Source organism: Onychostruthus taczanowskii, unplaced genomic scaffold, assembly GCF_017590055.1.
Source record: "Onychostruthus taczanowskii isolate IOZ18803 unplaced genomic scaffold, ASM1759005v1 scaffold14, whole genome shotgun sequence".
In the NCBI taxonomy this organism is placed as follows: Eukaryota; Metazoa; Chordata; class Aves; order Passeriformes; family Passeridae; genus Onychostruthus; species Onychostruthus taczanowskii.
This window is the reverse complement of record NW_024498573.1, coordinates 4,605,701-4,724,185: the sequence shown is the minus strand read 5'-3', so window position 1 is coordinate 4,724,185 and position 118,485 is coordinate 4,605,701. Positions and strand designations below refer to the sequence as shown.

Genomic DNA, 118,485 nt, shown 5'->3' with positions numbered 1-118,485 from the left:
TGCCATTGCAGTATGCTGTTATTTTAGCAGAACTGGAATCCAAACATTGTACAAGCACAGTAAATATAAACCCCATTTTCAAGCATGCTCTTAGAACAGTGCTGCTCTCTTCTGTGCTAAAACAGATTTCTTTCATTTCTTGCTGCTATTGCACTCTAAATAACAAACAAATAAATAAGTAAGTAAATGTGTGTTTTTCTCATGTTGTCTGAAAAACAACCCCAAAGTCAAACTCAGTTCCAGTCTCTTGCTGGGTGTAGGTTAGGGTTATATCTTATAGCCTGCTCAAGCAATGAGCTCAGGAATTTCCTTTTTTGGTGATTGCTACAGGCTTTGTTGCAGGATATACCAGGGAGGAGGGCGAGAGAAAAGGAGCCTGCTGGGGGTGAAGGAGACTTAACCAAGCTTTATGTCTCCATCTGCTGTGGTTGATTCCCATCTCCCTGTCTCCCGCTGTGGCTTTGGGAGTAAATGCATTTGCAGTGCAGTGCTGTGCAACCTTTTCTTCATGACTCCTCAGACTAAAATATCAGCTGCAGCCTACTGGCACACCTGCTAATGTAGGAAAGGAGTTTATTGTTCCCATCTTGTGAAAACTGGGGCACAACACAGTGCAGTGCACAACAGCTGAACTCTTTCTTGCTCTACAGCCTGTTATCAAACACATTCAAAGCTCAAAACAGAGCTTTCGTGGTTATTTAGCAATAAAACCAGTATCTCAGTGCTGTTAGGAACCTGATAGGGCTCAAAATCCAGGCATGCTTTGATGGAATCACCCAGCACTCCTTCCTATGTTCATAGTCATAGTATTGTCTCTGGAAGCAGCCCCCCAACCTGATTTTTAAGCCAGACATTAATGCTGGGTGTTTTCTTGCTCACATGCCCATTGTAACTACTTATTCAAACATGTAAATGTAAAAAAATGCATCTGCATGGAACGTCCTGCCCAGCCATCAGTGACCTGGGTATGGCAAACTGCCCATTGTAACTACTTATTCAAACATGTAAATGTAAAAAATGCATCTGCATGGAGCGTCCTGCCCAGCCATCAGTGATCTGGGTATGGCAAAGGTGTCAATTTGCCAGGGTAAACCCTGGGACCTGCAGCACCTTCTGCCAGCAGTGTAAGTCCCACCTTTGTCTTCAGAGGGAGACAGAAGCAGACAGGACCCCTAAATTTGCCAGGGTAAACCCTGGGACCTGCAGCACCTTCTGCCAGCAGTGCAAGTCCCACCTTTGTCTTCAGAGTGAGACAGAAGGAGACAGGACCCCTGATAGCCAGGCACTGATAAAAGGAGCTGGAACAAAATCCCAGTTTGGGTATGACTCCCATGAAATGAGGTTTTCCTTTCTGCATTTTTGCCTGAGAGAGAACAGCTGAGGAAAGGATTAATTGTCCCTTCATCACAGAAGAGCCTGTCCTAACCCTGTGCAAGTTCTCCAGTATAAAACATGTTCTCTATGTTACTGCCAGTCCTGGGAGTTATTCGCTTCACAAATGATGGATATTTCACTACATCCTCCCAGCAGATGCTCAGAACAAGGCATCCCCTTTCCCAGGGCTCCCAAACAGTTCATAGGAGAATCTGGCTCTGCTTCTACAACTCCCTGGGTCACTGGAGCAGTGTGAGGGGATTCAAAGGTGCAGTTGTAAGACCTCGAGGAAAGCTGGATGCAGCTGGCTCATAAAGACCAGGCTAATTCTTCCCTTTGTCTGCAGCTTTCTGTCTTGTGCTCTGGGTCCACTGGAGCTGTTTTTATTGGGGTGATAATGAACTGCTAAAGAAGCAGGATAGCTGGGTAACCTAAATAAGAGTTTTTCACACTTTAAGCTAAGTAGCAAAATGGGTTGAATTATGGAGGTTTAGAAGTTGAGTAACAATCATCATATTGAGCAGCTGATGTAAAGGAAGAGCTGGCTCCCAGGCAGCAAACCTGACCCAAATATTGCACATGATAGAAGGATATAGGTCAATTTATGGGAGTAAAGAGAAAGCTGCAGCCTTCCGGACTGGTTTTTTTACAGAAACAAAAATTACCTATATTTAACTTCATAAATTTCTCTGCCGCCTTCAGGACATAAACCTTGGTATCAGAGCAGGATGTGCGGGTGGGGAGATTTTCACAGTCTGCAGTAATCAAAGTGAGAGCTGCATAATCTGGGTAAAACCCCTATGAAAAAAATCCAATCCATAAAATAACCTTTTTTTTCTTTTTCTTTCTTTTTTTTTTTTTTTTTTTAACCAGAAATAAAGCAGTTTGCAGGAGGTTGCAAGGAAATAACAAAGGTGATTGAAAGAAATAAAATCCACTGATGCTACAGTTGATAAGAACTTTGCCTACAACCTCAACTTGCCCAGCACAGAGAAGTATTTAGAGCACATAGCAGCTCAAATTTCAATCTGAATAATTTAAAATATTTCAGATTTTCCTGCATATGGACAGAAAAGTGTCAAAGGGTACATGGTAGCAACCTTTATAAAAGCACTGAAGCAGAGAAGATGTAGAATACCTGAAAAATTCATCACCCCTCATCATGAAGTTTAGTCTTACAGTGGTTTTAAGATATTCAGGACAGTTATGTTTAATTCTGCTCTACAAAAGACACAGAATTTCTGTACCTTGAAATATCAAGTGCTGTCAAAATTCTTGGAAGGAGTGTTCAGTGTGAAAGTGTGCCATCCTACAAGGTCAGGTTCCAGAAATGAGGTCCTTGTGGTAGTGGGGTATTCCAGCCCTCCTGAGGAGCCCTTTCAGTAGTTCGTGTCTAGAGCTCTGCAGAGACCCTCACACATTCCAGCTCTGCAGCCAGCTTGGTCCCAGGCAAGTGGTGCATTTCTACCTACATATATATATATATATTTATTTCTATATTTATGTATATTTATGTATCCTACTAAACTGTAGAAGGGTCCTGAAGCACTTCAATGCCTGAGGCTTTCTTTATAAGGGTTATAACCCTTATCCACCCAGATGGATAATGACAAATGTCTAGAAAGAAGCAAAGAATGTTAGTTTAAAATCAGTCAGGAAATAATGATCTTTGAAATTTAATACATTTAAACACATTACTCTCTCCTAAATTTGCATTAAATATAAATGTAATTCTTAAACCATATGTTTTTTTGTTTATATGTGTCAACCTGGCTATACATTCTTTAGACTTAGCATTCCTTTCTGGTTTTGGCTTGCTACACTCAAACATTTGTGAGTTTGCTATGAATGGGGTTTGGAATTATAGTGAAAAAAGAAAAATGAAGGGGTACATCTCTGGCAAGAGTGATACAAAGATACATCAGCCACTGCTTTCCTCCTCACTTCAGCAGAGTTATCAGCTGATAAAACTAGTGCAAAACAGAACTAGTTAGCAGCTCTCACTGAAACCAGCAGCCATGTTTATATGAAATCTATGTTAGTATCAAATCCCATGTTTAACCGAATCTGGCTGTGTTGACTTGTTTCCTTGCTCAGGGTCATTAATATTTTCCCTGTTTACCCTCTTAGCTGGCCCACCTTCACATAAAACCATGGAATACTCAGAGTGGCTGATCTTGCCTGTTCAGTCCTGCTAGTTCTTATACTCTGGGCCAGAATCTGTCATTATTTTCCTGCAGTTATTGTCGTATTTTCTTGTGCATCTTTCTGCATGTGTTGTATCAGTCTGTATTCTCAGTTTCTCCTTGTTTCTCTCTTCCCTGTTTTTCCTGGCCTCTCGCAGCCCTTCCTGCCAGCCATGGTGTCACATCATGCCACATTTACACCAAATCCAGTGCAGTTGCCAAGCCCCTTATCTGTGTATTTGATCAAATTGCTCCTTCTCCGTGCCCCTCTGAGAACTCATCTCTTATCTCATGAACAAATCAAGCTGCCAGTCACTATGTTCAAAGAATTTCTTAGCTCTCCCCCCACTACTCACCACCTTGGTTAATCTTCTCTTCCCCCACATCCTCCATCTCCAGCAGCACCTCTCTTCTCAGGGGTTTCCGTGCTGGCTTCTCAACTCTGCTGTCCTGCACTCCTTCTTCTTCTGTACAGCTGCAAGGTCACACCCTTGTATTTCTATTTATATTCAATTTTCTGATAAGACAACGTGTACATCTCAGCCAGCATATTGCAAACCGCTTTGGCCCAAACTGCAAAGATTTTTCACCAAGTCCTCAATACCCTACATTTAGTGTGAAGGGGAGATTAGAAAGACTCATAGTCCAAAGCAAGTGTTACTAGCTAAAAATGCAATGCTGTTAAAAATTATCACTATAAACTCAGCTGTACTGACTCAAGTGAAATATTTGTTGATCAAGACCCTTTTTGAGGGTAATACACTGTTGCAGGCACACTGAAATCTCTAAGTTTATCAGGGCATTCTACTGCACATATTTTGATTCATTAATTACAAGAAAGGATCTCGGAGCATAATTTAAACCAGCAAATTCTCAAGCATAAGGAAATTTATGAGCACACAAAAGTGGTCCTCTATTTTGGAGGTGCAAAGTCTGGAATTTATCCAAATAGCTACTGCTTACAGAGGGCTCAGTTCCAGAAAACTCACATCAAACTCTGCATATTTTATACAAGTGTGCTATGTGAGGCAGACTGGCTTGTAGAAGAATTGGGAAATTTGACCTGAGCATTTATCCTAATCTACAAATAGGTATGAAATCCCCCTTGACAGCAGTGATGCTTTTTTGGGAGATCACACACTTGTGTCATCTGACCACAAGAGTTTCTTGGTGCTCAGTCACTCGGCTGAGAAATGAAGTACAGATTTACTGGACTTCAACATGACAAATGTTACAATATCTGCTGCATCTTGTCTTCAGTAAGGACACCATATTTTTTTTTTAATTTTTAGTTTTATTTCTATATCTACATAGGCTTCAGCTGGCAACAGCTTCAGTTTGGTCTCGTTTCTGTACTATGACACTGCATTGTCTTAAGCAAAGTGTCTACAAATCTGTACATTAAGTGCTATATTTAAATTGTACTTTTATGGAAAATGCACATTCTTAATTAGCATTGAACAGGACACTTATCCTGTACATCATGTTGGGTGCATGCATTTATAACTGTATTTACCAGATGAACCAGTAAGAGACAGATGCTTAATCATGCCACACCCCTTTAATTTATCCTTAATCATTGATTCACATCTACTTCAAGTCCCTCAAGTGTTATTTTTTTCCACAACATTTACCTTAGCGCACATTTCAATGTGTGCTGTTCACCTTATGGCTTCAGAGAGGATGTGGTTATGGTCTGACAGAAAGGAAGCTTTGCTGTAGATGGGAAGATAAAGCTCAAAAGCACCTACGCTGCCTCTTGAACACTTTTTTTTTCTAAATTAACTGTCTTCTTTCTCGTGTTTCTTTCTTTGACGGTGAGCACAGCACAGAGTTCCCATGTCCTGGGAAACAAACATTCTTGACTCAGCCATGAATAACTGTGTGCTCCTGGAGGAACTGCTGATCAAGAAATCCCAGCAGAAGAGAAGGACTTCACCCTCCAATTTTAAAGTTCGCTTCTTTGTCCTGACCAAATCCAAGCTGGCTTACTACGAGCATCGCCACGGGGTACGTCAGTTGTTTTCTCTCTCAGAGCAGTGGGAGGAAGGATGGAATTTGTTTAATGGAGGGAAGGATGCTAATGGAGGGAAGGATGATCTTTGTTAAATTTTGCTAACTTTTCTGGTCCTCGCTACAGCACCATGCACTGAAAATTGGTCAAATGGGTCATTTAGAGCTTCTGATCAGCAGGCATTTGGTGTGAATGGAGGAAGAAGACTACGAATTTATAGGAAGGATCTAGTTTTATTGTAGGAACTTGGCATGGGCTGTGTGTAAGAACTGTGTGAGTCTGTGCCTGGCACCTCACATGGGGACAGGGTGACCTGGAGAGACCTATTGTGAAGGTCACAAGTGTACCCTAATGGTATCTGTGAAAAAATAATCCACAGATCTTCACTCTCATTCTTTTCTTTGGGGCATCAGGCTGATGGCTATTAAGGAGGTCTATCTAGCATTTTAAAATAAATTCAGCTGCCACATGTAACATGTGGCCTTTGGAGCTATCTTCAGATGGGCTGTGATGGTGAGATCCAGGCTCAGGCCAGGCTTTGCTTCCCCAACTTTGCATTTTGCTGATTTGCTAAATATGAAGAAAATTAGAAGTCAATCTGTGCACCCCATTGTGTTTAGTGCTCCAGTGAAGTGAGAATTATTTCCTTCTATTTAGCTGGATGTTTGCAGAGCCTCGTTACGGTTGTAAATAATCTTGCTTGTTTTCCAGCAGTCCCTGAACATGCTGTTAATCCATTTTGTTTAGGCACTGTTCCTGTAGGCAGAGAAGAACTGTGCTGCCGTGGATGCAGCACTGGCAACTTCAGACCATCTGATCTTGCTCAGTTGCAGAAAATTAAGTAGAAACAGAACGCAACAATAAAATAAAAAAAGGCAAGATGTGCCCTGGTATTTTATCACAACCTATTTGGGGTTACAAACCAGCTTTAAAAGTTAGAAGGTTTAAAGGTTAACAGTCATTTTCACCTGCATGTCATTTCTCTCAAATATGCCAAATGAAATGTTTTTCTTGCTTATACTTTCTAGCCCATGTTTTTCTCACCTCCATTTTAAACAGGACACTATTCATTGCTGCATACTGTCACTGTCTATGGTTTGAGACTATCTTTGTTTGTTCTCCAAACTATTTTTCAAATGTCATTTTCATAAGATTTTAAATTCCATTATAACTATTCCACTTAATTATTCAGGGCTAAATTTTGAAAACCATCTAAGTGATTTTGCTGTAGGTGTGGGTGTTTAGAGAAATGTTCGCTACTGGTTTTCTTTGGTGCTTTCTGAGTCTTGGTGGGCTTGACATGAATTGAATGGAACTCTGAGTAGATACTTTTGCAGTAGGTGTCTTGTCAGCATCTTTAGGGACTGAAATAGTTTGGAAAATCTGACTTGGTGACTTTCAGTGGGGCATAGGCTTCACACATTGTGTGTTCTTGGAAATTTTCCCTCTGAGTCTTCCAAAAGGTCACTTAGGTGAGATGAGGGTTTGGTGCATCATCCACTTTATCTTATATATTATATATTTTAAAATGCACATATGATATATGTGTAGACATATGTAGGTAAACACACATGCAACTTTAGAACCTTTTGCACGTTTGAGGCATGGTGGTATATTTGTAATCACAGGGCTGATATTCCATGAAATGCTGATTTTCCTTCTCACACAAACTATCAAAATCAGGCTGTTACATGAAAAGAATTTGTCATGAAGTACAGAAAGAAGAATTTGTCCGGTGAAACGCTCCCAGAACCAATCATTAGCCTCTTCAGTAATCAAAATTAGAGCGTGCTGGTGAGACCTCTGCTTGATCAGGCCATTGCTGCTCTGGAGAGGAAAGCTGAGGGCAGCCCATGCAAGAACCATCTTGTTTTGTGCTCAGAATGGAGGCAACCCACAGCATTTGTGTTCACAGCCAGTGGAGAGAGGATTCCAATAATCCCTGCCCAGCACATGGGCTGTGCCATTCCCAGGAGTGCACCAGGACCAGCACCATGTGCAGATGTTGAAATCAATGACCTGGTGCTGATTGTCTGGTGCAGTCCCTGGCACTGCTTTGCTCTACTCCACAGGGGCTCTCAGATAATTTCTGGGGCTGGCAGAGGTCAGAGCAGGCTCTCACTGTTACCAGGGGGCAGTTTGCAGGTGGTCCTCCTCTGGAGGTTTAGGGACACTGCTGACAGCTGGCTGCAGTGATGGGGAGCATTCTCAAGTCCCATGGACTGACATATGGATGGGCCCAGCACATATCTGAGCTTTTAAAGCATGGATTTTTCAAGGGAGATCTCTGGGGATGTTTTCACCACGGGTTTTCAATGGGTGTCCTTAAGAACCCCTTACCAACCTGTCTGGTGGATTGCTGTACTCAGAGTTTTGTACTGTATAGTTCCCATCTCTCCAGTCCCTGGTCAGCCAGTAACAACGGCCTGTGCACCAAGTCAGGTAAAACAACTACTGAACTGCTTAAAAGTTTGAGAAGTCCCACTGATTTCAGATGGATGACTTAAAGTACACACTTATGCGTTAAGCCCTGGTTTATACAGTCTGCCTGCATTTAACAGGGTTTAACACACAGTCTCTTTTTCTGCATTTTTAAATCAAAGGTATAAAACAACATTAAAGAATTTTAATCAGTCCAAAATAAGGAAATAAGTAGGCTAAAAGGCTACAGGGATAGTTCTGCAAATTATACTCAAAGCTGTCAAGACATCTGACATAATAAAGGCAGGGGGTTTTTGCAGTAACTGTAATGGCATTTTCATTGTAATTTTCATCTTTCTGCCGCAGCTGACAGAGAGCACTGTTCTCCTCAGGGCCAAGCACACAGTGGCCCTTAATGTTAATGAAAGATATTTACATGTCTCATTAGGAGAATGAGCCCCCAATAACTGACAACAATAAGAAGCTGTGTTTTCTGGAATTCATTATGCAGTGCACAATGCAGGGCTGTCTTAACATAAAGCAAAGCCCTGATAACAGGCACATGTATTCAGCCCCCATCTCTGCTAAAAGACATCAGAAGTGCCTTTATTATAACATGCAAATCAATTCCAAAGGCAAAAAATATTTGTTTCAGGGTCTGATTTTGTAGCTACTGTACATGTGAGTAAACAAGCACATGGCAGTAATAATTTTGACTATTTCAATGAGTTTGATCCTCACTACAGTAATGGATAATTGAGACACTGTGATACTGTCAGGGTCCTGGTACACTTGCTGCTCTGCAAAAGCAGCAGAGAAGTGAATCCCTTTGGGGAGATGTCTGGGACAGAGTTTCAAATATTCTTACTTAGATGCAGCAAAAGCATTTGAACTGGTGAATTATCTATACCCCTTTTACCCAACAGCTTATGCTCCTTGGTAAATCCTTCAGGCACATAAATATTTTGAAATTTTATATCTTCATGCACTTGGGGGCTATTATTAGTCCAGCTGATAAAGACAGCAATGAAAGGCTCACCAAGAAAATGCCAAGTTCTTTTTTCATTTAATCAGCACAATTCTTCCTACACTGGTCAGATGCTCAGGAGGTCACACAGAATGAGTCAGCCTTGTCCTGGGCTCTTTCATTCAGATTTTGATACTCACATATGAAGATGGCAAAGATGGCACTTCAGTGGGCTTTGAAATCTGCTTTGAGTCTCTTGTTACATGAGAACAAGCAAATAAACTTGGTAGAAAAGACTTTTATCAGCATCCCAGAAATGCTCCAGCTGCTCTGTAGCATTATCTACATGTGGGGCTGCTTGCAGCACTCCAGCTACCCATGGGACAAAAAGCTGTGCTTTGCTCCTCAGTCCAGTCCCTTTCACCTTGATTATTCTGCACAGAATCCAACCAGGTTTTTTCCCCAAATCTCTAATGTAAACAGACTAAAACTTTTCTTCTGGTCTCCCTTCTGGTCTTCTTATTAGTTGGAGTGGCCATTCAAACCATTTCTCATTGCTTTGTGTATTCTGAACACCTTAGCAGGCCAACAAGCTGCAGGGATATTTCCTCTTAGCAGTCATGAAGCTGCAGTCCTCACCTAAAGGGAATTTCATTAAGGTTTTTAAGACAACCTTCCAAATAAATGCATCTGACTAGATATGTCATTCTTCATAACCTGCCATGTATTTATTAGTTAGTACTGTTTGCTTGCCAGAATTTGCAATACCACTTGTTTTCTGATTCATATCTCCAACTAATTTATGAATAATACACATATCACCCACGAAGTCAGGCTTAGCATCTGCCTGCATCACCCATTTTAATCAATTTTTATGCAATAAAAACAATACAATCCTAAATAAGATGGAGACAAAGTACAAATTTGTGCCTTAATGTCTAGTACATCTCTGAAAACGTAACAGGAATTTTGAATAATCCAAATGATATTATTGGAGTTGCTGGAGGATGAAGCTGATATTGTTTGTCACAATGAGCCTCGTTGCTATTGTGAAATCACAGAGTCATGGTAATGTGGTTGGAGAGCACTTCTCAAATTCAGTTAGTCAGACTTACATTGCCAGGATAAGATCAACACTCAGAGCAGGACTGTCACCAACACCAGGACAGGCTGTAACATTGACTGGCCACTTCTTCAAAACCAGGGACAGAGATTCCACATCTTTCATCAACCTGTTCCAATCCATCTTACCCACTATTTTTCTGGATATTTGCAAAGATCCTGTCTGTTGCTGTTCTCACTCACGACTCCTGCAGCAGCATCCTGATTCAGGGTGGTGATATTGTCTAGACAGGATTGCCTTGAGCAAAATGCAGGTTCTCTGTGTCTGGTGTCTGTGGCATTTCTAACTACACAAACATGTGGTAAAGTCTGGTAATAAAAATAGCTTTTTTTTTGCTGGAATAACTAATTTTACATTCCAGAATATGATTATAATAATTTTCTACTTGCCCTTTCTGTTCCTGCCCAGTTTTATGCCTACTAGGTCCTTTTCTGTGTATTTATTAGTCTTTAGTTTTTGAAGAAAATGTTTTAAATTTCTTCTGAGCAATGTTTTTGCAGCAAATGTCAGATACTTCCAGTTTGTTTAAATTGCAAAGCTCAAATCTTTCTTCTGTCAGAGAACATTGAGGACGTAGAAAAATCTTCAACCCATGTTTTCTTTTATATCTTTAAGAAGGAAAGAATACCTCCTAATTTGAATATGTAGCAATAAATATGAGGCTTTCTAATAGTTACCTTTTGTTAGACTTCTCTATTGTTGCCATTTTTTGCTCCTAGTGCCTTTGACTTTTCTTTATATTGCAATCAACATTGTAACTTATTTTATTGCAATGCCTGCCCGTTGATCCATACTCTTTCATCCTTTCTGACTGATTTTTAATTTTGGCCTTAAAGCTTAGAATTTTTTTCATGCAAAAGTGATGTCATATAGTTGATTTAATTTAGCTTCTTTTCTTCCACTGAATCCTTCATTCACTGCAATCCACTGTTCCCAGTCTTTGCTGCAGTCAAGAACAGCTTTGAAGAAACTAATATAGTATTCAGCAGTTGTTCCATGTGCTTTTATGTAACATAAAAGGCTTATTTCCATCATATTACAAAGCTCATTTGAAAGCCAAGGATCTTCCTTTTTTTCTATTTTTTTTCTTTTTTTTCCCCCTCTTCTGTTTCTTGATGATGGCATTGATTTTCTTGTCCAACTACTTGTGCTGTTGTAGAGATGGGCACCCCGATAACCATCTTGGACAAGACTTGCGCCAAAGAGAATTTTAGAATTGGATTTGGTGGAAATACAAGGCTGGATTTGGTCCATAAGATTGTGTAAGGATAGTAAATAGATGAATGGAGGCATCTCAAGCACCAGTTGCAGATGGTTTTGTTATTTAACACAATTCTGTGCACTCTGCATCCAGGGTGTGCCCACCCCTAAAAGACCTTCATGTTCTTTAGATGTGAAAACAGCAGTAAAAAAATTTATTCTTTTAGTTCAAGCTGAAGGACGAAATAGTCATGATGGACAGGTAAGACAAGCAGACACATTAAGGGATTTAAATATCAAATACAGCAAAATACATTGGAGATATTAAAATATAACACAACAGTCAGGGTTCTACAGAAAATCCCAGTGTTATCAATTATCACTCCTCTCCAATTTTCCTTTAGAACAGTTAGTGTGACAGAAAATGTAAAATCCCTTACAACTTTCTTTTAAAAATCAATTTCTTTAATTTAGTTTTCACATTCAAATTAAAAATTAGTTGCGTGATTTATTTCTTATACGCCCTGAAACTATCAGTGTTCCTAATGTGAGAAAACTCACATTTTTGTGAGAAAACTCACAAAATACTGAATGAAGAGAGTGTCCAGGCAAAGCTACTATGAATCCAGTTTTCAACAGTTCTTAATATCCTAACTATTAATGAGAAAATCAGCACATTCCACAGATAAGGAATATGATAAGAGACAGAAAGTAATTGTATCAACACAGTTTTCAAGGAGGTTCAAGTTCAAGCTCAGGTATTTTGGTTGGTGGAAAAATACTTTATCAGGAGGGCTACCATTAAAAATAATTCCATCTTGTTCCAGTGATATCTCATAAGCTTCTGGTTGCTATTTCTACACCAAGAAATTCCTTTCCAAATTCTTTCAGAAGCTCAGCAAAGCCTGAAGAAAACTCCTTGAAAGGCAGGAACACGTCAGTCATTTAAAAGGCTGAAGCTGACTGAGGCAGCTGAGCTCTCTGCCATGGGCAGTTCCACAACCCTCAAAATCAGCTGCTGCCTCTGTGCAGGCTGAGCAACAAGCCCAGCTAGAGCAGAGAGACAGAGAACAGGTGACACAGGGTCAAAGCAAAGATCCTTCATCTACTTAATCACCAATTAAGTATTGCTCTTTTTAGTCAAGATGGTGAGTGAAAACAGGGAGTGAAGTTTGGCTCAGATTCTTACCAAAAAAACCAAACCCTGATGGTACAGAGAAGGTCATTAAATGCTTGCATTGATGGAAATGTTTTTGTGGTTGAGCTTGCTGAGGACTGGAATTTCCTACCTTGCTATAAATCAGTTTTCCCCTACCCTCCTGCCAAAGAGGCACTGCCAGCCTTGCACAGGAGGGGATGCACAGGAGAGGGGGAGGCAGAAGGTGAACACAAACACCACTGGACAAGGAAAGCCAGGCTGCAGCATGGACAGCCCTCAGCAGGGACTGCTGCTGAGGAGACTGGGGCCACATGAACCTTTGATGGCTTGGTTTTCCCCTCACCAGAACAAAAGGAAGAAGACAAAAGTTGTTACGCAACTTTAGAACCAAGCCAGCTTTATGAAGCACAGGGTGCTGCCTTCCTGCCAAGAAATGCTGCCTTTGGTCTCCTCCTCTGCTCCTTGAGATGAGGCTCTGCTTTCCCCTGCCTCTCCTCTCCCTTCCCTCTGCTCCCAGCCCTGGTGGCTGCACCTTTTGCCAGGGCCCTTTGATAAACCCAGTGGGGTTCAGCAAAACCTGTACCACTGAGGGACCTGGAGCCCAAACACTCGCTGCAGAGCCTTTCAGCCCCGTATCTTACAAGATCTCAGAGCTTTGTGAAGCCTGAGGGTGCAGGGTCATGGTCAGAAGTGTGATCACAAGCAGACCTGTGTCACCTGCAGCAGCCACTGCTGGCTCCCTGCCTTCTCACCAAGCGCTCCACATCCCTGCCCCTACCCCTGAGCTGGACAGAAGTGATTAATATTTTTTGGGTGAGCAGCGGTGCTGGTGGTCGGTTTCAGCACATGATAGAGCCAGGCAGCTCATTCCTCAGGCAGGCACAGGGAGATGCCTCCTTGTGTTGCACGGTAGGGCTGTGTCCATTGTTCCACAGTCAATTATCCCAGCATCTAAAGCAAGGAGGAGTCATCTGATTTATGCAGCAGAGACAAACCAAAGGATTGATCAATGAAAGAGCTGATGGAGCCATGTGGCAAGAGGAGGGGGAGCACAAAAGATGAAGATATCAATGCACTGGGCTTGTGAAGCACTTGGCTCCTTTCAGAGCTATTCCCAGAATGAATATATTGCAAGTCATGGACCAAAAGAAAGAAACCAGGATGGGCTGCTCTGCAGCACGTGTGCTGCTCCTCATGGCACAGCAGCCTGCCCTGGTTCTTTCCACACATGGCTCACAGCAAGACCACTGATGCTTTTACTGACCAGCCAGCTAAAACATCTACCCAATTATACTCTGGGCAGACTGGAAACAACAAATGGAGATCTGTCAGCATGTTTTGTCTCGCCGTTTTAGGAACAAGTCTCTGAGGTTTGTCAGATGCCTTTTCTAAGAGGCTTTTTCTCTCCCCTTCCTTCCAAATGGCCCTGTTGGTTTTGTTGGATTAAAATGTGGTCAAACATCACAACAGCAGGGATATGTTTAGTTTCCAGCCCAGTTTCTGGTAATGCCTGGTTTGTGAATGGTAATTCCAGTTGTTTGTCCTGCTAGAGGACTATAATTGCTTTCTATCAGCAGGGTCCCATCAGCTGAGGATCTGTTGGGCAATGCTCTGGCTGTGAGACACACACCAATGTGCTGCAACATGAGATTATGAGGAGCTTCCATCACTGAATTGTGTGATTAAAAGGATTAAAGTGGGTCATGAGAGCTGCAGGACAACTGCATAAAGCTCCTTGAGAAGGCTGGACCCTGTCTTTCAGCAGAGTCCAGAAAAGCACCAACAAAAACCAGTGTTTGCAGGGTTTGCCTGGCAGAGCATCGCTTGCTAAAGCCTCAGGGAAGGAATGCATGTGGGTAAACCCCAGGACTTCAAAGGAAGGAGATGAAGGAGGGTTCAGCACTAACAAAATTGAAGGTTTTTATAGGATATAAATGGCTTTGTGCCTCATCAAAAGGGTAAAAATCCCTGGGGTAGAACAAATGATAGAGGAGGTTTTGAAGAAGAGACAGAGGAAGCCAAGTCTGAAAGAAGTGACTAGATAAGAATTAAAGGAAATAAATGATGAAAATGGGGTGCAATGAGGCCTTCTAAGGCTTGCCAGCACTCTTGAAAGTTAATTGGCATTTACATTCAGGGGTGCTTTAAAGCCTTGGGTTTATTGATTTAGGAGAATCCCACACCCCAGAGAGATACACAGGCAGATGTCTACAGGAGACAATCCTGGCAGTAAATCCAGAGACACTAGTTAAACTGCAAGCAAATACAAATACAAACCACAAATGCACCAGCAGAGGCCAGCAAGAGCAATGTGAGACCACACTGTAATAATTTTCCCCTTTTGCCTCAAGTCCAGTTATACAGAGGCAAAATACCCAGCCAGTCGTGCAAGAATGAGGCTTGGGGACCCTCGGGCCCTCTCTGTTTTGAGGCTGTTTGACAGTGCTCTGTGGCAAACCTTCCCCCATCTCCAGAGGCATGAGCTGCTGCCCTGGTCTAGGCTGAATTTAACTCTGAAAGTGGCAGAGGAGCAGCAGTGGGGCTGGCACAGTGGTGGGGATGGCTGCTGCCCACAGGGCAGAGCTGCAGGGCGGTGGTGACAGAGGGAAAAAGGGACAAGAGGAGTGGAGGGTGTAAGACACAAAGAGTTGGGGCCCCAGAGAGGGTAGAAGGCTGCCAAAGTCTTGCTGAGTGATAATCTGTGGCAGGTACAAGGCAGCAGCTGATGTTCAGGCTCTCTCCTGCTGCAGTGTTTGGAAAACAGAAGCTTTGCAGTGTTTTGGTGTTCTTAAACCTCACTGGTTTCCGTCACGCTGTCCCAAAGCTGAGTGGGGGGACAGCTAGTGCTTAATCCCTACTGAAAATGAATCAAAACAGGAAACCAGCTCACTCTGAAGAGCAACCTCGTGTAGTGGATCCTGCAGAAGCACCAGAGGCTGAGCCTCAGCTCCACTTCCAGCAGCTGCCCTCACCCCTCTCTTGCAAAAGCTGAGTGGGGTGAGGATTCCACAGGGAATAAGGCACACCAAGGCAGCTGGGAGCCATGAATGTCTGCTCTTTTTACTCTTTCCCCACTGCCCATACTGTTATTTGGGTCCCTGATATACCCAAACACCTGGTGAATGGAAGCACAGCAGAGGATGCCAGAGAAACAGCTTTGTTGGCAAGTTTTTGAGGATAATATTTATTTCAAAATTCCATGTTGTTTTTTTCTTAGCTGAAAAGCCAGAAAAACAAAAATAGTGAAATGTTGTATTTTTTGGAAGACAGATACAGTAAAAATATACATTTTGGATGAAATGAATAGTTTTGAAATTCTCAGTACACAAACTTTTTTTAAATAAAATATTTATTGGTTTATATCTTTTCAGTATGAAACAGGGGTGTTAGTAAACTGAAAATTTAATGAAAATAGTTCTTTTTTGGTTAAAAAGGAACTTCATTTTGCTGGAATAAAAAAAGTAAAAGCTGAATTTCAAATAGAGGTTTTGACTAGTTCTCTAAAATCCCTGTGCTGAGTTGAAATATATGTATGTGCATATATGTGTGTGTATGGGAATAAATATAGAGATGTCCAATATAAGAATTATTCTTTAAATGTTTTAATGTCTTACGTAATCAGTTAATTTGCTTCTGTTCCATTAAAACTAAATCTCCCATGGATTCAACAGTCTGGTCTAATTATTCACTTCATCCACAATCATTAGCATCAACAAAGTGCTTTCCTCTGTCTTTTAGAAAAAAAGGACTTTGAAGGGTTCTGTGGAACTTTCCAGGATTAAATGTGTGGAAATTGTGAGAAGTGACATCATCATTCCCTGTCAGTACAAATACCCTTTCCAGGTGAGTCTGTCTGTTGACCATACTGAGAGAGACATCACTTCATTTTGTATTTCAGTAGCATTTCCTTCACAGTGCAGTTGTTACTGAAACCAGCACTGGGTTCTTGATCTGATCCTCTACTCAAATTTAAATAATCAAAAGTCAGTGAGGTTGTCTTGGTTTGAAAAGACAGGGGTCTGCTAAGGAAGGTAGGAGCCTCCCCTGAAATGGAAAATGTAAAACCCTCCCTCTGAATTGTTATAATTTTGAAATTAAGGGGGCTCTCAGGCAAAGATATGGGAGCAGGAATAACAGTTCTGTATTAGGGAAGGAAGAAAAAATGCAGTAATACAAAACAACACTGCCAGAGTCAGAAGAGGAACTGACACCCTGTGGGTCAGGGTGGTGGCACAGTCCCATTCCATGGGGGCTCAGCCCTCCTGCAGTGCCAGCTGTGGTTCTGCTGGAGCAGGGATCCTGGAGAACAGTGGAGTTTTCCTCTGAAGATCCAGGGCTGCTGGAGATGGGCCTGCTCTTCCTTGGAATCCAGTGGGAAAGGGCTGCTCCTCTGGGAATGCAGTGGGAGAACACTGTTGTGGTCTTCCAAACCTCAGCTTATATCCAGGTAGGAATGCTTGGCTCCTCTCCTGGGCGGAGCATTTCTCAATGGGATGATGGAATTTTATCAGCCATGCTAGGACACCCACTGGCCCATTAATAGAAGATACCTCCTGGAGGGAGGGTGGGTTGTGGAAGAGATAAAGAAAACTGCCCAATGAACAGAAAAAGTGCCCCATCAGATAGGAATAGAACACAACATTTCCAACCTAACACAGAGGTTAAGAGCTGCATCTGAGCAGCCCCTGCTTCTCCACTTCCCCACATCATCATTTGGCACATAGCTTCTTGGTAACAGGGCTGCTGCCTCTTTCCTTGGGTGGCTCCCTTGTGACCAGTGCATCTGGGATTGCTTCTCATGGCTGACTCCTTTCTGTACCCCCTCTCCAGATTGTCCATGACAGCTACATCCTCTACGTGTTTGCCCCCAACCGCGAGAGCCGGCAGAGATGGGTCCTCACGCTGAAGGAAGGTAAAAACCCCTCTGCCCACCCAACTGTGGCTTATGTCTGACCAGCTTTGTCACAAATAGTGCTGAGAAAATGAGCAGGAGGAGTCAATGTCTCCAATCTCAGCAGTCAAAATGTTTATAACCCAGGCAGTGGGTTATAAAATCAAAATGCTTGTACATCTGGTGGGTGTGTTTTCAGCAGGCAGGGGAAATTTGGATGTGGGATGATTTATTTGGAGACCTTGATATCTGTCAGTGTCTGCAGGAAGGTGTCAGAAGATGGACCAGCTCTGTTTGCTGGTGCCAAGCAATGGGACAAGGGGCAATGGGCAGAAATGATGCCCAGGAAGTTCCACCTGAACATGAGGAACAATTTCCCTGTGCAGTGACTGGGCATGGGTTGCCCAGAGAGGGTGTGAGGTCTCCCTGACTGGGGATATTCCAGAACCATCTGTGCCACATGCTCTGGGATGATCCTGCTTGAGCAGGGGGCTGGACCAGGTAACCCACTGTGGTCCCTTCCAGCCTGACCCATTCTGGGATTCTGTGATTTGTGTCTTTCTAGAATAAACTCTTAACAAATGACTGTAATTTGAGTTTTCTGCTTCAAGAAGAGATGAGGATTTTCCTACGGCTATTTTTTTTAAATAACCTTTTCTACACAGAAAAATGTTCAGCTCTTATTAATAGATTTTTTTGGTTACATTACAACCTTGCTAGAGAATCATTATTATTAAGGAACATTTTTTTGTGGGTAGCTTTCATTTCCTGTTCACCTCCTGAGTTGTGCTGTGGTTCACTTGCATGGTGCTGCAGTAACCAACACTGGGGGCAGAGACAAGCAGAGCGCTTGACGTGAGGAAGGTGTTAATTAGTTACATAAAACTGCACCAGGTTTCTGTCACAGCTTTTTTCTGTTTTACAGCACTGCTGCTGTATTGTTCCCTCTGAAAACATTGTGCCTGATAGAGACATTGTGAAGTTTATGCACTGACGTTTGCAATCAGTTATTCCCCTACTCCAAGCTTCTACTTTATCACCTCTTCTCATTCAATATTTGTAGACTGTCCCCTCCTTTGGACTATTTGAAACAAGCCTGTAGAAGCTTCTTTAAAGAGCATATTATTTCCATTTAGTTCTAGAAAACTTCTAGAACGAACGTGAATGCAAATAAATTCGTTTTCTGCCTTCTTTTTCTTCCCCTAATGTTTTTTCAGAAATCAGATACAACAACAGTTTGGCTTCAAAGTGTCATCCGGACTTTTGGTTGGATGGCAAATGGAGATGCTGTGCTCAGACAGAGAAGATGGCAGCTGGCTGTGTGGTATATGACCCCACCAAAAATGGTAAGGGACTTGTTAAGACCATCCTGACATGGGAAATATTTATGCCTAGCAAAAGTAGAGGATTGAATCTCTTTTGTACAGAACATCAAAAAATATTATGTTAGATTTCCATAAAGAGACATGTTCCTGGCTTCTTGGGATGTTCTGGCTTACCTTTTACTGTATGTAAGGAATTATCTTTTTTTGAATTCACATTTTCCCCTGTGTGATGCTTGGAGCTGGTTTTGGAATGAGATGGAGAGCTAAGAACTTGATCAGCTGTGGTCAGTCAGTAAGCCATAACAACTTTCTTGAGATAAATGCATTCAACAGTGCATGTCCTATTTTAACCAAACCAAGCAAAACCATATTTCCTCTGTGGTTTTCAATTATGGCCAAGCATAATCTTTACTTTGTCTCCTGAAAATGAACACAAGTGGTCAATCATTCTTCTCCAAAGAAACATTTACCTTGTATTTTTTACCTTGATGCCTTAACCAATCTGTACCCCAGTTTCCAGTTCCTGCTGAGGCTCACTGTGTAGCTAGCAGGTCTTGCTCTCAAAGTCCAAAGCTCACTGTTCATTGGGTTTGTATCACCTGTATCAATTCATTGCATTGGTGGTTTCTCCCTTGGTTTTGTCCTCACCTACTTCAAATTATCTTTCTTGATTTCTTTTCAGCCTCAAAGAAACCTCTTCCTCCCACTCCTGAAGATAACTGGGTGAGTCAGTGATGCTGTCCTTAGTGTCCTGCCCTGAGTGATTAACTACCAGTGGGGAATATGTCCTTATTAGTGTTCACCACAGTGCAGTGACCTAGAATTTCACCTGTGATAACACTCCCTAGGTATTTTCTGTACAACTGAAATTTTTATATGAAATTCATTGTTCGAAAGTGCCAAAGATTCTCGTGCTGCCACCACACTCCACTAAATGGTCTGGGGTGCTTTGAGGCTTTTAAACCCAGGGGACACCAGTGCCAGGAAAATATCACTTTAGAGAGCATGCCACTGCTTTTTATGAATATAAATATTAATATGAATGTGAATGTGATGAGCCTTTTGCCTAATTTGTGCAGAAATTGTTGCTGGACCCAAGGGAAGCAGTGGTCATAGCCATATATGACTATGAAGCCCAGAACCCCCAGGAGCTGACGTTACAATATAATGAGGAATATTATGTCATTGACAGCTCTGAGGAACATTGGTGGCTGATTCAAGATAAGAATGGGTAAGTCCCTTTTCAACAGCCAATGTGCAAATCCTTTCTAATTCCAGTTTGTTCTTCCATTAACATACATGTTTATTCCCTCTTGTTCATCTTTTGCAAAGCGTCCTCTTATTTACAGGGCAAAAGTGATGGAAGGTTATTTATGGTAACCTTCTTCCATTTGCTGTTGCTTCAGGCAGCTGATGAAAAGGATCTGAAAGTTAATTTTTCAGCAATAAACAATTCAGACTGATATTTGCAGTGATACACAGGGGGGGAAATTGTGAACCTCTCCATGTTTGGAGATGCAATCAGTTGTTTTCTTCTCCAGTAACCCCACTCAGTACCTCCCCACCAGCACTTTTATCATGCAATGAACAGGCAAAGCTTTCAAGGCTGACTCCTACAGATGCAGTCTGTCAGCACACTCACACTTGTCTTGCCTCTCAACAGGCATGAAGGCTACGTGCCAAGCAGCTACCTGGTGGAAAAATCACCTGAGAATCTGCAAGTTTATGAGTAAGTTGTGCCTGTGTTTTTCCTGTACCTCTGAGTGCCCTGGATTTGAAGCTACAAGCCACAGATGCCCCCACCCCACCTCACATTCCACCCTGGGGATGCTCCATTCAGAAGCTTCTCAGGTGAAACTTTCCTGGTCTAGAAACGCTGACTTGGAGTCTTTTTATGTTTTCAGGTGGTACAATAAGAACATCAGCAGAAGCAAGGCAGAAACACTGCTCAGGGATGAGGTAAACCAGTGTTATGTACAGGGGGGATGGGAAATAATAATTAATTAATGATAAATGAAGCCTGCAAGGGCTGCTGTGTGTAAGAGAGATGAACCCTGGGTTCCTGCTCTGTGTCCTTAGTGTGTGATGTGAGATAAAGGACCACCAGCACACCCCCCTTGTCCCCATGTTAGCTGAGCATGGATGTTGCTGTGCCATCCAAACACACCCAGTAACTGGGACTGGTGGAAAACACTGCTTCAGAGCACTGTGCCAGCTGAAAACTGTGATTTTAGCTCATCTTTTCTGCCTCTGCAGGAGGCCTGTGAATGCCAGTAGTTCTCTGAAAATCTAACCAATCTTGTGCTGAAGTATTTTGGATGAAAGCCAAAAGTATGGCTGTGGGTTTTGTTTTTTTAATTGTGTGTGTGCATGTAAGCACACATCTTTCATTTTTCAGTTGAGCCAGAGTTTTCCAGTGAAGACTGTACTGAAAATACAAAGAATAAGCTTCTTGTTCAAATTTTCCACATAAACACAACCTTAATTTTTAAATCAGTTCTTACATTAACAGGTGGCCCTGTTAATAAACACAAATAAAGTGTTCCTTCCTGGAACAGTAATATTTTATGGAAATAGCAGCAATTTTGTGCTGTTTTAAAAATTCTTGTACAAGGTACTAGAGGAAAAGTCCACACATGGTTTAGTGGTTTTATTTTTTCTTTCAGTCCTACCAGTACAAATTTTCTGTGGTAACTACCCCCATGTGACTGCAGAGACTTTTGGTTCAAAGCCTTGCAAGCCTCACAGCTCCCCCCAAAAATGTGGCCAAGTTTGTGAGTGATCTTTGGCCAGGCTTGGTGTCAGCTGAGAATGGAAGGGCAAGAAGAGAGCTCAGAATAACTTGGGCAGGATGCTGCCTCCAAAACCTGCCCACCTCCAGTCCTGAAGCCCTCACTGTGTGTGATTAAATGCTTCCACAGCAGCAGAGAGACTTTTTCAGAGCTTTCCTGTGCCAGATATTGTGCGGTGCAGATGCAGCAGATGTTGTGCAGACACTGAAGGTCCAACCCTGGAAGTTCACAGCTCAGCAGGCTGATCCCACCTGGGCAGAGCTGCACAACCAGCAGCTCAAACAGGAGGTGCAGGAGCAGCTCAGCTTCTGTGTTCAGCTGGAGCTGATCAAAGCTCTAGGGAAGGAGACCCAGGCAGGGTGCACTTGGTGGATTTGCTCTGCATCAAGTGTTGTGGGTGGGTAGAAGACAAGAAATGGAGGAATCCTACCTGTAAAGCAGAGGAGGAGGGAATGAAAAAAATCAGGCACTTGGGATGCCAGATGAAATTCTTCTTTATCTGCAAACAGAGGAAAAATGTGGGGTTTATTACCAATATATAGGTCAGTACAGCACATTCCAGCCAAACTCTGATGTTAAATCTCCTTTGCCATCTAATCCATCTGGGCCAGCGGGATCATGCCCTGTGAGGCACTTTAGCTTTCAGATGAGTGGAAAACGATTACAGTGAAAAGTTAAAAAGAAAAATTGTTCTGTGAGTGTCAGACTGCAGGAGGATTGCTTTCTTACCCATTTATGTTTGGATACTGGATGACTGGTGTACCTGTGAAAGGGCAGGATCATGTCCAAGGTTTTCCAGTTTGGGATACATTGGTGAATTATCATTCCTACACTCCCATATGGATTCTCTGGTGCTGGATACTCTGTGATTTGTTCTGTGGCTGCTCACTCCACGGGGAGCACTCACAGGGGTTTGCCTTTCCACTCGGCCACACATTTCATTGAACATGTGTTCTGTCAGATAGGGCTGAGGGCAGTCAGTGGATTCAGAATTTCCAGAGGAGAGATTTGGAGGGACAAAGAGGCACACCCACATGTACTAAGCATAAGTGCCTAAGTCTCATTTCCTCTGAGAGCTCTGAGAGGAAGCTGAGGTGAAAGCACCTAACACCCAAGACAGATCTGCAGGCCCTGGCCAGCCACCAGAGCTGTGCACGGAACACACCAAGCTCTGTCAGTGGGGTGATGGCTCTTTATTTTCCTATATGTTTAGCACATCTTCATGACAGAGCTGAAATAAGCACAGCTTTACCCCCCAGCCTACTTATTTTTATTTTTTTTCTTCCATTATGTCTCTAACCAGTTTTCTTTCCTTTGCTCCTGTTCCAGGGTAGAGAAGGGGCCTTCATGGTGAGAGATTCAAGGCAGCCTGGCATGTACACAGTCTCTGTTTTCACCAAAGCATTAAGGTACAGCTGAGCTCAGCAGCTTTTCACATCAATTACATCAATGAAATGGCTTCTATGAGTGTGTAATCTCTGTGTAGTTGTTTTGGCATTATAACGAGAGAGCAGAAGGCTCATGAAAATGATAGAGGGAAAACACTTCCAAAAAAGGCAGAAGAGTCAGCTGCCAGTCCCAAAGTGTATTAAAGGCTCCACTTCTCCCTGAATCTAAATATGTGCCCATAAATAGTCCTTTGGACATCACTGGGGTTGCCATTCTGATGGCACTGTCCCCTGAACTGAAGTGCCAGTGGGATCAATGTGGGCTGTGTTCTGGACTCACCAGAGATGGGTAGTGCAAGGGCATTCAGTGATGGGGCAGAAAGTGGTGTTTCACAAAGAAGAGGCAGAGAAACTTAGTACACAACCTTCTCTTATCAGGAAACCTCAGCCTTTCTCTCGAGATGAGACCTTCTGTGAGTGAGAGGGAGAACATACAAGTACCCAGAGTTCATCAGCAACTGCAGCTCACTCCTTGTTCCTCTCCCATTCTTTCTGGGGGAAGGTTCTCCCCTTTGCTCACTTTTTTCTGTTCATACCCCAAATCCCTGTCTTTTTGCTGCAAACTATTTTCTCTGAAAGAAAACCTCCTCTTTTTCAGCACGGACAACAATCCTGTTATAAAGCATTATCACATCAATGAGACAACTGACTTTCCCAAGCGATACTACCTGGCAGAAAAGTACGTGTTTGACTCCATCCCTGACCTCATCAACTACCACCAGCACAATGCAGCAGGTGAGAGCAGCTGATGCTGAACAGAGATGTTGCTGGTTTGCCAGGTGACTGTTGTGAATGAAGGAGGGCTCCCAAGCCCTCTGTCCTTACAATGAAGTGTTAAACAGCATCACCTTTTCTCCCACTTATTCTGAAATGACCATTTCAGGCCAGCTTCCAGCATTACATCCTCACTCTGGTTGTCCTTCTAAGGCTGACCATGGCCAACACAGATGTCATAATGACATATTATAGAGAGCCCTGGGGATGTATCACCACTGTCAGGCCAAGCTATCTGCTGGAATTACACTGCAGGGCCTTCTTGAGGTGATCTATCCCTGGGTCTTGATTTGACACAAATCAAGGACATGGGCAGTATCCATAACCAGACATGTATCCATCCCATCCTACAGTTCGGGAGTACCAAGGGAAACACTGGGCTTCAAAAATACCCTGTAAATACCAAGTATCATTTGGAAATTCATCAGAGTTTACAGAGGCTCAAGGCTCTGGATGTGAAATAAGCTGAAAGTGCTCAGAACTGGCTTCCTTCTCTCAGGCAGGAAACCAGAGCCTGCACAGAGGTTCAGCTGCCCTCAAGTGGAGCTGAGAACTCAGTGCAATAAATCTGCTTCCAGAATCCCAGCTGCCCTCTGGGGTGGTGGCAGCCAGGCTCCCATGGCTGTGCAGTAACAGGAACTGTCCCCGTGTCCCCAGGTCTCGTGACGCGGCTGCGACACGCGGTCTCCTCCTGGAGGAAACAGGCCCCCATCACCGCAGGCCTCAGCTACGGTAAGGTTCTCCCATGACTGCGTGAGAATCACACTCCTGGCTCGCTGGCTGGGTGATCCTGCACATCCCCACGGGTATTGAGGAATATTTGTGTGGTTACAGCCACAATAAATGGCTTTCTTCAGGTCTTTGCACTGCACTGTTCACCAGATTTTCATCTTTGTCATGGCTGTTGATAAAGGACTGAACTGATTGTGCAGTGCTTTGAGGGAGGTGATGAGAACCCAGAGTCTCAGTGAAGTCAACATTAAATACCAAAATGAATGCTGAACGAAGGGGATGGAAATGGGAGCATAGAATAATTTGATGAAGGCTGAGTCTCTCCTGAAAGATGCCTTCATTTGAATATTGCTGTCAATAGAATTTTGCTGGTATCATCTTTATTGTAATTCTTGGAGACTTCAAAGAAACTCAAGCCCCATGTTGTGCTGGGTACTGCACATAAGCATGGTAAAAACAGTCCTCCCTGAAGAACTGGATAGGCAAGACAAAGGAGGGAGAAAGGGGTTGTTGTTTTTCCTACCCTTGAACATGACCTGCAGCATGGACTAGTCAAATGAGCTATCAGAGGTCAGACATGCAATTTGAGGGAGAGCCAAATAGTCTCACTTGGAGTCCTGCCTCAGTGTTTAACCCACAAAAGCTTTTTGTTTGGCATTCTACTGCTCAGTCCTTAACTCTTTCTCCCTGGCAACCAACAGGAAAATTGGTCATTAATGCCTCTGAGCTCACCCGTGTGCAGGAGATTGGCAGTGGTCAGTTTGGGGTGGTCTACCTCGGCTACTTGCTGGACAAGACCAAAGTAGCCATAAAGACCATCCGTGAAGGAGCAATGTCTGAGGAGGATTTCATCGAGGAAGCCAAAGTTTTGATGTAAGTGCTAGATTCCCCACAACAATCATACCCTGTGGGATTCATAACACTGAATGAAAGTCAGGAATCTGAGTATGGAATTCAAACTTGGATTATCTGCTATGTATCTTAATAGTAAATAAACTGGTGAGCTCTGGTGGATACAAAGGAAGGCAATTCAAAGTGTAGGTGAATTACTCTGCTTCCAAGTCTATCAATATCCAGAATGGTCTTCCAGATCCCTGCTATTCAGGAAGGCAAGGATAATTGATGGTGCATTTTGGAGAGCAAAGTGGTTTTTCTCAGAAAACATCTCTTAAAACTTAAGGACAATTTCATTGAAAAGCTTTACCTGTAAAATGTTTTGCTTTGCACAACTGAATATATTTGTCTTTGGTTTTATTGACTTTTTCTGCATTTTTTTTTTTGCATTTCCCTCCCCACAAGACAGAAATTGATTTTATTTTTGTTTGATTGAATGGTTTTCCAGAAAAATAATTTGGTGACCACTACCATTTAAATGGAATATTTAGTCCTTGGTCTGCACATCTGCAAAGGTGATCTTTGCAATGAGCTGGGTGCAGCCTGTGGATAAATTGCTGTGTATAACATACCTGCTGTGAGGATAGCAGGCACTGAGCCTATTTCAGCCTCTTTCCCACCTTCTCTCCCTACCCCACAGGAAGCTGTCTCACCCCAAGCTAGTCCAGCTTTATGGTGTGTGCTTTGAGGATGCTCCCATCTGCCTGGTGTTCGAGTTCATGGAGAACGGCTGCTTGTCCGACTACCTCAGGAGCCAGCGGGGCAGCTTCTCCAAGGAAACCCTGCTGGGCATGTGCCTGGATGTGTGTGAAGGAATGGCTTATCTGGAACAAAACTCTGTCATCCACAGAGATCTGGTATGTTGGTCCCATGTGGACTTTTTCTTTGCTCCAGAGGGGTTTTTTCCATTGCTTTCTTCCTTAATTTCAGCTTCCACACTCCTCCTGCATGTTTGTTTATAGGAGAACCTGTATCTGCCCTCACAACAAAAGCAGCACAAATACTTTAGGGAAAAACAAAATATACAAACAAGCCCTGGAGGACTGATCAATCTATTCCCCTTGACTGGTTTTGGGAGAGAAGAAACAAGCCATAAAATTTGTCTGTTTTTCCTTTTTTTCCTTTGGCACCCTAAGAACCACAGTACTGACCATCTTCATATCTAAAACCAGTGAATATTAGAAAAAGACCTGTTCTAGCATAAGTCATGTATAAGCATGCATTGATGATAAAATAGTTTTAATTAAGGGGTTTTCAGTCAAACTCCATCAGTCACTGCTGCAGTTTCATTAGGCATGCAATGACTGTGAGTAGCTGAGGCTATTTTAGGGTCTTGCTCCACCCTTTCTGGGCAACAAGGGCCTGTCAGAGTGATGGCTGATCAGCTTTTCTGGCAACAGGATCATGCTGCAGAATGTACAGAAAGCATGAGGAGCTCAGGGGTTTGTCCTCTTTGTATGGCACAATGTCACTTTGATGCTCCTTTTTTAAGCATGATCTGCTCTTCCAGGATAAAAGCCCCTGAGTGGCTGTGACAGGGTTTTAGCTCTGACCTGATGCCTTTGCACCTTGTTTTCTTGCAGGCTGCCAGGAACTGCCTGGTGGGGGAATCCCACGTGGTCAAAGTGTCTGACTTTGGGATGTCGAGGTAAAGGCACCGGGGCTCTGCACGGTCCCCTGGGGCTGTCAGGGATGGGGTAACTCAGCATTCCCCCTTCTTTTCCTCTTCCAGAATTGTCCTGGATGATCAGTACACCAGCTCCTCAGGCACCAAGTTTCCAGTCAAGTGGTCTGCTCCTGAGGTTTTCTCCTACAGCAACTATAGCACCAAATCTGACGTTTGGTCATTCGGTAAGGAGCTCTTGTCAAAATGGAGAAAATTCAACAGCCCCAGCTGGGAAAAACAGGGGCTCAGTCCTCAAGGAAACTCTCCTCCACACTGCATCCTCTGGACTCCAAAGGTGTTTGGCCTGAATAATGGCTTAGAAAAGCAAGCCTGAAACATTCAAGTGAAAGAAAGGAAAGAAAATGAAACCACTGAGATACTTCAGAACATTTCAAATATTGCCAATTTAATGTATTACAATAATACAAACAATGAATTCTGTTTCATGGTGACATAGCAGGAGTGTCCAAGAAAAAGGAGGAGAGGAGAGGAGAGGAGAGGAGAGGAGAGGAGAGGGAAGACATTTAGGCACTCCATCTCTCTGCATGTCAGTCCAGGGGCACTGATGCCTCACTCAAACCCCCTGCCCTTCCAAATTTGCTCTGCTGATTCCATTTGCTTTATGCTGATCTGCAAATGTTATTTCACTGCTCACACTTCTCACCTCATTTCCTGCTCCACAATGCATTGTTTGACGATTTGTGTCCATTCTTTGGTCTCCCTTCTGGACCCTCACAGATAAGGGCACCGCTGTGTGTTTTTGCCCAAAGCCATAACAAAGGCTGTCCCCTGGGCTGTGGATCTGGCACGCTCATGGGCCTGGCCCCTCTCCAGCCCACACAGTGAATGGGGCAGTGTGCTGTGCACAGCTCACAGTCAATGGGGTGCCACTCAGCCCTGGGGCCAGCAGTAAATAATGCAGGATTATAACCTTTGCTAGTCTGTGCCTGTGGATTCTGTGCTTCCCTTGCCCTTTGCTGGCTGGAGCTGTGGCTGGAGCTGTGCACTCCTGGGGTGGCTATGAGCAGCACAGTGGGAGCTGGGTGCTGAGGCCCTTCATAGACTCAACAGTGAGATGCTTCAGAGAGCACCAGAGATCCTGGCTGGCATCCTCAAACTGTACAGCTGTGTTAGGGCCTGTTTTTTCAGCTCCCTACTGAGAATCCAAGTGAAAATGCTTTTCCAAGTAACTGGCACCAATGTTGAGCTGCAGAGAAGAGCAGGTGGAAAGTGGCCCTGCTGAGGATTTTATTTGCCTCTTCGTGATTTTTTCCTGTTTGGCTGCTTTAGGAGTGCTGATGTGGGAGGTGTTCAGTGAAGGTAAAATCCCATATGAGAATCGCACCAATGCAGAAGTGGTGGAAGAAATCAACGCAGGATTTCGGCTCTACAAACCCAAGCTGGCCTCCAAGGCAATTTATGAAGTGATGAGCCACTGCTGGAGGATGGTAAGTATTGTACTAGATAGCCCTATTCCCCAAAGAAAATAACTCCCTTCCCCTTGGCTTTAAGGAGGAGAGAGACTTGTGCACTCCACACGTTAACAGAAGATAAAATCCTGGAGGTGAAGCACTGTAGCTTTCATCTGCACTAGCAAGCAAACTCTGGACTCTCTGCCTTTTATTTGACTTCACTGAGAAGCCCATGTAGTGCACCTAACTCAAGTTAATTCCACAGTTCCCTTGCTAAGAAAGCTGTGGATTTGTGGAGCTGAGTTCTAAGGGTGGTAAAAATGAAAGTCAAGCCATTACAAGGTACTTAGTGTCCACCAAGCCCAATTCACTGGTAATAGAAAAGAAACATTGCACAGAAGGAAGTTGGTTCTTCCAGTGGCATTTTCTCTGTAGGAATAGATTGTATTTTTGTTAATACTCAGTTTCTTCCCAAGGTTTTCCTTGCTAACCTTGCCATTCCTCTCCAGCTGACATTAATGTTCTTCCTCTCTCTTCTCTCCTTTGCTCAGGGGAAAGATGAACGGCCATCCTTTTCTCTTCTGCTGTTTCAGCTGAGTGAAATCTCTGAGTTTGATGTGTAATCATGGCACTGCATGCTCAGCACAGCCAAGAGAGTCCTGAGGAGAGAGAAGGCTGGATTTTCCCTAACAGAGCATTAACAGAACACCATAAACACTTGCTATATGCCTGGGGAGAAGGAGAGGGCAGAGGCTGGTACTTCCAGACAGACAAGATATCCCCAGGCTTTCCAGAGCCTAGACAGACACAGGCTTTGGTTTGGCCAAGAGTGTGGTTTGCATCTTAAAACCAAAAGTGACTATTGAGCATGGAGTCCTGAACCACACAGTCCAGCAAGGGTGTTTCTCCTGAAGAGACAGCCTCAAAATCTAGAGATCTGACATTGCTGTTCTAACTTTGTGAACTCCCAAATGAAGGTCTTCCCTGGAGGGAGATTAAAAAAAAATCTTTAACTGAGGAGCAATGTTCAGACATTTCCCCAGCTCTCTAATTCAGAGTGGGCTGGACCTGAAAGCTCTGAACAGGAATAAGCCTGGGGGACACAGAAGCAGGCTGGATTCAGTGACTGCATTTCTGATGCTGGTATTTCAAGGTGGTTTTGTTTTCCCTTTGCATGATTTTCCCTGCAACTGTGGCATAACAGGAACAGGATTTGGATACCTGGTAAGCTGAAGTGGTGTCTGTGTGTGCACACTAGTTTGTGAGGGAGGAAGAGAAAAAGAAATGTATGTGCTGAAGAGTCTTGAAACTCTCTCAAATTGCATTGTACAGTGAGTGGGAAAATGGGACTCTGATGCAAATGAAGACATTCTTGGAGGGAGGAAGACAAAGCTGAATGTTTATATTGATTTTTTTCTTCAGTCTTTCTACATCAGAAGATTAATGTGTGACCTCCACCCAAATTCTTTGAACAAAGTATGGAGGAGTGAGCACTGCAGAGTGTTATGTGTCCACAGTCCAGGACAAGACAGCGTCCCAGGATCTGATTACCTGTGAAAGGTACAGGAATCTGCCCCTGAACTGGTGTATTGGGCAGGAAGGAGCCAGAGGGCTCAGGAGGGAGCCAGGAGGAGAAAACATGCAGAGTATGTGCTCAGTGCACCAGTGATCATGAGAACTTTAAAAAGTAACAGAATCACCGCAAGACTTCTCCATCTCTTCTGTGAACAAAGGCACTGACCAAAAAAAAAGTCCCTTGTGAATGGCATGCCTGGGTTCTTCCTCCTCAAGGAGTTCCACATTATATAGTGACAGCAGAAGGTGTAAACAAAATCCATCTCCTGGTATTTCCATTAAAATCTGTGGTTTCACTGCAAGACAGAGACACTGTTTTGACATAACTGACTTCAAATCCAAAGTGTGGGTGTTGGTGTCCTGCAGAATTTGTAAATAAGACCAGGACTTTTAGCTAAGCATTAACAATCACTAGGGAAGTCAAGAGGGCTCACAGATGATATGTGCAGACATGCAATGTGTATTTTTGATGCTTCTCTGTTTGGGCAGGTGAGAGCACGAGGAAACCTTACACGACAGCAGCTTACAAAAGCTCTGAAATGCAAACTTCCAGCAGCAACCTCCTGTCTTTACACAAGTCAGGTTCAAATATGTTTGCCAACAAAAATGGAACAAGGAAATAATGTAATCCCATGATCTCACATATCCTGTGTCAAATTATTTCTTCATAGAAGGAGGCTTAGTTTTTGGTATTTTTCAAGCTCCTTGTTCTAGGGTGGCTTGTAGGAGCCAGAATATCTTTTCAGGCATGTGGAAATGGGCAAGGCATCAGTTCCTGCCTTCCACATCTCCCCACACTGTGACAGGGGTGTCTACAGGCTCACAAAGTTCAGCTCACTGCCCCCAGCATCCTTGAAGGACCCAGGGGTCTGCTGAGCATGAGGACATTGCTATTAAGGAGCAGCAACATTGCTCTGTTAGGTGACATTTCTGAGGTTATATTTATATTTGGATAAGTGTAATATTTATTAGCTAGAGTGGGTTGCACAAAATATTATTGTGATTGTTTATGTTCAGTTTTATTTTGCAGTCTTTCTATGCACACAGTGTGAACTTTTACAAACAATAAAATTGCTGAGTCCCAACTGTGACTTTCACTATGTGTGAGCAAAACTGCAAAAAACATGCACCTATAATCAACCTATAACCCTCCACCAAGACGCAAACAGGCATCTTCTGGCTTTCTAAAATATCTTTGTTCCCCAGAACTGTGATTGTATTCTGGGGTTACACAATGTGCTGGGTTTATGGGAGTAGGAAGCATTCAGAATCTCTGCAAATATCATAATTTATTATACAGACACCAGATTTTTAGGTCTAAATATCCATTATGGTGGCTTTAAATTCTCTGAATCTTCATAAAATTGGTGGTGGTAATATCTGAGTGCTCCCAGAGGGTGTTTCCTCGTAATTTACAGGGCACCTCAGGAATCTCCAAAGGGCACTGCCAGAGTGGGATAGCTGCATGATAACAATGCACTCTAACACAGTCTTCTCTCACCTCAGCAGTGTCTAAGGCAAGTTTAGCTGGGTGCTCTTCACGTGGCTTGACCAGATCCGTTCCCCACAAAGCAGAGGTGAGAATATCAGTCTCCCACTGCAAAGTGAGTCACCTTTCTCTGAACACCCCTTCCTTGCTTCTCTAGAAAGCATTTCACACGTGCTGCATGTTTAACACAGGTCTGCCTGGCTGTGTCTCACCAGGGTGGGAGGTTGTGCCTGTCCCTCCTTTTCCCCGCTGGTTATCCCAGGTGGGTGCAGGGCTCTGCACACTTGGCTGGAGCCAGGGCTCGGAGCTGTGTCCCAGCGTGTCCCCAAGCTGCTGCTGAGATGGCCAGGCACAGGCACAGCCAGGCTGGAGCCCCTGCTAGCAAAGGCAGTCAAGCAGGAACCTCATCTAGAAAGAGCAGCTGATGCTTCTCAGTGGGGACCAGGGACTGCAGCGTGGCAGCGTTAACCATGAAAAGCTCTTTTTTGGGCATAGGTCAGTCCCCCTGCGGATGTGGGTGTTGTTCCAGTGCACAATTACCATAAAATCAGGCCTGAAAAAAATCTAGAATTACCTGAAGTATTTTTCAATGAACGTGTTTTTATGTGATTGGTGTTGTCCCTCTCTGAACGCCTGTCAGCACAGCAGGATTCAGTTGAATGGCTCTGCTGAAGCTCACCTGGCAGCCAGCACAAATTCATGTGTGTTCCTGTGTTCAGCTCACCCCACCACCGTGTTCTCTCCTCTGCACACACTGATGCACACACTGCTGCTGTAGGTGCCTGGGGCTGCCCCTTGACCCAGCCTGCAGGGAGATCTGCAGGACAAATGCAGCGAAGCTCATTCTATCCTTCTACCAGCTAAGACAACATGGAGCAGAAAATTAAAATAGTATCATAACATTCATGGAATTCCCATCACACTGAGCCTGGCTGATAATGGGACCAGATTAAACTGTGCAAAAAAAGTCCACAGCAGACTTTTCTGCCAGATTTCTTGAACTAACCTTCACACACAGCCTCAGAATGATATTTGCTGTTAAATCTTTTGTGTCTGCAGTAACAATGATCACTTACTGATTTTTTTCTGACAAGTATTAAATAATAAAAAGAGGAATAATGGCTACAATGTGTTCTAGTCAAGGGTGAGATAGAGTTGTAGATATCACAGAATCATAGAATAGTTTGGATTGGAAGTGACCTTTAAAGGTCACCTAGTTCAAGCCCCAGAGAAGAAATGCTATGCAGAGAAAGGTTCTATACCCAGAGATTTATTGATACATTTTTTCAGGTGTGGTCCTGTCCTTTAAAACAAAGCTAGTTCCTAAGACTGTTCTGCTGCTTTTCTAGTTTGCAGACCCCAGTGCCTTCAGCCCATGGCATCCATTCAGTTTACAGCAGCAGATGTGCAGTGTAAACCTGGTGTCCAGGCTTCCCCACAGAGCCAACAGACACCCACAGGAAGCAAGCTGAGCCCCACACCTCCATGGACAACAGCAGCAGGCTCTGAGCAACTGGAGGGGTCTCTCAAATCCAGGGAAGGCCAGGTAGCAATCTGATTCTGGCATAGGCTCGTGCTAAGGAAAGGGACACTGTCAGGGCCACCACAGAAATACACCTAGACCTGTATCTAGACTTTTGTCAATCCTTGGGTATCCATCAGTGTCTTTCAACAAGCAAGACAGCTCCATACAGGGTTTGTATCAGTCACAATGAGGCAGTGAGCTCTGAAAGCTGTGAGTTTGGATTTCACACTACATCAGAAGAGCTGTCTTAGAGCTTTAAACAGAAGTAAAAGCAGGACTGGAAACTTGTCCCTGAAAAAAAGTCACATGCCCAAAATGCCACAAGGAAGACCTTTCAGATGCAGTGCTGACTCAGAAAAGGATTGGAGCTCTGAGTGAAGGCGCTGCCTTCAGGTTTTGATCCCCAACACGCTCATCATCCGAGGCTCTGTATGTTCTCTAGATGTGCATGTATTCTGCCACCAGGGCGTTTGTTAAGATGGTAGGTGACGCCTTATCAATGGTCCTCAGAGGGGCACAGGGGCTGAACACCCGCGACACAGCGAGCCCAGCACAGCGAGATGGAGCATCCCAGCCTGGTCCTGCTTCCTCGGGGACCCACACCCGCTGTGCCAGCATCGAGCTTCCAGGGGCTGCTGCAGCCGCCCCCTGCCCTCTCCCCTCCGTGCCCCGGGGGTGCTGGCGGCCTTCCCCTCTCCGCCGGGAGCCGCCGGCGCCGCTCTGCCGCCAGCCCGGAGCTCCGCGCCGCGGGGGGAACGCGGAGCCGCGGCCCCGCCGCGCATCCCCCGCGCCGCTGGGGGAGGAGCCGCCCGCGCCGCTCCAGCCCCTTCCCGCGGCGGGGCCGGGGCTCCCCCCGCCGCCGCGCCGCGCGGAGGGGCCGGCGGAGAGAGAGAGCCGCGGAAGTGCACTTGCTGCAGCCATTTCCTGCTCTTTGTGCGGGCGGCGCGGAGCATCCCCCGCGGAGCATCCCGCGGCGCCCGGCAGCGCACCCGCGGAGCGCAGGTGAGCGGGCGGGGGTGGGCGCGGGGCTGCGCGGGGGCTGCGCGGCTCCATCCCCTCCTTCCCTCCCTCCTTCCTTCCCTCCCTCCCTCCCCGGGGCTGTGCCCGCCGCCGAGCCCCATCTCCGCGGAGCCCCGGGCGGGCGGAGCGGGGCAGGTGCGGGCGCGGCGGGCGGCCCGGGATGTGCGGGCCGGGATGTGCGGGATGTACGGGATGTATCCCACAATGCCCCGAGCTACCTGCGGCGCTCAGCCTGCCCGCAGCCGCCGCACGGCGCCGGGGAAAAAATAGCGCAAATCCCCCTTGTCCTCCCCCCGCCCCGCATCCCCAGCACGGGCAAGGGGCCGAGCCCCGGGCCCGCGGGCGCTGCAGGCCCCGCCGCGGCAGCGCAAGCCCGAGCCGGGGTGGCGGCGGTGCTGGAGAGCGGGGCGCGGGGAGGATGCTGATGATAGAAGGACGGCCCCGGCCGGCTCCCGGAGCACCCGTGGCGTGGAAATATGGTGTTCCAGGAGGATGAGGGGGATGGAGGCAGCGCCGGCGTCAGAGGCAGCGCTGGGAATGAAGGGCTGGAGCGGCCGCAGGGTCGGGCTGTGCCGCGGGTCGCGGGCGGCGGAACCGCTCCCGCCCCGCTGCTGCCGGTGCCGGTGCCGGTGCCGCTGCCGCTGCCGGTGCCGGTGCCGGTGCCCGTGCGTGGGGCCGGGCAGCGCTCCTTTGTGCTCAACTTTGCCCCCGATGCCGCTGGAAATGCCGCGTGCCAGCCGCATCCCAGCGGGCCCAGGGGGAGGGAGCGGGTGGATGGATTCCGCAGGAAATTTCCGTGGGTTGGGAGGACCGGGAAAGAACGAGGAGGAGAAGAAGAAGCACACAAACACAGTCAACGCTCCCTGCTGTTGGAGAAGGGGGCAGGGGGCAGGGTTTGTGTGCTGTCAGGGGACGCTGCCAGCAGCGGAGCGTGGCCCCCTTTGCCATCTGCCGCTTCCCAAGGGGGGTTCCTGCCTGGGGGCTTTGGATCACAAAGGTCTCAATGAATTAGGCTGAGTCGCTGAAGCCTCTGCACCCTCCTGCCCTGAGATACCGAAAGAAAAATCACCCTCATGTTTTGCTTGTTGATGGTAGTCTGGGGTTGCTCACAGAGATGGGGGACTAGCCCAGTGTTCTGGTGTCACAGCCATATAATTCTGTGCTAATTCCCTGCAAAAGAAAATTCTTCTTTCCTTTTCACTGTACAGTTGATTGTTATTAATGAAACCGAAGGGATAGGGGAATATCTTTCATTTTCTGACCAGGGTCTCTGGAGTAAAGCAGAATATGCTGACTTCATTTTCACTGAATTCAGTTTTGTTAACAAACAGTTATCATCTTTGCATGAGAAATGGGTAGATTGGTTTTAGAAGATCAGTAATTGGTCAGCTATTAACAACGCTGGCCTGTGTGATTTGGTTTCCCAAGAAGTGCTTTAACTGTCAGCAGTGGGTTGCTTATAAACTTGCTCTAAATTTCTCAACTCTGTTGGAAATGTAGTTTCATATACCTGTCTCCTTCCTTGACCCGCTTTCTTTGGCAACAAAAAAAAAAACTATTTAGTTATTCTAAAAGAAATAAATTCCAGGATAATTGTGTTGCTGAGAGACAAGGATGGTGCAAATGCTTGGAACTCAGCCCTAATGGGATGGCAGAAAACGTAGAGTGGAGATAGATGAAAACAGCTTCAGGAGTCATGCAGTTTGGCTTCCTTTTTTTGATGGGAAGGGTAATTTTATGGTTATTAACATCTGTGTCTGTGTAGAGCAGAGGCCCAGCTCTGCCAGCTTTTCTCACTCTCCTCCTGACTGTGGTGGTGGTTGCAATTACAAGTCCTGTGCATTTTAGGCAGGAATCAAATTAAAGTTTTACACTGTGAAGTTATTTTTTACTAAATATGTGTTTATGGCCAGGATCCTTTATCCTCCTGTTGCTGTCAGGCAGTGGGTACCAGAAACTTGGCTTTTATGCAACTGACACTTGGTTCTGCTGGGTATTTGTTGGGCCAGGAGAGGGCCTGCCCACTGCTTTGGTTCTATATTTGGAGAAAGAGAGGGAAGCATTTTCACAGGGGTAAAACTAAATTCAGTGACTTTCCCAGGTTACCCAGGGGCTGGGAATCAGAGCTGGAGAAGATTCTCAGATTCTCAGAGGGTGACCAGGTTTGTCCTCCTTCTCTACATTGCCACCACCCCAGCAAAAGTCTTTTTGCTGCTTGCCTCACCCCAGGCTCACAGGACTCTGTCTGGGCAATTCCCATTTTTTCTTGCCTCCTTTCCTGCTCTTGGTGCCTACTACAGCACCAGTGTGAGTTTCTGCTGTAGGGGCAGGCAAGCTGAAAGTCCTAAACAGCCCATGCCACTTCCCCAGAGCTCTGAGCTGTGCAGCTTGGGAGCTGAGCACACGTGCATGCAACACACTCATGATGGCCCTGCTTTTAAAAGTCTTTATTTTCCCCAAGCTGCTTGAACACCTTTGTGCTTCTCCCTACAAAGAGGGTGATGCTGCACCAGTACTTCTGGGCAAGCATTTTGGTGGGGAAGGCAGGCCATGCCCTGTGAGTTCAGATGTCTGGGATGTCCATCCTCTCTCCTCAGAGCCTTGCTGTGCTGTCTGTGAGATCTGGTCCCCAGGCTCTGCCACAACACCCCTGTCAGGAGCTCCTCCTTTCCATCCCCGCCTGGCTGGCTCCCTGCAGCTCCCCCAGGTCCTCTGTGGGATCATTTGGCTTTAGAAGGCGTGTGGGATGGCCAGAGGGGTTGCAGCTGAGCTGTGGGAAGGGGACAGAAAGTTTCTGCAGCAAATGAGCAGAAAGTGTGGGCAGCACTGCACCCATTAGCACCACTGCTCATGAGCAGAAGGGATGAACAGCCCAGTGCAGCATCCCTGCCTCGGGTTTCACTGGGGTGGGGTTGGTTTCTGCCAGGCTCACCTTCAGTTTTGCCAAAACATGTCGGACCGGAGGAACTTTGGTTTCTCTGACCTCGGAGCTGGGATCTGGAGGTGGCTCCTGGCAGCCTGTGAGGCCAGAGAGGCAGGATGTGCTTTGGGTGTGCAAGGGAGAGCCTCTCCCCATTGTGCCTGGGCTAGGACAGAGAAAAGCCGTTCCTGACCCTCTGCTGTGCTGCTCCCTGCCTGGGTGGAGCCCAGCCCCATGGCACCTGTGCCCAAGGACTGTCACCAGAGCAGCACCACGGGCTGAGTGTCCTCTTCCCAGCACAGCCACCCCAAAGCCCAGGATGGCAGTTGAGGGTTTCTGATGAGTGTCCCCAGGGATCCCTGAACTCCCTGAGCTGGAGCTGCTGCCAGATGACCTCCCAGCTGTCCCCCTTGTCCCTGGACAGATGGATGGAGCTGGATTTACAGGACAGCCCCAGCGTGTCTGGTTAGAACCTTCTTTGCAGGAGGGCAGCACAGGTCTGGGGAGTGGGGCTTCACCTGCCATCCTCTCTGGGTGATCTGGGGTGATGGCCCAGGTCTGCTGGCCCTGGACCAGTGGCCCCTCTGTCACACACTCTGTCTGTGAGGCTGCTGTCTGTGGCAGTGTGCTGGGGACACCAGGCCCAGGGGAAGTCCTGGCTGACCACGCTGTTCCCTGTAGCTGCTGTTGGGTTCCTGGTTGGTCTTAAGAAAGGGTGGATTGGAAGCTGGAAGCCCCCATAAAAACTCATATTAAACCCTCAAAGTCTGTCGTTTTTCCAGCTGCATTTGAGTCCTTGCACTGCTCAGCCATGGCAAAGCATGGGGTGGGCTGGTGGCTGATTGCACCTCTCACTTGCAATGAATTGATGCATTCTTTTCTGTTCTTGTATTTCTGCACCCTTCCTCTCTGCCTGTTTGAGTGCAACATTTTTAGGGTAGGGACTGGCTCAGCCTCCCAGGTGTGTGCCCTGCCTGGCACAGCAGGACCCTGATGCTGGATTTGGTACTCTTTCTCCTGGGGTGGCCCAAGCAGCAGCAGTAATTTTGTCCCTTGAGTTGCTGAGCTCTTTGGGTGTCACAGGGTTGTTGTGGGAGTGCCTTTGGTTACAGGAAACAGACAACACCTTGCACAAATTGCCTTAGAATTGGACTTAGAGAAAAATGGGGAATGAGCCCAAATAAACAGCCACAAAGCCCTCAAAGCTATGAAATGGAAAGTTTTACCTTCTGAAGCCTGAAGTGTGTAATGAAGCATGAGTGAGTAGCCAGGAGTGTTGTTCTGGGATTCCAGTGGTGAGTCCTGAGGTGCTGCAGGATGGTGGGGGAGCGTGGTGGGCAGTTCTGTGTCCATCTGGGGCTGGGCAAGCTGAGCCTCCCCCCGTGCAGAGCAGCCCACAGAGCCCACAGGCAGGCAGGGAGGAAGCTGCAGAAATGTAATGTCTGGGTTTGACAGTTGCTACAATTTGTAACAGGAAACCATTTTACCAGACAGGGGTGAAGAAGGAAACAGAAATTTGAGTGTGGAAGGGAAAAGCTGCTTGAGATTTTGGTTATTTTCCAGGCACTCACTTAATGATGCTTCAGCTGCAGGTACAACCAAACCTGTTTCTCAGCTGCCAGGTGCCTTGGGGAGGCATTTGTGGAGCAGGAATGAGTTTTGCCAGGCTCATAGGTATTCCTGCAGCCCACGATGATGAGGCACAGCTACAGACTCCTTCCCTCTTATGACCCACTGTGAATCCACCCCAGGAGTGCACACTGTGCCTCCCCCTTGCTGGGTGCCTATCCATGGATGTGCCAAAGCCATTATCCTTTGTGCTCCCAGTGCTGGAAATAAAAAACAAACTTATTTTCTTGGAAGCAGTGGAGATGCTGTCGTGACCCAAGGAGCTGCTGTGGTTCTGCTGCTGCTTTATTTGGTGCTTGTGCAGACACTGCCAGAGCCTTGTGTCCTGCCTGCTACCGTGTCTGGCAAAAAAAGTTGCAAAAACTTAGAGAAAAGCCAAAGAGATGATTAAAGGATTTGGAAACATGCTCTGTAATGAGGCAGGCAAAGAGCTTAGCTGGCTTGCAGGGTGTTGTATTGAAATGTGTGAGTATCTCAATGGGAACTTTGATTTAGGGAGCTTTACTGTCCTGCAGATCAGAGCAACAAAACTCAAAGGCTCACATTTCAAACTAGACAGGCTCTGAGTGAGGCAGGGAGCACTGGAGGGGGTGTGATTTTCTAATGGAATCAGGTGCCAATATTTAAAGAATTCTCTCTCTCCAAATGTCTAAGTGCAGCAGGGTGTTTTCTGGGAGACACAGGCTCTAGGTCAGGCACAGCTATTGCACAGGATTAGGCATTAACTGGGGAAGCCCTGTGGCTCTGATTACACAAGGGCTCAGCCTGGGTGACAGCACCATCCCCCTGTGCCTGAGCATGCACAGCCAAGGTGAGTGGCAGGGGAGGCAGGGACACACAGGTTTGTTCTGTGCTTCCCACTGGGTGCCTGCCTCGGGTAAGCACCATGGAACTTTCAGAAATGTTTCCCTTTGATTTTTTTTTTGTGTATTTATTTTCATTTTTGCAACTGGAGCTCTTGGCAGCTCCAGGACAGGCTGGGACTGGGCAGGGGGTGCCACGTCAGTGTTAAAAGTAGGGAAATTTAACAGCAACTTATTTTTTTGCTGCCTGCAGTGCCACAGCTTTGCCTGCACAGCACTCAAGCCTTTCCAGTTCACCTCTGGGATTTAATGCAGTTGGTTATTTACAGTTTCCAGGGCTGTTCATGTGTGTGAGGAGAGCATGTGAGTGTCGGCATCCGTCATACTTCTCTAATCAAGCTGCTTCAGGAGATACTCTTGATAGCACCGCTTTGCATTTCGGGGCACACGCTTCCACCCGGGGCTGCTAAAGCTGCACTGCAGCACCCAGCTGTTCTGGCTGAGAGAGTTTTGCATAGAGTTAAGAGAGAAGTGCATGGGTGGGTAGTTGTCTTTCTCTTATTCTGCATTCCTGCTCTGCTGTTGAATCGCAGGAGAGAGATGACATAGAGATGTGGTATAATGCACAAGAGAAGGGAAAACATAAATTGGGATTTTGTCCCCTGCAATGCCACCCAGTCGTGGCTCTGGTTTGGTCCTTTCCCACTCAGTGTCCAGCCTGCTGGCTGATTGTCTGGTCTGCCTATCACCCTCTCTTTTGCTTTGGATTTAGCAGGGGAGCTGAACACCCGCAGCCATGACGACTCACGTCACGCTCGAGGATGCCTTGTCCAACGTGGACTTGCTGGAGGAGCTGCCCCTGCCAGACCAGCAGCCATGCATCGAGCCTCCTCCCTCCTCCATCATGTACCAGGTACTTCATCTCCCCGAGGCACAGGGCAGGGAGGGCTGTTCCAGTGGCTCATGCAAAGCACGGGGCCACATGGAGCTGTGAGAACCAGCTGCAAACATCCGGGGTTCAGCGTGTTGAAGGAAGCGTTCAGAACAGATCTGGCCACAAATCTGTTCCCAAGGACTTTAAAAGGAAGGCACCAGAGTTTGGTGAAAGGGACTTTTAAGGCCAAGTGAAAATGAGGACCAGAGTGCATGAATGGGTGGGAAGCAGGAGATAAGATTTGTGATAACAGCAGAAAGTTCTCAGCGATGTTTATTTGTGCGCATATTTCTGTGCTTCCTTTCCGCGATCGTGCGTGCATCGAACTGAGCGGGGCTCAAAGTCCTGCCTGGCTTTGGCTGGCCTGTGCCTCTAGCCCAGCTGGAGCTGCTGGCATGCGAGGGAGGGCAGCTGCTGGAACCACTTCCCTGCCCTGAACAGCTCAGATTTAGCTGCAGCTGCACTCACCAAGCAAAGCTTGGCAGGGGCCCAGGGCACGGCTCCCACAGTGGGATGCCTCTGCTGCTCGGCCACCACACCCTGCCCTATAGCACACACCCAGGGTTAAATATAATAGGGGGTTCCTTTCTCCATCCTGCCACTCCTGAGTTGCTGGCTGACCCCGTGGCAGTGTATAAATACACCAGCACTGTGATTTTTGTGCCTTGTATGCAGGGCTTTGGAATTGCAGCAGGTCAGACCCCAGGCTCATTCCAGAGCTTTGGTATCTCTGTGGGTTATCAGACCCAAAGGTCATTCTGGGCTGTTTAAATTTCAGCTCTCCCTGAAAAATCTTGATGTAATTATTTGCTTATCTCTTCTTTCAATAAATTTTTAGCCTTTGCTGGCTTGTGTCTCATGAGGGGCTCAGGGTCCAGCCTTATGGCACAGCCTCCTTTCAGGGTCATGAATTTGTGCACACAGCTGGGCCTAAAAACCTCCTCTAAGCTGGATCTGGAGATGTTGGCCAAGCCTGTTTCCTCATCATAGTCAGTTTGTATGTAGCCCTTCCTCCTGCTAGCCAGAAATGCTCGTGCAATCTCAGCTTTTGTTGTCACTCTGGTCACATGTGATGTCCTGGAGGCACTAAGAAGAGTAGCCCTGTGGCCACAGGTCTGTGCTCCCAGCTTTCCTGCTCAGGAAATCAGTTACTGAGGTGAGTGTGGTTGCTGCAGTGCTGCTGTCATCACAAGGAGCAGCTCTGGGTGCTTGGGGCCTCTGTCTGCCCTGCCCTGCAGCAGGTACCATCAGCCAGCCTTGGCAGAGGAAATCACCAAGCACAGGGCATGTGAAAGGCCCTCCAGAGAGCCAGGGGAGCTGATTTTCCATCCTCAACCTGCCTCTGCAGTTTCTTGCTCCCCTGTCCCAACCCAAAACTGTATCACAGCTTCCAGAACAAATGTTTGTCCCAACAACTGTTTATGCTTGCAAGAGCAACAGTAGCACTGATAAAAGCACCTGAATGAGGGCTGACTTTCATATTTATGTTTTCCAGACAGTTCATTCCCTGCCCTTTCTCTGTGTTTATCCCTTGGCCTTCCTGCTGACAGGATGTGGTCTTCCCCTAGCAGCCAGGGCACAAACAGAAATTAATAAGGCTGCATCTGTCTTTGAGCTACCAAGCTAAAATCCCCAGAATAATTGCTCTAGCTTTTCTCTCTGGTGTGGCTGCTGTAAAGTTGGGCTTAATTCTGCAAGGATTGTAAGTGTTAGTCTTGACTGCCATATTTCCACACATATTCCCTGCAGGACAACCATGTGTGATTCCAAAGCATCTCAGGGTGTGTGTATGTATGAAACTACTTCAGACCTAGAGGTGCAGCACCTCAAATAGATCACAAGCTCCTCCCATGCCCCAGGAACCCTTCTAATTCTGCTTTTTGCCAGCACATCCCATGTTAGGCTGTACCAGGTGAGCAAACAACCAGCTGTGTTTAATCCCCATCTCTCTGTTTTGCCCACAGGCTAATTTTGACACAAACTTTGAAGACAGGAACGCCTTTGTGACAGGCATTGCCAGGTACATCGAGCAGGCCACGGTGCACTCCAGCATGGTGAGTCCCCCAGCACTGTCCCCAGGCTGCTGAGCCCCCAATGCGTGCCCTGTCCCACCAGCACCCCTCTGTCTTTCAGAATGAGATGCTGGAAGAAGGCCACGAGTACGCCGTGATGCTCTACACGTGGAGGAGCTGCTCACGAGCCATCCCTCAGGTAGTCAAGCCCTTCCCAGGCAGGGGTGCTCCCAGAGCACCTCTTTGGTTTTGTCTTGAGTGTGGGTTAGTTTGGAGTGGAGACAGAAGAGCAGGAAAAGCAAAGCCAACTAAAGCAGACCCAGCCATGAGGAGATTGCTGCTGCGGATTGGGTATTTTGTATTTGCTGCTGTGCTGCTGTTGTCTCTCTGGCTACTCCAGCAAAAGGCTGTTGCTAAGCTGATGGCAAGACTGCACTACAAATCATCTGGTGTAGTGTCCTCCCTGAGACATTTGCGCCTCTCTGAGCAGATTGTGGGTCCCTGCCCCTTCCCCCTGTGCTCCCCTCAGGCTCCTGCAGTGCTGTGTGTGATGGAGGAGCAGGGAATGCCATGGCAGAGGGTTCAGTTACACCTTGACCAGGTTTGATCTTGCAGTGACCCCTGTGCTTTGCCTTGGGGCACATGGATGTGGCCAGGGAGGTGCTGTGATGGCCCCCCAATCTCCCTGCTTGCTCAGGTGCAGCTCCCTGCTGCAGCAGAGACTGTGGCTTCACAGGTGAGGAACAGAGCCTGCACCTGGGTGTGCACCACTCCTCCCACCCCCACTGCATCCTCATGGCCATTGGTGCATGGTGGATTCTCAGGGCAAGGCTTTGCTGATCCCTGTGAGTCCCTTCCAGCTCAGAATATTCTGTGATTCTGTGGTATTGCCTAACTGCAGTGTGGAACAGCAGGACAGGGGCATTAGATTACCCACTGCAGGGAGGGCAGGGCTCCTTTGGCATCAGGCTGGCTGATGTGTCCTCCCATGCCCTGAGAGTCAGCTGCTGGGTTACTGAACGTGCACCAGAGCTGTCAGCCCCATCAGAGCCTTCTGGGAGCAACAGCTGCAAACAAAACCAGAGGAGGGCAGCAGGATGCCCTGGGCAGCTGGTGTTTTCCCTGTGCATTTGATAATGACTCCAAGTAACTGTTTTGGAAGTGAGATGGATGACAACTGAGTAAGTCCTTAAATTTAGCTTCCCAGGAGCTCAGTGACAGTGACTCAGTTCACTGCTGTCAGCCACAGACACGCCCAGTGATTTTTAATGGATCCTCAACAGAACCAGAATAATCCCAGCAAGGCTCTGGCAGAGCTGTAACCTGGTGCCTTGTGTGTCTTGCAACACAAATCTCAGATAACTTCATGCTGCAATATTATACAGCAGCTCCAGACTCCATGCTTGTGTTCCATGCCAGACAAATGCATTAGAAAACTTTTATCCCCCAGAGTCAGGATTGTGCCTTTTTTACAATGCGTGGAGAGAATTTCAGATCTGGAATATTCCCTTTTGCTTTCACCTGTTATATTGAGAACCAACCCCTTCTCAGGTCCCTCTGTTGTCTTTGGGTGGGGACAGGAGTCCATGTGAAGCAAGAAGATGGTGCCACAGTGACCCACAGCTGGCTTAGAAGCTGATGCTGACACAGATGGTTTTCTTTGCAATGCAGGTGAAATGCAACGAACAGCCAAACCGAGTGGAGATTTATGAGAAAACAGTGGAAGTACTGGAGCCAGAAGTCACCAAGCTTATGAAGTTCATGTATTTTCAGGTAAGTGGTCAAGGAGAGAGGCAAAAATAATCTATTTAGTTTGGTGCTGACATCCCAAGCAAGGCTATTTTTGCCTGCCAGGACAGCCCCCAGTAGGTCTCTCCCTTACAGCCACCTCAGCAGAAACCTGAGACCTATGTGAAGGAAAACCTGTTTGTCCCTTGCTCAGCCCCAAAATACAGGTTGGGAAAAAGCACACCTCAGCCCTTCAAGGTCAGGGAGACCCAGAGTCCCCACTGTTTGGAGATAAGGGTGTCACAGGCTCCTGTTTTTGGGGATGTTGGCTGATGTGGAGAGCTGATTCTCCATTGCCATGAGGCAGTCACAGCTGCTGTGGGCTCCCCATCACCACTGCATTATAACCAGCTGCAGCTGAGTTTCACAATCATTTTTAGGTTTTATATCCTGTAAGGCCTTTATGTCCCACCTAAAAACTGCAGCCTGATTTTGCAGAACACCCCACACCTGGGGCAGGTGTGCTGAAGAGTTTGAGCCCCTTTCTCCCCTCATGAGCGTGCTTGTCAGCAGTGATTTGTAAGAATGCTTCATTGCATGGCAACAACAGAGAGGAACGTCAGATCCTCCATCCCAAGCCAAAAAATGCTTTATTTAAAGGAGCTGGTGGGGTGGAGGGAGTTCCCCTGGTGGTGCATGACCCTGTGCCCCTGTCCTGCAGCGCAAGGCCATCGAGCGGTTCTGCAGCGAGGTGAAGCGCCTGTGCCACGCTGAGAGGAGGAAGGACTTTGTGTCTGAGGCCTATCTCCTCACTCTGGGCAAGTTCATCAACATGTTTGCTGTCCTGGATGAGCTGAAGAACATGAAGTGCAGTGTGAAAAATGATCATTCTGCTTACAAAAGGTGAGAGGGGACAAAGTGGCAGGAATGGGGACAGGACTGTGCCTCGTCTGACCAGCAGTGAGGGCAGGAGGACATCAGGGCTGAAGATGGGGTTTCTGTGCTGTCCAGGCTCTCTTTGTGAATGTATCCCAATCTCTGAGCCCTGTTGTGTTTCAATTCCCTCTTGGTGAATAGAGTTGTGATGCTCTATTCTATAGGGAGGTCTGAGGCTGCAGCGTTGCTGCAGGTCAGACAGGGAAGGTGGGTGGTGACAGTCTCACATTGGCTGAGTAACCCTTGGTGATGTTGGATTTGTCCCTTCCAGAGCTGCCCAGTTCCTGAGGAAGATGGCAGACCCCCAGTCCATCCAGGAGTCTCAGAACCTCTCCATGTTCCTGGCAAACCACAACCGCATCACTCAGGCAGGTCCCTTTCTCTGAGCCACTGAACCTTTCATGGGTAGAGAGAAGCAGTGACCTTGCTGAGGCTGACAGCACCTCAGACCAGGCTGTGGCAGCAGCTGTTGGGTCTTTGGCTCTGGTGGTCTTTTGGTCAGGCTGTGTAATTCTAGCAGTGTCTCCTCATGTGTCATCCTGGGTGGCTCTGAAGATCTCTAGGTGAAGACAAAGATCAAGGTCTAAAAGATGTAAGAAGAGCTCTGGGAGGAAAAGTTTGTGCTAGAACTCCATCCCCTGCAGCTGCATGGGGACTGCAGCTCAGCCCCCATGGCCCTCCACACTTCACAGGCTCCACTGGTTCTGCTAACTAGTTAAAATATCACAGAGACAGGAGTCACACAGTCTGCTCAGAGTCACCCCCCTTTGCATCTCATTGTCTGATGTTTGGGTGTTGTGATCAGTCTGAAGAAGAATTGTCCTGCAAAGGAAGGTTGTTTTTTCCAGGTAGTACCATGAGCTCAGTCTTCTGCTAGTAAACTTAAGAAAACCACAAAATGAGCTTTGAAGGAACCTCTTATTTTTTTACTCTTAGTTCTCAAAATGTTTCCTGCCTGGTTTCTGCTGTTCCTCTGCCTACATGGATAATGTGACTTCTTTGTGTTTCAGTGTCTACACCAACAGCTAGAGGTTATCCCCGGCTATGAGGAGTTGCTGGCTGATATTGTCAACATCTGTGTGGATTACTATGAAAACAAGATGTATCTCACCCCCAGTGAGAAGCACATGCTCTTAAAGGTGAGGTTGGGCCATGCTTGTGGGGCTGGTGCTTGCATAGAGTCACTGTTGTTTTAGTAAAGTGAAATTCAGTCCTAGGAGAACACCTCTCTTCAGTTTCTTGATTTTTTGCTCCTTTGGGCTGGCATGCATCCCTTTTCTGCAGAGACAGTGCCCAGCACATGGAGGGTGAGAGCACTGGTGGGTGCCCTACATCCTCCAAGGCTGGAAGGGGTTTTTTTGTTGTGCACAGAAGTGCAGGATCGTGGGCTTGACCTATGTAACTGCAGAGGGCATTGTAAAATCACCACCAACTTTGTAACCCAGAATTTTCTCCTTGATGCCCATTCCCAGCAATAATTCCCTGCAGAAGACAGATGCTCCCAGCTTTGTTTTTCTGGCTGTAAAGAGTTCTCAAGATAAACATGCCAAAATATCCCTTTATTTGGTGTATTTGTCCTTGCTGTCAGTCAGTTACTGGCAATGATTGCAGTCATTATTACCATGAAAACTTCATTACAATTGTATGAGTCAGCTCAGGTTCTCTGAAGTGTGGGGAGTTTCACTCTCTGTAATGATTTGTACTGAATTAATGACAGGGGGGAAAAATCAATCCAGGAGATTATTTTAAATTCTTCTCCAGGAGTAAACTTTTGCCTTCAGATGGAGAAAACTTTTGGGTTGTTGTTATGTGGGGAGAGGAGGAACAAATAACCAAGGGAAGCATCCTGTGTTTTTGCACACAATTCGTTGTGTGCCCTCTGCCTACCATGTGCCACCTGGCAGATACAGGCATATTTTAAACATTTCCTCAAGAGGATCAGGTGGTAAAAAGGAACCTGAAATGGTCTTTCCTCATGCTGAGTGGTGGAGAATTGTCTTTGACATGTGCTGCTGACTTCATGCTGATGAAATCTTGCCTTTCCATCTTCTCCAGGTGATGGGGTTTGGCCTGTATCTCATGGATGGGAATGTCAGCAACATTTACAAGCTGGATGCCAAGAAGAGAATCAACCTTAGCAAAATAGACAAATTCTTCAAGGTCAGTGGGCTGTCTGTGTGAGGCTGGTGTTTACTGCAGACCAGTGGATTAGCAGCCTGTACCACTGCATGTGCTGCTAGCAAAAAACAACCACAGGAATCATTTACAGGTCCAAAAACCCCAAGGGTTGAGAAGCTATCTAGGCCAAAGGCTGAGGAGGGAATTGCTGTGAGCAGGCCTGGGCACAGAGCTGCAGCAGGGGTGAGGGGAGCAGAGCTGAGCCTGCAGGGCTGTGGAGGCACAGCAGTGCTGGGCTGGCTCTGCAGTGGGAGCTGCAGCTCTGGCTGCTTCCTGCCAGGGCCCAGAGGATGGAGAGGCTGTTTCATGGGAGGATGTACCTGACTGACATGGCTTCTGTCTCTTTGCACATTCCTGAGGCAAGTTTGCAGTCTCTGTGGTTTCAGGCCACCAGCAAACCTGGCTGGTTTGCTGAGGTCTGTGTGGGTGATGGTTCTGCTTCTCTTTCCCTCTGCAAGCTGCTGAGCTGAGGGACAGAGGACGCAGCTGGCAGTTTTATTTTATGTATAAATTGTGCTTCCTGTAGCACAGGAAAAGCTTTTGGGGGAGTTTGTGTCAACTGGCACTTGGAGGTGCCCAGTGAGATCTTCAAAGGGTCACTCTGTGGTTTGATGAACTGTTTTTGTCTGGTCTGAGATGTGGATTTTGGGGAAAGGCCCGTGAAGCCTGGGTGATCCCAGTGGCAGGATGGGAAGCAGCCACACAACCTCTCCCTGCTGAAGCACATCTGACCATGTTCTGATCCACAGCTGGAGGCCAGGCTGCACTGCCCTGGGACCACTCAGCACAGGAAAGGTTTGGGATAACCCTGATGCTGGAGAGGAGGGCTGAGAGCCCACACAGCATCTCAGGGAAGGTGGTGCCTCCTTCCCACTGCTTCTGGGCACAGGCTGGGACTGGGAGGCATTTGGGTTTGGAGCTGTAGGAGGCATGGTGGGATCTAGCAGAAGACAAATGAGTTGGTGGCAAAGAGCAGGAGGACAGCAGAAGAATCTCCCAGATGGAGCAGATGGAGTCCTTCCTGAGTCCTTTATTAATCTTTCCCCTGAGATGGAAAGATTAGTTTCTGTTACCAAGACTTGCTCCAGATCAGGGAAAATGGAAAGGTGGCGATTTGTGGGAGGGCACAGAGGGTTCCTTCCCCTCACTCTTCCAGCACAGTGGATTCTCCCTGGTACTTCCCCCACTGGTGGGGTGAGGAGATTGGTTGTGGTGTTGGATAGAGGATGTCTCCCTGCTTATTGCCCTGAGGTTCAGTTTATGGGTGATGTCCTGGGTGTGTACAGGGGAGGGAAGAGGTGAGCCCAGGCTTTATGGAAAGTTGGGATGCCTCCTCCCCTGAGCGAATGGGGAACTGTTCACCCCAATTTGCACCATTTCCTGGGGACAGCCCTGAGAGAGGGAGCCACAGACACCATTACCTTATGGACAGGGCAATGGTGAGGTGTTTAAAAAACCTCCCATCACTGGGGAGACTGCTCTGCAAAGGTGATTTATCACATCATTCTTTAGAGTCTTCTGGGTTTTCCCTGATTCAGCTTTTGCTAATTCAACTAAATCTCTAAATCAAGCCTTCAGTGTAATCTGTAGAGTTTGGTCATCTTGGTGCATTCAGACAGATTTGCTGTTCATTGCAAAGTGCTGTGGGTCATCAGAGAATGAGGTAAAAAACCTTCCATTGCATGGAGTAACTTTCTCCTTTTCAGCTTGGTTTCCATTTGCACTTCTCCAGCATCTACTGTGGTCTCACCTAATCAGAAAAGTACCACTCCAAACTAGCAGATCTCAATGAGGAAAGACCAACTGCTCCTTTACTACATCTGCTTATTGCCTTCTGATTAAATTTTTAGTGGATTGCCCAGGAATTTGAGTAGTGAAAATGAACTTCATTTAAACCTTTTATGGAAGTGCCGGTGGGAATCCTTGATGACAGCATTACATATCCTGTGCACAGCTCAGCCTGAGAAGAGAAGTGTGTGATAATAGGACAGGGAATTTGCCCCCATCTTCCCTGAATTTTGGCGCAAGGCTTTTTCTAGCTGGGTGAAGTTGAAGCTTCATATTTTATTGATAAGCTGTCCTTGGTTGGATTTTGTTTGCAGGTGGAAGTTTAGTGAAGGAGGGACATGTCTGATCTTGAGGTATCTTCAGAGCACTTGGAATTTATTTCCCATCCAAAACCTTCTGAGATGTGAAGGGCAAGCAGAGCCATGTGTCTTTCTCTTCATGGAGAAGTTTTAAGACACTCACAAGCAACCACAGTGCTGAGTCCTTGGGGAAAGCTGACACCTTCCTGGGTGTCCAAAATAGCAACATGTTGGCTTTTCATCCCTCTGATCTCTTGGAGAATTAGGCTGGGAGACAATAAGGCCTGCTCAGGACCACACTTCTCTCTTTTTGTTGTCAGAAGAGCCTTTCCTCTGGCTGGTTACAGCACTGAACCATTCTGGCTATAACCAGCCTGGTAGCAGTGAGCCCAGGGCTCCAGAACATGCAGAGGGAGTGATTTCCTCTCACAGAAAGCCTTGTGATTGTTGTCAGTCATTTCCTAGGTGAGAAATGACCCTGGGTCCAGGTTTGCACTTTGCTTCAAACATCCTGACACTTTGCAAAGCTTCAGAGGTGCAGTATTCCTTTTTGGAGTCCCTTGTGTTGTGCTGGGGCCAGGCTCTCTCTCTTTCTCTCTCTTCCTCTCTCTCTGCTATGTTTCAACCATCTTTTGTTTTCTTTTCCAGCAGCTGCAGGTGGTTCCTTTATTCGGCGATATGCAGATAGAACTGGCCAGATACATTAAGACCAGTGCTCACTATGAGGAGAACAAATCCAAGTGAGTGCCTGCCATAATGTCTCTTGGCTTCTGTGTGTGTCCTGAGGGCCGTGGGGGCCGCAGCCTCTGGGCGTTTGAGGCCTGTGCCCGTGTGTGTCCCCGTGAGGTGTGAGTCCGGCGTGCCAGCTCTGTGTGCCCGCGTGTCCCTCCCTGTCCCTGCATGGGGAGATGTCCTCAGCGGCCCTGGGGGTGCAGCCAGCTCCCAAGCTCTGTGTAGCCATCCCCTGGGAGCAGGCAGGGCTGGGAGGGGGCTGGCAGCGAGGCAGGAGGAAGGAAGGGTGGCTGGTGCGTGGACCGGAGCAGCGCCGAGTGCGTGCGAGCTGTGTGAGTGTGAGCAGTGTCCCTGCTCTGGGGAGATTTTAATCCACAGTTTGCACCCCAAGGACAAAATCCTCCAGAGCATGAACACAGCAGTGGATCTCTGCAGTAGCCAGGGTGTCTCCTCTAGCTCAGGCAGGGTTCATGAAGAAGGATGGCAGCCATAAGGATTGAATCAGAGGCTCAGACGCTCTGGAAATTAATGAGCTGGAAAAGGCTGCATGTGGCACTAACAACTGGATGTGGCCCTCAGTGCTCTGGTGTAGTTGACGGGGTGATGATCAGTCAAAGGTTGGACTTGATGATCTTGATGACTCTATGATTGTGGATATTGTGGGAGAAGAGCAGGAGTGGAGAGCTCAGGAGCGGCCTGGGCTCACGGGCAGTTTGCTGCTGCCATCAGATGAATCCACAGACGTTGTTTCAGTCACAGCAGGCACGCGAGAGGCCCCACTTGTGTTTCTAGCTTTGCATCACGTCAGTGATTGCCAGGAGAATCATTGTTAGGTTTGGATGTCCTTGGAATAAGGTTTGCAGCCCCTTGTGAGCACAGCCTGTCTGAGCTGTGCCTGGCTGTCGTGGTGGGTGGCAGCCAGGCTTGCAGCAGGCAGTGCCTTCCACCTGTAGGACTGTCTTGGGTGGAAATCACATTTCTCTGATGTCTGTGAGGAGCAGCCAGGCTGGGCTGTCTCTTCAGCAGGACAGGAACTAACCTGCAGTGTCATGGCTTCTGTTTGCTCGTCCCCCTCCACCCCAGAGGGTCTGGCTTCTCTGCCTGCCAGGAGCAGCCCTCCTCCCCTGCCCTCCCAAAAACTGGTTGAAAAGTGCCCATTAATTGTTCAGGAGAGGTTTGAAAACAACATGGCAAAACTCCTGAGCAAAAAGTTTTCAATTAAAATTGGGGGGGAAAAAAACAAGAAAAAAAAATATTGTGTAATGTGAATTTAAAGAATATTTTTGGGAACTCTTTTTAAAAAAGTGAAAAATTTTCTGAAGATTTGCTCCTTTTTATCCCAAATCATTCAGAAAGCACATTTCAACGAAACATGCATCAGCAGCATTCCTCATTTTCTCATCTCAAAACCGAGGTAGCTCATGGGCTGTTTTACCTATGCACAATTTTAATGTCTGTCTTTGAAATCTGTCTCACCAGGTCTGTGTGCCGTGCCGTACTAACCAATGTTTCTTCCTCACTCACTTGCCTTCCCAGCAAATTGCATGGGACTCCCAGCTCTAACTCTGCCCAGGTGCTTCCATGTAATCCCCATTTCTTACTAATATTGTTTTTGTCACTTTCTCTCCCTCCTTGTCTCCGTGCAAGTGGAATTAATTGGTGTTTTTCCCGCATGGCGCTTTGTTTCTGCCCTGTGGAGTAGGTTGTGTGTGGCAGGGAGGGCTGGGGCAGCCCTGGCCAGTCCTGCTAACCTGCCCCTTGTCCAGTGGGCAGCACGTGGAAACGGGTAAGAGCCAAACTGGGGACTGGGGGAGGATGGATTTCACAAGGGATGATGTGGCCCAGCATTTCCAGAACCTTCTACCACCACAAATACTGGCAACAAGTGCAGTTAAATGTAGGGATATGTGTAGGTCCATATCAGAGGCAAGTTTCTAATTTTCCTTTTGTATGGGCAGCCTAAATTGGAGAACAGTACTATCATAAGATGGACAGTCATTCAGGGGGAAAAAAATTATAATCTGAACTTCTACATTGTGATGACAGAGTGAGACATGGTAATCTCACTGATGGACAATTGGTTTCACAAAACATTTTGGTGGAGCCATTCTGGTTCTATATCTGGGGCTAATACGTTACAGGGAGAAAGGAGGTATTAAATTAAATAGACCTGGTTTGTCCCATTCCTTCAAACAACTGTGCCTTTGGCTGCCTTATTTTAGGATGACATTACACTGTTGCATTGTACATGTGGCTCAATGCAAATGAAAATCTAGTTCAGGTAATCATATTCTGTTCATAATTTTTACTCAGAGTTGTTGACTGAGCTGGTAGCATGAGCCAAAACCAGAAACAATGGGAGGGCTAGTGCTTTGCAGAGTTTTTCTTTTCAGGAGAAGGCAGCACAACCCAGACCTGGAGGGAGGACCTTTAAGGGGATGGTTATTCTTAGGTTTAGCTGAAAGGATGCAAACGATGCAGGTCTTTGAAGTTCATCTTTCCCTGAAAGCTTGTCCCGTGATGGCCTGGAAAATTGCCATCTCTGCCCTTGGGGTAGGTGAGCCCACATGGAGAGCAGCCTTCAGGGTGGATGGAGCAGACACATTCAGGCTGAGAGGTGAGGCAAATGTCCCCATCCAGCTGTGTGAGACCACTCTGGACAACCCCACACACCAGAGAGACGACACGGGCTGACATTTGCCATGAGGGTGGCGTGCCTGGAGCACGTTGAGGCGGAGAGAGCAGCTGTCCCTGGGCTGTCTGAGTGGAAGCTGTGTCCTGTCCTTGACACCACTGCTCTTTTTCCCAGGTGGACGTGCACTCAGAGCAGCATCAGCCCCCAGTACAACATCTGTGAGCAGATGGTGCAGATCCGGGACGACCACATCCGCTTCATCTCGGAGCTTGCGCGCTACAGCAACAGCGAGGTGGGTACAGCTGCACCCCTGCAGCCAGGGCTGAGGGCACTGCTGGAACCTGCCTGGGGAGAATTGCAGACTCCCTGTGCTGACAGGCACCCACCCCAGGAGAACACTGCGTTTGACCTGAGGCCATGGAGAAGGCTTCCAAAATGGGGTTATGGGTGTGGAGTTTGAATAGAAGTGTGTGATATCACGTGGTGGAAAACTTAGAGCTGAAGGTTTAGAATACAGTAATATATACAGCAAGATGGAGGTTTTAGGGCAGAGGCTGGTCCTTCTTCTTTACCTTCTTCTTCACCTTTTTCTCCATGGGTTTGGGTGGGTTTGTGTAATTGGATAAAAATGTCTGCATTGTGGGCCATGGGTGGTTGGTTATTGGGTTAAAAGTAAAAATAATTTAGGTGTCATTTCTTAATTGGACAGTTTATCCTTAAAAGACCTTGTAGAAAGAGAGATACATCTCCATTTTTAGCTTGTTAGAATTAAATGCTACAGAACTCATAGTTTGTGGGACTGTAACATAGATAAGAACTAATAAACATCTGAGTCCTAACAAGAAATACCATCTCACACATTTAATCCTGACCTTGGCAAAAAGAAGCAAAGATCCATTAGTGGACAAGCCTGGGACAGAGCAACCTGGAAGGACTATGGTCTGTCACAGATGTACAGCAAGGAGGGATGAAGGACATGGGTGGAACACACCACTGTTGATGCAGAAATAAAAAAGCAATTTTTGATAGGCTCCTGCAGGTAAAAATCATGTGCACCAGGAGATCTACAGCAACAGCTTCGGCTCCTTGACCACAGCTTTGTGAAAATAAGCAGAAGAAAACCCTGGCAACTAAATGTTTATAATCAGGCAAAAGTCATAACACCAATGACTTGCAAATAGGGCTTTTCAATTACACAGGCCTATCAGTCAGGGCTTTGAGGAAAGTTCACGAAGGCATCTCTGTTCTTTTCATTACTGAATGCCAGTGCCCTCTCTGATGCCATTGGGACTGCTTTTTGCACGTGTGATCCTCATTCATCAGTGTCAGTTTAACAAATCGTAGCATTCTCAGGCGCTTCTTTTTTGGCATTTGTAAGAGCTTATTTGAACTTTAATCAGTAAAGGATTCTCAAGGATTTCAGTAGTATTAGACCATTGAAAAAGAATGGGAAAGTGGAACAAAAACTGTCATTTATTTGCTCTGAGATGACAGGTCAGACTCTTTTTTTTTTTTTTTTTTTGTAGGGAATAATTTGACTGCCTGTGTAAAAAGAGCCTTGGCAAGGTCCTTTTTCCTGAGGGACAGTATATGCTTTACTCAATTCTAGCTTGGTCATAAGGTCAGGAATTCATTTCAGGCGAGATTTGGGAGAAAAATCTGCTGACTGAATGAAACCCCTGCAGCAAGTTGCTGATTGTAGCACGATGCAATTTCTTCCAGGTGGTCACTGGCTCAGGCCTGGACAGCCAGAAGTCAGATGAGGAGTACAGGGAGCTCTTTGACCTGGCTTTACGGGGGCTGCAGCTGCTGTCCAAGTGGAGTGCCCACGTCATGGAAGTGGTGAGTGCATCCCTGCATCACTGAAAGCAGTTTGGGATGAGTCTGGGAGCAACTAAAACTAATTCAAATGATGATGGAATTTCTTAATTTGCAAAGTTTTGACCACATCTTAACTCAAGTCCATGGATGTCAAATGCCTGGTATGACTGGCATCCTCCCAGATAAAGAAAACTAATTAACTAAGTGATAATAAAGCCAAGAATGTCAAACTGTAGTGATGTCTAGAGAATGGTTTTTTGGCATATGGCCTAATTCAGTCTTTCTAGCCTATCTTCTTCCTCATTGCAATGTTGACATGGTTTCTTTCCATCTTCTAGTACTCTTGGAAGCTGGTTCATCCCACAGATAAATTCTGTAACAAGGATTGCCCAGGAACAGCTGAAGAATATGAGAGAGCCACCCGGTACAACTACACCAGTGAGGAGAAGTTTGCCTTTGTGGAAGTAGGTGCCACTTGCACAAGAGTCAGAGCCAGTCCAGGCTGGTTACCTGTCCATGTTCCTCAGGCCAGGGAAAGAGAATGGGAGAGTGTTCTCACCATACTCTGCCAGTTCCTCATCCTTGTGACCCCTGTTACGGGATTAAGGGTCCCCACATCCCTTAATCTGGCCTTTAAATTGCCCCTGGCCAGCACTGGTTCTGTCATGGAGCCAGCTGATGTTGGTTTTATTGGACATGGGGGGAACATGAGAAGCTGCTTCCAGCAGCCTCTCACAGAAGTCACCCCTGTGGACTCCTGCTCCCAAAATATTGCCACACAAACCCAGAACAGGGGGTATTGCAGAGCAGTGTGATCTGGAGCAAGAGCAGCAGCTGCATCCAGGAGCTGTGCAAACACAAGAGATGCTCAGCCAGTCCCCGGGACATATCAACTCTCAGCCTGGCTGTCTGTGAACAGTGGGAACAGTCCTCTGAGCCAGGCTCTGGGAGGCCCTCACCTTCCTCCTGCCTTACACAGTCCGGGGTGGAACAGGTGGTTCCTCCACTGTGCTATTGGGTAGGGAAGGCTGTGCCCTGTGCAAATGCAGCTATGTGCAAGCTGCACCCACATGTGGAGCATGTGCAGTTTCCTTGGATTGTGTGTTATTAAAGATACCAAGAGATCAGGAGTAGAAACAAGGGACAGGGGCTATTTGCAAGAAACTGATGGTATAAATGCTTTCCTCAGCTTCTTGTGACCTGTAAAACAGCTGACACCCAAAAATTAGCTGCCTGATCACTGGGCTTATGTTAGTTGAGTAGAATTAATTCAGAATTAATTCAGTCCCGAATTCTCTCAGTGCTGGATTTATAGCCCTCTTCACACAATGGAAAAACAGCAGATACATCTGGGTTTAACTTTTTCTTCAGGTGATTGCCATGATCAAAGGCCTGCAAGTGCTGATGGGGCGGATGGAGAGTGTCTTCAACCAGGCCATCCGCAACACCATCTACGCAGCGCTGCAGGACTTCGCCCAGGTGACCCTGAGGGAGCCTCTCCGACAGGCTGTCAGGAAGAAGAAGAATGTTCTGATCAGGTCAGTCTGTCCCTGAATGCAGTGCAAAACCCATATATTGATTAGTGTTGTTGCACTTTGTCATGCACAAGCACGTGGGCCTGTGTATGCTCCAGTACACAAGCAGCCAGCAGTCCTTGGCCAGCAGCTGCTCCAGAGGTAACTTTTGGGCATCATCCCAGCAACAGCAGCTGTGTATGATCCCGCCTCAGGTACCTTTCCTCTCATATGTGCACAGCCATAGGTATTTTCTATCTTGAAGTAAAATCAAGCTTAAGCACTGCTTTCCCTCTCCCCCCCACTCCAGTGTCCTTCAGGCAATTCGGAAGACGATCTGTGACTGGGAGGGAGGTCGAGAGCCTCCAAATGATCCTTGCCTGAGAGGGGAGAAGGATCCCAAAGGTGGATTTGATATTAAAGTCCCACGACGAGCAGTAGGACCATCAAGCACACAGGTATGTGAATGTCTGTCTCCAGTGTGGGGAATTCATGGTCTTAGAGCCATGTGGGAGTCTCCCACCCTGTGGGTTTGCAGTTGTTTCCATGCTCTGTTCCACAAAGTCTTCATGCTGTTGTGTGCTAAATGTTGCTTTTGTGTCTAATTTCTTGTATAATTCCCAAAGCCTCTTCTTGTAGGGGCTTAATTATCTCTAACTCTGAAGGATAGTGGCTTATTTGTGCAGAGGGTGGTCACCACCTTGGAGAAGTGTTACTTTTTTGTTCCCAGAACACCAAGGCTGTGTGTGATGGTGTCTGGAGAGTGGTAACTGCATGTCACCTTTTTTCCAAAGCTTTACATGGTGAGGACCATGCTGGAGTCCCTCATAGCAGACAAGAGTGGCTCGAAGAAGACTCTGAGGAGCAGCTTGGATGGGCCAATAGTCTTGGCCATTGAGGAGTTCCATAAGCAGTCCTTCTTCTTCACCCACCTTCTCAACATCAGCGGTGAGATTATGTCAGGGGAGGCTTGAACCCAGCCCTTGCATGCTCAGAAAGACAAAAGCAGATCGGCTTTGCTCCTCGTTGACCTATGCAGAAGATTTTCCTTGATTTTTCCCAAATGTCCTACTTCTGCCTGGTTCAGGAATGCTTCTGTGCAGTAGTCATTATGTGAGCAGGGCTGTCAGCAAGAGCAAATAGCTGCAGGTGGGAATTTATTTTCTAGAACTGGGTTTTCCTTCTGTCCCAGACAAACTGAGCCACTGGACACAGAAAAAGGCTTCCAGAGTAACTCTGAGCCATTCCAGTGTTCTCACTGTCCCTCTAGAGCAAAAGGGGTGATCCATCCCTTCCTTCTTCTGGCATTACCAAGTGCTCAGGCAGCGTGGCCACGGTCTGGGTTTAAAACCAGAGACATCCTAGAAAAATGTTCTGTACCCAAAAACAAGGCTGCAGCAATTGCCTTCAGTGTCAAGCCCTCACTGCCATCCCCAGGGGGGTGACATGGATCCTCTGTGCATTCCAGAAGCTCTGCAGCAGTGCTGTGACCTGTCCCAGCTCTGGTTCCGGGAGTTCTTCTTGGAGCTGACCATGGGCCGCCGCATCCAGTTCCCCATCGAGATGTCCATGCCCTGGATCCTCACAGACCACATTTTGGAAACCAAAGAACCCTCCATGATGGAGTAAGAGCTGATGGGCTCTGCAGGGACCGTGCACGTGCTGGGGTTTGGGATTTTGTTCAGGAAGAAGGGTGGGCTGGTGATGAGCAGTCTTTCTGATGTGGGAGGTAAATAGATGTTCCTTGCTCTGCTGTCACATGAATGGTGCTGTGTGAACACCTCGTTAGCAGACACAGGGGCGACTTCCTGGCACTGGCACTTCTTCATGTGTCATAAACAACAGCTGGCAACTGTTGGGATGTGGGCAGGACACGGTGGCACTGTCACCTGCACGCAGCACTGACACAGATGTGTCACCAAAGGGGTTGGGCCCAGGCTAGGCTGCCTCAACTTTTTTTTTGTATGTGGGATAAATTACGAGAGCAATTGCTGTTCTGCAAGTGTAATCATCTTCATAATGTTTTCCTTGTTAGGAAAACTTGGTTGTAGGGGCATTGTCAGAGCACTCTCTGGAGTGAGGGCAAGGTGAAGGCTTTCTTAAAGGCAGAGAAGAAGCAAGTGTTGATTGAACAGCTCATAATTAGCAGGTCGGTTGTAGCTGCTTCCTGCAGAACCCAGGGATAAAGAGGGATTATTTGAGTGGCTGCAGGGGGTGGCAGTGATAGGAATGAAGTCAGAGAAAAGCCATTTTTTTACATCAGGCAGGGCATGACGTGCACTGGCTGCAGTTTATGCTCATAAGCTCCAAAGCCAATTTTAGATGTGGTCTGTGTTCTTGCCCTCAGGTATGTGCTGTACCCCCTGGACCTCTACAATGACAGTGCATACTATGCTTTGACCAAGTTCAAAAAGCAGTTCCTGTATGATGAAATTGAAGCTGAAGTAAGTTCTCTTCATCTTTATTGCATGGAAAAAGCTCACTGGGGTCGCACAGTCCTGTTTGACCCAGCAGTTCATTATAGGCACCTTTCTCCTAAAAGAAATATCCCATCAGACTGAGAAGTTTTCAAAAAGATCAGCATTTACAGAGACCCTACAGACTCTCCTGATTAAGGGCTTCAGCTCAGCTGCACCTGTAGGGAGCCATGGAAGCCAAAAGCTGTCGAACACTGGGGACATGGCAGAGTCTGATGAGCAGAGGGTTTGAGACATCAGAGGAAGATGAGAAATCCTCTTAGAGGGAAGGGTGATTGAGGGTGGGGGACCAGGACCTGTAAGAACATGCAGAAACTATAAAGAGAGAAATGTAACTGCAATTTTCTGCTTACCTTCAGTACTGTGAGAAGTGCAGTGTGGTTTTAAGGTACTGTGACCTTTAATATATGTTTGTATTAAATGAAGGATCTGTGTTGGGTTATATTGATCTTGCATGCGTAGGAAGGAGCTGCTCTGTGCTGGTGACACCCTCACCAAGTCTTGTTTTTTCTCCCCCAGGTGAATTTGTGCTTTGATCAATTTGTGTACAAGCTGGCAGATCAGATCTTTGCTTATTACAAAGCGATGGCTGGCAGGTAGGAGAGCCTGACTGCTGATGGTGACTGATGATATCGCTGCATCCAAATTGCTGTTAACCAAAAGATTTCCCTCAGGGCACAGCCACAGCAAGAAGATAACACATAGATCATCCCTGTCCCCCAGAGCTGGCTGTCCACGTCAGACCAATGTAGATGGGGAAAATTAATTAAGGAGCCACAGTTAAAAGTGAAAAAATAATAATTGGCATCTGGAGTAGCAGTCAGAGTACAGTTTGTGAGAGCAGCAGAAAAGCAAACTGAGCTTATTACAGGCATGTCCTTGCTTGACTTCTGTTTCTGTACCAGGCAGAGGACTGGAAGCCTCCCATCTCTACAAAACAGGAATATGCACTTGTTCTCACCCTAGTAAAGCAGCAGGACTTGTTCTCTCTTTGGTGAGACAGAACCTTTGTGGCATATCCTCTTACCAATTTAAAGGGCATGGATGAAATCTCATGACCCCAAAGTGAACCAAGTCTTCCATGTGACTGCAAGTTCTGTCTCTATGTTACATTTGGCCTTAGAGAAGGAGGACAATCACCATCACCAACCAAATGTTCCCACAGCAGATCTTCAAGGAGGGGGCACACCAGGGGAGCCACCCAGTACCTGGCACTGATATCTTACAGCACATTTTTTTATCTTTTTGAATGTTTTAGCCACAAAAGACAAGCAGGGCAGTCCCCAGATACCAACTATTGCTCTGTGATTTAGTGTGCAGAGATTACTTGGAATTCAGAGCCAAGATTAAAAGGGCTAAAACAACTCTGGAAAGACTCATAGAGAAGCTGATGGTGTACATTTATATTTTCCTGACACTACTTCCCTTTTTCAGTGTTTTGCTGGACAAACGTTTCCGGGCTGAGTGCAAGAATTACGGGGTGATCATTCCATACCCACCGTCCAACCGCTACGAAACACTGCTCAAGCAGAGGCACGTCCAGGTACAGTGCAAGCAGCAGACTCCAGTGTTCATCATGACACAAAAATGACTTATGCTTCACATTTCCCTCACTCCTTCTTAAGTAATCTGCACTCAACCAAGGCACTTGCGCCACTATTTTCACATTTAGCAGATTTCGACGTTTGGTTTTAATTTGTGTGTTGAATAAAAAATAAAATACCTTTTCCCCATCAGTATATAACATGCAAATCTTTTCTTTTGCCAGTTGCTGGGCAGATCAATCGACCTGAACAGGCTCATTACCCAGCGCATCTCTGCAGCCATGTACAAATCATTGGACCAGGCCATCAGCCGCTTTGAGAGCGAGGACCTGACATCCATTGTGGTAAGAACTTCTATTGACTCTGAGTATGAGCAGGGAGACTAATACACTGCTGTGGATGCATAGTCAACTGTCTGCTGTTTTGAGTTCCCTGCAGTAGGTTTCAACCACTCATGTATCTTCCTTTATGCTGCTGAGTCTTTACTGTTTCTGTTTATGCAGCTTTAATTGCATTATTATCAGACCATTAAGTATCTGTGTAAATCATAAGGTGACAGCAGTTAGACTTTGCAGAGCTCATATAAAAGAGTCCTGTAAACTGGGAGATGGAAATCTTTCTTTAATTCCCAGTTGGATGACAGTGGCTGTGACATTGTTCTTGTGTGTATAGGATTTTCTGTCTTTGATATGCTACAGGAGCATCAGAGTCAAGCAGTGTAAAATTACCAGTTTCCACCTTTGGAGGATTCTGAGGTGAAAGCCAGACAGTGCTCAGTGGGGAACAAATTAATTTTGCTTCCTGCAGGTTCACAAAATACTGGACCAGGACCCCCTTGAGTGGAAGTGCAATTGGCCCTGGCCGCTGAGTTAAATTGATGTCTTTAGTTCTGCGTGCGTGTGGGTAAAAAACCACTCCCCTGGCAACTAGATCAGCTGTTTCTGTTGCAATACGTTGCATTTTCTGCTCCTTTATGTGCTGCAGGAGCTGGAGTGGCTCTTGGAAATCAATCGCCTGACTCACAGGCTGCTGTGCAAGCACATGACTCTGGACAGCTTCGATGCCATGTTCCGCGAGGCCAACCACAACGTGTCCGCGCCCTATGGGCGCATCACCCTGCACGTCTTCTGGGAGCTCAACTTTGACTTCCTGCCCAACTACTGCTACAATGGATCCACCAACAGGTGAGGAGGGAAAGCAAGGCCACCTGGAGACCCTGCTTTTCTTTCCAGAATGTCAAACCTGCCACATAAAATTGGCGTTGCACGTCTTCTGGGAGCTCAACTTTGACTTCCTGCCCAACTACTGCTACAATGGATCCACCAACAGGTGAGGAGGGAAAGCAAGGCCACCTGGAGACCCTGCTTTTCTTTCCAGAACGTCAAACCTGCCTCGTAAAATTGGCCTGTATTGTGGTGAGGTTTGTGCTCCCTGTGGGATGCAGCAGTTACTCTTGAAATGAATTTGAAACACACCATCTTCCTTTGGTCTTGAAAATGTTAGAAACAAATTCAAGCACCAGTTAGACAGTAATCAAAGTGGCTGAGGGTTGGTTTGCTCAGCGGGAGAGCTCTGGTAGCCACTCAGGTACTGTTTTCTTTCCTGCCAAAAATGAGATGAAATCTCTTTTTTGGTAGGTTTTACGCCACCAACAGATTGTAGCAGGATTTTGCGTTCCTGTTGGTGTAGCTCAGGTGATGAATTCTATCTAGCCTGCAACTGCAGGTCATCCCAGACCATGCCCTGTGTGTGTCAGTTAACCAGGCTCTGACCACTTCCCTCCCCATCTCCCATGCCCTCTCCAGGTTTGTGAGGACAGCAATCCCCTTCACACAGGAGCCCCAGCGGGACAAGCCAGCCAACGTCCAGCCCTATTACCTCTACGGGTCCAAGGTCAGTAAATGAGCCACAACAGCCAGAGGGGTGAGTGTTGGAAATATTTATTTAGGAAGAGAAAGAAATGCAAGGACTGGTTAATTTACAGAGTGGTGGGTGTGAATGAGCAGGTTCATATCACTGTGTGCAACCAGACAGACATGCAAGAAGCAGATTCAGTGTGCTGTTGCTTTTCCATATTCTTCTCCATGAAATGCCCATGTTAAGGGATGTCAGCACTGCCCTTGCTTAGTGTTGTCACTGAGACTGAGTCAAATCCATCTAAATGTACAGGGAAGTGAGCAAGTTGGTGCTCTGATGCAGTGATGCTCTCCAAGGAAGGTACCACTTCAGGAATCCCATTTTCTGTTCAAAATGGGAATTACTAAAATACTTGTGTGTGCACTACTTAATACTGACAAAAAGCTTTTTTCTCAGGCTGCAATGGCTGTTTATGCAGGCATTACAAAGGCTTGGGCTGTGATGCTAGTGGAGGGGCACTCAAGTGGGAAACTACTTGAGTGGAGTTTATTTCTTATGCACATTGATTGATGACTCTGAGGTGAACCTACAGCACTGATGCACATGAGCTAATGACACTACAGTCTGCCAAGCCTGGCTGTTCCCAGAGGGCTGACTTCTTTTCTTTCTTAAAAATCATCAGCAAATTAGAGTATTTTTGTGACTTGACAAAAATCTTTCTCCCTGTGACCAATGTCTATGCCTCATGTTCTACCCTGGGACAGACAGCTGCCATGGACACACAGACAGTCCTCTTGGCAAGAGCTGGGGAAGAGCAGGACAAACCAAACCTCTAAGCAAGATTTTGTTTCCTTTTGCTTTCATTGAAGGCCATGCTGTGGCAGGATGGCCCTTTTATCATCGCTGTTTTTATAGGAAAAAAAGCAGTGAGGGGAATTATATGGGCTCTCCTTCACGAAACTGGAGCTCCTCATTAGCACAGTGGTCATGGGCACTTCCAGGAGCTCCTCTCTCAGTCCATCACTCAGCGGCTCCTCTGGTGAGCCACTTCCTTCCCCCACTTCTTCAGGGCTGCTGTCGGGGTGCTTCAGCCTGGCAGCCCAGTGGCACCGTGCAGACCAGAACTGCAGGCAGCCGTAGGCCAGGAGGGCGAGGAAGCAGAGCAGCAGGAGGCTGCTCACCATCCACACGGACGTGGTGGGCTCGTGCTTGGAGCCGCCGAAAACCAGGGGGATTTTGTCCAGCGTGTGGAAGGTGGTGCAGTGGTTGCTGGAGGGGTAGGAGTTCTTGCAGGTGATGCAGAGGACGTAGATGGTGGAGGGTGTGAGGCGGTGCAGCACCAGGGAGCTGAGGGGGTGCGGCACGCGCTCCTCGCGGTGGAAGTTCTGCCGCAGGTAGCCGGCGAAGACGCTGTTCCAGTTGGGGCGGTACATGACGTGGTAGTAGTTCTCTGGGCAGGGGCTGCTCATGGCCCAGGACACGGTGGCACTGGTGTAAGTGATGTTGTGCACCTCGATGTTCATCGTGCCCCTGAAACCAGAGGCAGGGAGAGGCTCAGGTTTCTGATTCGTGTCAAGGCTCAAAGGACGCTGACATCGATGAAGTCTTTCCTTACTCCCCCTTAGATTGGAATCAGACTATCCTGGCTCACTTAGGTTACATGCTAAAATTACAAAAGACAAATCCTGCTGTTGCCCAGACTACTGTATCACTCTGCTTCATAATAAAAACGTCCAGTTGGAGCACAGGGTATACTTTTTGCTCCAGTTATATTTCTTAAAAAATCTCTGTGACTGCTTGTCTGTGTCAGAAGTTATTTTAGCTTTTTGTTTCTCACAAAATAAAAATGATACTGCGAGTGTGATTAGCATAAAGAGATGATTAAACTAGCTCCAGCTTGCCTTGTGAAGCTGCCAATCAATGGATATTTTGATTTTATGCCTAAATGCCATTTAGAAAGCTCTATAATGGTTAATTCACTGTTTTAAGTTGTCACTGCATTTTTTGTCCCTTTCTTGCTTGATAAAGTATAAACTCTTTCTGTTCCTGCAGCATCTCACACTGCAATATCAGCATCTTAAATGTGAAATCTGTAGGTTGGTGAGATATAAAAGCAGTGCCTTAGGGAAACACAAATATATGAATAGTAAGAACAAAGACAGAACAAAGACACTGCCCACCTAACAAATTTAAGCATTTAAACTGATTTGAGCCAGAGCCAGTGAGTAGTAGATGATGATCCCTGATGGTACAATGTCCTGTAGTTTTTTAATACTCTCTGAGCTGTGTGGCTGTTTAGCAACAGCCACAAAATACTTGAGCACATCACTCCTTTAGATCCCCAAAGCGCTCTCTGAGCCTTGCTGCAGGGTTCTCTCTGCTGGCCAGAGAGTGCTCAGAGCAGCGCCTCCATTCAACTGAGCTGGTTTATTCTTTCCTTTTTCCTCTCTCTCTAACAATAACTAACTTTCCTTTCATTCACTCAAGAATAAGCTCATTCTAATGACTGCTAATCTGTCCTTACACGAGGCTGCACATGCCCATGCTGAGCCCTCCCAGAGCCAGCACTTACCTCCAGCCAGGTCCTCGGTGGTGACAGAGGTGACAGTTCTGGTGAAAGAGTGGCCTCAGGCAGTGCCTTGCCAGCACTCACCTCCCTCCTGCCTCTGCTAAATCCCTTCCCTGAACTCCCTCGTTTATACCCAGCTCAGGCTCCGTCATCTCTCACCATGGCAACCAATAGGAAAGGATGGGCAGGCATCTTCGAGTGATTTGGGAATGTTATCCCTAAAAGCTTCTGCCTAGGAGAAGTGTGTGTTTCCAAGGCAGAAAAAAAAACAAGCCAGGTAGGTTTTTTTGCTGGCTTATTTGGGTTTTATTTTTTCCCTGTATCCACAGTCACCCAGCAAGAGCATCACTGAGCCCAGCAGGGTCTGGGGTTACAGACACATGGTGTGAAATCTGGGATCCTGACCTGTGGTTCCCATTGACTCAGAGACTTTGTCTTTAATTCTATGATTTCTTGCACACTTAAACTACTGGTTTAAGTTAGAGCCAGAAGCAGTACATTTTGATCCCTGCTGGTGCTGCAGTTTCCAGTAGCCTTTTAATATTTTCTAAGCTGTGTGATGGGAGTAGGAATTGGGTTTGCAAAGACTTTGACGTCCTGTTGAACTGCATGGGATTAAGACCCACTCTTCTTTGAGTGCCTCTGATTTACAGACAGCTTGGGGATGTTTCCTGTCAGTCTGGTGAGAGGGCAGGAGGGAGAGGCAAAGCCTGTGCCTGTGCTGTTCAGGGGAGCAGGTTGAGCCTGTGGCCAGGAGAGGACAAATGGGCCCGGTAGGGAGAGGCTCTGAACAAGTGACTTGCTCCTCTCTAAAGCCAAAATGTGCTTGAGAGGAACTTTCCAGAAATGTTGATGCTGAGTCTGGAGTTACTCATTCCACTTTCTAAGACACTCTCAGCTGTTGCACTGAAATTAGGTTGGCTGGGAGCCCTGACTTGTCTTGGGCTGTGTGCAAGTTCTTTTTTTGTCTCTTGAGTATATTGCTCTTTCATTAGCTCTTCATTTTTCCAAGGGAATCCTGTGACAGTACTATCTATTATCCCCCTCTGTTCAATTTTATCAGATAAAACTCTCCTTGCCTTTTCTCAGGTGAACACAGACAGGTCTGAGTGATGGCCAACAGCAAGGTCAAAGTCATGGAAATAGAACTGGCGTTTGATTTGCTCCATTTGTTGCTAAGCTTCTCCAGAGCATTGCTGGTAACCTCCTGAGCTCCTAAAGCAATGCTGGGACCTTGCCCACCTGCTCACAATTACAGATGGCTGTCCCTGAGACCTGGGTGCGGGGTGGGCTCTGTGGGACACTGGGAGCTCTGCCCCATGCTGCAAATCTCAGCATCCCATCCCCAAAACCTGCCCATTTGGCCCCAAACCAAGGATGGGGCATATCTCCCCGGTGTCTCCAGCAGCTGCTGCTCACAGGAAGTGTCAGGGTCAGGCTTTTGCTTTGGTCCTCTGTGGGGTCAGAAGTGGCCATTGAGCACAGGGGAGTGAGCTGTGCTGAGCTGTGCAGTGCAGCCAGCTTGTGCCTTCAGCTGCTTTTTCTTAAAATACCCACTGGTGTCATTTTTTACATCCTACAGTCTCTACCCCAAGCTGTGTGTCTCACCCTTAAATGGAGTTATATTTTTAATTGCTGGCAGAGCATTATTATTAGACACAAGCCTGCTGTTAGTGCACTGTATGGCTCTGCAGAGAGCTCCATGAACCCACCTCATCCTGCAGACAGGCAGGCGTGAATCATCCTGCTCATCTGCAGCCAGTGCCCATCCTAAAATGCCTCTTCTCCCAGTCAGGCTAATTGCTGAGACCCCCACTCAAGGGAGAAGCTCTCCAGCCCCTTTATCCCACTGAGGAGTGAGGGAGTGCTGCCAGGTTGGGGCTGTGCAGCAGCACCAGCTGCTGGCTGCCTGTGCAGCCAAATATCAGCCCTGCTTGGGAAAAGCCTGACCAGCTGCACCACAGCTGGTACCAGTGGTGGTAGCCCATCCCAGGGGAGCAAGGCACATGCACAGGCAGAAGTCCCCTGGCCATGGAATAGCAAAGAGGCCTCCCGAAATGGATGTGGATTCATGAGCCCACTGAAATAAGGATTTTTTTTATTCCCCCAAGCTAGGATGAACTAGTGTGCTAAGTCTGGGGAAATAACAGGGTAAAGGAGCCTACAGGGAGGTGTGGAAGGGGGGTGCAAGGAGCCATCTCTGCCCACTTGGATCACCCCTTTAGCACTTGCATTCTGGGGACACCAGGGCTGTCAGTGCCTTGCAAAAGTTAAAGCAACAAAAGCTGTGGGAGTGTGGCTGGGCTGGGGCCCTGGAGCACTGACTTCCCTCTGGGGTGGTCAGGTTGGCCATTTGGCAGATGTTCCAGGTTGGGCATTACCTGGTGTTTAAACAGAAACACTCTTAAAAAAAAAAACAAAAAACCAAAACTTTGCCATTTTTCAAATGTATCAGGGTGGCTTTGGGTCTGTCTCTACCAGATTTTTAAAGACTTGGTTATCTGAGGATGCAGACAGAAGCCTAATTGAGGTGCTCAGTTCTCTTAAGAGCTGGTATCCAAGGACCTTTGAAAGTAGGCTTCTGCCTGCCTAAATAATTCTTAACTCCGACACATACTCAGGGCCTTTGTTTTTTTTTAAGTTTTGATGGGAGAGAAAGGTCTTGCTTATTGTAAATGGGCCTCCAAGGCAGTCTTTCTGCACTTAATATTGTGTTTCAGGGCTATTTGCACCTACCAGGAACAAGAGGTGAAATTGCATTTCACAGAAAATAGGGGACTTTCTAGCTGTGCCTTATTTCTGCTGGTTCAAAGAGCATTTAGGAATTACAGCAGGTAACAACCTACTGGGCCATATCTGTAGGGCTGTGACAAAATGAGGGAGAATTAATTGATTAAAATAACTGACTTATCTGTGAAAGCGTGGTCAGTACACCGGTGAAATTTGATAGCTGAGAGCAAAAGAAAATGCTTTTCCAGTTTTTAGCCAATGACTTTGTAAGCCATTAGCAGCTCAGATGAAGTGTTAAAAGTAAACTTTGTGGAGGGAGGCAGGAGTGGAGGATGACAGGAGCCTCCAGCTGGGGGTATTGCAGCAGTGGTGGAGCAAAGACAAAATTTTGCCCTGTTCTGGTACTCCAGCCCTTGCTCCCTTTCACCCAAACCTCCTCAGTGCCTTCATCCCATCACTGCCTTGGCCCCATTGCTGGCAGGAAAGGGGATCCCTGTAGAATATGTCTGCAATGTCCACAGGGAGGTATTTGGGATTCAGTCTAATTTGTTTCCTTATCTTTGTTTCACCTGTAGGTAAGCATGAGCCTGGGGTTAATCTGTATTTTGCTGGAAGGGGCACTATGTGCCAGGATCTTTTCCAGGATGTCTTTTTTGTTGTTCCCTGAGGCTGAAAGGGAGATGTCATGGGGGAGAGTGCAGCCCCTCTGCTGGGCTGAGTTGTGATGCCAACACTCCCATTGCAGAGCCCTCTCTGAGCACGTGGTGTCTCAGCTAAATCTGACTCTCAGTACTTCTCTGCAGAGCTCACAAGTGAATTCATTCCCCCTGCTTCTCTTTGCCTCACACCAAATGGATCCTGTAAATGTTCCAGTAATGAAATGTTGCAGCAATTTCCATGTTTCCAAGATGACACTGATAGGGTACATTCCTGGAAATCACTTTCTGTTCTCTGCTGCTAAGAATTTTTGGGGGCAGTGTCCTGGGTGCCATTCTCCCTAGACCAGTGTCAGATTCTTACCCTTGGCACAGATCCATGGGATGTCTGTTAAGTAGAGGCTGATGTAAAGCTTTGCAGGATGCAAAAAGGATCTTTTCTGTGTCTTTTCCATCTGCCCTTAAACTCAGGTGCTTCAGTTCCTGCTTTTCTTAATAAGCCCGATTTAAAGCAAGTGCTCATAGGGGGAAAAAAATCTGTCTGCTTAAATGTATGTAAAACTTCATTTTAATGGAGATTTTAATTTGATTTTGAAGAAGCAAAGGGCCACTGAACTGAAATATTTGATTGGGAGTGTATGGGAGAGTAAATTACCTTGGAAATGAAAGTGGTGTTGCTACATAGGAGGATAATAAAACCTTGTGACATGACAGTGTTGAGGTTAGAATATATCTGAGCACAGAGGAAGAAAAGCAATCTTTTCTCCTACAAGAAGCACAAGTGGGAATGACCATTGGTATTGTTATTTCTCCTCCTCCCCCTTAAAATTTGTACTGATGGAACATAATACTGTGATAAGAGAATTATAGGTCTGGTCAGGAATTACAGGTCCTGTAACTGTCGCTGTGCTTCCAATTTGCAGCCTCTCAACATCGCCTACAGCCACATCTACAGCTCCTACCGCAACTTCGTGGGGCCGCCTCACTTCAAGACCATCTGTCGGCTCCTGGGCTACCAAGGCATAGCTGTGGTCATGGAGGAGCTGCTGAAGATTGTCAAGAGCCTGGTAATTCTGAGCCTGGCCCCTGGATGGGGGCAGGCAGTGTGGGCATTGGGATCGGGGTGTTGGCATCAGGGCACCTTCGTGTCTCTTGATCCGCACCGGAACACTTGGAGCCATGGGCTGATTTTCACTGGTGAGGAATCCCAGAGATTCCTGTGGGATGATGGAGTGTTTCAGCAGGATCAGACAGCATTCAGCACAAAGATTTCACGGTTGACTAAATGGAATTCAGTGCATTACCTCATATAATGTATCCACAGGGTGCAGGTGTGTAACTCCAAATGACAGCGAGGGCTTTAAACTAAGCAGTGTGCTCTGCTCTAATCCATGTATGTCCAAAACATCTGATCTGCAGAAACTTGCTCTACATGATTGTAAATTCTTTATTAAACTCTTGAGTATCTAGGGATCATTCCTCAGGTGGAAGGAGCATTTCCTGTGCTAGGGAGTGAGTCCTTTGGCAGCTCTGGTGAAATGCTTTTTGGGTTAGAAGCACAAGTCCAGCTGCATCTTAGACTAAGCCTTGTTTTGGATTTCAGCTGCAAACAATGCAAACACAGCAAGCTGTGTTTTGAAGTCAAAAATCCATGCAGCTGGATTTATTCTTTGGGAGCAAGCTGTAAAATCACTCTAACTCCATACACTTGGACTGAATTTCATATTTGAGTGAAATCCAAATTAAGCAAGTTCTTCTCAGACTCCAGCAGAAGTTTCATCCTGTGCTGTCAGATGTGGACCCATCCACAACCAGTGTCTTTCAAAACCAGTGCCAGGAGACCTGGCATTCCAGTTTAACCTCTCTTTGTCTCCAACAGCTCCAAGGCACCATCCTGCAGTATGTGAAGACTCTGATTGAAGTAATGCCCAAGATCTGCCGCTTGCCAAGACATGAATATGGCTCTCCAGGTGGGTGCTGCTGGTAGCATCCTTCAGCAGGAGCTCAGCCACAGTTGCTGCAGCATTTACTCAGGCCAAAATCATGATTAATCCAGGCTGGGCACCTGTCCTGCCAGTGCCACTTAGAGCCAGGTTTGCTGGGACACGTTCAGCTGCTCTGCTGTTAACACTGGAACATGTATAGGAAACCTTTGCAAGAAATCTGCTGGAAATTTCCTTTTGAACACATAGATGGCTGATAAGGGAATGTCTTCTGGTAGCCTGTCTTATGTTTTCAGGATTCTGTAAGGTTTTGTGAGTTCACTGGTATTTTTAAATGCTCTGTTTAGCTGGCGAAGAGATTTTTTGCAGCATTGCTGCAGTCAGAAGCTGTGGCTGCTGTACATGAGCCAGCACCAAGTCATCCATCACAGTCTGGAACCTCTTTCCTCCTCTGATGAAGAAATCCAGGGAGTTTTATGTGACTTACTCCCTATTTCCCAAGGCTTATTGAAAGCAGGATAAGACACTGCATGTTAGTTTTTCCCAATGCCAGTCTCTGTGTATCCATTTAGCAGCTGCAATTTGTGATTAAGGGAATACCAGACACTGATCATCTTTTCATCCAAATTACTGGGAAGTGATTCCAATTTCTTTCTGCCTGTCCTTCTTTCTCTTTTAAGGAATCCTGGAGTTTTTCCACCACCAGCTGAAGGACATAATTGAGTATGCAGAGCTGAAGACTGATGTGTTCCAGAGCCTCAGAGAAGTGGGCAATGCCATTCTCTTCTGCCTCCTTATCGAGCAGGCTTTGGTAAGGCAAAACCCCCACACCAACATCGTACCCAAAATTTCCAGCTCAAGAGTAGAAGTCCAAGTGGGTTCTCCAGCAGAAGAGTTTGGGAAGTGTTATTTTCCAGCTTCTCATGTTGTCAGGGTCTCTGTGGGGCTGTGTTATTGGAGTCTGTGGGTGTGTCCGTGGGGATGGTGTGCACTGGCACTGGGTCAGGCCTGTGGGATGGCTGAATCTGAGTACTGGAAGATCCAGATTTCATTCTTGGACTCAAAGCTGCCCCTTGTTTGTCCTGCTTAGAAATAAAACCAACTGGAGTTAATTTCTAGATTGTAAGCTCTCTGGGGCAGGGATCAATACTTTTTATATATGTATATTTGTACAGTGAGAAGTAGATTTGATCCCTCTGCTCTTTTGGGCTGCCAGTGCAATGGAAACAACCTGGTTGATTGTAATGGTGAAATGGATAAAGCAATCCATCAGGAAGGAAATCTGCTGGTGATATATGGCCTAGGACATGTTCACTGAAAATTTGGCTGGAGTAACAACTTGGTATTGCCCCCTGCACAGGAGTTTTACACGTGTACAAGTCTCTCAGCTCACGTGATGCCCTTACTAGTGTGGGGCAAAGGCTGTGGCTGAGTGCCACTCATCTTTTTAGCTCCTAGTTTTTCACATAACAAATTTACCAAGCAATGAATTTATCTCATAATTTAGCCTAGAGCCAACTGAGGAGTGCTCAACAACACAACTGTACATTAAATGTGCATACTGTGTCATAATGGTTTGGGCAGGGTTGTTTTGGTTTTTCCAGAAATATTTCAAAATTACTTCCCTAGCATAAGACAGAATTTCCAAGCAAAACCAGGTGGTTTGTTCAGAGCAAAGCCATAAGAAAGTTCAAAGATTCCAAGCTTTATCTGGCCATAGAGCACAGAGAAAACTAAAAGTCTCTGCATGACCTCAAAATGGATATTTCTGCCCTTGCCTTTGCATTCCAACTCCAGATCTAGAGACCTTTAATTCTTGGGGTAGTGTATCAGACACATTCAGTGAGCAGTGGTTGCATAATATGAAGACAAGAGATGTATGTGTATCACCCAGCAGCTTGGCTGTTGTAGAATTTTATAGAATGGCCAGAGTTGCTAACTATTCTGGCAGTTTCTGTTCCTTTTGTGGCTTTGTCAGTGCTTCCTGCTGTTCCCAGTGTTGGGTTTTCTGCTGGATGTACTGCATTTGCCTTTCCTATCACATCTTTAATGGGACACTCAAGGGACATGGTGGTTTCTTTAGAAATCCTTCATTTCAATGCAGAAATGTTCCTTCAGTCCCAGGAACTGTACATCAGCAGTGTACTGGCATTTTAGAAAAGCATAAAATAAAGATGATGGGAATTTGGGGATCCTTTAAGGAAGGCTACCCATCGAAGTCCACATCTGCCTACCTTCTATGCCAGACAAAGTCTCTCCCTCTTGGATCCTCTGTTTTTCCTTGCAGTAAAAGGCTCGGAATACAAAGCCATTTTGCATGCAGTGGGCACTGGTTCCCACTTGCTGGAGGATGTCAGATGCACAGAGCCATCACAGAACAAGATTTTCCCTCTAATGGAGCTCTTGTGCAGCAGGAGGAATTGCTTTTATACTGCAATTACCTTCAGAGCTGTCTGAGTGATCTAAGGCTGATGGTATTTGCTGGCAAAAATGGCTTTGATGCAGATGTCCAGTCTGCTGCATTTTACCCCCTTTTTATTGTTTAAGTTTGAGGAACGAGGGGTTGCTTGGGATGAAATTTCTAAGCAGAGTTTGTGCTCTCAGTTAATGGGCCTTGGGGAAGAGGTCTGTTAATAACATGACTAATTTTGGGGCAGATATGAGGTGAATGCAGGCTGCAAATGGCTGAAAATGCTCACTTTATTAGAGGAAAACAGCAGTGGAAGAACATTCACCTAGGAATGAACAGTGTTTTGCAAACAAAATGACCAAGGTGGCAGGCCCGATCCGTTAGCATCAGCACCTCTGTGCCCGTGGAGGGGCCCCAGACTGTTCCTGTCCCTCCAGCACTGTGTCACAAACTGCACTCCCACAAACTTGCTCTCATCCCAGCATCCATGCGCCAGTGCAGCCTCCTGCAGCTCCATGCTCTGCTGTCCTGCTGGCTGGAAGGGTGGTGTCCACCCCTGCATCCCAAACAGGCCCAGCCGAGCCATTCCATCCGGGCCCCGGGTTCCTCCTGCTGCGCTGTCATGATCTGCTTCCCAGTGTGTCTACATCTCTCCAGTGAGCTCAGAACTGAAAGCATGTCCTGGGAGTAGGCTTTGGCAGGAGCAGGCTGATGCCTTGTCGTGACACGATGCCTCTGTGTTGAACAGCTTTGGTTTCCTCGCTGCTGTTTCCCATTGCAGACTCGTGTACAATGTACTGTCGGCCATCGCTCCTCAGTCTCCACCTGCCTATTTCTAGGTTTCTCCTCCTTGTGCATCTGTGTTTGGGATTATTTTTTTCTCAAGTGCATTGGCATGCATCCCCTCAGGTGGCATCTCATGGTGTTATTCCTCTCTGGACTTCTGTTTTATTCTTCCTGGTGCCTGCACCACTGGGATTCTGATAGCCCTGGCTGAGAACACCACACCCACAACCAAATAATTTCAGACCAGTTATGATGTGCCTATTTGCAGAAGAGCCACATATCAGTATATTTTTCATGCACGCTTCCTAAAATAACTAAGCCAAAGGGTAATTTCCACCTGGGCACTCTCTTAAAGAACAGGCTGCAGGAATTCCTTCAGGGTAAGATTAAATAGAAACCTCCATATTCTCTATCCCCCTCTTACTTTCAGGGCTAGTAAGTAGGAGAGAAAATCAGTATAAAGATCTGGCCTTAGGCTGGCAGGAAGTAACTTATTTGAGTTAGGGAAACTTCCTGACTGAAGCTGAAGTGTTATTTCCAGTTTTAGATCATTTCAGTTCGAACACTGGAGTTACTACTGAGCTGGGTTGGATCTGAATAGGTGCTGTAGGTGTTGTAGTGTTGCCCAGGCCCCTGAGCCATTCACTCTCCCCCATAGGTATTTTTTAACTTACTTTATCTTTCTTTCTTCCTGCCTCAGTCCCAGGAAGAAGTTTGTGATTTGCTGCATGCTGCTCCCTTCCAAAATATTTTGCCCAGGGTCTACATCAAAGGTAAGAAGCTGAGAGGGAAGCAGTGGGCAGACTCAGAGGTCTCTGCCCAGAGGCTGTTTTCTCTCCCATCTCTGCTGAGGATTAGCTCTGACCCTGCTTCCCCCTCCAAACAGATCAGTAGATACAGCCAAACGTCAGGTGCAAACAAAAGCCAGGGGTGCATTTCCTGTAGCATAGTTACAACCTCAAACCTCAGTGAGTTCGGGGGTTCCCTTAAGGTTTGGGAGCCATTTCACAGCCTCTTTGGAGAATGGCAGCATGAAATGTCCATCTCAGCAGGAGTGCTCGGTAACAGGGACGTGCTTTGGACATGTGTGATAAAGCTGCTGCTGAGACTGCACTCGCCCATCCCTCCCTTCTCCGCATCGCTGGCCCCTCATTGCTGTCGGTTTGGCTCCCTGGTCCCACAGTCTCCTCGGATGGTTGCTGGGGGGCAGCTCTGAGCAAACTCGGCGGAAAGTTGCGGGGTCTCCACTTCCTCCTCTCATTTCACTGTTTGCTGCTCGCTTGACAGAAGGAGAACGCTTGGAGGTGCGCATGAAGCGTCTCGAAGCCAAGTATGCCCCACTTCACCTGGTTCCCCTAATAGAGAGGCTGGGCACTCCGCAGGTAAGGATTGCATTGGAAGGGATGGCTGTTGGAAACTCGTAGCAGTCCCCACATGGCCTGCTTGGCCTTGGGAAAAGTGATCCTTTTTCTTTTAATTATTGATTGATTGATTTTTTTCACCAATTGGATGAGCAAATCCGAATCCTTGCCCGAGCAAACACTCTGAAGGGAAATTCATGAGCGGGTCCAGGGACCACACACAATTTGTGTGTTGCTGCCTCCAGTCAGGAGAGCTGGCAGGGAGCTTTAAGGCAAGTGTGCTAGAAGCCAGCTCTGAATCAGAACAACTCCAAAAACCTCTTCAACTCCACTTTAAAAAAATGGAGAATTGCTGGAGTGGTTTAAGGAAAATCTTTGCAGAGCTGTCCTAACAATCAATTGCCATCACTTTTGGGGATCCCATTTTAGGACTGCAGTGGGGTCCATTTGAGCTCATCCCTGTCAAGGAATACATCTGAGAATGGTTTCCCTCCTAGCACATGCTTAGAGCTTCAGCACATGCTTACAATTATTGCTCCATTTAAGTATCTTCTTGACGTGGGTCTCAGCTTGGGAAAGATCTCTTGTGCAGAAACTCAAGACTGTTTAAAATATCTCCCTAGTCTGATCAGTGTAATGGGCAAAATTTGAGCTCCATTGATAGTAATAATCAAACTTCAAGTGCCCATTTACTTGGGGTTGATGGGATAAAAATCTTTCAAGTATCAAATGAATCAACACCCTTTTCCTGTAATGTACTGATGAGGGAATGGAACGAACACTCAGCTGGTGTAGGAGGTGACAGATCTGTGGCAGGCAGAAAGTGGTTGATATTTTTTCCTGTATTTTTTTCTCATGGATCAAGGACATTTTGAACTTTGCATCATTGGAAATCATCCGAAACAGAGAAATTGGCTGGATAACTGAGGACTTTATCTTACTCTGTAGACACTTCCTTTTAAAGGAGACATTCAAGAAAAACAATTCACCTCTGTGTTTTCGTGTCTTTGTGTTGGTCTTTCTATCTCTCCTTCTTTCCATGCAAAATCATCATTGAATTCTGCTATGAGAGTCCACTCGTTGCTTATCTCTGCTGTAGTTATAATGGTGATGAAAACAAAAGATATTTCACGTCCCACTAAAAAGTTATTTTTCTGTAAACTGTTCCCATATTCATCACAGAGGTACAGTTGGGTACCAACTTTTTTTTTTTTGAGCTCAAATGTAAATGAACACAAGAATTGCTTTCTATAGGTGCCTCCATAGCTTCTAAGCTTGCTCCTTTTATGCAGTTTTGGACATGCATTTTGGAAATGCAGTTTTGGACACAGGTCATACAGGATTTTTTCCTACAGAATGCATAAATGCCTTGTAACAATTGTCCAGAATCTAAGCTGAAGTTGCCTGCCAGAAGCCTCTCCCAAAAGGTGGCCCCATGCATGTTATAGTGGGGATCTATGGGTTTTTGCAGGTTTTGGGTAGGGTTCTGTCAAGTTCACCAGTAAACAGGCTGTAAAAGAGGTTCAAAAAACTGGAAAATGAAAACTGGATTTGTGTAATGGCAGTGATTATGCCAATGATTGTTGTAGACAATTACTTTGCATTGGAAATCCAGAAGCAGCTGTTTGATGGACTATTTATAAAGAACCAAGGGGGTCAAAGTGGTTCATTAAAGGAATCCTCTCCCCTTTAATGCTGACCATAAAGGTATTTAGTAAGAGATTTTCAAAAGTGCTTGGTCAGTCTGGTTTCTTCCCTGGAAATAATCAGAGCATTTGCTTCTGAAGACAAAAGGATAATTGAGTCAGCACAGTGGCATCCTGTAGCAATTTACCTTGAGAGCAACCTTCCTCTCCTGATCTTAGAAATCAGTGGGACCCCAGACTGAGGCAGCTCTGAACACAGGATCAACAGCTCTCCAGCTGCTTTGCCTGTGTTAAGATACCCACCCTAGGATGGTAGTCCTAGGTATCAAAGACTGGTCTTACTGTGATGAATCTTAGAACCAAATTCTGTCTGTGAATGTGCATGACTGAGTGGCACTACGTACACTGAAAGCCAGATGCATCTCTTTCTAAATTAAGATCTCTTCAGAATTTGTGTACTAAGATCACTGGAGAAGTTTATTCTCAAAAGTGTCCCTTTCATCACTATGTTTTAGCAAACATGCTAACACCTAATTACTAATAGTAATGCTAACACCTAATTTACATTTGAAATGACTCTGTTTCTACTGTGCCCTCATTTTGCCATGATAGACCAGTGTGTGCAGATCTGTGCCCATAAGAGCTTGGAGCAGGTGAGGAGAAGGACACTGTAGAGCCTTTAGCTAAAAAGCTGGATGAAATAAACCTTTACTTGCCAAGCAGGTGTGTGCCATGGAATCAGTGATACTGTTACTGCTTTTAACAGATCGAGGGATCCCAGACCAAATGTGGCCTCTATGATGACAGCTTTCCCTTGATATTTGCTATTAGTTAAACACTAATTGAGCTGAGGTCCCCAGAACATCCTTGAAATTGTGGCACAAGCAAGAATTGAAATGCTTCTAATTTCAAGAGCAACGAAACTAAAAATGCTTGAGGTTACTGCCAGCATAAATTGATAATCAGGAATGGGGATGTGCAGGAACATTCATGCATTTTCCAGAGAGGAATGAAGATGACCCAAGTAAACCAAGCATAATTCGTGTTCTTAATGTCTGGCCAGGACATGTGCCTGCCCTTTTTCCCAGCTGCTGTGAGTCTCCATCATGACTGATTGGGATAACATTTTTACAGGCATTGCAGGGACAGCTGGAAATGGAGCAAATGCTTAAAAACTGCTTAAAGCTCCAGGAAGTCCTCTGGGATAGGCAGGGTCTCAGTCAATGTCACACTTGTTCTGTGTGCCTGTTCCAGAGTGGTGGGAGGGGTGAAGGCTGCCTGTGCAGTGACTCCTCTGCCGAGGTGAGCACGGCAGAGCCAGAGCCTCCCACAGCCACAGGCATGGCTCTGACAGCACCCAGCTCCCATTTCATGAGTTAGTTTTGGCAGCGCTGCAAAGAGAACTCAGTCCTGCCACTGGAACAGGAGGAAATGGGGCAGCTGAGAGGATACCAGGGCAGTGAGAGACCCCCACACTTGCACCACTCAGGGAGCTTGGGTGAAGGCACTGCTTGCTTGTTTTAAATCACCCCCCCCCTTTTTTTTTTTTTTTTGTCCTCTTGGGGAGCAGTGGCGCTGAAATGAAGTTAATTCTCTTTTAATTTGCCTCTAGTGCAAAAGCCAAAATAACTTCATCCAGTGGAGCTACTCCAAATTTGTATATCTAAATCTGTGCAGGGATGTCACAGAAATTATCCACGTGTGTAAAGCTTCCAAATCTGGGAAAAATTATTTGGCTTTCTTATAAACCACAAGTTTTTCAGTATCAAGTTTGCAGTGGCTTCTCATCTTCCTCAGAGCTTTTTACCCCTAACTACAAAAGAAATCAAGAAAGCCATAGGCTATCTGCATTTTGAAGAGATGATGGCAATGTCTTGGGAAGCAAAATGTCCCTGTTCTCTCCAGTTTTATCTTCATAATCTGCAGAAATCATGAGACGAAACCCATTAAATGAATCATGAAATTAAAATCTTGAAATGAAACACTAAGTAGCGCTAACAGGGCAGAGCAGCATGTTAGCAGAATTAAGGATCAGTATTTCTGGTCAGAGCTTTGCCTTCAGCTCTGATTTCTGACGTACATAGTTACTCCAAAAGATTCTGAGGTCGGTGAAATAGAGCAGAGCTCCACATTAATCCTCCTGTCTGAGGGATGAGCATTCTCTGGTGGAAAGTGCCATGGGAGCAGCCATCAGAGGTAAGGCTGGACCTCCCACGAGGAGCCTGGGGAGAGACCAGGCAGCGTTAAACCCGGTGGGCGTGGGTCCCATCCTCACTGGTGTCCCTCTGGCTGTCCCTGTCCTCAGCAAATAGCCATCGCCCGGGAGGGGGACCTGCTGACCAAGGAGCGGCTGTGCTGCGGGCTCTCCATGTTCGAGGTGATCCTGACGCGCATCCGGAGCTACCTGCAGGACCCCATCTGGCGCGGGCCGCCCCCCACCAACGGCGTCATGCACGTGGACGAGTGCGTGGAGTTCCACCGCCTCTGGAGCGCCATGCAGTTCGTGTACTGCATCCCCGTGGGCACCAACGAGTTCACGGCAGAGTGAGTGTCCCCAGCCCCCAGGTGCCCTCAGCTGCAGGGAGAGCCTTGGTGGAGGTGGAGGGGGAATGTGGGTCCTTGGTGAGAGGACTTGGTTGTGCTCAGCTTTGTGTTGGAAGAGCTGGAGGAAAGAGAAAGGTAAAGGGACGTGCCCGAGGTGACAGGGCCAACAACCCAATACTGTGTCCTCACCCATCTTACCCCGTGGTTCATCCTACACAGCCTGGCCTGGGTGAAATTCTGTGTTATCTCCTTCTGGGTTCATTTTCTCTAGGTGTATACTTATTTTCTAGGAGCAGGACTGAACCCGATTTCCCTGGGAATTCACCAGAGAAAGTTCCTTGTGCCATGATACTTATCTTGCCTAACTCTATCCTGTCATGTCTCCCCACCCATCACCCTGCTCCTCCCTCCAGGCAGTGCTTTGGAGATGGTCTGAACTGGGCAGGTTGCTCTATCATTGTTCTCCTTGGACAGCAACGGCGCTTTGACCTCTTTGACTTCTGCTACCACCTGCTGAAGGTGCAGAGGCAGGATGGGAAAGATGAAATCATAAAAAATGTGGTAAGTTGAAGGGTGAGGTCCCAAAGGACCCAAACCAGCACACTTCTTTCTGTTTTCTATCCTGCTTTGCCCAAACTCATCAATTACAGCAAAGCCTGGTGGTAATCTTATTCCTACTGGCTGCCCTTGCTGTAAGGTTTCCATCTGCAGAGAGGCCAAGGCTTTAATTGGCTTGAAAATCAAATCTTTTTTCTCCCAAAGCTTTTCCCTTCTTCCTGGGGTTGGGAAGCTGGACCTGAGGAGCTGGTATTTCCAGCAACCATCCTGTGATCTCACTGACTTTATCAATAAGCAGCTGGGAGCCTAGACTTTGGAGTGGTTAACTGAGGACCACTCAGTGATCCTGTTAATGCTCTGTCTTGAGTCATCAAACCTAATAATGAAGCGAGTCACCGGTCCCTGCGAGGTGCTAAGTGGAACAGGAACATGTGTTAGAGCTGCTTTGCCTTAGCAGAGCTTTCCAGCAGCAGGGCACAGATGCTGCTACTTCCTAGCTGGTCAGATGACATAAGACCCTTCATGTACTCTGTTTCTCTCCCTCACCATCCCTCCAGCCCTTGAAGAAGATGGCCGACAGGATCAGGAAGTATCAGATCCTGAACAACGAGATCTTTGCCATCCTGAACAAGTACATGAAGTCGGTGGAAACAGACAGTTCCACGGTGGAGCACGTGCGCTGCTTCCAGCCCCCCATCCACCAGTCGCTGGCCACCACCTGCTAGTGTGGACACGGACCCTGCATGGGCTGGGAAGGGAGCAGGGACTGAACCCAAACCATCTGGGAGGGGTAAACTTGATGGTGTGAGGCCTGACAAGGGAGTGAGGCTGGGTCTGCCTCTCCACACGAGGACACACCTTCCCCTCGCCCCGTTTGAGTGCATGTTCCTCTGTACCATCCCTGTGATCGGTTTTACTCGTAGCTTTCGGACTTGAGGGGGGGTGGGGGTGGGTGGGCAAAATGTGCTTTTCTTCCATGAAGTGGTCCAGTTTTCCCTGTGATTCACCCAGTCCAAACATCTCTCTGAAGCCATACTGCAGCCTCAGGTGGGAGATCTCCACGCTCCCACGGCTCCGGGAGCCTGCTCCCGCCACAGAAGCAGTGGGACAAATCAACACCCCCGTGACATGTGCCACCAGCCAAGGAGCAGGAGGGGCTGAAGACTAGTCCCTGATCCACTCTTAGAGGAGAAGAAGGGATGAAGGCAGGATGTCACCCATGGCAGTGCCCTGAGGATCGAGTGCTGGGTGCAGAGGAGCCCTGCCAGGCTGGTTGTGGATGGATGCCTCACCCAGCTTTGTGCTCTCTGCTGTGTCCTTGGCCTTTCCAGCTGTTGTTTCCATGAGTTTTGGCATGTGGGCTTGAGGATAGCAATGATGCAGTCACCAGATAACTCCTCAGCACTTCAGAGAGCTGGGGAAACAGAAAACAGCCTGGCTTTTTCCATGCTATGGGACATCCACTTATTTTAATGCAGAGGTTCTCCCCTGAAGACTCATCTTCTATGGAATAAACCAGATTTCCTGTGGACTACAGAAGAGGCTGCATTCATGTGAATGTGCTCTCAAACATATTAATTTGGGTGGAAATAATCACTGGTGCTGACAGGATGCAGGTGTAGTTACCTTGAACATGTGGGATCTTTGTTCTTCAGCCAAGGGTGAGAGCCAGGGTGTGTAATCTGTGTGTGTTCTGGGATGCTATTTTCCCTTGGTTTAGACAAATTCCTAGTGGCACAGCAAACAAATACCTTTCTCCAGAGAACGGTGACTACCAGCAGGGCTTAGGAAACTTCCCATCACTTAGAAATTATGTGATTGTTTAGAAAAGATAAAATATAGGATAAGCTTTAAAAAATACCCAGAATTTTCCAAGTTCAGAGATGTTCAGAGAGAACACTGGAATCTGTTGGCTTTTCCCACTCAGCTTATCTAAGATCCCTGGATACTGAGAACAAATTCAGGTGGAACTTCAAGAAGGATTTCATAACTCCTGGTCTAACCAGCTTCTAACCCTCAGCAGGGTCACTGGAATGATACAAAAGCTTGTGCTTGATGTGAAAGGAGATCAAACCATGTGCTCCAAGAGAAAATTATGCCAGCCTCACAACTGGCAGTGTTTCCACAGCTCTAGCCTGGCCGCAGCAAAAATTGCTGTATCCAGATGTGATAATATATATTTGTTCCATGCATTTCATCATGCCTTGTAAACTGCATGCTGTTACAGATGTTAAAAAGGCAGAGCCTGGGCATTTATTCTCTCAGAGGGAGCATATAATTAATTAGTAGAAATATCTGAGCTGGAGTTTTTGTCTTCAGAAACAACAGCCAGGAAAGTACTGCTGGCAAGAGGAGATCTTGGTGTGTGGCATGAGTTTGTGCTCCCAGACTCTCATCACCTACTCCCTAGATAATCAATAATCAATACCCCACACTGACAAGTGATGGGCATTTTCACACCTTGAGTTTCCTTTTATTATTGAGACAGACCTTTTCAGCTGCACGGAGGAAATTGTGCAGCACAGTAATCTGAAAGTAAAATGAAATCTCAGGAAGTCTGGCTGAAATCTTGGAGTAGCAGGGAAGGACCCAGCCCAGCAAGGCAAGTTCTTTCCTCTGTGTCATGAGGAAGAGCAGCAGAAGAGCATCTGGGGCTTGCTCTCTACTTTTTCTTCCCCTAAGGATGTCAGTTCTGGCATTCCATCATGAGCCAACACTTCTACACTACTGGAGTGAGGGAATCTAGAGTTATATATTTTTAAAAGGAAGAGAAGGATCAAGCACTTTATTTTTTGTGGAAAACAAAATGCGAGGAAGATAGATCCAACCAAGAACCTATTTTTCCTGACCTAAATAGCAAGTGCTTGTTATTTTGGTATGAAAGTCTTGCTGAAAAGTTGGCACAAGTCCCTGTCTGGCTTTCAGAGCCACCTCTAGGCACAGCACAAATTAGGTGTCCTATTACATCTGACAAGCTATGGAATGCTGGAGTTTTTCTGGAAACCAGCATGAACAAGAAGTTGCTACAAAAGGATGTACTGTACCAAATGGCCCAGTCTCAGCTACCTAGACAAAATGGGATGTAGTAAGGTGAATTCAAATCCCTCTTTTCATCAGTTTAGGTCTGGAGTGAGTCATGAGATATTTCACCTATTAATCTGTAAATCTGTTTGCATTCTTTTCCTGTAGTTTTGCCATAATTCCCTGTAATCCTGCAGAACACAGCTTCACTGGAAAGTTGTACATGTGCAGGTACTTGAAAGAGCAAGTACTTGAAATCTGTTTGTTGCCCTCGGATTTACTAGCAAAAATGTAAAATCCCTCCAGATTCCAAGGGATTAAATGTTTTGAGCAAAATGTCAAAGTGCATGAACAAAATGTAAAGTGTTCTGACTGTAGAGTGTATGCAGATCTTTTGCCTTGTTGCTCAAGTAGCATGAGATATCAGCTAGTAATAATCACAGTCTTAATTTCTGAGATTTGATGTTACTGTACTTTGATTATCTCAAGGATTAAGATACTCCTTAGCTTCAGTTTTCTCTCCCTCTTTGTCTGTATATGAGAAAGGTCCAGGCTTAGGTATTTAAACAACTCCATGAAAATTGATTTTTTTTTTTCCTCCAATGCTTTTTTAAATGTCATAATTGATAATGGAAATAGGGAGCAAATTTGTGAGAGTAGGGCTAAATTGTAACAGATTGCCAGGGGGTCAGGGATATTCCCCACACTTGCAGACTTTCTGCCAAGTTTGGGATTCTTCCTTGCAGATGTGCTTCAGTCCTGTATTTTTCAGTCTTTTATAATCTGCAGACTTCTAATGTTGTTTTCTTAGGGAAATGTTGACACCTGTCTGAATCCTCCCAAGTCCACTGACAATGGACTTGCTTTTTATTACCTGTATTTTCCTGCTTATGCTAAAGTAGTCTGCAAACTGCCCAGCACTCACCAGCCACCACTTGGAATGTCCACTCCAAAGACAAGTTGTTGTCTCCATACAGGAATTACAGGGAGGAGAAAGGATGGCCTGTGTCATGAATGAAGTCAGACTGGGTTATTTTAATGTTCCCTCTGGCTTTGCCATTATAAAATGTGACTGTTGGCAGTGCACATGCTTTTTTGGGATGATGCTGCACTTGACTTGCAATGCTACAATAGAAAGGGGAAGAAAACTAGATCAAATTCAGCACTTCAGTGGTTTTCCTTTTAAATTCTGACAGCACTTGGTAGCACTAAAAAATATTAGTCCTTTTCCTCCTGCATCACTCCAGTCCAGTAGGTTCATGTGTATTGGAGAACAAAAGAGAAAAGAATCGAAGGTGTAAAAAAACCAAGAAAATATTCTCAAAAACTGTTGTCAAATGTACCATATTTGTATGAAAAGCTGCTTGAGTTATTTTGTACAATGAATTTTATTTATGGTGAGGTATATTTACGCTTGTGATCTGATACAGTGTTAAATTTTTGATCCATATTTGCTATGCAGCTGAAGATGATATTTTTGTTTTGTATTATTATTTTTTGCTGTTGTTCTAAAATTCAGCCAACAGAAGCTTCCATCTCCATTAGAAGTGCTTCTGCAAGAGTAAAGCATCTGATACCTGGTGATATGTCCCGTAACACAGCAACCAACAATGTGTACAACAAATGTGGGATGACTTTTGTGATGAAGAGAAATAAAAATTGGGCTCGTTCATGAAATGGGCAGAATTTACCTTATGGTGTCATCATCGTGATAACTGTTATTTGGGGAGAGCTTTCAGCTGTACCTTGCACAAAAGAAAAGCCAATTTGATAAAAATGTCAAGCTTTTGTAAAAACCAAAGGAAAAAATATGAGGCTTTGTGGCCAACACCAAAACTGACATATTTTCTTGTCAAAAAGTTAATCATTTTTGAGAAGAACTTCCTTGCACAACACATTTTTCATTTTAAAACTTGTTCTAGTATAAGAGGGTCAGGGAAGGGAAAATCATATAATCATTTTTAACAGATTTTGACAGGCTCTACCCAAAGCTAAACTGAGGAGCTAATTTCCTCTCATTAGTGCAGCCTTGTCAACTCCACAGGGGCCTTTTTTATTCCAGGAGATTCTCCTTGCTGTTATTTTCCCAAATTTCAGTTTGAAAACGTTCTTTGTTTTGTGTTGAAAGCACCCAAGGAGGAGCTGTGGTTGTTGACTGCAGAAGAGAAGTGGGAACCAAGGGGAAAAGATCTGGGAGCTGAGGAATTAGGGAGAAACAACTGACATGGGTCTATGGGACTCCTGTGCTCCTCAGCTCCAGCCCAAACACTAACTGGTGCTCCCTTTCACAGCTTCTTCCCAAGGTTTCCTCATGGGAGCAGCTTCCTAGCTTGAGAGGAACAGAAAGGCAATGATTGTTCACATAGAATTGGAAGTGAACTTTACACCATAACCAGGCAGCTGTTGATCTTTCCAATGTGCTCTGAGGCTGTGCTGCAGCTCTCTGGGTGATACCCTGCTGTGCAGGATTGTTTAATTGTTTAAAGTTGCCCAATATTTACTGATTTCAACATGGTTCTGCTACAGGGAATGGCAGAGAGGAGAGCAGGACTTTATTCCTGCATCAGCCACTGATATCGGGCAGGTTGTTTGGGTTTTAGCCTTTCTCCCATCAAGATTTCTCTTTTTTTCTTTTTTCTCCTTTTTTTAATAACTAATTTTAGCTGCTGCGTCATGGACACCCCAGTTCTCACACCAGCCCTATGAAGTGCTGAGAGCTCACATGGTCTCACTGGAGTCAGAAGCATTTCCTACTTTGAGTGCCAGGGTCCAAGGCTCTGAATTTGGAACAACCAGCCCTAAGGGAGCAGTATCAAAGATACAGGCCCCCATCCTTCTTCTTCCTAATGCTCCTAAATATGTTTATCTCCAGATAAAAGTCGCTTCACCAATGCAGAGAACAGGTCATTAATGATTGTTTTATTCTTTCAATAGCTTAACAAAATTACCCTTTCTGTGACCCCCTCTGCAAGTCAGGAGTGCCTTTCACATGCAGCTTTGCTTGATTTAGAGTTCTGATGCAAACGCCTCCAGATAAGAAGTCTGCAAACAAACGATCTGCTGATTACATGTCACTTCACCCACCGATGTCCATCACCAGCCCACCACTCCTGCTCTGCCAACATGTGGCTTTGTGGGGCCACAGTGACCTGGATAAAGTATTTAGCAGCCCCGGGAGAAAGGAGCTGGGATGTATTTTATGGCCCCGTGACCCTGGATCGCTCAGCAGCTCAGCTCAGACCCACAGGTGTGTGCACTGGCATGGGGAGGGCAGAACTGCAAGGGTTGGAACCCACCATGGCTGTGGCAGGCTTGGGAACTGTCTCTGTGGGTGCTGTCTAAACTCTGGTGGCACCAAATGACAGCCTCAGCCACTGCAGACATGGTTACCTTGAGATAGGCTGAATTAAAAGCTGTCTTTCAAAGACAGCTCATCAAAGTTCAAGCTTTCAAACTTTGGGCATCTTTTCATGTAGTGCTGCAATCATCCAAAACCAGGTAATTCCCTTAACCCCTACCTTATCAAATCATTGCCAGAAAAAGGTTCACCCTCTCTTTGAAGCAGCAAACAGCTCCTTGGAGCTCTAAAATGATACAAAGCCAGAGCAGAAGATTACAAAGCTGCTCAGAAACTTTCCACAGAAACCATGCCTAGCAGACATCCAAAGGCAAAAGTTTCCATCACCTTTTAGCAGGATACTTCCACCATTATTTTTAACAGAGGACAGTTGGTACTCAGTAGTTTTCCATCACTTTTTCCAGAACAGAAGAGATGAGCAGACAAAAGCAGAGGAAAGAACAGCCTTTTGATGTTGCTGGAGAGGTTATTTGCATGCAAAGCTGCCTTGTTCTGCCCCCTGGATTCCAGTCAACGTTTGGCCTTCAAACCAGTATTTCAGGAGGAACTGCATTGCTAAAAGATGAACTGCTAAAGAAGACTCCTTGATTTCTGATGAGTTATTTTTAAGGCAGCATCTGATATGAGTATCAACCCGTGAGGTCATAGCTTGGAGCTAAATTCCCTTAATTACAGCCTTCCCATTAAAATTAGGATATGAAGCAATAAAAGAGGCATTGGCTGCATCCCTGCTTTATTGTTATCAGTCTCAACTTGCCCTTGACTAAGCACAGAAGGCTCCATGCCAACCCTACCTGGCTCTTTACTCCCATATTGCTGTACACAGCCTTGCTAAATCCTTCAAATGCAACTCCTGTGACTTCGTGATTTTATAGCCTGCACCCCCCGCAGTCCCTGTGCCAGGAAGAAGGAAATACGTGACACACTTGTACCCATGGCTGATTTCAAAATATGACTGAAGCTTCTCCCTCAGTGGTGGCACCCTGGCACACTCCCTCCCCAATGTCTGGTAGAGCCAGCTCACACTGCAGTGTCACCTCCTTTTGGGGACCTTTTGCTTATCATGTCTCTCTTCCCAGGACTTGAATGTCTTCTCTTGGAGGTCTCACCCCTTGTCAAATCTGGCAGAAGTGGCCCACAGACTCAAATTTATCTTTGGGGATGAAAAGGAATACATAAACACACATGTATCTGATCACACCAGCCTTTCCCCTTAGGAAATCAAGCTGACAGGGCAAGGTAAAGATGTGGCCCAAAGTGCCTTTTGCTTTTGCCTGCACCATGCTGTGGCAGTAAGCTGCACCATGACCAAAAAGATTATTTTAACCCCAGATCCCCTTCCATAAAAATTTGCTGCCTCCTTCACACCTCTTTGTGCACAGTGAGCACAGATGTCAACAACACTCATCTGAAAAATCTTGGAAATTATTTTGGACACAGTTTAACTGCCAATAACCATACCACAATTAGGCCTCCCTGGCTATGAGCAAGACCTCGAGGTGTTGGAAAAAGTCCAGCAAAGGGTAGAGTGAAGAGGCAGAGCAAGAGCAGCCTGTGAGGGGACAGGGGACACAAATTCCAGCACAAGCAGCCAGCATTGCAAACACAATAAATACTTGTCCCACTTCACCATCACACTGGTTTTCTACCCAGCCCTGTATCCACACACTGCATGAATAGCTCCTAACCAGCATCAGCCAGTAAATTTACACAACAGAGGCCAGATCCCACCATCATTGTCTTGCCCAGGGTCTTGTCCCTTTTGGTTGCATAATAAATAACAGCAGCAGAAGTTGCTTCTAGAACACTGATAAATTAGCATACATTTCATTTCCTACTTCAAAACCTGCTGCCACATGATTTGGATTGATTATCAAGTGCCCTGTCGTAAAGGGGAGAACGTGGGATTTGGCTGGCACAGTCTCTCCCAGCCAGTGACCCGCAGGACTGTGATGGATGAACAGACTTGATTAAAATCAAATGACTCACAAACACTTGAGCATTACATTTGCTGGAGAAAACAGTTGCTCAGAGATAGGATCAGGCACTGAATGAAGGCGTCATGAGGTGTTAGCAATGCTGCAGCCTGATGGTCTAAGGGCAATTCCTGTAACAGGCAATTTATTTTATAGGGGGGTGGGGAAAAAAAAGACAATTTTTCAGACATGTTCAATTCCTGCAAATCTTATATCTTTATATTGCCATATGACAGGCAATCAATTAATGTATCTATATTGCCTTTCTACCTATAAATGTGCGCTTGCTGAAGCAAAGCCCTTGTTTCACTACTGGTTTTACTTACTTCTGTTGACCTACAGCAGAACCTGGCAACGAAAGGACTTTTCTATCAGCAATAGGTTTCTGTGTACACACAGCCACTGAGCACAAATACAGGAAGGGAGGCTGGCGGAGGAGGATGGGGATGAAGGCAGAACGAGGGAGGTCAGTAGAGAGAGTGGGGATGAAGGCAAAACTGGTGTTCCACACACACTGAAACATTCACATACCAGAATCAGCAAGGGAGGCTTCCCCTGCCCTGGGAGGGGGAGTTGATGGAGATTCGTCTTCTCCAGTCTGAGCAAACCAAGTGACCTCAGGTGCTCTTCACATGGCTTCTCCTCAGGACCCTTCACAATCTTCGTGGCACTCCTCTGGATGCTCCCTAACAACTTTGTATCCTTCTTGTATTGTTCAGCCCAAAAGGCTGAAAAATACCTCTAAGCTGGAATCCAAACATTAACCTGACATTGTCACTAACATTTCTCTCGTTTAGCTTTAATTTCTATTTCCACCACACCTGCGTTCAGCCCCGGCTTTGCACAACCCCTCAGGGCACACCTGGGCTCACACACCGCCGAGCCACCTCCTGCTGCCCCAGCGCCTTCTCCAGTCCCTGCAACGAGGAAAAACCCTCCAGAGGAGAAACCCAGCGGCAGAAGCCTCGTCCCGGCTCTGTGCCGAGGGACAGAACCCCCGGAGGTGCCACCGCACCACCGGGCAGGAGGGGACGGGGATGGGGACAAGGGCTGGGAGGATGGGGACAGGGGCTGGGAGGATGGGGACAGGGGCTGGGAGGATGCAGGGCTGGCCCAGGGCACCGGGCGAGGCGCCCCAGGGCACTGCCAGCGCTCCCAGCCCGGCGAGGGGCCGGGCCGGGCCGGGCCGGGCCGGGAGAGGAGGAGCGGGGCGGGCTCAGGTGTGCCCGGCCCTGCCCTCAGCCCGGGCTGCGCTGAGGGCCGCGGAGCGAAGGCATGGAGCCACTGGAGACCAACAGCAGCTGCAGCAACGGTGGGTGCAGCCCCGGGGCAGCGGGACCGGCCCGGCTCGGCCCCGCCGAGCGCCGGGACCGGGACGGGAGGGGCCGGGGCTGGGTCCGGGTCCGGGTCCGGGTCCGGGCAGCGCGGCCGCTCCGCTCCGAGCCCGCTGCCGCCTCATCCCCCCGGCTTTGGGGCTGTCCTCTCTCACTGCTCTGCACTGGGTTTTTTCCTGGCTTCCTGGTGGTTCTTCTCCTTTTATTTATTTATTTTTTTTCTTTGAGGTGTGTGTAGGAATGGGGAAACTCGAGCAGCCGGCACCACGCTCTGCCAGCTCTAGAGTGCACAGAGAAGGCAGGAGCTGGGGTTTTTTCCTTTAAGAATTACTTAATCCAGTCGGTAATCACCTCATCCCGCTGCTTTGTGCTTGTACCTTGTGGAGATTTTCACCCAGCCGAGGAGGCAAGTTCCCCCCCTTATTTCCCAGGAAATATTTCCACGATCAAAAATGTTTTTCCTAGTAGGAAAAAAAAGTATTATTAGGGAACTCTTGGAAACTCATCTAGAAAGTCACTGCTATTTTTTGCTTTAGAAAAGCGTTTGTAGCCAGTTCAGATCCAAAACCTCAGCGGTGTGTGCCGGGGCCAGGGATTGCAGCTACTTAAAATGTAAGCCAGGCTCCTGGTTCAGGAAAAATGTGGGGCCCATGCCCAGGCTCCTGACACTGCTGAGAGCAGTTTAGCCGTTCCATACTCCTGCCTGCAGAGACACAAATACTTGCGCTATAATTCCTGTGTGAGTTCAGGAAAAAAAAAAAAAAAAAGGAAATATTTTACTACAAAGAGACTTTTGTTCTCCACCTGGCTGCTCTGTTCCTCATGGTCACAGTCACACCATCTTTACTACACTTGGAGTAAAGATTGTGATAGAAAGATGTGCTGGGTGTGGTAGGAGTGTCAGGGGAGGAAGAAACTCCGCAATTTCCCACCCCCACACACCAACACACCTTGGCCACAGGGCTGCAGTGCTTTTGGTGTTAACAGCAGAGCGCTGCCTGCTCTCAGTCCTTCCACACTAGCAGGACTGGGTTTGCTTTAGGAGCTCTCAGGCATCCTGCAAATAGGTAGAATAAAGGCATTGAACAGTAGAGGAAATGAATTGTCCAAAATGAATCTGATGTTGTCTTATGACACAGCTCAGAGCAGGAACAGATGCACAGTTACAGTGTTGGCATCACTCCATGTTAAACCCAAAGTTACAACTGCAGATGAGCTGGCAGGTGTGAGGATTAGTTGGCTGGAAAGCACCAAAGCCTTTGGATCAACAAGGTTAAGTGTTGATAAGGTCTGGTTCAACTCTGTAACACTGGAATTTGGTAAAGAGACTCTGGCTTATATATTTGGAAATTCAGATTATTTTTAGAGGTCCTTGTGGCCTGCCAGCTCGGTATGTAGACTCATTCAGTGTCAAAGAGATGCTTGAACTGCAGGCCATAAATCTGTCAGACAACACCCTGCCATTTCCACATGTGAGTAAAGAGGTGTGCTGAGCTTTGGGAGTTGTTAGGGTGACAGCATGGGTGGCTGTGCAGGGGGACACCTGAATGAGCCAAGGGGAGCAGGGACACTGTTGATAGTCATGTCAGTAATTTGCTGTTTTATCTCCAAGGGTCTCTGATCACCCTTTCATGCCTTTCCCACCGGGTTGTGTGCCAAGTGATCAGCAGTGCTGTCCCAGCTGACTCTGTCCAGGAGAACGGGACTTCAGATAGCTCCTGGATAACTCGGCTGGAAAACAGTTATGGATTCTACATTGGCCTGGGCTTGGCTGTCTTCTCCAGCTTCCTCATCGGGAGCAGCGTCATCCTCAAGAAAAAGGGACTGCTAAGGCTGGTGGAGAAGGGAGGCACCAGGGCAGGTAAGGCTTTTGTGGGGGCAGGAGGGATGGGACCACCTGTTCCGAGGACTACACATACAATCCAAATTTCAGCACTCCTGAGGCAAGGGAACACCTCTGGGTACAGTTAGTCTTCCATCAGCAATGTAAGTAGGAGCTTTTGTGGATGCATCTTTGTGTTTGAGGGCCAGACAGCAGTGCTATGTGGCAGCTGAGGAGCTAATTTACAGGCCTTGCATTGCAAAGGAGTTAATTTACAGTCTCTGTATTGAAAGGAGCTAATTTACAGAGCCTTGCACTGGAGGGGCTCAGCTAAAAGCAGCGTTCCCCTGCCTGGCACCACAAATACCCAGGGATGGTCCTGTGAAATCAGACGTGCCCCCACAGCAGAACAGTGCGTGCCCAACGCTCAGAACGTGAGGCCAGGAGCAAGCAGGGTGCTAAAAGCTCTTTGAAAGGGGTCCCTCTGCACAAGCTGCAGCTCACAGCTGTGAGCAGAGCAGCACACCCCGACCCCACTCTTGCTCTAGGTGAAGCACCAGGCAGCTTTGCCACCAGGTCACCGAGACGAGGACGCAGCTCCGCGTGCCTGGATTGCGTTAGCAGGAGCCTGTGAGTGCAGGACAGACAGGCTCTGTGGGAACTCTGTGGTTTCAGAAGGGATCCTTTGGAGCTCTGTTGCACAACAACCTGCAGATAACTTTCCTCTAGCACCAGGCTCTCAGGGTGGGGCGTGTGTTTATGTGTACACACACACACATATATATATGGATGGGCAGTGGTGGAGCAGCACTGCCTAGAGCAGAATTGCACTGTGGAATTGGACACATCCCATCAGCATTGCAAACATCCTCAGCAGCAGGGTAAGTCCTACCTGGCAGCTGACCTACTTGCATAACTGCAAAACAGAGCAATGATAATTAAATTACTGCTGCTTCCCAGTTCTGGCCTAGGAACAGTTCTTAAATAATCTTTCAGAGGAAGTGAATATCACCATCCCCATTGTACTCTGTGCCCGTATGGGGACAGAGAGGCATGGAATGATGAAGTGACTGTCCAGAGACAGCCAGCAAAGCTACCAACAGCAGCTGAGCCACTGGGCAGCCTTGGGTCCATCTCTGTCCTCGGTAACTGGGCTGGTCACATGCAGCTGCTGAATACAGATGAGTTTGCTTTTAGACATTATACTTGCACAATGAAATATGAGTATTGCTTCAACTGTAGATGTCTCACTCCTCCTTCCCTCCATGAACTCTTCCCACAGCAGAGCTAAGCAAGTAAAACAAGAGCAAACCCCTCCCTATTTTTCAGTATGTTTAACATTCTGAAAGGAATTAGAGATTAATGACAGAAAATTGCAGCTGACAGAAAGAGTTCTTGGGAAAAAACCCGACCAAGCAAAAAGACCCTAAAACAAATAAACCAGCAATTTCTGAGGAATACCAGAGCGTAACATTTGAACTTCAGCATTTATGAAGTTGTTGAGGAGACAGAAGAGACTGAACTCCAGCAAAAGATTTTTCTCTGTGTCCTTAAGTTTTTCTGTTCAGCTCTTCATTGCCCCTTGTCCTATCTTGCCCTGTAATCTCTCAGTCCCAGTGTGTCACCCCTGCTATGTGAGCACATCACTTTTCTCCAAGGCAAGTCAGAGACTGCTGGTACTCACAGCTCCACTTGGGTCAGATTTATCCAAAACACGGGCTCTCCCTGACCCAGCAGGTTCAAACTCCCTGTGTCCAACAGCCTGTGGGTTAGGACCAGAACTGGATTAGCTCCAAACACAGTCCATTCTTCCCTGTTCTTTGTCACACTCTTGCCCTTGCAATTTATCCCTCTCCAAAGGGACATTCTCATCTCTTGCTCTGAAGAATATGGTTGTTAACCCCTGCATGTGCTTTTCTTCCTCAGGAGATGGAGGCCATGGCTACCTAAAGGACTGGCTCTGGTGGGCTGGCTTGTTAACCAGTAAGTAGGAGCTGTTTCCCTGGGTTTGCAGCTTTTCCAGGGTTTGTCCCTGTGAATGAGGTGTGGAACAAACTGAGTATGGTGCTTAAAGCCCGCTTTCTGTCCAGTTCCCCCATCCTCAGCAGAGGTTCCTCAGGGAGAGGAGAGGCAGTGATCCACGCAGGATCTCCCTCTCCATCCTCCTGCAGGACTGGCAGGACCTGCTAGCTCAGTTTTACCTGATCAAAAGCATGAAAAGCCAGGTTTTAATAGGGCAGCTGGCAGGTCTGCCTGTGTACCAGGCACAGGGCAAACAGCCTCCCCTGAGTGCCTGGGGGCTCCTGGAACGTTTCCTGCTGCAGCACAGGGAGATAACAAAGAGGTGTTGGTAGCACCTCCTTCCTTGAAAAAACTTGCTTTCCCTTGAAACAAGACTTAAAAATCTTTATTTCCTGTGTGTCTCCTAAAATTGGACTAAAGCTTTACAGTATCTCCTAAAATTGATCTCAAAGCTGGACAGAGCGAAGCAGATTTTACAGCAGCCTGTTTCAGCAGCCTTTTCTGCCTCTCACCGTGGCAGCTGCAGCTCAAGGTGCCCCCAGCTGGCTCTGCCCTCACTGCTCAGGGACAGGGACAGCCAGAGGGGGACCCACAGCCCCAAGGAGAGGTGTGGAGGGGACAAGCAGCCTCCCAGCACTCCCACAGCCACCCCTCCCTCGTTACCCCCACACAGCCTGGCTGGGCTGGGGGGTTCCTGAGCCCTGACCTGGCCAAGCCCTGGCACCCCCAGCCCATCCCATGGAGGGGTTCCCTTCTCCAGGGGTGCCTCTTTTAATTTGAAATAGATTATCACCCACTGTCTGCCCCTCATTAGCAGCAGGATGAAACCCCCAGCATAAAACCCACCCTCCAAGTGACAACTTGCTGGTTTGCAAACACCCAAGAGAAAATGCAGAAAGTGCTCTGTAACTCACTGGTATTTATTTTTCTTGTGTTTGTTTAGTGGGTGGAGGGGAAGCTGCCAACTTTGCTGCCTATGCCTTTGCTCCTGCAACTATTGTCACCCCTCTGGGGGCTCTGAGCGTGCTCATAAGGTGATTTTTGTGTCTATAAATTCATATTTGCCTTTTTTCTTGTTTGCCTGTTTGACTTGTAAAAATAAACTTGAAGGGATACGAGTATGATTTATTCTGCTCAAAGGAAAAGAAGTCTCAGTGTTTTCTAAAAAATACTTTAACAGTTGTTGTCCTTTTTGAGGGATCACTTGGGAACCATTGAATTAAGTAGCTTGTCCTTCTGGAAATGCTGGATGTGTAGAGCAACCACATACACTGCAGGTTAAATTATTGCAAATATCTGCATTACTTCATTTCTTATTCCAGCTCTTTAACCACTCAGGATTGGTGAGGTTTTAATGTTTGTTTGTTTTGTTTCGTTTTGTTTTTGTAATCAAGAGTACTAAAATTTTAAAAGGGTCAAAAACACCAGGCTTGTTTTCAAAGTGCCTTTCACCTGCCTTTTATTTTATCAGCTTTTAGGGTCCTCTCACATTGCAGGATTTTATATTTCTGGCTGTTCCCAAAAGGGCTGAAACCCTATTTAATTTCTTTATTTTTAAATAGGAGATTCCTACCAAAATACATTAAGCTACTTAAAGTTTTATAGAAAGACTGTATTATGAAATGCATAAGCAAACTGAGAGGTAGGACTGCTCTAGTGTCTTGCCCCAGGTTTTTTTTGGACAACAACTAGATATTTTTGCAGATATATCTGTAGCTCCAGTACTTTTAGAGTATCTCTTGCTAATGGTTCTCATGATTTAGTTAAAATTAACATGGCTTTTTTGTTGTTAGGTTCAGTTTTTTTCTCTGTTACACTGGCCCTTGAAGTAATTTCTTGAGCACTAAGAGCTTCATAATGCTCAGCAGCTCCTGAATGATTCTGCCAACCCTAAAAAAATATTTCTGAGGATGTGCTAAAACATTCAGCATTTTTGCACCTTGCTGACACAAGAGCTGTGATCTACAGGTCACACCTGCACCCTTGCAGGTTCAGCTGTGATAGATGTCATGTGATTGTGTATTAACCCACTGGAATCCAACTAATTTACACCAAAATTGTGTCCTTGTATCACATGGAAGCATTCTTAACTTTCCTAGAGCTGCTGCTCCTCCTTTGAAGGAGTGCAGAGCACCGGCTGATGTTTTTCTGTCCGGCTGATGTTTTTCTGTCCCATGCAGTGCCATTCTGTCATCATATTTGCTTGGAGAGAGGCTCAACCTGCTGGGAAAGCTGGGCTGCCTGCTGAGCCTGGTGGGCAGCACTGTGATGGTCATACACGCCCCAGAGGACGAGGAGGTCACCACTCTGGAGGAAATGACTTCCAAGCTGAAGGAGCCGGGTACGCAGCCAGCCGTGCTTTTCCTCTCAGGGCCGGGCAGTGCAAACCCTTCCCCATGCCCACTGCTGGAGTTTTGAGTTCTTCTCTCCCTGCTGCAGGTTTCCTGGCTTATGCTGCAATCCTCCTGGCTCTCTGCTTCCTCCTGATCTTCTGCCTCGCCCCCCGTTACGGCCAGAGCAACATCCTCATCTACCTCGCCATCTGCTCCGTTATCGGCGCCTTCTCCGTGTCCTCAGTCAAGGGCTTGGGAATTGCCATCAAGGGCTTCTTTGCTGGCCAGCCTGTGCTGCAGCACCCACTGACCTGGATCCTGGTCATCACGCTGGTGGCATCCATCACCACGCAGATCAACTACCTCAACAAGTCTCTGGACATCTTCAACACCTCTTTGGTGTTCCCCATCTACTACGTGCTGTTCACCACCATCGTCATCACCACTTCCATCATCCTCTTTAAGGAGTGGGTCACCATGACTGTGATTGACATCATTGGGACAGTCTGTGGCTTCCTCACCATCATTTTGGGGGTGTTTTTACTCCATGCTTTCAAAGACATGGATGTCAGTTTAGGGAATCTACCCCAAGTCCTTCAGAACGAACAGCCAGCACCAGTCACCAGAGATGACAAGAACATCCTGATAGAGGTGGACAACTCCAGCATTGCCCCAGAGGATAAACCCAAAGTATTCATGCTCTGCACTTAGGGTGTTACATGCAGGGGACTGGAGGTTGGGTGGGTGATGTCAATATTCCAAGTGCCAGGGGAAAATTTTGAGAAGGAAAAGCAGAAAATAAAATGAACAGTGTCTTTTCCAAAGTCAAATCTTTCTCCAGGCTTTTGGATGGGATCTCTGTCATGGTGTGGCAGCAAGGGGTGTGTTTAATCCTCTCTGGGCCCTAATACATGCAGCCACTGGAAACAAAAGTCCTCTAGAAATATGATAGTGCTGGAGCAAAGCTCCTCTCTGAGGCCCCTTCCCTCTCTTATTCTTGGCACGGCTGATGTTTACCCTTCACTCCTTCCCCCGGTGGCCATTGATGTCTTTGTTTCCAGGCCTTGATGGATCATTGATCAGTGGTTTTTGTCTTTTTTTGTTTCCTTTCTAGACACTTGCATGAACTCTAAAATACACACCAGCGTCTCAAGAGGAGGTGAGAGACAAGGACTGCACGGTGCTATTCAGACTCTGCTCATCCATGTTTAATCACTTGCTCTGCAAATAAGGGGACAAGAATATTGGTGAATATGGGCAAAACATGGTGAATTTTGCAAAAGCTGCTCAGTCAGGCTCAGGGGCAGGACTCAAGCCATGACGTGTTTTCACAGAGAGATCTTTTTCAGCTTTTGGTTTTTTGTGAGGTGCAGGAGTTTCCCTGAAGCAGTGTTAATTATTTTTATAGGAGTTTTGTTTGTTTGGGATTTTTTTTTTCCTGAGCAGCCCTGGTGCTCAGGCCTTGGTGAAGTTGCTGGGACTGACCCAGACCCCACCTGAAGAAGAGCTGGGGAGCTCTGGCAGGGTAAACCCCATGTCAAGAGAACCTCTACCACTCTCTCCAAGACTTCTTGTCACAATTTTTTTTCAGTCTGAAAGACGAAGTGGCTGTAAATATAAAGTATTTTTTTCCTCAGGAAATATCTTGACCTTGGAAAACCCCCCAAATTCTTTGAGCCCCATGAGGTGTCCTGCTGTCCTCTGAGATGCTCACCTGATTATACCTGAGTGTGAGCATCACTGAGTAAATATACTGTGGGGCTTTGGGAGAGATGACAAGGCAATCTCCTATTTTAATAACATTTCAGTGCTATCTTTTTGGAATATGGAAAGGGAAATAAAGGTTTTTTTCAAAATAAAAAAAGTTGCAGGTAGATCTGAAAGTTTTTCATTATTTCATGTTAGTAATGTAGCCCTAAAGAGGCTGAGGGACAGCTGAGAACAACAGAAAAGGCATCTGAAGCAGAGTAAAACTGCAGCGACCTCCTTTGGTGGCAGAAAATAATCCAAGTCACTCACTCCAGCTTTGGTTTTGGCATCCTAATCAGTGATGCTTGGTGCATTTTATTTTAGAAAATGGCTGTAAATGGGACTCATCGTTCTTCAGTCTAGAAGTGCATTTCATTACAGCAATCCTGCCATCCCTGGAGAAATGCCATGTAGAAAATGAAGATTTGAACTGAGGTAATGAAATAATAGACAGTGAAAGAGTATTTCTTAATGACAACCAACAAATTTTATTAAAACTAGGCAAAAGGCACAATAAATTGCATTATTCAAGTATTTGCATAGATGCATAGAGAGCATTGTTGTAAACCATTAACATGTGGACATAGGAGAAAGTGAGATGTATTTGTTATAAGTTCTCCCAAGTAATATTATCTTTCAAAGAATCAGGTTTAACATCTTTTACTCCTCCTGCAGTTCCCCTGGTCTCATTCACTCAACTTGCACACATCTGAAAATTTAGAAGGGCTTACTCTTAAAACTACCTTTTGGAGATTTTTGTGATATTCCAGCAATAAAGTTTTCTATTAGAGTTTGGGCATGTCCAGTTGTTCTCTGAGCATTGTGTGTCTGGGGACATTTTTTGAAACCTTGATCCCATGCTCACGTGAAAAGCAGTGAAAATAATTTTAATGACTTTCAGTGCCATTTGCTGAAGATCAGAGGTTGGAGCAGAAGTGCTGCTGCCCTCAGTGAGGGCTCAGCTATGAGATCAAGTTCTTGTGGTTGAATTAACAATTACAGTGTATGTACAGTCCTGCTGCACTGTGAGCAGCCAAACCTGCCATTACATACCAAGAAACAAGTTTGGGGGTTGTTTGAATACACATTTTTATATGTAATATACCCCAACTATTGAAAAAGACAAAGATTAGAAAGCTATTGTCTTTTACTTGCCCTCCCTTATTTCGGAAATAAATTTTTTTGATTTGTTTGTTTTCCAGGCACATAAAAGGTAAGAAAAGGTCTAAAATTAGTAAAATAAGGAATAATCTGTGAGAATTTCAAGACACATGATGTGAACTGCTTCCTTGTGGAGAAAGAGGTAGTAAAGTTGTGAAAACTAATGTGACTTAAGTCATCCTACAGATACACTACTACATATAATTACAAATTTATTGAGTTCTTGGGGTTTATCTGTGGTTTCTTTAATGAGTAGATCTTAGGGAAAGAGAACCAGCAAACAAGACTCATTTGCTTTATGCCAATAATACAGTTTCTCACATGTGGAGCAGCAGTCATGCTCTTTGAGGCTTTGTCCATATAAATCAGACACAAGAGGACTGTTGTAACTACAGCTCTAGATTTCCCTGTCTTCTCCTAGGAAATAATTTCAAGGAAAAAAAAAAATCTGGCATAACAGAAGGTCTTACTTTAAAATCCTGAGGAGAAAAAAAAAAAAAAACACCAACACATACAAAAGCCAAACTATCACGAGAAGAAAAAAGAAAAAAAAAAAAACCAAAAAAACCAACACATACAAAAGCCAAACTCTTACAAGAAAAAACTAAATTCATAAGGGAGGGTCCTCAGGGTCAGAACCATCAGCTGCTTAAAGTGCACACAGACAGCTCTCTCCATCCCTGGCCTGGAGAAAAAGCCTGGAGTAAGAGAGCTGCCCTACAAAAGCACCATGTGTTGTGTTAAAAGTTCAGCTGTTTCACCACCTGGGCATTTTCCAGGTAGGTTTCTCAGTGGTTTGGGGAGCAGACAGTCCATGCTGAGTTACAGCTCAGCACAGACACGTGCAAAAGCATCTCCTGCTGACAGTACCATGTGCTGCAGAGGGGTCTGAGCACTGCCTTCTGCTCTGGGTCTGGGCCAGAGCTGCCCTGTCGTACCTTGAGTGTGCCCTAATGGCCTGGATTGGAGGTCATGGGCTGTGCTGGGGCTGCTTTTGGGATTTACAGCACCAGGGCAAGACAAGCGAGTGCTGGAGGACAGAAGGGTTGCAATGTTCATGCTGAAGAGGGTTTTATGGAGAAAATAATGAAATAAAAATAATCCCCTCTGTTAAAGCTGACCAAAATCCACAGTGGCCCCACAAATTGTATTTCCATGGCTGGCTCCCTGTTGGGGCCCCACTTGCCACCCCCTGTAAACAGAGAATAAACTGAAGAATGTTATCACCAGCTGCTCTCCCCAGAGGCAGTGGGTTCTCTATAGCACCAATATGCTCCTGCAGCTGCTGGGGGGGCTGAGGAAGCCAACAGGGCTCACATGAAAGCCCATCAAGGCCAGCACCTGCACTCACAGCTTGTTCTCCCTGGTAATACTTAAATAACTGATTAAAAACACGTGGAAACCCCCATCACCCCATCCCTGCAGTGGATATTGCACAACAATATTTAAATACCGTATAAACAAGTCATCCCTACGTGGAAAAGGCAGAGAGGGTCCAGCTGAGCCTGGCGTGTACCTGGGGCACCCCTGCCATGCCTGACTGCAGCCTGGTGAGTCACAGAGGGAGCAGGGCTGGGGCAGGAGGGGAGGAGCTGAGACACTGTCCATGGCAGTGAAGGTGTGAGAGTGTTTTTGGGTGATGAAGACCATCCAGTGCCCGGTGAAGGCCAGAGCCAGCCAGGAACAGGCTGCCTCAGGAATGCCCACGGGAGCCTGGCTGTCCCACCTTCAAGTTGCTCACTGCTCCAGCTGTCCAGGCTCCAGAACCCTGGGTGAGATGGAAAAAGGGGGAAAGAAGGGGAGTGAGCACTGATGGAAGAACAAGCACTGTCCTCGCCCTCTCCTGGAGCTGATGTTAGCCTGTCTGCATTCACAGCCCAGTGCATCACATAGGAACTCTCCCACAAGGAAGTTCCTGGAAGTTTCTCCATTTTCCACAGCTGGCCTCCAGTATATTGCAGGCTGGAGACGCATAACTGTGCTGTTTGGAGCGGAGATGTTTTGCTTTAAAGGGCCCAGTTTGCAGAGAACCAAACTCAGTGCCTGGAAGTCCCTTAGTAAGTCCTGTATTCAGGATGATTTTTGTGAAACACTCCCTGCAGAGAAAGCATCTCCTTAGCCACAGACAGAGAGGCTGGAAAGAATCTCTGTGTGCACCCACCTGGGCTGTGCACAAAGGTGTTCTGCAGGCTGATATTCCCTCCTGAGTGTGTTTATTCCCCAGGGAAGAGTGGTGCTTCCCACCACCCCTCTCAGTGCCTACCTCTGCCACAGGCTGGAGGTGCCCAGGGGCCCTGCTGTGCCCAGGGGGCAGTGGGACAACAGGGCTGCTCCCCTGCCAGCCTCTGGACCTGGATGGGATGGGATTCGCCGGCAGAGCTCTCTGGGGTGGCCGGGGCCTTGAAATATCCTACGGAAGAAAGAAATCGTTTTGAATCTAAGCCATAAGTTTTGGAAGTAAAACGTAACCTGTGTTCCAGAGCCTTTTTAATTAGTCACTTTAACTGATGTACTTCATGACTGGAAGCAAGTTCCACACACATACACTCACTGTTTGTTTGCCTATACAATTCCTGTAAACACTATATATGTGCATGTTCTTGTGCCCATACAAACACACAGAGACCCATAAGCTGTTATTTGTTTGTGCACGCAGCTGTCCCTAATAGGATGCTCAGAGCATTATATTTTCCATTCATCTAATGAATTTCAGTGGAAAGCATGTCCCAGGGGGAGAGGTTACCCCCACAAGAGCGAATTGCCTGTTGTTGCTCAGGGTCTGTGCTAAGCTGCTGCCTTACAGGTGTTGATTTAACAAACACAGCTGCACTCACGACTTGGAGGGCACCCAAAACCCCTGCAGTCTCCTCAGACTATGCATAAATGCAATGCTTGATGGCTTGGGGATCTATTGCTCTCCAAGGAACGTGCCCTGTGACTCCAGGAAGGACAAGGCAGACTAAAGTCCACTGACTGCCAGGTCTGAAGAGCTCCTACAGGAATAGCAAGAGAGCAAATCTGGCAGATGCTGCAAACATCCAGGAAGGCCAATGCAACTAGCAAAAAGTGACATTAATTATTTACCCTTTGTCTTCCCCAACTCATGGCTGTTCACTAACCCAGAAACAGCAAGGCTTCTTGTAGAAATCCTATGAAAAGTGTTCCACCTCATAAGGCTGACTGAGATAAAGAGACTGGATGTATTGGGGAGGGAACACAAAGGAGATCATGGGGAACTTGTCAACAAGCAGCTGGGAAGGATACCTATTCCTTATTGACAGCACTCAGCTTCCTGCTTTTGTTTTAGTTTTCTTTCCTGCTGAAGTGCCGGCTGTTCACAGGAACAATGGAGCTAGAAACAAACCCCATTTGCTAAGATTTTTTCTCCACAGGGTTTGTTTTCCTCTGTGTCCTTCAGAGAGAGACTGCCTGGGAGCCACCCTCCTGCTACCTGCTGTAGATGGCCCTTTGCTTCTTTGAGGGCCCCAGTATAATAATATTATTTTGCAAAATGGGTTGAAGTCAGTCTGAGTGATTTACCATCCTTCCAATAAAAATGTGGGGTCCACAGTAAGTTTAGAACAGAGCTGTCAGCAAAAGAAATAAATCTTTCCTTTTAACCTTTCAAAATAGCCCCACGGAGAGGAAGCTCACGTAAGATGGGGTCAGTTTGGGTCAAGACTAACAGTTCCCCCAGGGCGAGAGGCCTCACCAGAACAAACCTACCATCAAACAGCATCTACAGGACAGCAGCACGACTCCATACCTGAGAGGTTGGAGGTTTGGGAGCAGGAGGTGCTGGCCTGCTCGGGGGTGTCCTCCGGGGAATGTCCTTGGGAAGTGCCGGCAGCACCGGTCCTGCGGGCTGTCCCCTGCTGCAGCTGTGGCTGCCAGGGAAGGTGGGGGGCTGCTGCCTGCTCATCTGGAGCCCTGGAGCTTGCTGAGAAGGAGGTTTGGGTGGGATTTCAGGGAAGCCAATCACCTGTGCAGAAAAAACACAAGTCTTCATGTATTTCCACTTCAAACCACCCTTTATACTCTCTGCGACACTTCTGAGGATCTACGTGATGTCTCTGAGCCACAGAGAAGAAAATATTGCCTGCAACACCAGCATGTGTTGGGTATGCAACACCAGCATATGTTGGGTATGCAACACCAGCATGTGTTGGGCATGTCTGGTAGGTGTTGATGAGATGGACTGGGACAACTTGGGAACAAAAGGCAGAAATGGAAATCAAGAGAACAGAGTAATCCTGTCATCAGTGTGACACTTTGCAAATAAACCCAGGGTTTGCCATTTCTCCAGTTTTGAGATGGGGGATGTGACAACAGAAGATCCAGCAGGAGAGACAAGCAGCCACACAAGCCTTGTCAAATCCCAGCTCCTGCCTTTGAGGAAATCACCAGGAACAGGTGCTACACTCAGCTAACACTGACTTTCAGCCAGGGGTGATGTCTGTCTCCTTTTCTTATCCTTTGGTAAAGCCACTCCCTAGCTCCAGTGTGAGGGGAAACCCCATCCCACACCTTGGGGCAGCTGTATCTCTGCCCTGCAGGTGGAAGGACCCTGCCCCTACCTTCCTCTGCTGCTGGGGAGTTCTCAGCTTGAAGGCAGGGTTTGCATGGCCGGTTCCAGAGGTGTCACTGACAATGAGAAAAAGAAAAAGAAAGGTGTTTAATGTCTTGATGTGTTTTCTCCTTTATTTTCCTGTATTTACTTTTTTGTCTTCACTGGGGTGAAAACATGAGCCAATAGTGACTATACCAACAAGTCAACTTAGTGACATTCCTCACAGCATTTGCAATTCTGTCCTGGCAGGAGGGGGGACAAGGAGACAAGGCACTGACAACTTACCTGAACTGAGGTGTCTTCTTTAGAGAACAGATGGTAAATTTACTCCAGCATTTCAGATAATAGAATAAAAACAAGATTCCTGTGAGAAGGAGAATGGGAGCCAGGATTGCCAGAGCTATCACAACCGCTGAAGAGCCTGAGGACAAGAAAATTGAGTTTTTTAAATGGAAAACTTTCTGCTCCCAACCAACTCAAGTCCTTCTGAAGTGGCCCTGTAGCAGAGCTGGTCCCTCTCACCTTCAGGCAGAGGGGGACCACTGTCCAGGCTGCCTCCTGTCCCCTCCTTGTTGCAGAACGGGGGGGCCCAGCCCTGGTCACAGTGGCAATTCTTGTTGTTGTTGCACACCTGGAGTGGGAAGATTCAGAGATTCAAGTGGAAGCTACTAAGAAACCTGCAAGTGAAAACAAATTAAACCCTTGCTGAATTAAACACTACAGGAGAGACTCCAATGGGAGCTGAGTGCCTGGAAACTCTTTTCTTCTGGGAGTGGAAGCAGTTTGACTTAAACTGCCCTAAATGTTACTTTTTGCTATGTTTTGTCTTTAGTGTGTCTAATACTTTTTATTCAATCTAAACTGGGCCCAAGATATTTTTCTCTAAGATTACTCCTTGTTTTTCATTTATTGAAATTCATATCCCTCCATCAGACTCCTTAAATCCTATGTCAAAGGGACATTCATGGACCAGAAAATGCATCAAACAGGAAAGAAATTGATACTCAAATTGATAGCCAAGAAGCCAAAGTACAGAGCAAACCTAAGGAAGGTATCAGAACTGAGCTGAAGAAGCAGCCACAGAAGAATGGAAGCCCATCCTGCTTCAGCCTGGAATGGAGGTGAAAAAGAAGACACTTACTCCATGCCCATGGCACTTCTTGCTACAGCTCTCAGAATCAAAGATGATGGACATATTCTGGCAGCGCCCCTCAAAGCAAACCTGCACAGAAAGCATCCAAAAACTCAGTGTTAGCTCTCTGAGTTACCTACCATGTCACTGCCGTGTGCTATTTTGTGACTTGCAGGTCCCAGATACCTTGGAAATACAACTAATTAACTCCCTGGACAGAATAACAGGAAATGAAGTTAACCTGGTTCCCAAGCAAACAGTTAATCACTACCCCAAATCCCAGTCCATGTGAATCAGAGAGAAGTGGGAGCTCAGCTGGCCACAGCCTGGCCATGCCCATGTGGAAAGGCCCTGCAGGGGCTCTCACATGTCTTTGGTTCCAACTGTGTCTCATCCTTAAGCAAGACAACTTCAACCAACAAGATAAATCCCAGATTTAGCTCTGGCTCTGAACCTCATCTGGCAGAGACATAAAGCTTTGGTCTGTGTCCTTCTCTGAAACCTCTAAGGAATTATTTTTCTAACAAATACAGAAATCTTCCAGAAAAGCATTAGACATAAAAAATTAATAGCTTGACAACCACAAAGCACATTCTGGGTGGAAAAGTGATACTCTGAGCCTCCCCCAAGCCACTCCAGGCAGAACTGTACCTACATGATGGCTCCCACACTTTGTTCCTGTCAACACCAAGCCGGGGTCCAGCATCTCCTTCTCCTCACTGTCGGATCTGTACACGTGGGTGCCTCGGCAGCGCTGCCTGTTCACCGTGGTGTCTATGGCCACTGCATTGGGCTGCAGGGGTTTGAAAGCTGAGCTCTGGCACTGGATCTTCCCACATTTAGCATCTCTGATTTCAAAGGAAAGGCTAAAGTGATTACTCCTGGCTTGCTGAATGTTTTGCAGACATGAGCTCTAAGTGTAAATTAAAGCAGCAGTGCTGAGTCGTTAAATGAGCAGGCATCACCTCCCAAGAATTATCTGGTGGATACTGATGGTACCACCCCACAGTCCCCATGGATGGGGGATGTCCCCATGGATGGCCAACATCAACAAAATCACAAGTAAGACTAAGAAAATTTTGACTCAGTTAGAAAGCTACATTTATCTTATGGATTATAAAAATCCCCCCTCTTCTGCTGCTTTGGAAGAATATCAACTAGATGTTTGAAAATGGTGAGCTGAAAACTTCAGCTGTAAGGGCTCCAAGTCCCACAAGGATGCAGCTGGCTTCCCAGGAGGCAGAGGAGAGAGTGAACCAATGCATGGATCAGTTTTATCTCCTGGCCCACAATTTTGTAACCTATAAATGCATCGCCTCCTGTGAGCAGCTCTGGGCTGCCCCTCTGCTTTGTACCTCATGTCACACTTCCTGTAATTCCCGTAGATGTCCTTCCCACAGTTGCCATAGATGTCTCCAGCAGCATTGACCTTCTCAAAGCAGGCATCTGGTGCTGGCTGTGCTCCTGCATGGGAGAGACTCAAGTGGCTGCTTCATCTCACCCCGTGCCAACCACTCACTTGTCCTTTCTCTGGAATGGTTGGAGCACGGGAAACTTTTTGCTGCCTCCTCCATGTGAGTAAGGCAGGAGAAAAGGCTGCTCAGACTCTGCTGCTGACAGCAGGCATGGAAGGCACTCCTGCCTTGCTCAGGGTGAGGAACAGCTCCAAATGAGGAGCATTTTTGGTTCAAAGGACAGCAGGTTGTGCTGCAGGCAGTGTCCTTACCAGGCCCCCAGAGCTGCACACACTGGTCCCTGTAGGTGAGGCACATGCCACTGTAGCAGTAGGCTCTTCCTCCATCACAGGGAGCCCCATCCATCTCGTAGGAGTTGAGGGGGCAGAACGGGGACTCGCCAGTGCAATATTCTGGGAGGTCACAGAGTCCTGACCTCTTCCTGCAGAGAGTTCCTGGGGACATCAGCTAAAAAAGAGACAGAGGGGAAAACCCAGAATTATTGCTTGGCTCCTCTGTGGTTTCATGTAGATAAGGCAGAACCTCGCGTGTGTCACATTGTCCTCCTTGCCTAAGGTTTTTTTTGAGGTTAGCAGTGACTCGTGCCTCTGGGATTTCATTAGCTGGGTGAACTCTGTAGAACACAATTAATGGCTGGATCCCTTCCCCAGATAGCAATGAGATCATTTATGGAATGTAAGGCTGCCAGTCCTCATGGGGACGCTGATCCATCTCACTGTACCCTAGGGTAGGATCCAATTTACCTGAACCATTTCTGACAGATGTTTGTGTAATCTGTTCCCTAAACCCTCCCTGGCTGGGGAGTTTGTTTCTGTGTTTACCTGTCATTTCTGCTGGAGACATTTTCCTAATGCATAACTTATTTCTCCCTTGCTAACGAGCTTGCTCAGCTCATTCTTCTCTTGTCCACCACACACATGGAGAACAAAGGGCACTCACAGTCACATCTGGGAGCTTTTTCCAAGTGAGTCCAGGTGGATTTCTGGAAACTGTTTTCCCCATTTTGCTCAGGATAGGTTAGTAAGAGCAAACAGTCAATGTGCAAACATAAAGATGAGCTTAAGAGAAATGTTTGCCCATGTTCATTTTTCAGTTAATTTGTTGTCAAATTTGAGATCTTTGGCTCCAAAGCCAGAAACACATTTTAACCAATCACTATAAGGAAAGCTGAGATTTAAAATTATACTTTTTGCCAGCAGTTCTTCAGCAAACAGCTGAGCTAAAGGGATTCAGCTGCACCCCAGAAAAGAGGGTTCAGAGCAAGCACAGCATCCAGCCTAATCCCTGGAGGAAGTGTTAGCTCCAAGAGCTCTGTCTAGATTTCTTCTAAAGCCAATGGAGAGACATATCAGCTCTGATTTATCCCTCAGCGTTTAAGAGAGGCAGTGTGACTTCACTCCAGCAGCATTCACAGCTCACTTTAAGATACCACAGGAGTCAATTTAATCAGCCAGAAGAAAGGACCCCACCAGTTTGATTACACTCATGGCTGTTGCACCTAAATTAAAATCAAACCAGGTGAGGTAAAATCAAACACTCCGTATTTGGCTGTGTTCTCTCCCCTTCCCCCTCCAGTTCCCAGCCTCACGGTTGCCCCCCTGTTGTTCCCTTTCCTCTCAGGAAAACCCAGAGACCCCACCTTGCACTGATGGCAGCAGCTGCCATGGGCACATTCAGCACCAGGTTTCAGGGAGCAGGTCCTGGGGTCACAGCAGGGGTTCCTGCAGTCCTGGAAGACAGTGAGGTGCAGCAGAGTTCACAGGGCAGCTCTGAGCTGGCACTGATGTGTTCTCACTCACAGTGGGTCACACACAAAGGAAAACCCTCCTTTCCAGGGTATCTCAGGGTACCCAGCACGAGCTGAATGCCAGGGCTGCACAGCCTCCCTCTGATGGGACACAGCTGCTTGTGTTCATCACATCTGGAGAGTCTGGGCTGCTGGTTCCAGCTCCCTGCTCTCTTGTGAGGCAAAGGATGGATTTGCAGAAGTGAGATGCAGTGCTCAGAGAAGCCCCATCCTTAACAGGAGTGGAGGTAAAGTGAATTTATATATGAAACTGCAACACCTGGAAGAATTTTTCCACTGAAAGTGTTGTTAAGCATTGGGATGGGCTGCCCAGGGAGGTGGTGGAGTCCCTGTCCCTGGAGGTGTTCAAGAAAGGACTGGATGTGGCACTCAGTCCTGTGGTTCTCTTGGCAAGGTGGTGATGGGTCACAGGTTGGACTTGATGATCTTGGAAGTCTTTTCCAACCTAAATGAATCTGTGATTCTGTGACCTAAAATCACTTTTTCATCTTCTTTTTAAATGAAGTTTTAATCATCTCTGTTCAGCCCTGGACCACACCATCCCTGAGTTCTGGATTGGATTGTACCAGTGTACACACTGTGAAGTCAGATGTAATAATTTAGAACCTTGATTTTCATTTACACACAAGGAAGATATTTTTGCCTCCTGTGCTAAGAAAAGATGATTACAGATCACAAAACTGTATTTGCAAAATACATAATTAAAAAAAAAAAATGTGTCCCACTAAACCCTAAATGGTTGGATCTGAACAATTGTTACCTCCACCTCTCCACAGTCACACTCCTCCCCCTCTTCCAGGTAGCCATTTCCACATTTCCCTCCACCATACATTCTTTTGGTGTCTGGCATGTTGGAGAGACACATCCCTCCACCAGAATGCAGATACTTCTCCAGCTCTTGTCTGTTGCACTGGTTGAACACCTTGGGGAATGGGTGCCTGAAGAGAGACAGGGTAGAAGAACATGAAGACAGGTCTGGGCAATGGTTTAGAGAAGCAAAAAAGAGCACATGATAATCCTTTGGCACATGACAAGTGCCAAAGGACACAGGTCTCTCCCTGAAATTCCTGGAGCTGTGCTAAAGCAGGCTGTGATTTCCTGTGCCTGCACTACACACAAGTGAGACTGCACTGCAAGATTGTTTAGTAATAAAATTGCCTTAATAAGCTTTATAGAACCAAAATATGTTGACTTATATTTGACTGTGCTTGCTGACAAGCATGGCTGTCCTCTCCTCCCCAGTACTGGAGCTGTGGTTTATTCCCAAGTGCCTGAACAACCCTGAGAATCCAGCACTCAGCCTGTGAGCCTAACTGCTAAAAAGAATATTTAATTTTTCCTATCTACAACCTCATTTTGAAGAATTTTGAATATTGTTTGTGACATGAGTTATTAATTTCTGTTGCTACAATGCCTGTGCACTCCATGTGTGGCTGTGCATGTGTGGGATGTTGTGTGCTCTGCTTGCGTGCCACTGTGCTTTCACTTCTCACCCAAATGGTTTTGGAGGAAATGATACACATAAAAGAAGATGCTTATGAAAAAAACCAAAATCTGCTCAAAGAGAGGAAGGCTTGAGAAAATGGTGAATGTGGCTTTAAGTGTATGGGTTCATCTGGCATGTTTCGTGACTGTGTGGTAGAAATTTTTATATTTCCTCATCCAAAATCAAATTTTGAATTCCTATGGGCTTCTAGAGCCACTCTTGCTTCCCCTTTCTCTCAAAGACTTCTTTCCTGTTACACACAGGTTCTCAGAAACCAAGGAGTATTCTTAAGAAAAGGGAACAGGAAAATTTTCCTTTTACCAGACAGTTCAGAGCTCCACTTTCAAATGCTGCCACTACCTAAGGCCAGTCTCAGGCAGGAATCAGTTCCTTGGGAATCAGCAAACTGCTACTGCTCCATGCCCCAGGGTTTGCCCAGCAACTTTTTTATCTATAAACACTGACTCCAGCAGGCAGCAACAAACCCACCTTCACTCTACATTTCTAGTTCTTACTCCACCAAGGCACTTGTAACAAAGCCCTTTACACTCCTCCCTGAGCCCATGAGGATGAACTCACCCCGTTGCAGAAGCCATGATGCAGCCCCCATCTGCTGCAGGGGTGGTGCAGCAGCCAGCAGAATCATGATTCATGCCAAAATTGTGTCCCATCTCGTGGGCAATGGTAGCAGCAACACCAATGGCATTATCAGAGTGGTCCTGTGCAAGGTCAAAGAGGCACGTCAGCATTTTACCTGTGCACCTCTGGGTAGATGGGGTGAGGGGAACTTCTCATTTGTACATGTAGAAAATATCTACTGGAGGTACTCCTGCCTATAAACAGGTGAGTGGAGAACTTCACAGGAAATACTTTCTCCCTGGGCTCTAGGAGGCATCTCTCCTATGTATTCACTGCTGGCAAGAAGCTTTATATTAGGGATTGGCAATTACTTACCATGTTTACTCCTCCTGACTGGAAATCAGAGCACATGGCCATCACGGGAGCCAAGCCTACTGTGGTACCTTTGAAGGGCACACCCCTAAAATCAACCCAGAAAAAGCATGAAATGGCAATGAGGCACTTGAGGAGGCAGGCAGAGAAATGCACCCTGCAATGCACAGCTCCCTACAGTGTCAGGGGGACACTTTGTCTTTTTAGTGTCTTCCAGAGCAGGACATCATAGCAGAGCTACAAAGCCTTTAGGTCTGTTTATCTTGGACTGCTACTCTGTTTTGTGGGCCAGCCAGACAATCCTATTTTTTATAATGGTTTGGTTCCAAAAAGTGTTCCTGCTGAGCTTTGCAACAAGCACAGAAAAGACTATTTCTGGATCCTTAGCTGAGTACTGTTTGTGAATAATTAATTTATCATAAGCCTCATATTTGCCAGCCTGGGACCTGGGGACTTGAGAGAGTAGTAGGTAACACCTCTGAGCTGGAATTCTGCAGCATCCTGACAGCATCTTTGAAATGGAAGTCCTGGAAATTGTGCTCAGGACATGACCAGATGGAGAGGAAATACAGTAATGTTAAAGGGAAAAAAACCCAACCAAAGAAAACAAGGGAAAGGCATTGTGTCTCTGCATTTCAACCTTACAGGTCCTCTGACTCATCCTGGTGGATGAATTTCCATGGAAGAGGTAAAGAGATATAGGAGCTGCTGCAAATTTTTCTTCCAATGCCATCTGCATTGCTGGCCAGGCTGCTGGCCCTGGTGGATCAGTGGCCCATCAGTCACAGGCCATCATCAGCTGGCTCCCAGCACCAGAGCTCTGTGTGTCAGTGGGCTGGGCTAGGAATTAATGCTTTCCACAAAGCCACTTTGAATCCTGGAAGGATATCGTGGTACACTCTGATTACCCACCCACACAACCCACTTGTCAGAAACAGGAGGAGTGAGCTCACGTGATTAGCTGGGCATTATCATGTTTTCTGTGCAGCCTCTCTTTGCTGCTCCAGGCCAGAAAGGACTTGAGGGTGGAGTAGGGATTCTCTGTTACATCACATTTATCCCCATAATTCCAGATCTCCAGCCCCACCAAGGCAATCCGGATATTCAAGGCCCTGTAAAACTAAGATACAGAAAAGAAAAGAGATGATAAAATGAGGACCACAAAGTTATTTTACTGCATTTTAAATCTCAAATATGTACTGCTAATTGCTGCTAGAGATCCACATGTCCAGAAAAGATGCTCCCTCTGGAAACGCATTTCAGCTTAGTGCTGAGCTCTGCAGACAGAAATGTGCAACCACCTAAACTCAAACTGAAACAGAATTGAGCTTTCATTTTTGAATGATTAGCAAAGACATAATCTGAAGAAACAAAGACTGAAGACTGACATCATGTTTTGTATTCCAACAGTCAAAATTCCTGAAAAGAGTAAGGAAATAATCTTCTGCCATGTCAAGTACAAACAGGAGAAGCATTCATGAGTAGTGGGGTGAAGGGAGAGCTGGAAGGGGTTTAAGGGGAGCAGATCTGAAAAGTAAGGAAGTTTTACTTCAGCAGCACTAGATACCACTGCTGGGATGACTTCTGAAAGCTCCTTCCAGTTCTACTTCCCAGGTTTTCTACCATTTCAAGTGAATACCTCAGTCCCTTTTCAAAAAACATTACTTAGGTAACAGTTTTTACAGAGATGTAGGAAAACACAAGGTGCTCATGCTGGCTCCAAGGAATGGAGATCCCTCCACCCTGTTCTGGATTTGCAACAACACAATTGTTTGGCAGACACTCTCCCCAGGTCACAGGGGAGAATTGCCAAAATGTTATTCTCTCTCCCAAAAAGCCAGCCTTCCCCTGGCACAATTAATTCTCGTATTTTATGATCTGGGCCTTGCTTTCCTCCTTTCACACACACAGTCTTACCTTATCTACATAATTAGCAGCCTCCACTAATTTCTGTCTTGTTGCTTCAATGCTGAAGTGATGTTTCTGAAACTGAACAAAATGGACATGTCAGGCAGCACAGAGGCAACTACAAAGATCTGAAATGTGTTAAAATGAGCCACATTATTGTGGAAATAAGAAGGCAACTATGAAGTGAAGTCTCCCTGCACTGCACATCTGCCTTTAAGCCCACCTGTACAGGTATACTCAGAATTTATCCCCAGCACACCATGGCAGTGATGTTATCAAGTGGTGGCACACCCAAACTTATCAGTGCCCCCAGAGCTGGGAGCTGACAAGGAACTGTCAAATGTGCCAGGTAAAATGTGTGATAACAGGACTTCATGCCTGAGGTCAAGGCTGCTGGACCTCTCATCACATCTCACTCATCCAACCAATTTTCCCTACTTAAATCACCTGGCAATGAACGAGTTAATTTTAGCAAACTGTTTGGCTCAAGAGTTAGAGTGGCAAAATGTTCAGATTTTTGTTTAACAGATGACAAAATCCTGGACTTTTCTCTTAGTGGGGGACACAGCAAAGAAAGGGCATTTAACAACAACACCGTGAGCCTCTGTCCCGGTTTCTCTGATCAAATGGTGAACAACATATGGCAGTTCCTGGGTATTATGTGTTTTCTCAGTTTCCCTGGTGTCCTGCTGCCTAACAGAGAAACCAAAATAGGTTCTGCCTCTTTAGCTTTGTTCAGAATAAATTATAGCCCAGAGCACTGTGTGGTTTTCCCTACTGGAGTTTCAAGTTGTAAATTATGGATAGGACCAGCCTGGCTCCCGTCTGTGCTGCAGATTAAACAATCAGTAAAACACTGTGTGGTTTGCTCTGTCAGTGTGTCTGCTCTGTCCAGGCTGGGGATGGGGGAGGGATTGCTGACTTCACTCAGCTTCTCCCAGACCTATTCTGTGATCTGGAGCCTTAAAAATGTCTATTTATATATGTGCTAGCAGCTCAGAGCAGAGCACAGTCATGGTTATCTTCTCTAGAGATTAAGTGTACTGCAGTTAGAAGCACACCACTCCTGGAAACCCCCAAATTTCCCTATTCTGAAGGCAGACTCCCCCAGCCATAACTAGGACTAACCACTGCCACCCTGGGAGACCAGAACTGATTCTCAGTCCTCATCCAAATTTGCATCTCTCCCTGGGCCAATGGTGGCTGCCAGGACAAAAGTGACCAAGTCAGAGCTCTCCCTATCCACTGAGAACTATTGGGATTGCAAGAGAAAACTTGCTGAGCCCCAGCAGCCCTCCCTGCCCCAGGGGATGCTGCAGGTGGGGTGTTCTGTGCCCAGTGCTCCTTGGGTATAAAATTCCCATTTCTTACCTCTGCATAATCTGCCACGAGCAGGAGCTCCACATACTTTGTAGCCTGCAGAGTGTCCCGTTTCACCTGCAGCAGCAGCAACACTGGGTTATTGGGTTACTCCCCCAACATTCCCCAAAAAACTCTTCACAAAATATATAGAGGTAATTTTTCCCAGTTTGTTTCTCACTGGCTGTTCACCCCATCCCATCACACACAGGGACCTCCAAATGTTATTAATTTAGGGCAGCCAAGGTCAGCATGGCTACAGCAAGTGCCCACAAGCCTGTCCTCAGCCCACCTTTTGCTCCTGTATAGGATGTAGGAACAGCTACAGCCCACCACAGTCCCCAGCACTCATTTACTTCCCTGCTGCAGCCACTATTTCACAACCAGCTTGCTGAAAACCCTCCTAACTGGTCTTCACTTCACTTTCTCAGCTATGCTCCTAGGGAACAGCAGGGCTGGGATCAGCCTGGGATATTTGGAGCATCGTGCATGGACTCAGCCTGAGCCCTGCTCACCCTCTGGCCTGGTGATTGCATCCCAGCTGTGAAGTTCCTGAGCCAATCTTCAGTTGCATCCACAGTGCCCTGGTAGCCACAAGCTCCTCCCTGCAACCTCAGGTTGTCCACCCTGTAAATCAAGTGCTGGTTTGGGCTGTCAGGAGCTGGCTCCAAGATGTAGCTGGAATTGCTGCTCAATGTGATAAGTCCTCTGTTGAAACGGGAAGCAATAAAAGGGAAAGTTGATTACTATCACAGCAACTGGAGACAAATCCTGCTGCTGCTGAGCTCCCATCTGACTCTGACAAGGCACTTATCCTTAACAGGCCAGGCAGTTCATTAATAAAAAGGGTGGGAATGTTTTCAGTTCAGAGGGGGAAATCCCTGACCTACCATATATTAAAATCCATTCAGTGGGCCTCAGACATTGAGAGGCTATTGGAGCATGTGCTGTAATCTGAGAAGTTTAACTTACAGCTTTTTCTTTAGGGGCAGTGGAAGCTTTTCTACCAGGAGAAGAAATTTGCCTTTAACAGACCTGACCTGAAAAATGTGAAGACTTATTTTGTCAGCAGAAAAAGCAGAATTGTCTCTGGGTCATGCACATACCCAGATGGTTCTAGATTTCTCAATGAGCATCTTACAGCCAGGAGAGCTGGAAATCTGTGTGTGATGCCCTCTGGAAAATGTGTGGCTTTATGGGCACCACCCACACCATGCAGGCTCAGAGTGAGAGCAGCCACGTGTGCTCAGCTCCTGTGCCTCCCCAGCAGTCAGAAAAAGATATCAAGGAGCTGCCAGCAGACACTGACAGCTCAGGGGTGCAGGAAGCCTCTGCACAGGCATGCTGAGCATCTCTGTCCCTCTGGGAAGCAGAGCCTAGGAAAACACCGGCTGAGAGAAGCAGGGCACACCTGCGACTGCTTTTGCTTTTGGAACGTTTATTGCAAGCCACAGGTGGCTGCACTGTCCTGGTTATCTCACTGGGCCCTTTGGCCTGTGTTACACTCACTAAAATGTCTCAGGTTTGCTTTGGCAGGGGTTGTTTCCTGGCTGGAGCCAGTCCCATCAGCACAGCTTCCAGCAGGGCTCCAGAGCAGATGACCACTAATGTCAATAAAGCCCGTGTGATGTTTTGGAAACAAACTCTGAGCTGGTGTAATGGATGCAGCTCCTTGGTCACAACAAACTGCTTCGTTTACTCCTGGCTGAGGATACAGACCCCCTTTTCCAGCCAAAGACTCCATTACTCCCAAAATAAAGGTTTCACACACACAGCCCTGGCACCACCTGGGGATAAAGCAGAAAGCAGGGCTCACAAGCCAGGAGGGAGCTCAGACTTGAAGACTTTGCCTCAAAATACACAGAAAATTGCCAGCTGTGAGAGAGTGGGAGAAAGTTTCTGCAAAGTGTAGAGCACTGGGCTGGGACGTGGTGAGTCCTGTCCCTGCCTGTGACAGATGCAGCCCTGAGCCACCACCAAGAGTCTTCTGCTGCAGTGGACCCAAACTCAGTCATTGCACCAGTCCACACCGGCAGCACACGGGGGAAGGGTCCTGGAGCTGCTTAGGAGGCCACGGCTACTAATGATACCCCAAATTCTGCATTTTCCCCAACACGCCCCTTTTTATACCCAGGCTGATGGCCTTTGAGAGCTCTCCATCCACTCAGAGAGAATCAGGGCAGGCAGGCTGCTGGGAGCTGAGCTGGGAGGCAGCAACACCTGAGCGGGGGCATTCCCAGGGCATTTCTGGGGGCATTCCCAGGGCCATTCCCAGGGGCATTCCAGAGGCATTCCCACGGGCATTCCCATGGGCATTTCCAGAGGCATTCCCATGGGCATTTCCATGGGCATTTCCAAAGGCATTCCTGGGGGATTCCCAAAGGCATTCCCAGGGGCACTTCCAAGGGCATTTCCAAGGGCATTCCAGAGGCATTCACAGGGGCATTCCCATGGGCATTTCCAAGGGCATTCCTGGGGGATTCCCAAAGGCATTCCCATGGGCATTTCCATGGGCATTTCCAAGGGCATTCCTAGGGGTATTCCCAAGGGCATTCCTGGGGGATTCCCAAAGGCATTCCCAGGGGCATTTCCAAGGGCATTCCTGGGGGCATTTCCAGGGGTATTTCCAAGGGCATTCCCAAGGGGCATTCCCAGGGGCATTCCCAGATTCCAGCACGCCAGGCACTCACCGCAGCCCTCGGCAGGTGCTCAGGGTGACGCTGGAGTGCTCCCAGCCGCGCACGGCGCCGTGGTAGAAGCAGTGCTCCTGCAAGGCAGAGGAGGCAGGTTAGAGGGATCCTGCAGGGCACAGGAGGCTGGGTTAGAGGGATCCTGCAGGGCACAGGAGGCTGGGTTAGAAGGATCCTGCAGGGCACAGGAGGCTGGGTTAGAAGGATCCTGCAGGGCACAGGAGGCTGGGTTAGAAGGATCCTGCAGGGCACAGGAGGCTGGGTTAGAAGGATCCTGCAGGGCACAGGAGGCTGGGTTAGAAGGATCCTGCAGGGCACAGGAGGCTGGGTTAGAAGGATCCTGCAGGGCACAGGAGGCTGGGTTAGCGGTGCCCAAACAGGATGTGTAGCCACGATATTTTCTGGAAAATCCTTTTGCCAGGATTTTTCTCCTGAGAAGCTGAGGAGCCTCAGGAAAGAAATGTAAACAATAATTGCTGCTGTGGAACACAAGAAGTACACCTGTGATTGGTCCATGTTGGTCAGTTCTAATTAATGGCCAATCACAGTCAGCTGGCTCAGACTCTCTGAGAGTCACGAGCTTTTGTTATCATTCCTGTCCTGTCCTTTCTAGCCTTCTGATGCATCCTTTTCTGTCTATTCTTTTAGTATTGTTTTAATATAGCATTTTAATATAATATATATCATAATATAATAAATCAGCCTTCTGAAGCATGGAGTCAAGATTCTCGTCTCTTCCCTCATCCTGGCACCCTCGAACACAACCATTGGGATGGACAGGGCACATGGGATTAAATTTAGGGGTTGCTGAGTCCCGTGCTGATGCTCCGGTCGTTGTTCCCTCTCCTCCGATTATCAGCGCTAAATCTCCGTGACTCCGCTGCGAAATTTGGCCTTTCGGCTGCCAAGCGCCGCCTGTGCCAGAGCATCAAACAGCATCAAACAGCTCCTTGTTGCCAGCACAAATGGAGAGCTTTGAATTGGCCAGGGAAGGACTGGGCTGGCTGCAGCATTGGGGCAGACCCAAAGCTTTCTGCCTGTGACAGGAGCTGGCCCCGGGTCATGCCCCAGGGGATGCGGCTGCAGCCCCAGAGAGGGTGACACCGCGGGCAGTGGGGCTGCTGGGGGACAAAGGCAGCCTCTGGCAGGGACAAGGAGGCTTTGGGGCAGAAACGCCAACATATTCATTCTATCCCTTCCCCTCACCCCGGGGCAGCAGTAGGAAAGATGATCTCATGGGGATTTTATCTTTTATTTTTGCTTTGTGACCAATGCACATCTTTGTGCTGCTGCAGCGGAGGCAGCCAAGCCTGGCTGAGATCAGTAATTTGTGGGGTTTTTACTGAACAGGAGCTGGCTTATAGGGGCTCTTTTCCCCAAAGTTCCCCCAGTGTGGGGAACTCGGTGGCAAAACTAAAAGCAAGGGGGTGAGCAGTATGAGGAATAAACAATTCCCCAGCACCCAGAGAGAGGGGAGCAATGCTGGCTGCTGACCTTGGCTCTCATAGCAGAGCTCAGGCAAAACAGAAAGATGTTTTTACCATTTTTGGGGGATGGAGCAGCTTTCCCACTGGAACCTCCCAGATCAGAAAGCTGGACTGCCCTCCCCTTCAGCTTTAAGCTGTGGGGATGTGTGCCCTTAAAAAAAAAGGCTCAGGAGGAAGAGGTTCACCTGCTTCTCCAAGCGCCAGCCTGGTGTCCCATGCAGGCACAGGAGGGAGGGGTCTCTGCACTCACCGTGTGGCTCAGGGGGGTGCTCTGGGCTTGGCCAGTGTGGCTGTAGTGGGTCTCAGTGTAGCCTGGTGCAAAGAGGTTTCTGCAGACACAGGGGAGGGGGTGAAAGAAAGGCAAATTTAAAAATCAAAACGGTAAGATCTGTGTTTTGACCTGGATTTCTGCTTCTAAGGGGTGCTGGAAAATCAGCTAGATCCAGCTCTTTCTGAAGCCAGTGTAAATATTCCTGTTGCTGTGAACACTGCTGTGGATTTGGGGCAGTCACTGTTTTCCACCCATGGTGTGAAACCACCTACAACACCTGGAGAGGGCAGGGGAGAGACAGGGATTCACAGGAGACCAGCTGTGCTCTGCTCTCAGCGTGTCACTCCTGCCAGGATTGTTCAGGGAGCAGCTCCTGGTGGCCCAGGAACAAAGAGATCCATGGCAGGACCATCACCATGGGCTGTGGGACCTGTGCAGAGCACGGTGTGATGGCAGAGGGTCAGAAGGTGGGAGCACAGCTGACCCAGCCACTTCCATATCTCCTCTGCCCTGGCAGGAGCTGAGCACCTCTCACGGAGCACATCCGCTCCTGGAAGGGCCCCCAAGCCATCTAAGTGCTCTTTCAAGCCATTTATTAAATTAAAACAATAACAGAGAGCCTGTCCCTGAGTTCAATTAGGCACCAAGATCCAATTCCAGCAGCTGCAAGTAAACAATTCAATTTTTACGTGAGGATTTTTAAAGACCCAGAATCTCAACCAAATAACTGACCCTAATGGGGTCAGTCTCTGCAGTTTTCTTTCTATTGCCAAATTATGCCCTAAATATACTGGGATTCAATTCAAAGCACCAAGTCCTGCATAGCAAACACAACACAGGCAACATCTGGGTGCTGGTGTGAGTCCTCAGCTCAAACCCAGCCTGTCTCCACTGCCCAAATCTGAGTACAATCATAAATTAATCTGTATCTGCATTTCAACTGTTGCCCAGAAGCTGGTTCACATATTTGTTACAGGAAAATGCTGATTCCCCAATTTGAATTTGTTCATGTCATCCCCATGTACACAATATTCTCCCTGTCTGCAACCCAGGATCAGACCAAAAGTCTATAAAAGGAGCTCTTATGCTCCTTTAGAAAGAAAGAAGCATTTTGATTTTGTTCCAGAGGAAACAGCCTTCTTCTTTTTAAACATCTGCATTTGCTAAACAGTGATGTAAAATTACAGCGAGTCAAAATCTGGGTCAAACCAAGAAGGTCATATCCTGTGTCCATCTCAGCAGCCATAAAATGTAGGTTTAAAGCAGTTTTTAAAAACAATAGTTTGTCTTGCAAAAATTTGGAGAAGGATCACAGAACATGCCTATTGAAGAAACACTCCTGCAGCAACCCCAGGGTGCTGTCAGGCCACCAAAGTGCCACATTTGCCACCCATGAGGATGCCACATGCACCCTGGCCAATGTGTTGTCAGATGCAGCTGCAGCTCAATCCCTTTGCATCCCTGTTTAAAGCACATCATGCACCAGATTTTAGAATTAAACTGCTAGAAAGTAGAGAAACAAGTTTTCTTCTTTTTTTTTTTTTTTTTTTTTTTTTTTTTTTTTTTTCAAGTGGAA

General features: G+C 46.7%; 5 protein-coding genes across 6 annotated transcripts in view; 3 read left to right on the top strand and 2 right to left on the bottom strand.

Annotated features, from left to right (window-relative positions):
* Positions 1-5,399: 5,399 nt before the first annotated feature.
* Positions 5,400-29,001, top strand: ITK (IL2 inducible T cell kinase). Its single transcript, XM_041397691.1, has 17 exons — positions 5,400-5,570; positions 16,183-16,287; positions 17,275-17,356; positions 18,553-18,681; positions 19,343-19,383; positions 19,740-19,891; positions 20,324-20,389; positions 20,565-20,619; positions 22,782-22,861; positions 23,499-23,635; positions 24,332-24,406; positions 25,108-25,279; positions 25,941-26,157; positions 26,884-26,948; positions 27,033-27,151; positions 28,257-28,414; positions 28,930-29,001. The coding sequence occupies exons 1-17, from the start codon at positions 5,400-5,402 to the stop codon at positions 28,999-29,001; spliced, it is 1,896 nt and encodes a 631-aa protein (XP_041253625.1).
* A 4,837-nt stretch (positions 29,002-33,838) lies between these two features.
* Positions 33,839-83,708, top strand: CYFIP2 (cytoplasmic FMR1 interacting protein 2). 2 transcript variants are annotated; one of them, XM_041397825.1, is made up of 31 exons: positions 33,839-33,969; positions 40,112-40,252; positions 42,238-42,327; positions 42,407-42,484; positions 43,957-44,058; positions 44,735-44,916; positions 45,221-45,317; positions 45,960-46,088; positions 47,005-47,109; positions 49,863-49,954; positions 52,756-52,873; positions 54,304-54,423; positions 54,741-54,866; positions 55,774-55,940; positions 56,227-56,374; positions 56,711-56,864; positions 57,385-57,541; positions 58,264-58,360; positions 58,913-58,989; positions 59,828-59,936; positions 60,162-60,281; positions 60,922-61,121; positions 61,743-61,830; positions 68,673-68,816; positions 69,629-69,719; positions 70,373-70,503; positions 73,589-73,661; positions 74,176-74,270; positions 78,201-78,439; positions 78,853-79,000; positions 79,555-83,708. In XM_041397825.1, exons 2-31 carry the CDS (start codon positions 40,136-40,138, stop codon positions 79,720-79,722), a joined length of 3,762 nt encoding a protein of 1,253 aa, XP_041253759.1. In that variant the 5' UTR covers positions 33,839-33,969; positions 40,112-40,135; the 3' UTR covers positions 79,723-83,708. The 2 variants fall into 2 exon arrangements, with proteins under 2 accessions (XP_041253759.1, XP_041253760.1); XM_041397826.1 differs by having other exon boundaries at positions 33,862-33,969; positions 40,115-40,252.
* Positions 61,866-64,465, bottom strand: FNDC9 (fibronectin type III domain containing 9). The gene is made up of 2 exons (XM_041397828.1): positions 64,367-64,465; positions 61,866-63,324 (listed from the first exon to the last, which is right to left on the bottom strand). Exon 2 carries the CDS (start codon positions 63,315-63,317, stop codon positions 62,655-62,657), a length of 663 nt encoding a protein of 220 aa, XP_041253762.1. The 5' UTR covers positions 63,318-63,324; positions 64,367-64,465; the 3' UTR covers positions 61,866-62,654.
* Positions 83,709-88,627: 4,919 nt separating the features above from the next.
* Positions 88,628-95,574, top strand: NIPAL4 (NIPA like domain containing 4). Its single transcript, XM_041397790.1, has 6 exons — positions 88,628-88,664; positions 90,299-90,547; positions 92,435-92,491; positions 93,474-93,564; positions 94,711-94,871; positions 94,970-95,574. Exons 1-6 carry the CDS (start codon positions 88,628-88,630, stop codon positions 95,572-95,574), a joined length of 1,200 nt encoding a protein of 399 aa, XP_041253724.1.
* Positions 95,575-98,339: 2,765 nt separating this feature from the next.
* ADAM19 (ADAM metallopeptidase domain 19) overlaps positions 98,340-118,485 on the bottom strand; it is a 32,000-nt gene continuing 11,854 nt past the window's right edge. Inside the window, exons 4-23 of the mRNA XM_041397642.1 lie at positions 116,889-116,967; positions 115,152-115,228; positions 112,977-113,169; positions 112,474-112,539; positions 111,112-111,183; positions 110,148-110,314; positions 109,198-109,282; positions 108,823-108,962; positions 107,518-107,695; positions 106,590-106,679; positions 105,202-105,397; positions 104,831-104,939; positions 104,131-104,323; positions 103,485-103,565; positions 102,866-102,974; positions 102,629-102,764; positions 102,351-102,417; positions 101,540-101,755; positions 100,037-100,183; positions 98,340-99,541 (exon numbers count right to left, since the gene is read on the bottom strand). Of these exons, the coding sequence (XP_041253576.1) occupies positions 99,467-99,541; positions 100,037-100,183; positions 101,540-101,755; positions 102,351-102,417; positions 102,629-102,764; positions 102,866-102,974; positions 103,485-103,565; positions 104,131-104,323; positions 104,831-104,939; positions 105,202-105,397; positions 106,590-106,679; positions 107,518-107,695; positions 108,823-108,962; positions 109,198-109,282; positions 110,148-110,314; positions 111,112-111,183; positions 112,474-112,539; positions 112,977-113,169; positions 115,152-115,228; positions 116,889-116,967 (2,476 nt within the window). The 3' untranslated portion in view covers positions 98,340-99,466. The remainder of the gene's footprint in view (positions 99,542-100,036; positions 100,184-101,539; positions 101,756-102,350; positions 102,418-102,628; positions 102,765-102,865; positions 102,975-103,484; positions 103,566-104,130; positions 104,324-104,830; positions 104,940-105,201; positions 105,398-106,589; positions 106,680-107,517; positions 107,696-108,822; positions 108,963-109,197; positions 109,283-110,147; positions 110,315-111,111; positions 111,184-112,473; positions 112,540-112,976; positions 113,170-115,151; positions 115,229-116,888; positions 116,968-118,485) is intronic.

Bases quoted from the DNA above. Each gene is read 5' to 3' on its own strand.
- ITK (XM_041397691.1), top strand. From the start codon at position 5,400: ATGTCCTGGGAAACAAACATTCTTGACTCAGCCATGAATAACTGTGTG. The intron at 17,357-18,552 runs GTAAAAACCCCT...ATGTTTTTTCAG, and splicing joins GGTCCTCACGCTGAAGGAAG to AAATCAGATACAACAACAGT. The intron at 27,152-28,256 runs GTAAGGAGCTCT...TGGCTGCTTTAG, and splicing joins ATCTGACGTTTGGTCATTCG to GAGTGCTGATGTGGGAGGTG.
- CYFIP2 (XM_041397825.1), top strand. From the start codon at position 40,136: ATGACGACTCACGTCACGCTCGAGGATGCCTTGTCCAACGTGGACTTG. The intron at 44,059-44,734 runs GTAAGTGGTCAA...CCTGTCCTGCAG, and splicing joins TGAAGTTCATGTATTTTCAG to CGCAAGGCCATCGAGCGGTT. The intron at 47,110-49,862 runs GTCAGTGGGCTG...TTTCTTTTCCAG, and splicing joins AAATAGACAAATTCTTCAAG to CAGCTGCAGGTGGTTCCTTT.
- FNDC9 (XM_041397828.1), bottom strand. From the start codon at position 63,317: ATGAACATCGAGGTGCACAACATCACTTACACCAGTGCCACCGTGTCC.
- NIPAL4 (XM_041397790.1), top strand. From the start codon at position 88,628: ATGGAGCCACTGGAGACCAACAGCAGCTGCAGCAACG. The intron at 92,492-93,473 runs GTAAGTAGGAGC...GTGTTTGTTTAG, and splicing joins GTGGGCTGGCTTGTTAACCA to TGGGTGGAGGGGAAGCTGCC. The intron at 94,872-94,969 runs GTACGCAGCCAG...TCCCTGCTGCAG, and splicing joins TTCCAAGCTGAAGGAGCCGG to GTTTCCTGGCTTATGCTGCA.